Here is a 144,179-nt window from a genome sequence, read left to right on the forward strand (position 1 = left end):
CTAATAAATGACTATCCTACAAAACAGAATTACAGACAATAACCTAATTAATGAAGGTGGTAATAGAGACTCTTTGTTTACAATGCCCCCATTTCCCAAGTTTGGTCACTGGTTGGACTATCTGTGTCCCCAATGATTTACGAATCCGAAGGAAAGTGGAGAAAACATAAAATTTATTTTTCCACAATTTGAGGCATGAGCTTCTCTAGCATTTCAGAGCCCTACATTTCTGTGATGGGCTTTGATTCAATCCAGCCTGAATGAAAGACATTTCATCACCCCAGAATGCATTTCTTTATTTGCCTTGGATCTATGATTCTGTCAGTATTGAGAGAAAAGAAAAATCAATGCTGCACTATAAACCTCGGGCCGCCTCTGGCCAACGTGGTCAGCATGGTGTGAGCAAAGGAAATGGCAGGGGAAAAAATTGACCGCTCAGCAAGAGTGTGGCCAGTAACGGACACAGCTCAGGGCTAATAACAGCTTGCAATTACACATGGAAAGCCATAGCATGTAGGGCATTCAGTGCGAGGGGGATGTAATACAATTTATTGAACCACCGGTTAGAGTTCTGCAGCTTCTCAATAAAAAAAGAGCGTTAGGCCTGTACTCCTTAAAACACAGACTTATATGGTGCCAACAGGTGAAGGAGACTTGGAAAACTGGAAAGACTCGTCTTAGCTGGAGAGCAATCAGAAGATGACTATAGCCTATTTGCATTTAAAATTATGCATCTAAACTGGGTGCAGTGGCTCACGCCTATAATCCCAGCACTTTGGGAGGCAGAGGCAGGCAGATCACTTGAGGCCAGGAGTTCAAGACCAGCCTGGATAACATGGTGAAACAACGTCTCTACAAAAAACAAACAACAAAAAAACAAAAAACGAATATCCCAGCTACTCAGGAGGCTGAGGCACAAGAATTGCTTGAACCTGGGAAGCGGAGATTTCTGTGAGCTGAGATAGTGCCACTGCACTCCAGCCCGGGTGACAGAACAAGACTTTTTTTTTTTTTTTTTTTTTAAACTAGGCGTCTATCTATACATTAATCAATCAGATTTGGTGCACACATAGAGTTTTGGCATCTACTTATTCTCTCTCTCTCTCCATAAAATTCCAGTTCAAGGATCTGTGTCCGACCATACCTAAAACCAAGTTAATATAATAAACTGAGCAATTATACAGATGTTGAACATATACATTTTGTGGTAAAATATGCAGGAACTATCCATGCTTGGTACTGAACTAGCAGCTTTGCTGATGCATTCTGCCCTGGTCATTCATTTTCTTAGCTCCCCAGTGAAGAGTCTCTTTTCTTCTTATCTTTAACAAATAAGGATTCAGAGAAACAGAAATAAGAGTGATCAGCATGTTCTGACTAGCCTTTCAAGTCCTCTAAAGAAGCCAGAAGAACATGACTGTGAACACTGAACCTGCTAGTTCCTAACTTACCGGGCTTAGATGTGACTCATCTTCACTGGTTCTTGAATTATCTTGCTGGAGAAGTTCCTCTCTGGGTGTGAAAAGATTGCCAGGGTGACTGCTTCTCACTAGTTTTTCTATCTTTGCTGTTCTGCAGATAACCTTGTGTGTGTGTCCGGAAACCTCAAAATCATTTTTGGGGAATATGCAGCAGATTTGGTTTTTCTCAGAGCACCTCCGAAGCTGCTGAATGCTTGCAGGCACAGAGGTCTCCTGGTTCTCAGACTTTTCCACTACTCCCTTTTCTGTAAGTAGAAATTGTGGTGAACCAGGTGGGGCAAAGACATACTAGCAAATTGAAATTTTTATGTAAATGTTTTTTTGTGCACTGATACTGCCAGGGGAGATGTTAGGTAAAACACTGAGCAGACCTCAGACCTTTTGTTGCAAGGCGGTACAGATAGCATTGACTAAAGGAGGTCTTTGTAGCCATCGGAGAGCTGTTTGCTTCGTGATGAGGTAAGCACCCTTTAAACATTCTTGCTCTTGCGATCTAGAATTTAAATTGATGCCAAGTCCGGGAGGGGTAGAATAGTGCTCCAGTAATTACCCGGGGAGGGGTTGGGTCCTTTGAGCTTGGCAAATGTATTTATTATGTAGTTTGGCACATTTACCCAAGGCATAATATTGGCTTGGGCAAGCGGCAGGATTTCAGCACTGGGGTGGAGGGTGAGCACCAGTGAGTTGGCCGAGAGCCATCTTTGAACTCCACATTTGCTCTGGGTGATTAAAGGCCATATGAAATTAATGGAACCAAACTAGGTGACCTGTGAACTCTCTGTCCCCCTTACAGCAAAGTCAAATGTGGGTGGGAAAGAGGGCAGAGGGGAGGGAAGTGGAGCTCACATCCCCTGTCCCAGAAAGTAGCCGAGCTAGGTTCCTATTGTCCAGTGACACACACAGTCACTCCTCGTTCTCCCCTCCTCAAAAGGAACAAGACCCTTCCTTTCCTTGATTCTGTCCAGTACAATCAGTCTCACCTACCCACACACACCCTTCTCTTCGAATTTCTCTCTTCTCTAAGGCATAAGACTTGTGGGGGTGTGCACACACACATGCACACACACACCCCCTCACACACAGCCGCTGACCTGGAGGTGTTAGCCACTCTGCAGCTGCTGTTCTTCTCACATTAATCTATAGGAATCAATGGACATTTCATTAGAGTAATCAAGTGCGGATGCATCCTGCATTTATATTCTGTCCCCCCACCCCGCTGCTTTCACAGACTAATTGGTCCTACAGCCAAGAGTACATGGATATTTTTCCCTATAGATGAATGTCAAGAATGGTTTTTTACTGCTGGTTGAAATACCTATCAATACGGTGTCTGTATAAAAGCCTTCGCCCATCAAAGCCGCAGAGCTGTTGATAATACATTATGCACTCTTGGTTCTAATGCATCTCACTTCCTTTTTTACACCTTACTGCACATCCATGTGCCATTTATGTTTGTCTCATTCAAAGAATTAACCAGCTTTGGACTGCCTTTGTTTTAATGTTTAGCCCCAGAAACAATGTGTACCTCTTTGTGTGTGTTGTCGACCATTACAGGGCGGCCTGCAGTAAGAAGCCAGAAAGGGAAAGTGGCATGGCGTTCGTTTGGCGGCTGCCTCTTTCAGCTCTGTTTTTTCCTTTCTCACCATTAAATACACTTTTTCTTGCCAGCATTATGTGCCAGGTGAAGGGTACAGAGAACATCTTTGTTCGGAGTAGACTTTTTTGTGACTGTGGTTGATAAAGCAGACAGACAAAAGAGGTTCCTGTTTCCCTCCTCCGTAAACGTGTGGCCAGGCATGGTAATGGTCCGAGGCTGATGGGAACAGAAAGGTCAAATGGATGAAAGAGCCTCGGCTTTAAAATATGTGCACGACTAGAGGCGGTGACCGAGCTGAGTACTGTGGTCTGGGATAATGACCGGAGGCTCTGTTCATCCCTGACCCTTATCCCCAACCTTGTCTGCCTGTGGCACAGCCAGGAAAACACTGGGAAAATTAAAGATGGGAATAGGCTCTTGGAGAAATTTGCAGGCTTTGCTGACTTCTAGAAAGTGGGGAGAGGGTTGGATTAGCAGATGAACTATTTTCTGAAGCTTTTTTTTTTTTTTTTTCCCTAGCCTGGATATTGAAGGAAGAGGTGTGGGTGTTCAGATAACGAGCTGGGTTGTCTCTGGGAGTAAACGGAAGGCCAGTGAGGGGAGTGTCAGGGTCAGTCATCTTTACTGCTATGTAGGGATTGAGAGTAGAAGAAAAAGCCAGAGGGCTGAGTTCTAGCGAATGCCTTTGTTCCACTTCATCATTGTTCTCACTTAACTCTGCTTTCTCTGCAAGGCAAATTTGTGGCACTCGGGAAGGTGGTGACTGCCCATTGCATTCTTGCTTTGACAATGAGAGGTCACATGGTACTGTTTCCAGTCATTACAGTAGTAAGCCAAGGAATGTATGATTGATTCCCCTGCAGGGTAGACTCAGAAGTACCTGGGCTTTCTCCATGTGTGGCCTTGGGCAAGTCACGGTGCCTGCCACCTTGAGCTTCTGTTTCCTCATCTGTAAAATAGTAATCATGTTAATACCCACCCTGAAGACCGTTGCAAAGATTGGAGTTCAAATATTCAGAACTGTTTTAAGAAATGAGAAATGGTGCATGAATATAAAGCATTGTGATTATGATTATCATATAAAATTTTTCTTTGGCAATGCAAATATGCTCTTAATAAACATGTATTTGTTGTATACCAAGTGCCATATGCCATGCTAGACAACTTTCCATCCACTCTCTTGTTTAATCCTCACTGGAGCCCTGTACATCACCCACATATTGCAAATGAGAGGTGAAATCATCCACCTCCCACCATTTGCCTCCCAATTCTGTGACCCCTCAGGTGCCTCTTCACCACATGCTGGGGTGGTTGCTCCCCACCCTTCCCGCTCCCTGCTTTGCATGTGGAACCTGGCGGCTGCTGGGGAGGAGGTGCTGTTGATGGACCCACTGGTGAACCCTCCGTCTACAGTGGGAGCTCTGCTCTATGTGTGTCTGCTCTGGGGGTGTGGTCAGCAGAAGACATATTCTCATCATCCCAAATGGAAGCTCGAAATCTGCTGTTAAGGAAGTTGTGTGCCATAGATGATGGTTACGTTGGCTTTCATGGGCAGCCCTGATAATTTTTACTAGCAATGCTGTGTCCTTGGGAAATGCAAGTCCAAATCACCTTTTGAGGCCTATCCAGATTGTAATTTGAACTTTGCACATGCTTTAAATTAAAAGCAGAGAATGGTTCAGATGGCTAGGGCTGTGGGCTTTCAATTACCACCATGGTTGAGGTCGTGAGACTAGCAAGCATCCAGAAAGCTTTGTTTTTGAGTTTTGGACCCAACTTATTTTCCAAGATGTTCGCTATACTATTACAGCATTTGTGGGCTCTGTTGATTAGAGCTGGGGCTTTCTCAGGGTCAACACAAAACCGCCTTAGCCATCTGTCCCTCAGGTGAGAAATGTTTATGTCTCTCCTGAGCTACCTGTGCATCTTGGGCCTTCTCTTGTGCCTTCTTGCGCTGCTCTCATTTCACAGTCCCTGCAGACTTGGGCCCGGTATTAAGAGCTATGCACAAAGCTACTTCTGCGGATTCTGCAGATCTCATCCTGCCTCCAGCAGAAGACTGTGGTTTGCAGAAGTAGAGGAAAATACTTCTTCTCACTGACTTGACCTTCGTGGAATTGCGAAAGTGATAATGAAGACCAGAAGTGACTTTCTGGTGTGTAAAATCTCAAGCCTTGGATATTCATGGATGCCAGATCCATGGATTAATAAAGAAACAAGGTCAGCCGGGTGCGGTGGCTCAAGCCTGTAATCCCAGCACTTTGGGAGGCCGAGGCGGGCGGATCACGAGGTCAGGAGATCAAGACCATCCTGGCTAACACGGTGAAACCCCGTCTCCACTAAAAAATACAAAAAAACTAGCTGGGTGAGGTGGCAGGTGCCTGTAGTCCCAGCTACTCGGGAGGCTGAGGCAGGAGAATGGCAGGAACCCGGGAGGCGGAGCTTGCAGTGAGCTGAGATCCGGCCACTGCACTCCAGCCTGGGCGACAGAGCGAGACTCCGTCTCAAAAAAAAAAAAAAAAGAAACAAGGTCTTTGGTGGTCTATGTCCCAAACTTTCTGAAGTGGATTTCTCTGAAGGTAACCAAATTCTCCCTTACCTCATGACACTGGTGGCACCTGGTCATGAGGTAGAGAAGATTCCTGGGTGAAAGATCACGGGGCTGCCCACATGACAGTAGAGATACAGTAGAAACTGAATGGCTTACAGAGTCGGTCAATCATGTGGATCCCTGAACCAGTGGTTCCAAGTGAGATGTGTAATTTTGGGATGATTATAGACCGTAACAAATCCTCACTTTATGCATGAGTAAATGAAGAGAATAATTGTACCTATCTTACATGGTATTGTGAGAATTGAGTAAGATTGTATACTGAAGTAAGGTTAGCATTGTGTCCAGAATACTACCTCAATAAATATTGCCACTTATTATCTGTAAGTTTTTATTAAGATTAAATGAGTTAATATGTAAAGCACCTGGAATATCTCCTTACAGACAATAGGCCCTTTTTAACTATTGGGAGTCCCTTACCCCCACCGCAAAAGAAAAGAATGTAAAAAATTCTTACATCCATTTCTGCATGACCTTTCTCCTCCAAAATCCTTATGGTTTGCCCAAGAGGGAAACACAAGACAATTCCTCATTTTCACTGACATCCTGTGAAGCAGATTTCCCTCCCTGAACTTTATTTTAATGTCTGTGCACTTAGCAATCTTGCTGCACTGTGTACATTACTGAGACAGTTTTTTAGGGAAATTGAAGCCAGGGGAAGATTCTGGGAATTGCATAGTGCTTGGTCACAAGAATTCCAAGGGGCTTTCTACTTCATTTTACTAGCAAACATCATTGGAACTCAGCTGATTCCTGAAGGCTGTGGGGTTTGTCTAATTTTCTTCAGGAATTGGACTGAAAGTTGCTATGAAATTCTCAGTTCAGTGTCTGGGCTGTCCTCCTATGTGCACTGCTAGCATCTTGACTTAGTAATGTAGTGATTGGTTTATTCACTAACTCTCTTGAGAAACTATTGTCTGCTGCTATTCAGAGACAAATTCCAATTTGTTGCCGTGAATATGGGGAGGAGATGAAAATATAGGAAGACAATTTGGAGGATAAAATGTGAGGGAGAAACTTCAGTTCTGGGCACTCAGAGAGCAAGACAATAAGGTGGAGAGAGTGGTAGCTGGGAGGGGAGCAGGAAAGGGCTTTTGCAGGAAGAAGTTCTGCAAAGAAGCTATTACAGAGGAGGCAGCAGAGCAGAGAGGCAAAGAGGTGGGAGACAGGATCACACTGAATTGCTGGTTGCCAATGTAAAGGGGAAGAAATTGACAATGCTGAGAGCCAGGCCATGTGAGCAGCACCTTCTTCTGTACTTGACCCTGTACTGAGCACACACAGCTATTGCTGCCCATGTTACATGTCTTCTCTGAACCCTCCATCTTTGCTCCTTATAGTAATAAGCAAAGATAACTTCTAAATGTTAGATCTATTCTTAAACAAGATAACAAATCCTGATAGTAGAAGCTACTGGTGTCCTGCTCACACCCCCTCCACACTCATGTTCTAAAAAGGCTGATGGCTTCCTACTGAGGCTGTCGGTGGCTGCAGGAGTGTGCTTTGCTGCCGCATAAGAAGGCCAGGAGTGCTGGAGGTTAATACTTTGCATGTATAGCCCTTGGTCAATGATGAGTGGGAGTTGCTGAACATGTATCCCAGCATCCTCACCTTGTATGATGTTCTGGCCCTGAGGAATTTCTCACTGTCTCTCAGAAGTTCCAAGTGGGACTGAGCCCCAGTTGCCCTCAGCAGCAATCTGTGTTCACTGATGCCCTCTGTATGCCATTCATCTCCTTCCTCTTTCACTTTCCCTCTCCTCTACCACTGCTTCCTGACTTCTCCTGCCAAATAAACTACTTGTACTCCAATCTTTGTCTTGGGATGTTTCTGGTAACACCAAGCAGAAAATAACCCCTATCTTCAAACATTCATTCATTCATTCATTCATTCATTCATTCATTCATTCATTCTTTTGTTCTTGTTTATTGACATCTCACTATGCCAGGTTCTGTCTACCTGCTGAACTGGGAAAGTTTCGCTTTCTTCTTCTTGTATCCATCCCCCCACTACTCCCCACAGGTCCTGGAAGACAGTCCGGCTCACAGGAAGTGCTCAACAAACACCTGCTAAATGAAAAGAAATAAATGCCTCCGTGGAAGAGCACTGCAGACCTTCTGAATTCTGAATTCAGGATTAGAGGATTTTGGAATGAATCGTGTTGTTTCCCACTGTGTGACCTTGAACAAAGTGCTTTGCCTGTGTGGATGTCACTTTGCTCATTGAAAACAAAAAAAAGAGATGGGTTTGAATTACATGATTTCTAAAGTTTCATCCAGGTAGGAGTCATGTGTGCAGTCATGGAGTATACATGGCCTTTCTCAAATATGTGTGTCTTTGTCCTCTTGAATAGAAATTCTAGTATGTGCTTGTGGCTCTGGCTGAACTCAGATCCTTTATTCTGCAGCAAAATCTATTACAGCAAAGGAAGTAGAAAACATAATCCAATAACATTTGGTTTGCAAACTGAATATTCATATGGCTTTGCTGTGGTGTTACAATTTCAGTTTTTCTGATTAGGATCATGAGCTGGAAGTTCATATATGCTGAATGCATCACTGGAGCCTCTCTTGCCAGGAAGAATGAAAACAAATCCTGGCTAAAATCCCAGCCTTGTTTTTTTTTTTTTTATTCTTTGTCCCTAGCAAAGGTGATTGTGGAACAACGAGATGGATTGATGTCCTGGAAAGTGATGAGGGAGATCGGGGCCCAGCTTCACACATCGCAGCCAGTGTCCTCCACTCTGACCTGGAGGGCACCACCTTGCAGTGTGAGGGGGCTCAGGCGCCACATCCATTAACTCCTTGGCTTCTCGTTTGAAACTGACAATGAGGTGACATGGGCAACTGTCCACATGGAACAGGACAGAGACCATCAACTCATTCCACATGGGCCACCAGACAGCACCTAGAGGTAATAACATTCTGTCAATAGTGACCTAGGTTGGATTCAAATCAGTGATTTAGGGGTGAAAGGCGCTGGATTCTATTATGAAGTGCCCTTAGCTATCTAGGGGCTGAAAAACCATTCCTTTACCACAGTTAATGATAGAATCTAAAAAGTCAGCCTAGTTTTTTCACTTCTTTTCTCCTTTTAAAAATTGAATACAACTTTGGATGATCTAGGAGTGACTCCAACAGTAGAACATGGTGGAGAAGATTAGTTAATATGCTTCAATTCAACTAAGTATACTGTGTGGATGTCCATAACACACATCCACATTGCTTTTTTCCTTCCTTTTTCCCCTTCTTCCTTCTTTCCTGCTTTTCTTTTTTAGTATAGAGTTTTCTGAACTGAATATAAGTACAGATTGTTGTTTGAATCAACTTTTTTTAAAGTTAAGGCCAAATTAATGACTCTCCAACAAGACAAACCTCTATTTTCAGGGGCTTATGAAGGACTCACCAAGAGTAAGTTGACTATTCCATATAGTGAGGCTAACAGAAGAGACAGTACTTCCATGTCAGGGCCCCACAGATGTTTGACCCAACCCAGGGTGGGAGAGTCAGACAAACCCTAAACTTGTGGGGTGAAAGTGAAGAGACCATTCCCCACATCTGTGTGTTTACACCATCAGCTGGAATGAAAGGGAGCTTTTCAAACCAAATGCTTCCTAAAGGTCAGGGGGTCCATTTTTCTTCCACCAGTTTGTTTTTCTTTCTTCTCCTCTGCTTATTTGAATGTTAACCTTGTAACTAATGACATGATCTTGGAAATAAATTAACAATTCAGCTAGGACTGCTTGAAAATTAAGATAAAATAACTAGAAAAGCTGTGGTTCTCTCTTAAAGACCAGAAACTAGAATGGTGATAATATTTTATACTGTTCATTAGGGCTTTGTATCTCTTTGTTCTTAAACTGTACCATCCCTTTAATCTGAAGATTTGAAAGTCTTTCTGAGACAGGCTTCCACTGCCTTCTGCAAGGTGCTCTGCGGTCAATAGAGGGTAATAAACACCCTCACTTTTCTGATGAATTTGGTGGAATTGGGGTGAAAGCTTGCTCTCACTCTCAGCTCTTCGTCCTCCTTATTTCTCCAGTATCATGTTTCCATAGGGCTCCTGGATCAAATATTATGCTCAAGATAATTTCTAAATCAGCCCTCTTCATGGCTGTTCAAAAAAAGCGTCAGCCACGAGGGCACAATCCTGGGGGCACAGCACTGACAGAGAAATTGGCAGCCTCCAACAGGGTAGGATGTTTAGGGATGTCAGAAAGGCTCATATGACTCTACATTCATCCATGATCAAGGCCTGAAATTCTGTGTAGAACTTCATCTCTTTAATATTTATCTCTATTACAATATAACTGAACCCAAGAGGACTGTCATATATTTTAGTGTGAATGGTCTAACAGGACACAATTGGGGGAGTGGGAATGGGGGTGGGGAGGAGTAGACAAAGAATGAAGGAACTCATCTGGACACCAGCTGAAAGTGGGGCAGAGGATAGAGTCTCTGGAAACCTCTTTGGCCAAAGAGAAATGTTACCTACTTTGCAGTTTTGCCCAAATAGGCTTAAGGTCAATTGACCCTGCCATCATGGTCTGGCACACTAGTGTTTTATGGTTCTCAAGCTACTGCATAGGTACTTCTAGAACACTCCTCTGGGTTTCTCTGTCTACTGATTTAACCTAGTTAACAAAGTATTTTACATGTGAAATGCTTGGCTAAAACTCAGCTCTCTCTGCAAATGTGTAAAGATATTTCAAAGAGCCAAGAAAGACTGTAACAGCAGCACTCAGAGAAGCCCTTGAATAATAGAGCATGGCTGTTATTTTGGCAGAGACTAGAGAGAAGGCATTTGTGGTTGGAAGCTATTTGTAGATGGGAATTCAGGGAGGCCATTTGTGTAAGACAAACCTACAGTGGGGTGCATACCCTTTCCACCCTTTGCTCACTCTCCCTTTCCCTCATTTATATAGCGTGCATAATTCACAGAGCATATACATTCATTATTTTATTTGAGCTACACAGCTTCTGTATAGAAAAATCTGGAGAGATTTAAGAAACAAATAAACATTCCTCTCCTTCTTGCTTTGTTCGTCCCACAAAGAGACCTGATCTATCCGTTCAGAGCCAAATGGATGTAATTAGGTGAAGAATCGCTTTCTCTCTGTATCTGAGCAAATATGTTTTGCAGTGCACCAATTTCTCAAGGGCAGTGGGCTGGGACGGCCAGTGACTGCTGGGGGATGGCTGCTGACCTTCAGGCCAGGCCGACTTTAATTTGCAGAACACTGCAGGTCCCAGGAGGCTCTTCAGGCTAGGCCACACAATCAACCCGAACCAGCAGCCTGCTGCTGCCCAGCTGCACCTACCACCCTGCAGGACATGAAGACGTAGCTAACTAGACATAGCTGCTGCACGGACTTCGGAATTATGAATTGAGAAATTAAGCATCATCAGAATTCAGCCCTTTATACAGCAGCCAAGAAGCCTTGTTGTCTCAGTGGTGCCTCTTTCCAACTGCATTATTTAACAGGAGAGTCTCTGTAGATGTTGCATCTACATTCCAAGTTTTGATTTCATATCCTGTGTGCTTATTTCAAAAAGTGATGCTTAAAGGAAACATGACAATTAGATCTAAATTATGTGAATGGCCTGAAAAAGAAATACTGGCTTAAAGCAATGATGTTTATCTTGGGGTTGCAAAATTTTTGGATATGGGAGACTCCTGCCACCTCTAGATGAGAAAGGAACTGAAATGTCTCCCAGCTGATCTGATTATCACAGTCAACTTAATGACCTGGTCGGGCTGCCACATGATCAGTCCAGTTGATTGCTGCGTAATCGATTGAAATGATAAAAAAAAAAAATAGCAGATTGCCTGGGCAGGGACGAGTTCAGTTATGGCACCCAGACACTGCCTTTGTGTGTACGCTTCCGTGTGTGTGTGTGTGTGTGTGTGTGTTTGCTTACATGTAAAAAAGTGTGTATATTCTGGTGCTAAAATAGTCTCAACTCAGAAAAATGAAAGACAGACAGCAATTGAAGACAGTTAAAGCTTGTGTGCCAATTTAAGCCATATAATATTCAGACAACCTAAATGTCAGGGATAAAAAACTGTAATTGTTGCTATTACATAGGGGCAATGGGATTAAATGTCAATAAAATGGTAACCACCACATGTTGTTAGATGGGAATTTGAGGAAGAAAATTATCTTGAATGCACACTACATATAGAAAACAACAGGAATGTAAATAAAAGGGCAGTGTATTATTTTTGGATGGGCTGGGTCTCAAACACAGAAAAAATGATGATATCCTTTGTATCCTTGGTAGTTTATACTTGACTTCCTATAGTACTTATTTATGACACTAAAAAACCCCAAAAACCTAAAACCAAAAACTGTTTATATGTCTGGCTTCCTACTAGACATTGAGAGTATTGGGGCCAGCAGCAGTCTTCTTTTTATTCTTTATAATGATAATAATAGTTTACAGAGCACCTGCTACAGCTAGGCACTCTTCTACAGATAACCCATTTAACTTTCATAACCCTAAGAGATAGATACTATTATTAAGTCCATGACATAGATGAGGAAAATAAAGCACAGAGAGGCTGAACAACTTGCTCAAGATCACAGAGCTTGTTCATGGTAGATCCAGGATTCAGGTGCAGGCAGTCTGGCTCTAGAGTATTCTGAAACACTCTACTGTCTCATTCTTTGCAATACTTACACTGTAAATGGTATGTGCTCCATAATGTTACTGAATGAAGGTGTCAGCCAGGAAAGCTCAGCTTATGCCTTTACAACTATAAACATCAACATATAGGAAGAGTTAAGCAATCTAGTTTTTCAGTCTCAGAGTGTGCTCACCTCTAGGGTTATGTGGACAGTCTATGGAGGCCAGAATGACAATTCTGTGGGTATAAGCTCATAATACTTGCCTTAAAGGTGTTTAATAAGTAATGGTTATTTTTCTGCTTCTTCTAGTCTTTTTTAATTTGTACTCTGCTTTTCAGAGATTTGATGTAGTGTATAAAACACATACCGTACAATAAAATAAAATTAAAAATTAAAGTTATACCAAATATGAATACAATAGAATATAAAGGGGAAGGGAAAGGGCACAAACAGGCAGATCTTACAGTTCTACTAAAATATCATACTTGCCCACTGAAGTTGACACTGAGCTTTCTGGTAGCCAAGGCAAAGAGATATGAGTTACATGTTTACATTGCCTATGAGAGAAAGTACTGAGGGTGGGGAAGGAGGAATACACTTGTTCCTCAGGGAAAACAAAGATAGTCTCAAAGATAGTTCTCATCCTTATTAACATATGAAGACTATGGAGTGATTAAATAGACAATGTCCTCAATAACTTTATGAAAAAAATGTAATATACTTCAGAAACTTGTTTTCTATAAGTATGTCTTTATTTAAGGCAAGGGAAAGGCCATAGCACAACTCAGTGAAGGCAATTATGTGAGAGGCTAAGAAGGTAAGAAAGACAAATTTTAGATAGTGTGGTTTGATCCCAAGATGCAGTCCTCAATAGTTAGATTAATGGTTAAGTGCCCTGTTGATCCAGTAGAGGTGGTACAATACTAAAAGAGAAGTAAGCCTAATGTCTTATAATTTTGCTTGTCCTAAAAAATTTAGTGATTGGAAGTTCACAGTTACATGCTTTGGCGGGAGCCTAGTGTGCATGTACTGTGATTTGCTGATTAAGGAATAATTCAAATGCCTAAAGTTCAGCTGGGCAGATGGTAGATCTATCTCTTCTGTGAACATTAGCCTATTCAAATGCTCACATAACTGGGCAGTCTTCAAATTCGACATGGAGTGCTGTGATGATGATGATTTAGCCAAGATTCTAATTGGAAAGATAAATTACTTATGGCCTCTCATTTTGAGTTTACATTGACATATTCACTCTCCCTTTTCAAACAAACCTTTTTTGGCCCTTATCTTAAGTGACTATCTTTTCAGGAACAAACACAACTTAAAATTTTAAAAATTTATTTATTTTTCATTTTATTTACAATTGACACAAAATAATTGTACATGTTTTTAGGGTACAGTGTGACATTTCAATATATGTGGACATCGTATAATGATCAAATCAGGGCAGCTAGCAAGTTCATCACCTCAAACCTTTACCACCTTTTTGTGGCGATAACTTTTAAGACCTTCTTTTTATAAGCTATTTTGAAATATACGGTACGTTGTTGTTAGCTATAGTCACTCCATTATGTCATAAACACCAGATATTATCCCTTTGTTGGATGCATGTTTGCAAATATTTTCTCTTGTTCTGTAGGTTGTCTCTTAACTCTGTTGATTGTTTCCTTTGTTGTGCAGAAGCTTTTTCATTTGATGTAATCCCATTTGTCTGTTTTTTGATTTTGTTACCTGTGCTTTTGAGGTCCTATCCAAAAAACCCTTGCCCAGACCAATGTAATGAAGCATTTCCCCTGTGTTTTACTCCAGTTGTTTTATAGTTTTGGGTCTTATACTTAGGTCTTAAATCCAAATGTCTGAGTTGTTTTTGTGTAAGATGAGAGATTCTTCTGCATGTGGATATCCAGTTTTCCCAGCAGCATTTATTGAAAAGATTCTCTTTTCCCCAATATGTGTCATTGGCACTTTGTTGAAAAGAGGTTTGCTGTAAATACATGGATTTATTTTGGAGTTCTCTATCCTGTTCCATTGGTCTATGTGTCCATGTCTGTTTTAATGCCAGTATCATCCTGTTTTGGTTACTATAGATTTGTGTGTGTGTATGTATACATATGTATAGACATATGTATACATTTACATATACTTGTAAATGCACATACATATATAAATATATAACACATTTGTATATTATATAAACATATATTTATATATAAATATATTATATAATATATATTATATAATATTGTTATATATTATATAATAATGTTATATATTATATAAATATACATTATATAATATTATTCTATATTATATATAAATATATATAACATTATATAATAATATTATATTATATATTATATAAATATTGCATAATAAATATATAACATATATTTATATAAATATATAACATGTTTATATAATATATAACATATGTTTATATAATAAAGAACATGTTTATATACTATATAACATATGTTTATATAATATATAACCTATATTATATATGTTATAATAATATATATTATATTATATATAAATAATATTAAAATAATATATATTATATAAATCTATATTTTTATATAAATATATATATTTATATAAATATGTGCATATGTTTTTGAGACAGGGCCTTGCTCTGTTGTCTAGGCTGGAGAACAGTGGTGTGATCATGGCTCACTGCAGCCTCGACCTCCCAGGCTCAAGTGATCCTCCTGCCTCAGCCTCCTGAGTAGATGGGACTGCAGGTGTGTGACACCACATTCAACTAATATTTTTGTGTATCTTTTGTAGAGATAGGATTTTGCCATGTTTCCCAGGTGGGTTACAAACTCCTGGGCTCAAGCAATCTGCCCACCTCAACCTCCCAAAGTGCTGGGATTACAGGCCACTGTGAGCCACTGTGCCCAACCTGTAGTATATTTTGAAGTCAGGTAATGTGATGCCTCCAGCTTTGTTCTTTTTGCTCAAGATTTCTACGGCTATTTGGGATCTTTTGTAGTTCCACAAAAATTTTAGAATTGATTTTTCTATTTCTGTGAGGAATGTCATTAGTATTTTGACAGGGATTGTGTTGAATCTGTGGATTGCTCTGGGTTGTATGGACATTTTAATTATATTAACTCCTCTAATCCATGAACACAGGATATCTTTCCATTTTTTGGTGCCTTATTCAATTTCTTTTTTTTTAATTTCAAGAAGTTAGTATTTACTCTGATACCAAAGCCAGACAAAGAGAGCACACACAAAAAAGGAGAAAACTGCCAACCAATATTCACCATAAAGATGCAAAATCCTTAACAAAATATTAGCAGATAGAATTAGTCAGTATATAAGAATTACACAACATGGTGAAGTGGGGTTTATTTCAAGGATGCATAGCTGATTTTTTTCTTTTAGTTTTTATTTTAAATTCAGGGGTACTTGCAGTACAGGTTTGTTACATAGGTAATCTTGTGTCATGGGGATTTGTTGTATGGATTATTTTGTCACCTAGGTATTAAGTCGAGCACCCATTAGTTATTTTTCCTGATTTTTCTCCCTCCTCCCACCCTTCACCCTCTTCTAGGCCCCAGTGTGTGTTGTTTCCTTCTATGTGTTCATATATCCTCATCACTTAGCTCCCACTTATAAGTGAGAATATGCAGTATTTTGTTTTATGTTGCTGCATTAGTTTGCTAAGGATAATGGCCCCCAGCTGCATCCATGTCCCTCCAAAGGATATGATGTCATTCTTTTATATGGCTGCATAGTATTCCATGGTGTATATGTACCACATTTTCTTTATCCAGTCTACTATTGATAGGCATTATGTTCCATGCCTTTGCTGTTATGAATAGTGCCGCAATGAACATACATGTAGATGAGTCTTTATGATAGAACAATTTATATTCCTTTAGGTATGTACCCAGTGATATGGTTTGACTCTGTGTCTCCACCCAAATCTCATCTCAAATTGTAATCCCTACATGTTGAGGGAGGGACCTGGTGGGAGGTGATTGGATCATGGAGGCAGTTTCCCCCATGCTGTTCTTGTGCTAGTGATGGAGTTCTCATGAGATCTGATGGTTTTAAAAGTGGCAGTTTCCCATGTGTTCTCTCTCTCCTGCTGCCTTGTGAAGATGGTACTTGCTGCTTCTTTACCCTCTGCCATGATTGAAAATTTCCTGAGGCCTCCCCATCCATGGAAAACTGTGAGTTAATTAAACCTCTTTCATTTATACATTATTCAGTCTCAGGTATTTCTTTATAGCGTGTGAAAATGGACTAATGCACCCAGGAATGAGATTACTGGATTGTATGGTATTTCTGTTTTTAGGTCTTTGAGACCTCAATTGTCACACTGTCTTCCACAATGGCTGAACTAATTTACACTCCCACAAACAGTGTTTAAGCATTCCTTTTTCTCCACAACCTCTATAGCATCTGCTATTTTTTGACTCTTTAATAATAGTAATTCTGCCCTGTATGAGATGGCATCTCATTGTGGTTTTGATTTGCATTTCTCTAATGATCAGTAATGTTGAGTTTTGTTTCATATACTTGTTAGCTGTATGTATGTCTTCTTTTGAGAAGCATCTGTTCATGTCCTTTGCCAACTTTTTAATGGGGTTTTTTTTTCTTGTAAATTTGTTTAATTTACTTATAGATGTTGGATATTAGACCTTTGTTGGATGCATACTTTGTAAACATTTTCTTTCATTCTGTAGATTGTCTGTTTACTCTGTTGATAGTTTCTTTTGCTGTGCAGCAGCTCTTTAGTTTAATGAGATCCCTATTTGTCAATGTTTGTTTTTATTGCAATTGTTTTTGGTCTTTGTCATGAAATCTTTGCCCATGCCTGTTTCCTGAGTGGTATTGCTTAGATTCCCTTTCAGGGTTTTTACAGTTTAGGGTTTAACATTTAAGTTTTTAATCCATCTTGAGTTAATTTTTGTGTATGATGTAAGGAAGGGGTCTAGTTTCAATCTTCTGCATATTGTTAGCTAGTTATCCCAGCACCATTTATTGAATAGGGAATCCTTTCCTTATTGTTTGTTTTGTCAGGTTTGTTAAAGACCAAATAGTTGTAGGTGTGCAGTCTTATATCTGGGTTCTCTATGCTGTTCCATTGGTCTATGTGTCGGTTCTTATACCAGTACCATGCTGTTTTGGATACCATAACCCTGTAGATTAGTTTGAAGTAAGATAGCATGATGCCTTCACCTTTGTCCTTTTTGCTTAGAATTGCCTTGGCTATTCAGGCTCTTTTTTGGTTCCATATGAATTTTATAATAGTTTTTCTAGTTCTGTGAAGAATGTCAGTGGTAGTTTAATGGGAATAGCATTGAATCTATAAATTGTTTTGTGCAGCAGGGCCATTTCTATGATACTGATTCTTTCTATCCATGAGTATGGAATATTTTTCCATTTGTTTGTGTCATCTCTGATTTCCTGGAGCAGTGGTTTGTAGTTCCTGCAGAGATTTTTTACCTCCCTAGTTAGCTATATTCCTAGGTATTTTATTCTTTTAGTGACAATTGTAAATGGGAGTTTGTTCGTGATTTGGTTCTTGGCTTGACTGTTATTGGTGTATAGGAGTGCTAGTGATTTTTGCACATTGATTTTGCATCCTGAGAGTTTCCTGAAGTCGCTTATCAGCTTAAGAAGCTTTTGGCTGAGATGATGAGCTTTTCTAGATATAGGATTGTGCCATCATCAGAGTAGTTTGAGTTCCTCTTTTCCTATTTGAATGCCCTTTATTTCTTTCTCTTGCCTGATTGCCCTGGCCAGAACTTCCAACACTATGCTGAATAGGAGTGGTGAGATAGGGCATCCTTCTCTTGTGCTGGTTTTTAAGGGGAATGATTCTAGCTTTTGCCCTTTTAGTATGATGTAGGCTGTGGGTTTGTCATGGATGGGTCTTACTATTTTTAGGTATGTTTCTTCAGTACCTAGTTTATTGAGAGTTTTTATCATGAAAGGATGTTGAATTTTATTGAAAGCCTTTTCTGAATCTATTGAGACAATCATGTGGTTTTTGTCTTTAGTTCTGTTTATGTGAGGAATCACATTTGTAGATTGCATATGTTGAACCATCCTTGCATTCTGGGATGAAGCCTGCTTGATTGTGGTGGATAAGCTTTTTGATGTGCTGCTTGATTTGGTTTGCCAGTATTTGGTTGAGGATTTTTGCATCAATGTTCATCAAGAATACTGGCCTAAAGTTTTTTTTCTTTATTGTGTCTCTGCCAGGTTTTAGTATCAAGATGATGCTGACCTCATAGAATGAGTTAGGGAGGAGTCCTTTATTTTCATTTTTTTGGGAATAGTTTCAGTAGAAATGGCACCAGCACTTATTTGTATATCTGGTAGATTCATCTGTAAATCCATCTGGTCCTGGGTTTTTTTTGGTTGGTAGGCTATTTATTACTGCCTCAATTTCAGAAATAATTATTGGTCTGTTCAGGGAATCAATTTCTTCCTGGTTCAGTCTTGGGAAGGTGTATTTTTCCAGGAATTTATCCATTTTTTCTATTTATTTATTTATTTATTTTTAGTTTAGGTGTTCATAATATTCTCTGATGGTTGTTTTGTATTTCTTTGGGGTCAGTGGTAATATCTCCCTTATCATTTCTGATTGCATTTATTCGAATCTTGTATTTCTTCTTTATTAGTCAAGCTAGCAGTCTATTTTATTAAGTTTTTCAAAAAATAAGGTCCTGGATTTGTTAATCTTTAGAACGGCTTTTCACATCTCTATCTCCTTCAGTTAAGCTCTGATCTTGGTTATTTCTTGTCTTCTTTTGGCTTTGGGATTTGTTTGCTCTTGGTTTTCCAGTTCTTTTAATTGTGATGTTAGGTTGTTAAGCTGAATTTTTTCTAGTTTTTGATGTGGACATTTGTGCTATAAATTTCCCTCTTAACACTACCTTAGCTGTGTCCCAGAGATTCTGATATGTTGTATCTTTGATTTCATTAGTTTCAAAGAACTTCTTGATTTCTGCCTTAATTTTGTTATTTACCCCAAAGTCATTCAGGAGCAGGTTATTCAATTTCCATGTAATTGTATGGTTTTGAGTGACTTTCTTAATCTTGAGTTGTAATTTGATTGTGCTGTGGTCCAAGAGACTGTTATGATTTCAGTTCTTTTGTATTTGCTGAAGAATGTTTTACTTCTGATTATGTGATCAATCAGTGCCATATGGAAATAAAAAGAATGCATATTCTACTGTTTTTTGGTGGAAAGTTCTGTAGTATTTATCAGGTTTGTATGATCCAGTGCTAAGTTCAGGTCCTGAATATCTTTGTTAATTTTCTGTCTCAATGATCTAATATTGTCATTGGGCCGTTAAAGTCTCCCACTCTTATATGGAAGTCTAAGTCTCTTTGAAGGCCTCTAAGAACTTGCTTAATGAATCTGGGTGCTCCTGTGTTGGGTACATATATAGTTGGGATAGTTAGCTCTTCTTGTTGAATTGAACCCTTTAGCATTATGTAATGCCCTTCTTTGTCTTTTTTGATCTTTTTTGATTTAAATTCTGCTTTTTCAGAGACTGGGATTGCAACCCCTGCTCTTTTCTGTTTTCCATTTGCTTGGTAGATTTTCCTCCATCCCTTTATTTTGAGCCTGTGTGTGTCATTGCATGTGAGATGGGTCTCTTGAATATAGTATACCTAACCTGTTTCTTTATCCAGCTTGCCACTCTGTCTTTTAATTAGGGCACTTAACTCATTTACATTTAAGGTTAGTTATTGACATGTCTGGATTTGATCCTATCATCCTGATGTTAGCTGGTTAGTTTGAAGACTTGTTTATGTGGTTTCTTTATAGTGTCATGGGTCTGTATACTTCATTGTGTTTTTGTAGTTAGCTGATAACAATCTTTCCTTTTCACATTATTGGTATCTTCAGGAGTTCTTGTAAGGCAGGTCTAGTGGTAACAAATTCCCTCAGTATTTGTTTGTCTGATAAGAATCTTATTTCTCCTTCACTTATGAAGCTTAGTTTGGTTGTATATGAAATTATGTTAGAAACTATTTTCTTTAAGAATACTGAATATTTGCTCCCTATCTTTTCTGTATTGTAGGGTTTCGGCTGAGACATCTGATGTTAGTCTGATGGGCTTCCCTTTGTAGGTGACCTGGACTTTCTCTCTCTATCTGCTTTTAACACTTTTTCCTTCATTCCAACCTTAGAGAATCTGATGATCATGTGTCTTGGGGTTGATCTTCTCATGGAGTATATTACTGGGATTCTCTGCATTTCCTGAATTTGAATATTGGCCTGATTTGCTAGGTTGGGGAAATTCTCAAGGATGATATCCTGAAATATGTTTTCCAAATTCTCCATCTTTCTGAGGTACACAAATCAGTCATAGATTCAGATTATTTACATCATCCCAAATTTCTTGGAGCTTTTGTTCATTCTTTTTTCATTCTTATTTTCTCTATTCTTGTCTGCCTATCTTATTTCAGAAAACCAGTCTTCTAACTCTGAGATTCGTTCCTCTACTTAGTTCATTTTGCTATTAATACTTACAATTGCATTATGAAATTCTTGTAGTGTGTTTTTCGTCAGATCAGTTACATTTTTCTCTATACTGACTATTTTGTCTGGCAGCTCCTGCAATGTTTTGTCATGATTTTTAGCTTCCTTGCTTTGGGTTACAGTATACTCTTGTAGCTCAATGGACTTTGTACCTATTCATATTCTGAATTATACTTTTGTCATTTCAGCCATCTCAGCCTCAGCCTAGTTCCAAATTCTTGTTTTGATAATAGCCATTTTTTCCCACAATGAAATACCATCTTACTCCAGTTTAAATGGCTATTACAAAAAAGACAGAAGTAACACATTTTGTGTGTTTTCAGACTTTCTATTTCATCATTTTTGCTCTAATTTTTCTTTCCGCCTTTCTACTAATTTTGGGTTTAGTTTGTTCTTGCTTTTTTAGTTTCTTGAGATGTAACATTAGATTATTTGTTTGATATCTTTCTCCTTTTTGATGTAGGCATTTATTGTTGTAAACTACTCTCATAGAATGCTTTTGCTGTAGGTTTTGGTATGATGTGGGTTGCAAAGATTTAACTGAAGCCTTATGTTTTCCAGGGTCCTGGATTAAGCAACTATATCTAAATAAATAGTCTGTGGTGGGGTGAGAGTGGAATGAGGAGAGATGGTTATGGGCTTGGAGCTAGTTACTATTGAAATATGAACTATATTCAAACAGTCATTGATTCTCTCTATAAGGAACTGCTGGGGCATAATTGGGCCCAACTGTCAATCATTTTGCACATATCCAGTTGGTTAGTTCTAAGTTGAAACCAGTTAATATCTAGTTCCAAGGAAAAGTAAAAGGTTACATCAGTTTGGTTCTCTTTATAGGAATGATGCGGGGGCGGAGCAAGATGGCCGAATAGGAACAGCTCCAGTCTCCAACTCCCAGCGAGAGCGACACAGAAGACCGGTGATTTCTGCATTTTCAACTGAGGTACTGGGTTCATCTCACTGGGGAGTGCCGGACGATCGGTGCTGGTCAGCTTCTGCAGCCCAACCAGCGAGAGCTGAAGCAGGGCTAGGCATCGCCTCACCTGGGAAGCGCAAGGGGGAAGGGAATCCCTTTTCCTAGCCAGGGGAACTGAGACACACAACACCTGGAAAATCGGGTAACTCCCACCCCAATACTGCGCTTTAAGCAAACAGGCACACCAGGAGATCATATCCCACACCTGGCCGGGAGGGTCCCACACCCACGGAGCCTCCCTCATTGCTAGCACAGCAGTCTGTGATCTACCGGCAAGGCAGCAGCGAGGCTGGGGGAGGGGCGCCCGCCATTGCTGAGGCTTAAGTAGGTAAACAAAGCTGCTGGGAAGCTCGAACTGGGTGGAGCTCACAGCAGCTCAAGGAAACCTGCCTGTCTCTGTAGACTCCACCTCTGGGGACAGGGCAATAACAAACACAGCCGAAACCTCTGCAGACGCAAAGGACTCTGTCTGACAGCTTTGAAGAGAGCAGTGGATCTCCCAACACGGAGGTTGAGATCTGAGAAGGGACAGACTCCCTGCTCAAGTGGGTCCCTGACCCCTGAGTAGCCTAACTGGGAGACATCCCCCACTAGGGGCAGTCTGACACCCCACACCTCACAGGGTGGAGTACACCCCTGAGAGGAAGCTTCCAAAGCAAGAATCAGACAGGTACACTTGCTGTTCAGAAATATTCTATCTTCTGCAGCCTCTGCTGCTGATACCCAGGCAAACAGGGTCTGGAGTGGACCTCAAGCAATCTCCAACAGACCTACAGCTGAGGGTCCTGACTGTTAGAAGGAAAACTATCAAACAGGAAGGACACCTACACCAAAACCCCGTCAGTACATCACCATCATCAAAGACCAGAGGCAGATAAAACCACAAAGATGGGGAAAAAGCAGGGCAGAAAAGCTGGAAATTCAAAAAATAAGAGCGCATCTCCCCCGGCAAAGGAGCGCAGCTCATCGCCAGCAACGGATCAAAGCTGGACGGAGAATGACTTTGACGAGATGAGAGAAGAAGGCTTCAGTCCATCAAATTTCTCAGAGCTAAAGGAGGAATTACGTACCCAGCGCAAAGAAACTAAAAATCTTGAAAAAAAAGTGGAAGAATTGATGGCTAGAGTAATTAATGCAGAGAAGGTCCTAAACGAAATGAAAGAGATGAAAACCATGACACAAGAAATACGTGATAAATGCACAAGCTTCAGTAACCGACTCGATCAACTGGAAGAAAGAGTATCTGCGATTGAGGATCAAATGAATGAAATGAAGCGAGAAGAGAAACCAAAAGAAAAAAGAAGAAAAAGAAATGAACAAAGCCTGCAAGAAGTATGGGATTATGTAAAAAGACCAAATCTACATCTGATTGGGGTGCCTGAAAGTGAGGGGGAAAATGGAACCAAGTTGGAAAACACTCTTCAGGATATCATCCAGGAGAACTTCCCCAACCTAGTAGGGCAGGCCAACATTCAAATCCAGGAAATACAGAGAACGCCACAAAGATACTCCTCGAGAAGAGCAACTCCAAGACACATAATTGCCAGATTCACCAAAGTTGAAATGAAGGAAAAAATCTTAAGGGCAGCCAGAGAGAAAGGTCGGGTTACCCACAAAGGGAAGCCCATCAGACTAACAGCAGATCTCTCGGCAGAAACTCTCCAAGCCAGAAGAGAGTGGGGGCCAATATTCAACATTCTTAAAGAAAAGAATTTTCAACCCAGAATTTCATATCCAGCCAAACTAAGTTTCATAAGTGAAGGAGAAATAAAATCCTTTACAGATAAGCAAATGCTTAGAGATTTTGTCACCACTAGGCCTGCCTTACAAGAGACCCTGAAGGAAGCACTAAACATGGAAAGGAACAACCGGTACCAGCCATTGCAAAAACATGCCAAAATGTAAAGACCATCGAGGCTAGGAAGAAACTGCATCAACTAACGAGCAAAATAACCAGTTAATATCATAATAGCAGGATCAAGTTCACACATAACAATCTTAACCGTAAATGTAAATGGACTAAATGCTCCAATTAAAAGACACAGACTGGCAAACTGGATAAAGAGTCAAGACCCATCAGTCTGCTGTATTCAGGAGACCATCTCACACGCAGAGACATACATAGGCTCAAAATAAAGGGATGGAGGAAGATTTACCAAGCAAATGGAGAACAAAAAAAAAGCGGGGGTTGCAATACTAGTCTCTGATAAAACAGACTTTAAACCATCAAAGATCAAAAGAGACAAAGAAGGCCATTACATAATGGTAAAGGGATCAATTCAACAGGAAGAGCTAACTATCCTAAATATATATGCACCCAATACAGGAGCACCCAGATTCATAAAGCAAGTCCTTAGAGACTTACAAAGAGACTTAGACTCCCATACAATAATAATGGGAGACTTCAACACTCCACTGTCAACATTAGACAGATCAACGAGACAGAAAGTTAACAAGGATATCCAGGAATTGAACTCATCTCTGCAGCAAGCAGACCTAATAGACATCTATAGAACTCTCCAACCCAAATCAACAGAATATACATTCTTCTCAGCACCACATCGTACTTACTCCAAAATCGACCACGTAATTGGAAGTAAAGCACTCCTCAGCAAATGTACAAGAACAGAAATTATAACAAACTGTCTCTCAGACCACAGTGCAATCAAACTAGAACTCAGGACTAAGAAACTCAATAAAACCGCTCAACTACATGGAAACTGAATAACCTGCTCCTGAATGACTACTGGGTACATAATGAAATGAAGGCAGAAATAAAGATGTTCTTTGAAACCAATGAGAACAAAGATACAACATACCAGAATCTCTGGGACACATTTAAAGCAGTGTGTAGAGGGAAATTTATAGCACTAAATGCCTACAAGAGAAAGCAGGAAAGATCTAAAATTGACACTCTAACATCACAATTAAAAGAACTAGAGAAGCAAGAGCAAACACATTCAAAAGCTAGCAGAAGGCTAGAAATAACTAAGATCAGAGCAGAACTGAAGGAGATAGAGACACAAAAAACTCTCCAAAAAATCAATGAATCCAGGAGTTGGTTTTTTGAAAAGATCAACAAAATTGACAGACCACTAGCAAGACTAATAAAGAAGAAAAGAGAGAAGAATCAAATCGACACAATTAAAAATGATAAAGGGGATATCACCACCGACCCCACAGAAATACAAACTACCATCAGAGAATACTATAAACACCTCTACGCAAATAAACTGGAAAATCTAGAAGAAATGGATAATTTCCTGGACACTTACACTCTTCCAAGACTAAACCAGGAAGAAGTTGAATCCCTGAATAGACCAATAACAGGCTCTGAAATTGAGGCAATAATTAATAGCCTACCAACCAAAAAAAGTCCAGGACCAGATGGATTCACAGCTGAATTCTACCAGAGGTACAAGGAGGAGTTGGTACCATTCCTTCTGAAACTATTCCAATCAATAGAAAAAGAGGGAATCCTCCCTAACTCATTTTATGAGGCCAACATCATCCTGATACCAAAGCCTGGCAGAGACACAACAAAAAAAGAGAATTTTAGACCAATATCCCTGATGAACATCGATGCAAAAATCCTCAATAAAATACTGGCAAACCGGATTCAACAACACATCAAAAAGCTTATCCACCATGATCAAGTGGGCTTCATCCCTGGGATGCAAGGCTGGTTCAACATTCGCAAATCAATAAACATAATCCAGCATATAAACAGAACCAAAGACAAGAACTACATGATTATCTCAATAGATGCAGAAAAGGCTTTTGACAAAATTCAACAGCCCTTCATGCTAAAAACGCTCAATAAATTCGGTATTGATGGAACGTACCTCAAAATAATAACAGCTATTTATGACAAACCTACAGCCAATATCATACTGAATGGGCAAAAACTGGAAAAATTCCCTTTGAAAACTGGCACAAGACAGGGATGCCCTCTCTCACCACTCCTATTCAACATAGTGTTGGAAGTTCTGGCTAGGGCAATTAGGCAAGAGAAAGAAATCAAGGGTATTCAGTTAGGAAAAGAAGAAGTCAAACTGTCCCTGTTTGCAGATGACATGATTGTATATTTAGAAAACCCCATTGTCTCAGCCCAAAATCTCCTTAAGCTGATAAGCAACTTCAGCAAAGTCTCAGGATACAAAATTAATGTGCAAAAATCACAAGCATTCTTATACACCAGTAACAGACAAACAGAGAGCCAAATCAGGAGTGAACTTCCATTCACAATTGCTTCAAAGAGAATAAAATACCTAGGAATCCAACTTACAAGGGATGTAAAGGACCTCTTCAAGGAGAACTACAAACCACTGCTCAGTGAAATAAAAGAGGACACAAACAAATGGAAGAACATACCATGCTCATGGATAGGAAGAATCAATATCGTGAAAATGGCCATACTGCCCAAGGTAATTTATAGATTCAATGCCATCCCCATCAAGCTACCAATGAGTTTCTTCACAGAATTGGAAAAAACTGCTTTAAAGTTCATATGGAACCAAAAAAGAGCCCGCATCTCCAAGACAATCCTAAGTCAAAAGAACAAAGCTGGAGGCATCACGCTACCTGACTTCAAACTATACTACAAGGCTACAGTAACCAAAACAGCGTGGTACTGGTACCAAAACAGAGATACAGACCAATGGAACAGAACAGAGTCCTCAGAAATAATACCACACATCTACAGCCATCTGATCTTTGACAAACCTGAGAGAAACAAGAAATGGGGAAAGGATTCCCTATTTAATAAATGGTGCTGGGAAAATTGGCTAGCCATAAGTAGAAAGCTGAAACTGGATCCTTTCCTTACTACTTATACGAAAATTAATTCAAGATGGATTAGAGACTTAAATGTTAGACCTAATACCATAAAAATCCTAGAGGAAAACCTAGGTAGTACCATTCAGGACATAGGCATGGGCAAAGACTTCATGTCTAAAACACCAAAAGCAACGGCAGCAAAAGCCAAAATTGACAAATGGGATCTCATTAAATTAAAGAGCTTCTGCACAGCAAAAGAAACTACCATCAGAGTGAACAGGCAACCTACAGAATGGGAGAAAATTTTTGCAATCTACTCATCTGACAAAGGGCTAATATCCAGAACCTACAAAGAACTCAAACAAATTTACAAGAAAAAAACAAACAACCCCATCAAAAAGTGGGCAAAGGATATGAACAGACATTTCTCAAAAGAAGACATTCATACAGCCAACAGACACATGAAAAAATGCTCATCATCACTGGCCATCAGAGAAATGCAAATCAAAACCACAATGAGATACCATCTCACACCAGTTAGAATGGCGATCATTAAAAAGTCAGGAAACAACAGGTGCTGGAGAGGATGTGGAGAAATAGGAACACTTTTACACTGTTGGTGGGATTGTAAACTAGTTCAACCATTATGGAAAACAGTATGGGGATTCCTCAAGGATCTAGAACTAGATGTACCATATGACCCAGCCATCCCATTACTGGGTATATACCCAAAGGATTATAAATTATGCTTCTATAAAGACACATGCACACGTATGTTTATTGCAGCACTATTCACAATAGCAAAGACTTGGAATCAACCCAAATGTCCATCAGTGACAGATTGGATTAAGAAAAATGTGGCACATATACACCATGGAATACTATGCAGCCATCAAAAAGGATGAGTTTGCATCCTTTGTAGGGACATGGATGCAGCTGGAAACCATCATTCTTAGCAAACTATCACAAGAACAGAAAACCAAACACCGCATGTTCTCACTCATAGGTGGGAACTGAACAATAAGATCACTTGGACTCAGGAAGGGGAACATCACACACAGGGGCCTATCATGGGGAGGGGGGAGGGGGGAGGGATTGCATTGGGAGTTATATCTGATGTAAATGATGAGTTGATGGGTGCAGCACACCAACATGGCACAAGTATACATATGTAACAAACCTGCACGTTATGCACATGTACCCTACAACTTCAAGTATAATAATAATAAATAAATTTAAAAAAAAAAAAAGGAATGATGCTTGTATTCTCTATGATAAACCTTTTGCTTATGCATAATGATTTCAGAGCAGATCTGGCTATTCCTTGGGGGATCCATAGACATGAGTTCTATTTTATTTTATTTTATTTTATTTTGTATTTTATCCTAAATATTTGACTGTATTTAATTCCAGATCATGATATATTTTTCCCAGGCCTACGGGCATATCTATATTGCTTTCCTAGTACTTTGAAAGTCCCATACGAAATGGGATGAAACTTTAGGCTACTGATTCAGAGATTCCTGGAAGACATGCATGTTTCCTACACTCAGGAAGGCCAAATTAAAAGAGATCTCTGCAGAAAGTCACTTAGACTGTCACCAGATAAGACATTTTCTTCTATATCAATGCATTGTCATGTGCTAACATGTCTAATTAATGTAAGGAATGGTGAGATTGGCTAAATAAATAATTAACTTTGAGGGTAATTATTGAAACAAAAGCACAGTTAGTAAATGGATAATTATTATCTTTTGCTGTGGCCATTAGCTGGCCATAACCTAAGATCTAGATGCAAATGACCGTGGTCATTGTTATTATAGAAGACATGCATTTTTTCATGTCAAATTCAAAGGAAAGAAACTTGCAATACAGATAATTCAGCAAGGTAATATAGAGTAATACGTTTTACTAAGATTTTTGAAAGTGTAGGGCTTGAAGTCAACAAAGCTGAACTGGAATCCAAGTGCCACTATTTATTAGCTACATATCCTTGGATGTATTAATGTTTTTGACTCTGCACCATCATCTGTCAAGTTAGGATAATCATGTGTAAAATTTGTGAAGACTAAATGAGATAATGTACGTAATGTGTCCAATATAACAAGTGACATGTAGTAGGCACCACAAAACAGATGGCAAATGTTATTTCTCATGGCATATTTAAAAGGCACAATTATGTCTGCCACTTGATCTATACTGCATTAAAAGTGTTGGGCAGCTATATGAAAAGAATCACCCCTATCCAACACTAAATGATTTAGTTATTGCTCACTGAACCAGTTCATCTACCTAGATCATTGCCCTGGATGCCTTGCTTCTGTGACCTGTTGCAGTCTTCAATGTCCTCTGCTGCTAGTCTTACCATATTTCTTGCATCTGGCAAGTTGCATAAGTCTATCCTTTTTCACTGCTGGAAACATCTTACCTTTTGACTTCTTTTGCTTACTTTCAGCAATCTACCTGCATGGTTCCTCAGTTTCATTGCTGCCCCTACCCCTTCCACGCACCTGACATTCATCTCTCCTGTGTGAATAATTGAGTAAAGTGTGAAGGGGATACCTCCATGAGCTTTTGTACCTTGTTTCTGTACCACTAAATTAGAGAAGCTCAGTTTCACAAATGTGGGAGTGGGGAGACTGTATTACTTCTGCCTTATAGATGTTTGTAAAATTGGTTTAGATTCTGAAAATGATGTTCTCATGGGAAGGTGGATAACCAGAGAGGATCCTAAAACATTTGTGCTGGAATTTTTCATTTACCTCTCCACACACCCCTAGATCAACTCTTCACTTTTCTTCAACCTACATTTTATTCCAAAAGGCTGACCTCCATGGGCTGCATCCATCAAGGTCTCTTGCCTTGTGGCTTCTGGTTGAATTCGGCCACTGAAAGATACTAGCAGGAGATAAGAGGGTAGAAGAGAAGGAGCAAGGTTGGAGTATTATTACTCTGCTCCCTCTTTGTTTAGGCCATAGTTTGACAGTCCTTGCTTTTCTCTGTCTGAGGTCACAGCTCCTATGGAAGCATGGCGGCATTCCAAAGCCACAGCTATTGCTCCCATTCTGGAAATTGTACCTTCTTCTCGATGCTTCAGATCTTGGAGTATTAATAGTTTATCCCCTGGGTGCTTTACCCTGGGTGCTGGTGGTTTCCCTTAAGTTATCCTAACTCTTGAAAATAGTCCTATTACTAAACTCTTTCAGTTTCTGTGCTTTGACTGATAGAGAAAAAAGTAGTGATTCTCTAAGCAAGGTCAGAGCACCCAAGTGCTCCAGACACAGGGAATATGGGACTTCTGGATATTCCAGGGCAATCAAGAATGAGGAGTTGAGGGAGGGCTTGTAAACTGTCCATCAGCTGAACCTTGGCAGGTATAGTTTTGATGATCAAAGTGAATCAATTGAAGCCTAAATCTTTCCAGACAAACAGCTGCTTTGGTGGTGAGAACTTCTTGAAATAGATTTTGTGATATAGTGAAAAAACTGGCTTGATTGCCTAACTGTTCAGTCTTAAGTCTTGCCAGAGGGAACAAACCATAGTTACTGGTGTTAGTTTGTATTTGGAGGTGGTATAGTGAAGTTTCCTCAGTTTCCTCAGAATTTAGCAAATGACAGTTCATAGTCTTTGGGAGGAAGAGTGAATTCTTGCTCAATAACAGGTTTATGTTTTTTAAAAATGAATTATTAAATCAGATTCTTATTTTGCTTTTGTGGCATTAAAATATTTTTAAATTCATAAAGGAATTCTGAAGATCCTTCAAGGGGTAGCTAGTCAAAATTTCCTCAGCACTTTGTATGGCTCTGCCAAAGTCTATCCAAATAGACCAGTAAAAAAAAAATACTGATTTAAAGCAATGTTTTAGGATGTCATCGACACATTTAAAGTCTCTTGTAATGGAATGTGGATAACTGAAGCCATTATTTGGGTAATTAACAAATACGATTTTTAGGAATTATCCAGGAAATGAATTAAAATAATATTTTGGATTTGAATTAAAAGACTGTTCCATTTAACCACAAAACACTGTTCAAATAAATCAGAGATGACACAAACAAATGCAAAAACATTCCGTGCTCATGAGTAGGAAGAATCAATATCGTTAAAATGGCCATATTGCCCAAAGCAATTTATAGATTCAATGCTATTTATATTAAACTACCAAGGACATTCTGCACAGAAGTAGAAAAAGTTGTTTTAAAATTCACATGAAACCAACAATAAAAGCCTGAATATCCAAGACAGTCCTAAGCAAGAGGAACAAAGCTGGAGGCATCATGCTACTTGACTTCAAACTACACTACAGGGCTACAGTAACCAAAACAACATGGTTCTGGTACAAGAACTGATGCATAGACCAATGGAATAGAATAGAGAATCCACATACCTACAACTATCTGATCTTCAGCAAATCTGACAAAAACAAGCAATGGGGCAAAGACTATTCAACAAATGGTGCTGGGATAACTAGCTAGCTATACAAAAGATTAAAACTGGATCCCTTCCTTACGCTACATACAAAAATTAACTCAAGATGGACTAAAGACTTAAATATAAAAGTCCTGGAAGACAACATAGGCAATATCATTCAGGGCATAAAGTACAGGCAAAGATTTCATGACAAAGAAGCCAAAAGCAATTGCAACAAAGGCCAAAATTGACAAATGGGATCTAATTAAGCTAAAGAGCTTCTGTACAGCAAAGGAAACAATTAGCAGAGTAAACAAACAACTACAGAATGGGAGAAAATTTTTGTGAACTATACGTCTGACAAAGGTCTAATATCTAGCATCTATAAGGAACTTAAATTTACAAGAAAAAGACAAATAACCTCATTAAGAAGTGGGCAAAGAACATTAACAGGCACTTCACAAAAGAAGACATACATGGAATTAACACACATGAAAAAAAGCTCAACATCACTGATCATTAGACAAATCAAATCAAAACCACAATGAGATACCATCTCACACCATTCAGAATGGCTATTACTAAAATGTCAAAAAATAACAGATGTTGGTGAGGTTGTGAAGAAAAAGGAATGCTTATACACTGTTGGTGGGAATGTAAACTAGTTCAACCATTGTGAAAGATATTGTGGCGATTCCTAAAAGACCTAAAAACAGAAATACCATTTGACCCAGCGATCCATTACTGGGTATATACCCAAGGGAATATAAATTATTCTATCACAAAGACACATGTATGGATATGTTCATTGCATCACTATTCACAATAGCAAAGACATGGAACCAACCTAAATACCCATCAATGATAGACTGGATAAAGAAAATGTGGTACATATACACCACGGAATACTATACAGCCATACAAAACAATGACAACATGTCCTTTGTAGGAACATGAGTGGAGCTGGAGGCCATTATGCTTAGCAAACTAACACAGGAACAAAAAATCAAACACCACACCTTCTCACTTATAAGTGGGAGATAAATGATGAGAATACATGAACACATAGAAGGAAACAACAGACACTGGGGCCTAGAAAAGGGTGGAGGATGGGAGGAGGGAGAGGATCAGGAAAAATAACTAATGAGTACTAGGCTTAATACCTTGGTGATGAAATAACCTGTACAACAAACCCCCACGACATAAATTTACCTACGTAACAAACCTACACATGTATCCCTGAACTTAAAAGTTAAACTAAAAAATAAATGAAACGTTCCATTCAACTAGTAACAGAGTGTCATAAATAATTAGGCCCTTTGAAAGTGGTACGGTATTTATAACTTAACATTTCAACATTCTAGCCTAAAAGAACATGAAGATGGCTTCTTGTACTGAACTGAAGTATTTTATCTATCTATCTATCTATCTATCTATCTATCTATCTATCTATCTATCTATGAATAGTTGTTATAAATGTAAATATGGATATGAGTAGTACATCTCTCAGGCACAATGCTAAACTTTTTACGTGCAGTTATCTTAAGCCCAACAATTCTATAAAGTAGTTGTTATTTCCAGTTTACAGAAAAAGAAACTGAAGCTCCAGTAATTGCCCAAGGCCTTACAGCTGTAAATGACAGAGCCATGACTGAGCCCAAGTCAGCCAAGCTCAAAAGTGTTCATGCTTAACAATAGAGCAAGAATGTTTGTATGAAGAGGATTACAATTGACAGTCAAGTCCTTGGGAGAGAATAATTTTTCTAAAATCTATTTTATGTTTCTTATAAAGATATTTCTCATGAACTTTTCTCTAATTCATAAAGTATAATATTTCAATTAGGATGACTGGAAGGATAGTTCGGATAAGGATACTTGTCCTTAGGTTTAATGTATTTTTCATCATTACTCCATTCTAAAAATGAAAAAAAAAAAAAAGAACTTGGAGAGAAAGCAGGGAAAAAAGTCAAGGGAAATTTAACATTTCTGGTGTATTTTGCATCCAGGCACCTGGGCTCTCTGAAAAACGCATTCTGATGTGAGAAACAAATTCAGCTTACAGCTGAGTTTATAGAAGGTCTGCATTTTTTACATGTCCTTATTCTTTGGTCACAGTAGCAGGTCTATTTTAAGGGGTCAGCTACATCTTAAACTCTCAAGTGTAGGGTAAGTTGTGGTTTCTCTAGAATTTCCATTGCTGTGACCGATGCATAAAATAACCCATCACGTGTAGTCTTGTGTCACCAGTGTGCAGGGGGAAAGCCAGATGCCATAGATGTGGTTGTCATGGAAACCAGCAGTTGCTCTTGCAAAGGTTTTCAAGTCAATACAAAGTTTCTGTTAAAGTACATGCAATTCTGCAGGTGGAGATGTGATCATAAAACTTTGGCTTTTCTCTTTGTCCCTCAAAATAAGAGCATGAAGTTCTTTTCCTTGCTCACAACTTTCAATAGAAAGAAAGATGCCACGAGAAACCTATAATCCTGGGAAACACGTATATATTTAAAACAAATTTAGGAACATTGGTTTACATGTAAAGCCAGCATCATGGCTAGCAGATAAAAATATTTTTGAAGGAAGGATTCTGGAAGTGGTAGTGGAAAAGACCGACTTTATTCTTTTCCCATTTTATAGACCCATCTCATCTTTGCCTTCAAAAAGATATCAGTGGATGGAAAAGATGAACACATTTGTAACCTGGGATCCTCTAAGAGGCTCTTTAGGGGCCTGGTTAGGAGCAAATGGATCTGGTCCCTTTCATCTACTTTGACTTCTCTTGTTCTGTTGTGAGCATGAGGGGTTGTGAATGTACTAATAGCAAGAGGGCAAGGTTCTCAGAGACACAAGAAATAAGCTGTATCTTAATGCAAATACACTTAGTGCTGGAGTGACATCTAAAAAGCTACCTTGGATAATAAAAACCTTTCATAGAAGGTTTCTAGGGAAAATACACAATAGGGGAAGAAACATATTACTTGTTTTCTTTTAAAAATCCTCTTAAGAATTTGTGATCAGCATCCATTTTAGTTCTGAAGTGGTAAGAGCCTCATGAAAGCAGAGAGGAAAGAGCAGTTAGTCTCTTGACTCCTGGACTAAAGCTGACCACTATTTTCTCTTTGGATGGCCAGGTGGACAGAACCCTGGACTGGGAGGAGATGGAGGATTCAGTTTGCAGGCTTGTTTCTGATTCCTCATGGCTGTGCTGGGACTGGTCTCTTTCCTTTAAAAAAAAACCTAGAGTCTTCATTGGTTATTTCTCTTTTTCTTTTTCTTTCCTTCTTTCTTTTTCTTTCCTTCTTTCTTTTTTTTTTTTTGAGACGGAGTCTTGCTCTGTCGCCCAGGCTAGAGTGCAGTGGCGCAATCTCGGCTTACTGCAACCTCCACCTCCCAGGTTCAAGTGATTCTCCTGCCTCAGTCTCCCGAGTAGCTTGGACCACAGGCATGTGCCACCATGCCTGGCTAGTTTTTTTGTATTTTTAGTAGAGATGGGGTTTCACTGTGTTAGCCAGGATGGTCTGACCTCATGATCTGCCTGCCTCGGCCTCCCAAAGTGCTGGGATTACAGGCGTGAGCCACCACACCCAGGCTTCATTGGCTATTTCAATATGGATGTGGGGATACACCCGCTTAATGGTAGAAAGCCACTTTCTAAATGATATTGAAAATGTGATAGATGTGTCATGGCTGAGGGAAGGGCATCTTTTCTCCCCACTTTCACTTTCTCAGGATACGGGGTGGTGGGATCTAGGAGGTTGGAGGTGTGAGTTGGGCTGTTGCCTCAATAAAAGGAGGCAGCAATGTGACCCTGACAATTGAGTGTTTTGGAAGTTGTCCTCAAACCTGTCCTCTCTTCTCTATGCCCACTGTCACTATGTCACCCAGACCACCATCATCTCTTGCTTGCGTTGCAGCAATAACCTCCTAGGTCATCCCCCTGATCCCACCTTTCTCCTCCAAACAGTTTTTTTTATTGGACCCAAAGCAACCAAACTTAAAACTCATAAATGCCTTCTCACTGCATTTAGGAAAAAGCTCAGAACCTTCACTGGGCCCTCCAGGCTCTGCAATTACTCACCCCTCTGACCTGGCTTTCACGGCTTCCTCCCTGTTTTTGTACCATTCAGCCATCAAGGACTTCTCTGTTTCCCAAACAGAACCTTCCTCTTTCACTCCCAGAACCTCAGTGTGTGGCGCTCCCTCTGTCTAGAATGATCTTTCTGCCTTTTTAGTCCCCACTCTCCTTCTGATCCCACTTAATCTAGTCAACTTCTACTGATCTTCAGGTGTATAGTTTAAATGGTAAGCCCTTATTAAGGACTACTCTCCAGGCTAGGTTGGGTCTGGCTGAGTGTCTACAGCACTTTTAAATTCTTTTGGACTTCTCAGTCCACACAGTGTGAAGTCCATACTTCACAGCCAAAGTGGGACTAGGTTAAAGTCTATTTTTCCGAGTAGACAGAAAGTCTTTGAGTACAGGTACCATGTTTTGTTCTTGGAACCTGGTACATCATGAGGTGCTTAACAAATGTTTGCAGACTTTATGACTGGCTGACCATGGAGGCAACATCTGTGATGTTTTGTTACTGATCTGTGAATCAGCCACCAGGTTGGTCTTCCTCCTCTTTAATCCTTCTCTGGGTATAATGTGTACCCTGATTTTGGGACTTGGCTGGGGCGCAATTATATGTATGGCAAAGTCAACTTGATGAGGCATCAGAAGGTATACTGGCTTCCCTGTATATCATTTTGCATTGTAGATTTCTGTATCACCAGAAAAACTAGACAACAAGCAAAAGATGCAGTCAAACTTGCTATTTGGAATAGTGTAGGAAAAAAAATCCACTCCCTTTAATTTGCAGAATTTGTTCCTTTAAAAAAATCCATGAATTCAGGCAATCCAGTTTGTGTAGACCCAGTGAGATAGGGATCAATATCTGGTTTTTCAGAGATGAGACTGCATATACTACAGATTCAAAACTAAAAATCCATACAGTCTGCTACAATTCAAGGCAGCCACTGCAGGGGTGTGGGTCACAAAAAGACCGAGCATTCTCTCTGCACCAGTGGCTTGATTCTTCCTTGGAATGAAAAATGGAAGAGAAGGTGGCCTATTCCTGTTTTCTCTTGGGAAATTGAAGAAAAAGGAAGCTACCTGCAAAACAGGCTTTATTAATCTCAGCCTGAATATGTTCATTTTAGACAAACTGGGAAGGACAGAAATGTATAAAGGAACAGGAAAAAATTTGGTATTATGAAACTATTACTCAGAGGCCACTCCTGTTAAACTGTTGGCATACAGTCCAATATATATACAGCATACTGGACAGTGTTTTACATAGTTGAATTTATATTAGGTCATATTATGCTTTTCCTTAATTATATAAAATAAACATTTCTCTCTACACTTAGTCAATCTGAGTTTTAATAGCTGTAAACATTTTTATTGGTTAGGTGTGCCATAAATTTTCTCAATCATTCATATTTTATTGGAACTGTAGGATGTGTCCTGTTTTTTTTCACTATCATAAATAAAACTGAAATGAATATATAAAATGTGTAGACATTTTGGTCTATAGTTCTGATTACTTCAGTGGGATATATTCCTAGAAGTGTTATGACTGATTAAAAAATATATGAACAATTTTTGAAGGCTCTTGATACACATAAACAAAATAGACTCTAATTTACATTCCATCATTTTTGGGGACAATTTTTGATATTCAGTTTTCCTATCCAGAACACATGTCCATTTACATAAAAAATGTCAGTAAAGTTTTATAATATTCTTCTTATAGGTATATTTTCTTGTAAATTTTTTTCTATATATTCAACATTTTCCTTGATTTGTGAATAGAATTAAAATTTTTTTTCTTTTCTAACTGTGAACCATTGCACATTTATTTTGCTTTTCACTGTAGATTACTTATTGTAAAAGGTTGATAGAGAAGAAAAGGAGGCCTACGGAAATATGCATTGATAAATGGAGCCTCCTTGAAAATTAAGATGGATATTTCTCCCCCAACACCAAAACGGAAGAAGTCAGTGGATGTTTGACAGCAGAGGGTAGACAGCCAGTCGGGATGCTTGAAAAGGATAGGTGAATCCATGGCCAACATCTCTTAGGAACTGACGAAGTAAAAACCAGAACCTGAGTGGTGGGAAGGTTTACCTCTGGGGAAAAGGAAGGTTCATTTTATCTTGAGGCTGGAGGGAAAGATGGGTGCAAAGATAGATGGGGAAAGGTTGGTGAGGAAGTGTGCACTGGGTAACTCCAATCCCAGCAAACTAGATCAGCAGCTGAAAGGGTGGAGGAGGTTCTGGGACCAAGAGTGAGAGAAGAGTGCAGAATAAACACCATGGGCACCGTGAGGGGAATATCACCAAGATCCCCTCACTTCAGCTCCCTAAAGCTTGAATAAAGTTGGAGACTTCCCAGTGCCATCTACTGCTGTGGGTTGACCCCAAAGCCGGCTACAACACAATTGATTTTAATGAAAACAGAACATGGAAGCTGAACAGAAGCCCACCTTTAAATGCTACCCGGAATCTGGAGAGAAATAAAAAAAAATTAGTGCAACCGTATGAATGCTTTAAAGTAGCAGGGGTTAAGCAAGTTGAGCATAACCTGATTTTGTTATTTTTCTTTTCTTTTGGGGCTATTGGTGGGCAAAAGATGCTTTTAAAATTTCTCCCTGATCATGGGGTCTTTCTGAACCTCACAAATCTTTTAATAAAGTAATATCTGATTAGTGTAAGAGGCTCTCATTGTCTGTGGTGAGCGCCAGTATCCAGTACCTAAATGTTTCAACTGTATGGTTACTGGCAATGTTTTATTCATGCTCACCAGTGAGGTTATGAGGACACTGTTAATTGCATAATTTTCCCTTTGTTCAAATATGCACACTCCTGTTTGTTTCTGACTTAAAAAAGAACTTGTTCTTTTTTTTCTTTTCTTTCCCTTTCTTATCTTTTTCTTTTATTTTTCTCTAGCTTTTCCATTTAGGCTCATGTCTAAGAATTAAAATCTAGGGTCCATTAGGCGTCATTCATCTGTGAGATGAATTCTATATTCCATCTATTGATTCTATTGTGGGTGAACGTTTAGGGGTTTAGGCAAGCACTAGCTGGTTCCCTAAATAGGACTTACATTATTCCTTCAATACAGAATGAAAATGGAGGGAAATACCTTCATTTGAATAGCTTGGGAGAAAATGCTTTATATATTAAGAGCCGTTGTATGTAATACATGTAGTTTTCTGATAAGTGAAATGAAAATAAGTATTCTCCATGATATTGATCCAATGGAACACACTTAATAATTCCAAGCCCATTTGCCTTTAAATGATGCCTTCTGGGATGTAGATATTTTTCAAACCAGGGATATTGTGTGATTGCAAATAGCAAGTAGATATCTTTTTTTGTAGTGAATTTGCCAGAAACGATGAAAAAGGTGTTAAGGGAAGATTGTGGCTCCATTATAGCCCTGAAAAGAATCTTGACAGCCTCTGTCCCTGGTAATATCTGCACCTCAGGGTATCTTATTTGTATGGATACCTATTACTAGTAAGCTATCTACCAACCAGCCATTTAAAATTGCAAAACCCACTGTTCTTTGCTCAGTTCTTACTGTCAGTTGCTCTATGCATTTGACTTAAAGCATTTTTCCTGTGCTATCTTTGACGTTGAACTATCTAAATTTACTTCTCCTTTTCTAACCATTTCTTCTTTGTCTCCTTTGATGCTTTCTTCTGTTCTCTAAATGTGAGTGTTCCTCAAGAAATGGGGTGGTATTCTGTCTTTTCCCTTCTTAGTTCTCTGCCTTGGAGAGCTTCTTCATTCTCTTGGTTTCTATGAACATCTCCATTTAGATGCTGATTTCAGAGTTCTCATTTCATGACTCTTGGGAATTTCCATTTGGATTTTCAACCACAGCTCAAACTTCACTTATCTAAAAGCTGTTGTCGTCTATTCCAAAACGGTGTTCCTGCTTATGTTTCTCTTTTATATACCATCCTTTTGCTCACTTAAATGTCAATCTTGCAGCCACCTTTGGCTTCTCCTTTTCCATAGTCCTTCCATATCTGGCCAGTCACTATTTGTTTTCATTACGCCTCCAAAAATTCTCTATAATCTCTGCCAACTTTTTACTCTTCACTCCAACTACCTCTCAAAATAGGCTCTTATGACCTCATATTTGGATTGTTGCTGTAGTTATACTTAATTTATTGAGATAATTTTTTTCTTACTGCTACATGATTTTATCTTTCCCCCATAACAAGATGGCAACCTACTTTTTCTGTTGTATGCCTCTGGCATAGAACACTTCACACTTTTGTGAAGGGGAGTGAATATGACAAAAAATATTTCTCCAGACAGCCTCTACCCAAGATATTGTTTGCAAAAGTGTAAGCTCCTTAAGGAGAATTATTTTCGATCACTCTAGAGGGGAAGTAGGAGGTGAATGATGGAGTTTGGGAGGTAGAAGTGGGCCAAGCTAAAGAGGTGGGAGGTTCTTTAGAGAATTCTTTTTGAGACAAGGAAGGGTGTAAGATTTGGTAAGTTCTTTATAGTCAGGAACGTTACTGTTCTCCCTTTTGGTGGGGTTACTGGGACTACTGATGGGTGAGGCTGAGGGATCAATGGGTCAAACTTTAAGAGCTATTGCCTTAGGACCAGCAGTCTCTAAAAGGTCCTACTACCCTTGATTGCTTATCTTCTAGGAAGCATACAAGCATAGACAATGAGCTCATCAGTTGTAACAGTGCACTCTGAAGACGGGAGAATCCTTCTCTAAATGCTTTTTGTAGGGCATAGGGTGCCCTAGGATTCTGGCTTGACTTCAGGGAGGGAGGATTATCTCAGGTATAAGTTCAGCTGCTGTGATACAGACTCCCAATTACAGAGACTCAAACAAGTTAAAAGTTTTTTTTTCTCTCTCTGTAACAATCTGGAAGCAAGCTAGCTGCCCACCTCTGATGACCAGCCCTGCACCTAAGTCATTTAGGAATCCATGTTTCTTCCATATTCGTAGCTTGCCTTCTGCTAGAATAGGATTTTAAAATCTTCTGCCATGACCTTCCTGGATCTGGTAAAGCGTGTGGACTCTGTCCCAGAAAAATACTTTTAAATACATCAAAAAATACATTGGATGATAACAAGGGAAGTAAATAAGAATAAAATACAATTATCACAATATTTAAAAGACAAATTTGTGATATAATTATGCTTCTTTGTTAATTGTTAGCAAAATCCAGTGCTGTGTCTAATAAGTACCATAGTTTCAAAATAGTGATGAGGATAAATCATTATTTCATGTAATATGATATGAAAATAACTATAATTTCTGATGGTGACAAGGTCACAGATACTGTGATTACTGTTGTGGTTTGTTGCCTACATTTATAATTAAAGAAAATGCTGAATTTCAATGAGAGATTGCTAAAAGTAAAGATGGAATTTTTCCAACCGAAGTTTCTGAACTCTCTGGATTCTGTTCATGGATGTTCTGCAGATCTGTCAACCCCAGGCTAAGGACCCCGTACTGGAGTATTGAAGCTGGCACACCTCCATGTCCATGTTCTAGTTCTAAGATAGAAGTCCAGGGCAAGCAGTCTTATCTTTAGGGAGTTGAAATCATGCCCATAGTTTCTTTTTACATCCCATTGGCTTGAACCTAGTCCTATGGCCACATCTTGCTTTAAGAGAAACTAAGTGAGGGGATTTGTAATCAGGTGGCCAGGGGCCCAGCTAAAACTAGGGTTTAGGCTAGGAGCAGTGGCTCATGCCTGTAATCCCAGCACTTTGGGAGGCCGAGGTGGGCAGATAATCTGAGGTCAGGAGTTTGAGACCAGCCTGGCCAATATGGTGCAAGCCCATCTCTACCAAAAATACAAAAAAAAAAAAAAAAAAAAAAAAAAAAAAAAAAGGCTGGGCCTGGTGGTGGGCACCTGCAATCCCAGCTACTGGGGAGACTGAAGCAGGAGAATCACTTTAACTTGAGAGGAGGAGGCTGCAGTGAGCTGAGATCACGCCGTTGCACTCCAGCCTGGGCAGCAAGAGTGAAACTTCGTTAAAACAAAAACAAAAACAAAAACCCAAAAACTGAGGGGTTTAATTTCTGAACAGAACAGAATAAGAAAGTACTTAGCCCCCACTCCAGAAATATAGGACTCCCAAAAGTATGCCTGAAATTCCATTTCCTACCAGCCAGTCTCAGAAGAGATTGTGTGATTTAGAGAAGATTATTGTGAGGATTAACTAGTGTGTTCAAGTGGCTGGTAAGGAGTAAGTGTTCAATAAATATTCACTAAAGATGCCTTGCATGTGACCAGGGTCTATTAGAGGCATAGTAAACTATGGGAGATAATGTATTGAACTTCCTGTGATAAAAAGGGGTAAAAGATTTATATTTTAATTCATTCATTCATTTGTTTATTCAATAAATATTTATTGAGTTTGAATTATATGCCAGATACTGTTCTAGTTGCTGGAGAAATAACAGTAAACAATGTTAGGTCCATGCTTTCAGGAATATTTCATTCTATTCAGGAGAAACAGAACAATAAATAAGCAAACAAATAATATGTTAGGAGGCAAAGGATATAAAAAGAGATGCGGTAAAGGTTATGGTACAAATGATGTGGCAGGCAGAATTCTAAGATGAGCCCCTGTTGCTGGTCACACCCCTTGTGTAATCACTCCTCTCACTGCCCTCCACCTAGAGTGTGAAGGGGCCCTGTGAATATAATAGAAGGCCACTCTTATGATTAGCTTATATTATATGGCAAAGGTGAAGGGATTTTGAAGATATAATTAAGGCCTCAAATCAGTATATTTTGAGTTAATCAGAAGGGATATTAGCCTGACTTAATCAGGTCAAACCCCTTAAAAGAGGAACTAGGCCCTACTTGAAATTAAAGAGAAATTCCCCTGTTGGCCTTGAAGAAGCAAATAGCTATATTGTAAACTGCCTATGGAAGGAACCACATTGCAAGGACCAGAGGGTAGCCTCTAAGAGCCGACAGCAACTCTCAGCTTTCAGCTAGCAAAAAACCAGGGGTCTAAGTTATATGACCACAGGAAACAAATTTCTCCAGAACCATGAATGGGTTTGCCAGTGTATTCTTCCTCAGCTAAGTCTTCTGATGAAAATGCAGGCCAGCCACCACCTTGATTACATCCTTGAGAGACTTTGAGCAGAGAGCCCAGCTTAGCTGTGCTGGCCCACAGAAACTGGAAACACAAATGCATATTGTTTTAAGGCACTGAGTTGGTGGTAATTTTTTCTATGGCACAGAAAACTAATACAAACGCTATTTTAAATAGGATGGCCAGAAAAGGCCTCTCTGATAAGGAACTCAACTGGAGACTTGAAGAAAATGAGGAGAAAGCCATAAGGACATCTGGGGGAAAGAGCAGAAACATGGTCATTCTTGTTGGGTGTGATGAATGGTCCAGGGATGGGCAAGAGTGGAAAAGAAGGCACCGGTGTAACTGAGAGAAGACGGATGCTTAGACAAGGATGTGGAGGAAGAGGGCATCAGATTATGGACATATTTCAAAGGAAGAAGAAGATTCAATTGAAAGCTGTGGAATGCAGTTGTCACTTACTGTAATGGGAAGACTGGGGTAGGGGTGAGCTGGGGTGGGGAGAAGCAGGCCTCAGGGAGAAATAAAGAGTTTGGGTTTGGGGTATGTCAAGTTTGAGATGCCATCCAAGTGAATTTGTCAAAAGGGCAGTTGTAAAATAAGTCTGGAGGTCAGGAGAGAGGTTGGAGATGGAGATGAAAATAGGAAGTACCAGCATATCATTACTATTTAAGAGACTGGAAGAGATAACCCAAGGTAGAAAAATAATAGAATATTGGGCCTGAAAGTTACCTTAACAGATTGTCATTTTATATATGAAGAACTCTAATCCAAAGAGGTATATTAGTTCATTTTCGTGCTGCTGATAAAGACATACCAGAGACTGACAAGCAAAAGAGGTTTAATTGGACTTACACTTCCACTTGGCTGAGGAGGCCTCAGAATCATGGCAACAGGCAAAAGGCACTTCTTACTTGGTGTTGGCAAGAGAAAAGGGAGGAAGAAGCAAAAGCAGAAACCCCTGATGAACCCATCAGATCTCTGCAGACTTATTCACTATCACAAGAATAGCATGGGAAAGACCGGCCCCCATGATTCAATTACCTCTCCCTAGGTCCCTCCTGCAACACATGGGAATTCTGGGAGATACAATTTAAGTTGAGATTTGGGTGGGGACACAGACAAACCATATAATTCCACCCCTGGAATGTCCTCTCATTTCAAAGCCAGTCATGCCTTCCCAACAGTCCCCCAAAATCTTAAATCATTTCAGCATTAACTCAAAAGTCTACAGTCCAATATCTCCTCTGAGACAAGGCAAGTTCCTTCCACCTATGAGCCTGTAAAATCAAAAGCAAGTTAGTTGCTTCCTAGATACAATGGAGGTTCAGGCATTGGGTAAATACAGCCATTCTAAACAGGAGAAATTGGCCAAAACAAAGGGGCTATAGGCCCCATGAAAGTCCAAAATCCAGTGGGGCAGTCAAATTTTAAAGCTCCAAAATGATCTCCTTTGACTTCGGAAGGTCTTACATCCAAGTCATGCTGACACAAGAGGTGGATTCACATGCTCTTGGGCAGCTCCACATCTGTGGCTTTGCAGGGTACACCCTCCCTCCCAGCTGCATTCACAGGCTGGCATTGAGTGTCTGTGGCTTTTCCAGGCACACGGTGCAAGCTGTTGGTTGATCTAGCATTCTGGGGTCTGGAGGACGGTGGCCCTCTTCTCACAGCTCCACTAGGCAGCACTCCACTAGGGACTCTGTGTGGGGGATCCAACCCCACATTTCCCTTCTGCACTGCCCTAGCAGAGGTTCTCCATGAGGGCCCCATCCCTGCAGCAAACTTTTTTTCTGGGCATCCAGGCATTTCCATACATCTTCTGAAATATAGGCAGAGGTTCCCAAATCTCAATTCCTTACTTCTGTGCACCTGCAGGCTCAAAACCACATGGAAGCTGCAAAGTTTGGGGCTTCCATCCTCTAAAGCTACAGCCTGAGCTGTATGGTTGGCCCCTTTCTACCATGGCTGGAGTGGCTGGAACACAGGGCATGAAGTCCTTAGGCTGCACACAGCACGGGGAACCTGGGCCTGGCCCACTAAACCATTTCTCCCTCCTGGGTCTCCCTGCCTGTGATGTTGGTGGTGGTGGGGCTTCTGTGAAGGTCTCTGACATGGCCTGGAGACATTTTCCCCATTGTTTTGGGGATTGACATTAGGACCTTGGCTACTTATGCAAATTTCTGCAGCCGGCTTGAATTTCTCCCCAGAAAATGGTTTTTCTTTTCTATCACATAGTCAGACTGAAAACTTTCCAAACTTTCTTGCTCTGCTTCCCTTATAAAACTGAATGCCTTTGATAGTACCCAAGTCACCTCTTGAATGCTTTGCTGCTTTGAGATTTCTTCCACCAGATACCCTAAATCATCTTTCTCAGATTCAAAGTTCCACAAATCTCTAGGGCAGGGGCAAAACGCCACCAGTCTCTTTGCCAAAACATAACAAGAGTCACCTTCACTCCAGTTCACAACAAGTTCCTCATTTCCACCTGAGACCACCTCAGCCTGGATTTCATTGTTCATATAGCTATCAGGCTTTTGGTAAAAGCCATTCAACAAGCCTCTAGGAAGTTTCAAACTTTCCCACATTTTCCAAACTGTTCCAACCTCTGTCTGTTACCCAGTTCCAAAGTTGCTTCCACATGTTCGGGTATCTTTTCAGCAATGCCCCACTCTACTGGTACCAATTTACTGTATTAGTTCATTTGTACACTGCTGATCAGGTATGTACACTGTACATACCTGAGACTGGAAAGAAAAAGGGGTTTAATTGGACTTACACTTCCACATGGCTGGGGAGGCCTCAGAATCATGGTAAGAGGCAAAAGACACTTCTTACGAGGCAGCAGCAAGAGAAAAATGAAGAAGAAGCAAAAGCAAAAACCCCTGATAAACCCATCAGATCTCGTGAGTCTTATTCACTATCATGAGAATAGCAAGGGAAAGACCAGACCCCCATGATTCAATTACCTCTCCCTAGGTCCCTCCTGCAGCACGTGGGAATTCTGGGAGATACAATTCAAGCTGAGATTTGGGTGGGGACACAGACAAACCATATCAAGAGGTAACGTGACATCAGGCATGTACCTAAGGGCACAGGCATAGCTGTTAGCAGAGTTTAACTAAAACCAAGGCTTTATGATTCCCAGCTCAGAAATTATTCTTTCCAAGGATCACAGGTTTGTTTTTTTTTTTTGGTTTTGCTACCCTAGAGTATTTCCCACACTTAGGAAAGTGTCTGACAAAGTCAACAGCAGGGCAAGACTCTTTTCCTTTCATGGGGTTGCAAGTCTCAGGTACAGATTTCTGAGACATCTTCACTTCCTTAGGTGTCACCCCACCAGATGCTGATTAGATTTGATGGCTTTGTGAGGCCAGGGCTCATGGAACAAATGCAATGTATGCTGTGATGCCTATAAACCTCACCCCATCAAATTAATAATGAAAAGCCTCCCATCAAAGCCCTTCTTGTGCTCAATAGCCTGTGGCACATTTGGACTCATCAATAGATGTTCAACAATATTACAACTTGTTTAAATCTTGGTAAAGTAGTGTTATGTACTATTGTTATTGACTCCTCTTTTCTAATTACCACCCAAAGGTGACAGATGATATAGCTCTAATGACCACATTCTTGGAGTGAGTGGCTTTGAGTCTCAACTCGTTGTGTCTTAGCTGTTCTGAGGAAGGAGACTGCCCCCTCCACCAACTGGTGAAACTAGGCATCATATTGGAGCCCAGACAATGTTTGAGGCCCTTCACAGGGGTATCTCTGTGACTGGTTTGAAACCAGAAGTTTTAGAGTCTGTGTGAATGTGCAGCATGGTCATTGCAGGAATTCTAAGGCATGTGATGCTAGCTGCGGCCAGCTTCTGTAACCGTCCACAGCACAAGTTGGAAGAAAACATACTTTTCTCTATTTTTTTTCCATAACTCAATTTTTCTTTTGAGCCATCATTTTGCTGGGATAGCAGAAACATAGTCCTCCACCCCTTTCTTGTGATGGAGTCTATGTTTGTTGAGGGTGGGGGCATGGTTTTTTGGTAACTAGGCATAGCAGGGTTGCCTGTGGACTACAACATTGTTCAATAAGTTTATCTCCTGAGATACCCATTTTTTTTCATCTGGTCCCCACCTAGGCGCCTGTGAGATTTTCCTCTTTTTTAAATTATTTATTTATTTATTTACTTATTTTAGAGACAGACTTGCTCTTTTGGGTGGGGTGGAGTGCGGTGGCCTGATCATAACTCAGTGCAGCCTTGAACTCCTGGACTCAAGTAATTTTCCCACCTCAGCATCCTGAGTAGTTGGGACTACAGGTCCATGACACTGTGCCTGGCTAATTGAAAAATTTTTGGAGGGGAGGAGATGGTATCTTGCTTTGTCGACCAGACTTTAGATGAAGTCCTCATCTCAAGTGATCCTTCTGCCTCGGCCTACTAAAGTGTTGGGATTATAGGCATGAGCCACCGTGCCCAGCTGTCTTCCCTTTCTTGGCTTCTGCAAGCCTAGTGGCTCTCCTACCCACTAGGAGAGAAGAATTACCATGCTACTCCCATGCAAGTTAATTCCACTCTTTCTTGCCGTATAGGAGCATGGAGATCTCTTTGAAGTTTCCTTGGGTGCTGGCTGTCTGGACTCACTGTGCTTCCTGCCCTTTCTGCTACCTGAGCTCTACCCTGGTTTCTACTAAAAGACATTAAATTTCAACACTATGGAAGCCCCCACACTCCTTAAATCTCACTTCTCTCCAACATTTTAAAAATTCATGCCTAGAGTCCTCTTCAGCTCTCTAGAAGTTTAGGTTTTTGGAGTTCAGAGGTAGGTAGACTCCTTTTTACAAAATTTATTCAGACAATAAGCATAGGGCATTTTAGCTGCTGAATTTTGTGGAGGAAATGATGGGATGAAAAAATGGAAAAATACCAGGAGATGGAAAAGTGATTTGCTAATACAAAGCACTCACACCAAAACATGATAGTAAGAGATTAGACTTCCTTTCACCCTTCCAGGTCCCAGAACAGCATAATAATTGGGCACTAGTTCCTGTCCATGTTTGAAGGGACCATGGTCAGTCACTTAGAAGCAGATAAAAATATTTCAAGGGGACAGCGCCTCTTGAGAATCTTCTCTAATTTCTTCATTGTGTATTTATTATTTGGTAATGACCTAACAGATAAAGTAACAGCTCTCTCTCCCGAATTCCCATTGTGCTTTATTTTCTCTTAACTTCCCTTGCAAGACACTTGAGTTGTTGAAGGGTAAGATCTGTTTCTGACTTATGTTTCTGTATCCAGCATAATGTATGCTACGTAACAGGTACTCAGTATGTTTTTTGATGATGAATTACTAGGGTCCCAAGAAAAGAAAATTCAGAAACTAAGTTCATTTGTATAAAAGGCTATGACTTTAATTGTGTCATTCATTCAATTATTTAATTTATTTTTTCATCAAATATTTGTGGAACACCTATAATATTTCAGTACCTGTGCTCAATCCTTTAGATAAAAAGATCAGCAAGACACATGGAATCTTTGAAGGGTTCATGCTCATGGAATTGACCTGTATCTTAACTGACCTGATTAACTGTGTAGAATTCATGATGTATTTGTACCACGGTTTAACAAACATCTTAAGGACACTTAGGTTGTTTCTAATCTTGAGCTATTGCAAACAATGCTAAAATGAGTAACCACGTGTAAGTATCATTTAATTCAAGTGCATGTATATGTGCAGGATAACTTGCCAAATTGCCCTTCATAGGCTACTTTCATCAGTAATACATGAGAATTCACATCTGCTTTTAAATGTCTCAGACTTGGTTTCTGCTACTCATTATTCTAGGGTCTTCCTTATTTGTTTATCCTAAGATTCAGGGACATCTTCTCCTTTCATTTTCAGGACATAATTTGTAATAAAAGAAACCCTAAATTCTATGGATTGGGCACCATTTCCCAAAGTGTGTTCTGTGGAACACTAGTCCTGCAAGATATTATAGAGTCACGTGGTCATATAAACACCATATATTATGTCTGTTTCTTATAAAGTAACAATGCACTTTAGAACAATAAAGAAACCTGCTTAACTGCATTTAATCTTGGTGTTTCCAAAACTTATTTGGGCATCACTTAAAAAAACTTATTAATATCTCTTATAGCATGAACAGACATACATATGCAGATACACGTATGTGTATACACACATGAAAATCTTGAGAAATTTTAGAAGGAATATTTATGCCCTACTCAAAAACTTCAGATATTTTCAGAAAGGACCCTCATTCAAAAAGATATCCCCAAACCAGTACTATGAAAAAACATGCTAAACAGTTTAGGAAAAAGTTGGATTCAAACACCCAGACTATTTACTTCTGGTATTTACTTCTGAACAATTATTTTTGTAATCAGGGATGTAGCCCCATATGTGTCTTTTTATTTTATTTTTTTAAACTCTTATTTTAGATTCAGGGAGTACATGTGCATTTGTATGATGCTGAAGTTTGGAATATAAATGATTTCATCACTCAGGTACTGAGCATAGTATCCAACAGTTAGTTTTTCAAACTTGTTCTTTCCTGCCTTCTCACTCTACTAGTCCACAGTTTCTATTGTTGTCATCTTTATGCCCAGATGTGCCCAATGTTTAGATCTCACTTGTGGGTGAGGACATGCAGTATTTGGCTTTCTGTTTCTGCTTTAATTCGCTTAGTATAATGGCCTTCACCTGCCAACACGTTGCTGCAAAGAACATGATTTCATTCTTTCTTGTGGTGCATAGTATTCCATGGTGTAGATGTACAACATTTTCTTTATCCAATCCAATGTTGATGGACACCTGGGTTGATTGCATGTCTTTGTTATTGTGAATAATGCTGCAATGAATAGATGAATGCATATGTCTTTTTGGTAGAAGGATTTTTTCCTTTTGGACATATACCCAGTAATGGGAATGGTAAGTCTGATAGTAGTTTTGTTTCAAGCTCATTGAGAAATCTCCAAACTGCTTTCCACAGTGGCTGAACTAATTTACATTCCCACCATCAGCGCATGTATTCCTTTTTCTCCATAGCTTTACCAGCATCTGTTATTTTTTGATTTTTTTTTTTAATAGTAGCCATTCTTACTGGTGTGAGATTGTATCTCTTTGTGGTTTTGATTTGTATTTCTCTGGTGATTAGTGATGTGGAGCCTTTTTTCGTATGTTGGCTGCTTGTATGTCTTCTTTTGAGAAGTTCCTGCTTATGACTTTTGCCCATTTTAATGGGGTTCTTTGGTTTTTGCTTGTTGATTTCTTTAAATTCTTGTGGATTCTGGATATTAGACCTTTGTTGGTTGTGTAGTTTGCAAATATTTTTCCCATTCTGTAGGTTGTCTCTTTACTCTGTTGATAGTTTCTCTTGCTGTGCAGAAGACTTTTCATTTAACTAGGTCTCACGTGTCAATTTTTGTTTTTGTTGCAATTACTTTTGACAACTTAGCCATAAGATTTTTTCCAAGGCTAATGTACAGAATAGCGTTTCCCAGGTTTTCCTGCTAGGACTATTATAGTTTGAGGTCTTATATTTAAGCGTTTAGTCCATCCCAAGTTAATTTTTTGTATATGGCAAGAGATAGGTGTCGAGTTTCATTCTTCTGCATATGGCTAGCCAGCTATCCTGGCACCAGTTATTGAATGGGGAGACCTTTCCCGTTGCTTATTTTTGTCCACTTTGGTGAAAATTAGATGGCTGTAGGTGTGCAGCTTTCTTTCTGTGTTCTTTATTTGGTTCCATTGGTTTGTGTATCTATTTTTGTACCAGTACTATGCTGTTTTCTTTTCTGTAGCTTTACAGAATAGTTTGACGTTGGATAATGTAATGCCTCCAGCTTTGTTCCTCTGGCTTAGGATTGCTTTGGCTATTTGTGCTCTTTTTCTCGTTTCATATGAATTTCAGAATAGTTTTTTCTGGTTTTATGGAAAATAATATTCGTAGTTTGATAGGAATAGCATTGAATCTGTAGGTTGCTTTGGGCAGTATGGCTATTTTAATAATACTGATTTTTCCAATCCATAAGAATGGAATATTTTTCCATTTGTTCGTGTCCTCTTTGGTTTCTTTCAGCAGTATGTTGTAGGTCTCCTTGTAGAGACATTTCACCTCCTTGGTCGGATATTCCTAGGTATTTTATTTTTTGTGTTGTTATCGTAAATGGAATTGTGTTCTTGATTTGGCTCTCAGCTTGAATGTTATTGGTGTATAGAAATGCTACTGATGGGTGGGTGTGGCGGCTCACGCCTGTAACCCCAGCACTTTGGGAGGCCAAGGCAGGCAGATCACTTGAGATCTGGAGTTCAAGACCAGCCTGGCAAACATGGTGAAACCCCGTCTCTACTAAAATACAAAATTTAGCCGGGTGTGGTGGTGAGCACCTGTAATCCCACCTAGTTGGGAGGGTGAGGTAGGGAGAGCTTGAACCCGGGAGGCGGAGGTAGCAGAGAGCCCAGATCATGCCACTGCACTCCAGCCTGGGTGACAGAGTGAGACTCCATCTCAAAAAACATAACAAAACAAAACAAAACCCAAAAAACAAAATGGTACTGATTTTTTTACATGGGTTTTGTATCCTGAAACTTTTACTGAAGTTGTTTATCAGTTCTGCAAGCCTTTGGCAGAGTCTTCAGGGTTTTCTAGGTATGGAATTATATTGTCTACAAAGAGAGAGTTTGACTTTTGTTCTTATTTGGATGCTTTTCACTTCTTTATCTTGCCTGAATACTCTGGCTAACGCTTCTAGTACGATGATGCATTGGAGTGATGAGAGTGAACGTCTTTGTCTCATTCCAAAGGGAATGCTTCCAGTTTTTGTCCATTTGATATGACATTTTGTTGGATGAGGGTTTGTCATAGAAGACTCTTATTATTTTGAGGTGTGCTCCTTTGATGCCTAGTTTGTTGAGAGTTTTTATCATGAAGGGATGTTGGATTTTATTGAAAGCTTTTTCCACATCTATTGAGATGATCCTATGGTTTTTGTTTTTAATTCTGTTTATGTGGCAAATCACATTTATTGATTTGCATATTTTGAATTAATCTTTCATCCCAGGAACTCTGTTTGATCATGGTGAATTAACTTTTTGCTGTACTATTGGATTTGGTTCCCTAGTATTTTGTTGAGGATTTTGTGTCTATGTTCATCAGGCACATTGACGGTAGTTTCCTTTCATTGTATCTTTGCCAGGTTTTGGCATCAGGGTGATGCTGGCTTTGTAGAATGAGTTAGGGAGGAGTCCTTTCTCCTTGGTATTTTGGAATAGTTTCAGAAGAATTGGTACCAGCTCTTTGCACATTTGGTAGAATTTGACTGTTAATCCTTTTGGTCTGGGATTTTAATTTTTTGGTTGGTAGGTTTTTAATTACTGATTCAATTTTTGAACTTGATATTCAGCTGTTTAGGGTTTCAATTACCTCTTTATTCAATCATAGGAGGTTGCGTGTTTCCAGGAATTTATTCACTTATTCTAGATTTTCTAATTTGTGTGCACAGAGATGTTCATATTAGTTTTTCAGTGAGCCAACTTTTGGTTTTGTTGATCCTGTGTATGAATTTTTGGGTCTCAATTTTGTTCAGTGCTGCTCTGATTTTAGTTATTTATTTTCTTCTGCTAGCTTTGGGGTTAGTTTGTTTTTTATTTTTTAGTTCCTCTAGGTGTGATGTTAGACCATTAATTTGAAATTGTTCTAACTTTTTAAGGTGAGCATTTAGGGCTATAAACTTTCCTCTTAACACGTTTTGCTGTAGCCTGGAGATTTTGGTATATCTCTGTTATCATTTATTTCAAGATATTTTAAAATTTCTGCCTGTATTTTATTGTTTACTAAAAATTCATTTAGCAGAAAGTTGTTTAATTTTCATGTAATTGTGTGGTTTTGAGACATCTTGGTATTGAATTCTATTTTTTCTTCCATTGTGGTCCAAAAGCAAGGTTGGTATGATTTTATTTTAAAAAATATGTTGAGACTTGTTTTATGGATAAGCATGTGGTTGATCTTGGGTTATGTTTTGTGTGAAAATGAGAAGAATATATATTCTGTGATTGATGGGTGGAGTATTCTGTAGTTGTCTATTAGGTCTAGTTGGTCAAGTGTCTAATTCAAGTCCAGAATTTATTTGTTGGTTTTCTGCCTTGATGGTCTGTCTAACACTGTCAGTGGGATGTTGAAGTCTCCCACATTATTGTGTGGTTTTCCAAGTCTTTTAGTAGGTCTAGAATCTGGGTGCTCCAATGTTGGGTGTGTGTATATATTTAGGATAGTTGTCTCCCTCACTCGAGAGCAGGCATTCCAACCTCTGGTCTGAGATTAAAATGCCTGATGGTCATGCTGCCAGGTTGCCAAAGAATGGCTGACTTTGTATGTGCTTGGGTTAAAAAATGGTGTCCTGTTCTCAGTCCTGGGTCTGGGAAAATGTCTGCAACTTTTTCTTGTGTCTTTCCCTTACATTGTCTCCAAGCCTTTCCCCAAATCAGCTCCAACACTTAGGAGAAACAAAGTGCTCTCCCTCAGCCCAGGTTGCTCAGATCCCCAGTGGAAATGTGAGTCATAGAGGGAGGCTACTTGCCTCTCTGAGGTACTCAGACTTCACTCACTTTTATCAGCCAAATGTCATAGGAGCTGTTTGCTGGTATTCTGCTCCCCAGGATCTGTGGTGCCCATCATGATTCTGGTGGATTCCCATTTTCCTTCTTGAAGTAAAGCTCTAGAGTTGATCTTTATGCACTATCTTGCTGTTTCCAAGTGACTGAGGCATTCTAAAACGTTTTATCTGCATCTGGGAGGGAAAAATATCCTGTCAACATTTTAAATTTTCTTGAATCCAACTGCCTTTTCAACCAACACTTAGTTTTTAATGGTTTCACCTTATATGTTCTCCTTTATAGGGTTAAGTTCCATTATTTCAAATGATGACTGTCCTGTTATTTTCCCTTTTCATAGATACTGGTTTTCTATGTTATATGAAACTCGATTTAAGTTTATATGTATTCCATCTCCATTTTGAAAAAGATCTCAGTCCTTTGTAGGAGAAAATAAAGTTGCTCAATTTCTTCTGTTATCTGACTCTCTGTCCGGATATTCATCCTTTACTTTATCCATCAACAGACATTTATTGAACACAGGTGCTAGGAATTGAGCTAAATGTCACAGGAGACACAAGGTTGAATATACATGGTTTCTGACCTACTTCAACTGGCATTTTAGCTAAGGAAAATGAATCTGTCTGGCTGAGGCTTAGTGTGGGAAGAGGGCAGGGCTGTTGTGTATGGTCACACAGAGTGCCTGCATAACTCCAGGAGGCACCTTCGACATAGGTAGGATATATGGTGGCTGCCTATGGAGTAGTATCCTGTACTAAGGATCTGCACTAGTACACCATTTTAGCACTTTCCTGTTGGGGTTTTTGGTTTAGCTCCAGGAAATCATTTGTGAGTAGAGTTAGAGTGGGAGAAATAGTTTCTGGTCTGAACAACAGAATCGTACACATAAAGATGGTTGCCATTTATTAAAGTAACTCTGAACTAGTGAGATGTGCTGGCTATGTACCCAGCTTTGAAATGTGACTCAGGATGTTGAATCTCAGCTGTGACTTGGCTCCACCCATGAACCATTTGGATAGTGCACCTGAAAGTACAAAATCTTGTTCTGGACTGAAATCAGCTCACTCACTGAAATAAAAAGAAATCATAGCCAGAAATCAATAACAAAAAAGAAACTATAAAATTCACAAACCTTTGGAAAATGAAGACATACTTCTAAATAGTAACCCATGGATCAAAGAGGAAATCATGGTGGAAATTTTAAAACGTTTTTGAATTGAATGATTTTGAAAATGTTACATATCGAAACTTGTGAAATATAGTAAAAAGCTTTGCTTGTAGGGAAATTTATAGCTTTAAGTGCATAAGTTAGGAAAAATGGGAGGCTGAAATTAATGAGCTAGGCATCCATCTTAAGAAGTTGGGAAATAACAGCAAATCAAACCAAAGAAAGCAGAAGAAATGTCATAATGAAGGTTAGAGTAGAAAATAATGAAGTTGAAAACAAAAAATAAATGTACGATACATCAATATAGGCAAAAATTGGTTTTAGAAGATGCTATTAAAACTGGTAAGTTTCTAGTGAGGCCAAGAGAGTGAGACACACAAACTCACACACACATGCACACACACATGCACACACACACACACAGAGAAAGAGATAGAGAGACAGAGAGAGAAAGAGACAGAGAGAGAGAAAGAGACAGAGAGAGAGAGAGGAATCGATGTCAAGAATAAAAAAAAGATTATCTCAGGTCCTAGATATTAAAATGATAAGCTATTATGAATAACTTTATAGCAAAACATTAGAAAATTTAGGGGAAATGAACACATTCTTAAAGAAGTACAATTTTATTAAAAAGACATCTGAAGAAAGAGAAAATCTGAATTGTCTTTTAACTGTTAAGAAAATGGAATCTGAAATTAAAGCTTTTCCTACAAAGAAAACTCTAGATCAGACCAGATAAGAAATTCTATCAGACATTTAGGACCAAAATAACTACCATGTTACACAAAAGAAAGAATATTCCAGACACATTTTATATCAAGTATAAAGCCTATCTCACTTATAGGCATAGAGGTATAAAAAAGACCTAATCAAAATGTTACAAATCAAATCTGATTACTTTAGCCTTTGAAATCAGTGAAATTAACTTAGAATAAATGATAAAAAAAATCTGACCATTTCAATAAGTTCAGAAATTGTATCCAATAAAATTTAACATTGGCTTCTAATATGATTTTTTTTTAGTATATTGGGAATAGAGGGAGATTTTCCTAATGATAAAGGATATCTATAAAAAGTTTACTATAAATTTATACTTAATGGTTAAATGCTCTTCTTTTGAGATCAGAAATAACAGAAAGATCCTCAGTATCACCACTTCTCTTCAACATTATACTGGAAATGCTATCCAGTACAAAGAGGCAGAAAAACCAAAAGAGAAAAGGTATATAGATTGGAAGGGAGAAATCAAAGAATTACAAAAAATGATATGATTTTATGAAAAAATTCAAAAGAATGTACAGATAACATTAGTAATACATAACTTTAGTTAATACATGACTTATAGCATTACTGGTCAATTTTGAAATATAAATTGTTTATCTATATACCTGTAATAAACAGCTATGAAATGAATAAAAATATGATTTACAATAGCATAAAAATATAAATTATCTAGAAAAAAATCTAAAAAATGATGTTGATATGGTTTGGTTGTGTCCACCCCCAAACCTCAATTTGAATTTTATCACCCAGAATTCTTACATATTGTGGGAGGGACCCAGGAAGAGATAATTGAATCACGGGGACCAGTTTTTCCCATGCTATTCTCATGATAGTGAATAAGTCTCACGACTTGATGGGCTTATTAGGGGTTTCCACTTTTACTTATTCCTCATTTTCTCTTGCTGCTGCCATGTAAGAAGTGCCTTTCACCTCCTGCCATGATTCGGAGGCCTCCCCAGCCATGTGAACTGTAAGTCCAATTAAACCTCTTTTCCTTCCTAGTCTCGGATATGTCTTTATCAGCAGCATGAAAACGGGTTAATGCAGATGTGCAAGACATCTATGCAGAAAACCACAAAGCATAACATAAAAACTAAGAATAATATATAAATAACTGGAAGAAAAAATGTATATAGATTTGAAGATTCAATATAATAAAGATGTTAATGCTGCTCAATCTTACCTTTTCAATTCAATCCCAATAAAAATCCTCATCTCAATAAAAAGCTCATGTATTTTGGTGGAAACAACCTGATTCTAAAATTTAAATGAAAATTCAGAGGGTCAAGAATAATTAAGGCATTCTTGAAAAAGGGCAAGTCAGAAGATGATAAGATATAAGCAAATAAAAGTGTGGACTATAATAGAAAGTTCAGAAATTGAACACAGATATGTGAACGTTAAATTTATGACAAAGGTGGCACACCAAAATGGTTGGGAAAGCACAGGCTTATCAATAAATTATGTTAGGAAAAATGAATAAAATCATGGAAAACAAGAAACTTGACCCCTTCATCACTCCATAAACAAAAATCAATTCCAGCTAGATGCAAATGTGAGAGGCAAGACAATAACAGCCTAGAAGATAACTTAGGAGAATATCTTTGTGGTCCAATGTGGAAAAAATATTAACTATAAAAAAAGGACAAATATGACTACATTAACATTAAGAATTTCTTTTTATCAAAAGAAAGTGAAAAGGCTAAACAGAAAGAGGGAAAGTATTTACAACAAATATTACACATTTGAAATCTACTTACAAAGTCTTTGTATTCAAAATATGAAAAATAAAAAGGAAAAATTAAAAGAAATAACCTATAAACAAGAGATTTGAATAGGTACTCCCCAAAATATAAAATTCAATTGGCCTAAACATACATGAAAATTTGCCTAACTTCTTTAATAATGAAAATTTAAACCATAAGAAAATACTATTTGCCATCTTCCTGAATTGCTATGGTTAATGGGACTAACAAATGCCTAATGTTGAAGATGTAGAACTAGGTGGACTCACATTCAGTGATGTGTATACTGGTACAACTACTTTGGAAAACAGTAAGGTATTATCTACTAAGGACAGACAAAGACACATGTATTCTTTGACTTAGCAATTACAGTCTTAGATTTATACCCCACACAAATGGGAACTCATGTGTACCAGGAGACATGTACAAGAATGTTCATAAAAACATTATTTTAATGGTTGAAACAACTCAAAATGTCTTATCTAGAATGGATACATAAGTTATGGTATACTCATATAATGAAATACTATACAGCCATGAAAATGAATAAACTACATGTAAGTGCAACAATATGAATTTCTCTTACAAGTACAATGTTGAACAAATGAAAGATTTGAAAACATACCCACATTATGACTCTATTAATGAAGAGTACAAAGAGCAGGCAAGAGTAGGCTGTGGTGTTTGGTGAAGCATTTTTGGAAGTGAGAGTTGGTAAGGAGGTGTTGTTATGGAAGCCAGGACAGAGGTTGTCTTAGGGGGCTATAAAGATTGGTGATTAGGAGGAGGCTTTTGAGATTCTGGAAACATTCTGTTTCTTGGCCAGGGAAGTGAGATGTGTATTAGTCAGGTTCTCTAGAGAGACAGGGCTAATAGAACAGATGTATATATGGAAGGGAGTTTCTTAAGGAGTATTGACTCACATGATCACAAGGTGAAGTTCCACAATAGGTTATCTGCGAGCTGAGGAGCAAGGAAGCCAGTCTAAATCCCAAAACCTAAAAAGCAGGGAAGCCGACAGTGCAGTCTTCAGTCTGTGGCCAAAGGCCCTAGAGCCCTGGCAAACCACTGGTGCAAGTCCAAGAGTCCAAAAGTTGAAGAACTTGGAGTCTGATGTTTGAGGGCAGGAAACATCCAGCATGGGAGAAAGATGAAGGCTGGAAGATTCAGCCAGTCTAGTTTTTCCACGTTTCTCTGTCTACTTTTATCCTAGCTGTGCTGGCAGCTGATTAGATGGTGCCCACTCAGATTGAGGGTGGGTATGCCTCTTCCAGTCCACTGACTCAAATGTTAATCTCCTTTGGCAACACCTTCACAGACACACCCAGAAACAATACTTTGTATCCTTCAATCCAATCAAGTTGCACTCAATACTAACCATCACAGGATGTCACTGTGATAATTGAGATGGACGGTTTTATAATTTTTAATTTTTATGGATACATAGTAGGTATATATATTTATGGAGTACATGAGATATTTTGATACAGGCATGCAATGACTAATAATGACATCATGGAAAATGGGGTATCTATTCCCCATATCCTCTGTGTTTCAAATAATCCAACTATGCTCTTAGTTATTTTAGAATATATAATTAAATTATTATTGACTATAATCACACTGTTGTGCTATCAAACAATAGATCTTATCCATTCTTCCTATTTTTTTTTGTACCCAGTAATCCTCACCTCCCCCCACACTCCCCACTACCCTTCTTGGTCTCTGGTAACCATCCTTCTACTCTATTTCCATGAGTTCAGTTGTTTCGATTTTCAGATCACACAAATAAGTGAGAACATACAATGTTTGTCTTTCTGTGGTTGGTTTATTTCAAAAACATAATGATTTCCAGTTCCATCCATATTGTTGAAAATGACAGGATTTCATTCTTTCTTATAGATTAATAGAACTCCATTTTGTATATGTACCACATTTTCTTTATCCATTTATCTGTTGATGGACACTTAGGTTGCTTCAAAATCTTGGCTAATATGAGCAGTGCTGCAGCAAATACGGGAGTGCAGATATCTCTTTGATATACTGATTTCCTTTCTTTTGGGTATATAGCTAGCAGTGGGACTGCTGGATCATATGGTAACTCTATTTTAGTTTTTTTTTTTTTTTTTTTTTTTTTTTGAGATTGCTCCAAACTGTTCTCCATAGTGGTTGGAGTAATTTACATTCCCATCAACAGTGTATGAGGGTTCTCTTTTTTTCTGTATCCTCTCCAGCATTTGTTATTGCCTGTCTTTTAGTTATAAGCCATTTAGCTGGGGTGAGATGATATCTCATAGTAGTTTTGATTTGCATTTCTCTGATGGTAGATGATGTTCAGCATCTTTTCATGTGCCTGTCTGTCATTTGTATGTTTTATCATGAGAAATGTCTATTTAGATCTTTTGCCCATCTTTTGATTGGATTATTAGATTTTTTTTCTATAAGGTTGTTTAAGCTCCTTGTATATTCTGGTTGTTAATCCCTTGTCATATGGGGTGTTTGCAAATATTTTCTTGCATTTTATGGGTTGTCTCTTCACTTTGTTGCTTGTTTGCTGTGCAGAAGCTTTTTAATTTGATGTGATCCCATTTGTCCATTTTTGCTTTGGTTACCTGTATTTCTGGGGTATTACTCAAGAAATTTTTGCCCAGACCAATGTCCTTGACAGCTTCTCCAAAGTTTTCTTTTAGCAGTTTTATAGTTTGAGGTCATTGATTTAAAGATCTTTTAGATTGAAAGGCTCTTTTTTTTTTAATTTCCATTGGCATAGAATATCTTTTTCCATCCCTTTATTTTCAGTGCATGTGTTCTTTTTTAAAAAAAAAAAAATAGGTGAAGTATGTTTCTTGTAGGCAACATATCATTGGGTCTCTCTTTTTTTCATCAATTCAGCCATTCTATGTCTTTCGATTGGAGAGTTTTGTCCATTTACATTCAATGTTTTTGATAAGTAAGGACTTAATGGTATTTTGTTATTTATTTTCTGCTTGTTTTGTGGTCCTTTCTTCCTTTTTTTCTTTTTCCTGTATTCCTTTAAACGAAGGTGATTTTCTCTGGTGGTGTGACTTAATTTCTTGCTTTTTAATTTTTGTACTTTTTTGTGTTTTTTGATTTGAGGTTACTGTGAGGCTTGCAAATACTATCTTATGACCCATTATTTTAAACTTATGACAACTTAACACTGATAACATAAACAAACAAACATTCAAAAAGAAAAGTAATAAAACTCTATACTTTAACTTCATCCCCACTTTTTAAACTTTTGTTGCTTTTCTTTATGTCTTATTTCACTGTGTATGTCTTGAAAAGTTGTTGTTATTTTTAATTTGTTTCTTGTGATAGTGTTTTTCTGTGTGCAAATAGTTATTAAAATTTGCTGTTTCTGTGGGGAGGATGAACTGTGTGGGCTTCTGTTCTGTCATCTTGTCCCACCTCCTGAGCTGTGCATTTTTAAATTTTGTGCACTTTCCTTAAAATGATTTTAAAAGAAAAGAAAAATATACATATACATATCTTTGACCAACATTTCCACTTTTTTAATGTTATAATACAATTGTATATCAGTGAAGTGATATATTTACTGGGATACTCATTGCAACACTGAAATGTCAAAAGATCAGAAGCAACTGAAATGTTCTTTCACAGAGACCAGTTAAATAATTTATGAATAATCCATACAAGAAAATATGAAACAGCTGTTAAAAAAAGTGAATGACACAGTGCAGTATATACTTATCTGAAAGTCTTTCAATATTAAGTGAACAAAAAAAACCAGACTTCAGAATAGTATGGATATACAAAATTTATGTGTATGGAAAATGTGTGGCCTGTTTCTAAAGTGAATAATAGTAATTTCCTTTGGATAGAGAACTATGTGACTAGAAGAAAGGAAAAGAAGAATAATTTTTCAATGAACTTCAAGAGGTGTTTTTGAATTTTGTGCCATAGATACATATTACTTTATTTGAAACTCTTTCAAGTAGAAGAAAATACTAAAAAAAAAACAAACAAACAAGAATCACCCCACGAATCAGATATTTCTCTAAGCATTTAACGTATAAAATACAGGAATTGCTGTTATAGCCATTTTACAGATGTAGACAGTGAGGTTAGAAGGCCAAAAACTTGCCTGAGATCATTCAGCTAATAAGGAGTGAAGGTGAAATTCAAACCCAAGTCTATATGAAAGGAGATTCAATAGACTTGAAGAGACACAGTGAGAAAGAGAGAGAGAGAGAGAGAGAGCGAGAGAGAGCGAGAGAGAGCGCTTGCTGGCCTTGCTTAGCTCAGTGTGGAGCCATTTTGAAAATCTGCAGTAAGCCAATGATGCCAATGATGCCTCATGTCAAATTGCATTAAAAGTCATTATGTGTTTTTACAGTTCTTTTGATTCCATTAAAGTCACCCAGTGGTAACTGCCAAGTGAAACAAAATAAAAAGTATAGATAGAAGCTTAGGAATTAAGGTTTCCTGCAAATAATTCTAATGTATAATACTATTCACCTCTTTTAGTTAGCTGGCCACCTGCTAATTTAGGCCCATTTGTTGGGATGTGCTTTGATTATATTTTATTTTAAGGAGACATAATCTTCTTAATATCATAACAATTTCATCTCTTTGATGAAACTTACTATGATTTCTTCTATAACTTTATATCCTCATTTTAAATGTTTATCAGGGTCTATCTCCCATATCTTCCATGTCCAACTAGTATAAAACAAATCCTAGGCAGTCTGTTTCTAAATGTTACTTGGCTTTTCCCCACTTTCTGCATCCCCATTGCCACTCTTCTAATCCAAGCCTTTTGGACCTTTATCTTTAACTACTGCATTAACATCCTCAGTAGGCTTCTTTTTCACTCAATCATTTACCATTCATTCATTTCTTCACTCTCCGTCTTTTGGTCACTTACTATTAACAAGATCTTGGGTAAACAGTGAGAAATAAAACATAGTCCCCTTTCACAAGCACCTTATGGTTTACTGAAGAAAAACAACCATAAAACCAGAAAATTATACCACAATATGAAAAGTGCTTTATAGTAGAATGTACAAGATGTTATGGGAGCCCAAAGGGGGAAATGGAGGATATGGAGTGGAAAGTCATTGGAGGCTTCTCAGAGGAGGTGATGTCTGAGTGAAATCTGTGAAGAGTAAGAGTTTTTCACTGGATGGGCAAGAAGAAGAGCAATTGAGAGAGAAGAAATAACTTGAGTCAGCTCAGGGAGATATGAAATCACCTTCTCTCCCTTCCCTATCTATGAGTTACAGCACATAGTCACTTAAGTTATTTTTAATAAAGAGAAATTGGACATGCAATCTGCTGATAAAACCTTTAATGACTCTCCGATTTCTTCAGAACCAAGAAGAAATTACTTGGTCTCAAAGAACCCTTTCCAGTTTTCCTTCTTACAACTTCTTTGAGATTTGGCAATACCAATTTGGTTAAGTTGGGAATTCTATTTCTTAGAAACCCTTCTTTGTGTGGTTCCCTGTTAGAGCTGTCTGAAAGAAGAACTTGAATGAAATTTGGAAGGTGGGAGAGAAGCAGCAGTTGTTAATTTGGAAGTTTGTCCCGGTCAGATACAGAACCTGATGGGTTCTAGCTGATCATGGCTCTCCTCTTCTCTGTGTCTAACACATCTTCCCAAATGCTGCTCTGCTGACCAGTAGTGGTCTCAAGCCCACTACAAGACTCTTGACTATGAGTGTGCAGAAGTTGTGATCTTTAGAGACCATAGCTTCTTCTAGTCCTCTCCACAAGCTCTTCCTTTGTGGTTTCACTTCCGTGGCTAGATAAATTGGTTTCTTGGATTTCAGTGCAAGCTTCAACTTGTCTTCCCTTGCTAGTGCTCTAGGTAGACTGGTTAATGACTTCTCTGATATCCTGACCTTTACTTCCCCAGGTCCTCTCACACTTGTGTAAGGTATAATTCCTAAAATAAATTCCTCATTCCTGTAATACTTATGGTGGCTATAAACCCTGATTGAAAGAGGGAGGTTTCTTTAATAGGTCATGAACATTTATTAGTATGCTCCCTTCCCCTGCTCTCCATTTTTAGGATGGCAAACTCCTGTGTTCTTCAAGTTTCAGTTTAAATGTGTCTTCCATTGTGAAAACTTCTAGAACCTTCCTTTTTGCCAGTTTCACACAAAAAGTGGTCCTAAAATACTTTGGATACTTTTTCTTTACTTCCCACATCTACGATGGTTTGGCGTTTGTTAATCTATTCTCACTACATATTGTGAACTCTTTCAGGTGGAGGAACATGTTTTACTATCTTTCCTGTCTTTGTTCTTCCACCCCATGAGTTGTATAGCACAACACACAGTTCCAGTAATTGATTTGAGCTTACTGACTTGCATAGAATTTTTATATAACTCCTATGTACACATAGGAGTTACTTCCAAATCTGTAAGGATTTGCAAGACATCTAATAGGAGGATTCATAGTTGAGAATCAGATGATCTTATAGGTAAGACATTGGAAAAATGAGGAAGGAGATAGATTCACAAAAATCATTTAAACTACTTTATGACATGAAAATAAGATGGTAAAATTAATACATTAAATAAAGAGAATGCCAACGCCATATTACTCATTATTAGGTGGTTATAAAAGTTACATGACAAAAACCAAACACCACATGTTCTCACTCATAGGTGGGAATTGAACAATGAGATCACTTGGACACAGGAAGGGGAACATCACACACGGGGGCCTATTGTGGGGAGGAGGGGGGGAGGGATAGCATTAGGAGATATACCTAACGTAAATGACAAGTTAATGGGTACAGCACACCAACATGGCACATGTATACATATGTAACAAACCTGCACGTTGTGCACATGTACCCTAGAACTTAAAGTATAATAAAAAAAAATAAAAATAAAACAAACAAACAATACAAAAACAAAAACAAAAAAGTTACGTGACAGTTAATTTAGATTTGCCACTCTTTGGTACTGAAAACTATTTTCAGATTTCTTCTAACGTTGTTTTAGCACTTAAAAAAATGAATTCATTACTCCTCTTTCATTTCCAGGTAGCATGCATGCTGAAAGGGCTTTTCTTTGTGTCTTCTCCACTGTTATTTAGTGCCTTTTCTGATGGCTTAGAGTTGTTGCTTCCCATCTCTCAGGTTCTACTCCTGTTTAGAAATGCAGAGTAACTTGGATATTAACAACAGAGAAAAATGAGGGAAACAAAACCCAACAAACAGGTAAACCTCAAACCTTGAAGGAAATTTTATTTAACCTGTTCACTCTCACTGAGCAGGAATTTACACCTTCTATCCTGATACACAGAGATTTAGAAACTCTCTGCTCAGCTAGTTTCATGCCAGAGCACACTCAGCCACCATACTCACATCTCTGTTTCCTGCCTTGCAAAAGTCACAGGAGTGCAGTTCTGAGGCCAGGTTTTACCTTCTTTCCACATCCTAAGAGAGAAAGAAAACATTGCAGAAACTCCAGCTCGTGTTCTGCTGTCTGTTTTGCTTTTTTTTTCCTATTCCCTACACCACTTTCTCTTTTTCTAATTATCCCCAGTCAGAGGGATTCATAAATCTTGTACAGTGTAACTGAAAGTGAAATTCTTCCCATTGCTGAAAAGCTGCACAGAAACAAACCCACAGATACGGAATTCTGTATACAGGGAGGCTCACAGCGGGAGAAGTGTACTCTATATTCAATGTTAATATTCTAGTGTTCACAGGTTTGCCTCCATTTGGTATTTTTTTAAAAAAGGAAATAGTAGTTTCTCATAAAATCTTCTTGAAATCCTGTTAAAAATAAGGAGAATATTTATATTAATTGTTTTATTTTAGAAACTTTTTGGCAGTTCTTGCTAATTAACTTGATTGACTGAGGGAGAAAATTGCTAAGAGACCAATCACATTGCTTCATATTTGAAACCTTGGCTATTTAAAGATAGCTCCCTTGGATTTCATGATAACCAGATCCTGAAATGGTCGGGCATTAGATTTTGAGTGTTTCAACAACTGAATGTGATGGCCCATTGATTGCCCATTCATTTTGACAGCCCAGAGCCCCGTGATTGACCAGCGTCTGGTTAACTCAGTTGACCTGGATACTCCAGGCCCTGATGATTGCTCCCTGAACCCTAAGGGGAGCTTGGACTGTCAAGGACTAGTCACGTGCCTGTTTTGTTTGCAGAATTGTCATTGTCAGAGAAGAAAATTCACAGTCCACCTTTGTTCTTTCACAGTACGTGGCAGAAAACACAAACAAAACAAAAACCAAAACGTGACAACACTTTGGAAAATTGGTTCCATTAAAGATATGCTCTGTCATATCTACCCTGATGAGCACAATAAAATAAAAATGATTCTGGTGCTATTTACACAGCTGGGTTTATTTGATTTGTAGGTTATTTAAAGATGCTCTAAATCAGTAGTCTTCAAACTCTGGTCCCAGAGCGGAGGCAGCAGCTTTACACAGAAACTTGTTAGAAATGCAGTCTTGGGCCCCACTGCAGACCTACTGAATCAGAAACTCTAGGGATGAGGCCTAGCAACCTTTGTTTTAATGAGCCTTCCCAATGAGGCTGATGCCTGCTCAAGTTGAGAACCATTGCTCTTAACTACTAGTATGTGGGGTTTTGTTTACATGGTAACACCTGGGATCCTAATTCAGCTCGTTCTCTCATTCTTTCATCCTGAGTCTTCCAGTCAGAAGAGTCACTTCTCTCATTTCTTAGTCCCTCAAGGCCTTTTGTAACCTCCACTCTGGGGGCCTGGGTGGGCTGCCTAATGTTGGGATGCACTGGGAACATTCTAGCCTCATTAGAACTTAGCAATTAAACCAGAGCGTTCCACCTGGTTTTGTTAAGCAGCACTGCTGACCTTCTGGGCTGGTCCGGGTAGCTGACACTTGGTCCTTCCCTCCCTCATACACCCTACTGCATATAAAGCAAATTATTGCCATTGTGTATCCCAGCATTATACGACACAGGTAATGGTCAACCCTCTCAAAGTATTTAGAACAGGAGCCTGGCAATTTTAAGCCTTTCATTCTGGAAGAAAATTTTCATTTGTTTTCTGTATGTGTCTGGTGTGCTGGAAGTCCACACAAACCTAGAATTTTAAAATACCCATCGCATTGAAAGAAGCATGGCCATTTTCTTTTCTATATGTGAGACTTAAGGGCTCAGGAAAATGTCAGCTTGCAAAGCTGCCTAAACATTGCATCTCCTTCTTGTTCAAAGGCTGGGTTGGGTGAGGAAAGGTTGGAGATACAGACTTATTGGTCTTAACCAACAAAGTTTACTGAAATCAGATATATCTAAGAAAAACATATTGGTGTGGTGTTTTTTTTCTTCACTAGAACTGCCCTCGATAAAATGTGGGTGTCATTTGAAAAGGGCATCATTTCCAATGAATTCTGAAAGTGTCACACAGGGTATTGATTGATCAGTCTTGCCGTCAGCATGATTGGGGCCAGCGTGGAGCTGCTCCTGTGATCCAATTTTCAAAGCTCACAGACACCTTCACTCTCTGGCAAATAGCATCAGCAAGTGGTCAAACAGAGGGGGCTGGAGGGATGGGAGTAGGGTGCAAGAATAGACTGGCAGAAAGGTAGCAAGAATGAATGATTTTGTATCATGATCAGCTTGTCTAACCACTATGTGTTGAAAGCTGTAAGTACACCTCAGGCGCATTGAATGGTTAGGAGTCTAATTTATTTTCTCTAATAAGCAACATTAAGCTGTGAATAAGTCAAAGCAGCTTCTAATCAATGAGAAATACCAATGCCAACATTGGTGAAGTCATTTTAAGATAATATAAGTGTCTTAATTTGTGTTTGCTTTTGCCCTCAGTTCATATTCATAATATAGACATGGGACAGAAGTACTCAGCCCAATTGTATTTCCTTTATGGTATGAGCCAAAGTGACATCTAGCACAGGTGGTCCTTAAAATAACAAATATACAGTCTAGACACGTGGCTTCTAAGGGTGCCATTCCCTTGCTCTAGGATTGCATATGTGAATAAATGCACAAATGTATATGAGCAGATAGGTCTGCCTTGACCTGTGTCATGAAGAGTTTGGAGGTGGGTTGAGTGGCCTTAGGCAAGTGATGATCTCTTTATGGGCCCTCGTTTTCCTGTTTTTGAAATGAGGGACTGTACAACAGAAGTTTTAAGATTCATTCAAACTTGGATATTATGTGATGTTTTTCCATGGCTTTTACTCAGGGGGAGCAAGAGTGAGGCAGCAGGCAGGGAGTTGGTTTGAGTAGAATGAAGGTGGCTGAGTTCTTTCTACTTCCTGAGCAAAAGTCTCCTGGTGTGTGAACTCTGAACTTCTTGATGAGAAAAATAAGCTCCAGGTTTGCAGCTGGGTCAATTCCAGGGTCTTCCCTGGAGCTTCCTCTGATCAACTCTAGGTTCCCTGGAAACTCAGGGCCGGGATTGAAGCTAACTCGGGCAAGAAGTACTCCTAAGAAGTACAGGCATCTCCATTCTGACCTGAGGGTCCAAAGGCACTTTGCTTCTCCTTAGGTCCTCCCTGGGACTGTCAGGGCACATCATGGTGGGGAATGTGGAAATGTGTTTCCTCCTTCCTTTGTAGCAGAGAATAGCACACTATGATACAACCACTCTAATTCTTGTATACTCTTTTAACTTATGGGCCTGCCACAGTCTCTGCCTATTTAATACTCTCTCCTGGGATAATTGGCTATACCAAACATGGACAGAGGAGACTCCTTTGGATCGAATCACATCCTTTCTTCAGTCTTACAGTCTATGCCCAATCATGGGTGGCTATGTTTTTCCATAGCAAGACCTCACAGAGATACTGGGAGGTTAAATGCAGCACTGAGTTGAAAGCATCAGATCCTATGCAGGATGCTATGTGTATAACATTTGGTTATTATTTCCAGTGAGCTGAAAATCCCTCAGAGACCAGGACTGGGCCTATTCTTTCCATGCCCTTTGCTTAGCGCATCATAGAAGCTTGATTGATGTGGTTGAATAGAGGAATCAGTTGAAAACCTGCCTTGGTGGCTCTTGTAAGTGACTTGCAACTTACTCTTAGAGTAGCTCAGGGAGAAGCATTGGTATTTATTTTTGACAAGGTCACTTAGTATCCTGACCAGTTTTGCGGATAATGTATTCATGTGATGCATGGATCTGATGATTGTGACTCCCCATCATAAGTGATTTCCAGGTAGAAAATTCTATCATTTAGTGGCCTGGCCAGTTTTGTGGATAATGTATTCATGTGATGCTTGGATCTAATGATTGCGACTCCCTATCGTAAGTGATTTCTAGGTAGAAAATTCTGTCCAACTGTTGACTTAACCTTGTTTAAAGTATGCCTAGCTTCAACCTTTGTTCTCTTGCTGGGACATCTGGGCTTACAGTTCAGCCTTGTTTGTTCAACAGCCCTACTCTCAGATATTCGCAGGTCAATGGACTGGCTTAGCCTGGTGTGCTGCCACACCCCCCTGGCGGCCTGCGCCATTGGCCAGCACCTCCCTGAAAAGCAGGTGGCTGCACCATTATTCTGGACAATCATCCTGCCACAGGGGTGAGTGACGTTTACACTGACACCATTCTGGATGGCAAAACTGAGGGGCTACTTTAAAGAGTGGCCAGTCCAACCAGAAGAAGGGTAAAAAGAATCAAATAATTATTCTAGAGAGAGGACTGAGAACTGGAACTTAGTTATGTCAGGTATTTTGCCCATTTATCCAATGGTCCATTATACTTTGTATGTTATATAGGAATTAAAAATGATTTTATCTCATTGAATGGAAAAAATACTAAAGTATAAAGTATAAAAAAGTTTAATGATGTTTTTCCCCAATTAGTTAATGGCAGTATTGGGTCTAGAATCCAAAGTGTTTAAAGGCACCCCCCCCAACCCTTTTTCTTTTTCTTTTTTTTTTTTTTTGAGACGGAGTCTCACTCTGTTGCCAGGGCTGGAATCCAGTCAGGGCTGGAATGCAGTGGCGCAATCTCAGCTCACAGCAACCTCTGCCTCCCGGATTCAAGCAATTCTCCTGCCTCAGCCTCCCAAGTAGCTGGGATTACAGGCGCCTGCCACTACGCCCAGCTAATTTTTTGTATTTTTAGTGGAGACGGAGTTTCACCATGTTGGCCAGGATGGTCTCGAACTCTGGACCTCATGATTCGCCCCCCCCTTGGCTTCCCGAAGTGTTGGGATCACAGGCATGAGCCACCGCATCCAGCCCCCCTCCTTTTTTTTTTTTTTTTTTTTTTAAACCACACCACAGGATCTCAATATATCCAGTCATTGTTGTCCTATTGTTGGTTTGCCTGCTGTCCGGTGCTAAAAATCTTTCTACTACTTATGGGAAAAAATTCCAATGGCCTTCAAAACCATGTTGCCAAAGCAAACAGCTCAGAGCCTTACCTTTGCTCCGTAGGTGACTTTGCAGTAAGGAAAATAAAAATACTAAATGTTATTACATATTTGAGAGCCAGCCCAAATGATTTCAAAGACAACTTATTCTACTTTTTCCAAGTTTTAAAATTTTTATTAGAAATATGCATGCAGGTTGAAAGAAGAATATTTGGGTAAGAGAAGAAATGATGATAGTACAATCTCATAATTTCAACCTGACATTACTGGCATTTAGAGAACTTCTTATTACTATATATTCTCTGTGCCCATTTTCTTCCATCTAGTTATAATTATTTTGTTGATAATAGTTGGCCGTTCCCTCCACCTAATATTACAGTAGAGGAGCTTCTCTTTATTATGTTTTCTTTATAGTCTTCTGTGACTTATAGTAGCTCATTTTACTGAGTGAATATATCACAACTTGATTATTCCATATTTTTGAAATTTAGATTGTTTCCTCTTTATTGTGTCTATTTTTATATCCACTGTTGTAAATCTTTTAAAGAATAATTTAAAAATTATTTAAAATTATTCCTTTAGATTAGATCAAAAGGATATATGTAAATAGTCTACATTTTAAAAACTATTGGTATATCTTGTTTCATTATTTTTCAAAATGGTTTTACCAATTTATACTACCTATAGGATGTTTATGTCACCTTTTTAATTTATATTTTCATTTAATTTATATTTTCAAATTTTGTTTCTGTTTTTCCTTACTTTGATTGTTTACCATTGGAATCTTGAGACCAATTAAAATTTTAAAAAGGATTAAATACAGCTAATTAAAAAAAAACTGTCACATGCTTATATGATTAAATCAGCAGATGGAAACCTAGGCAACTAGCTTATACTGGTCACGTTAGGTCTGTTAGAAAACTAGTGGCTGCAAATAGAATGAGAAAGTATTTTTGAGGTCAGATTAAAATGGGGCTATGTAGCCTCAGAGGACTGAAAGAACACTGAGGCTGAAGAACTGGCATTTGAGGCAGCCTTGCCCCTCTGTCTTTGGGAAATTTTGCTCCTGGGAGAATGGTTTGTTTAATTCAAGCAAAACCAATTATTGTTTTTTGAGAAAATGTATTTGTGACTAACATGTGACCTGGGTATCCAGTGTCCCGATCAATGCAATATTTTACTCATAAGATCCCACAGTCATTGTTCTACCTAATTACTATAAGGAGATAAGTAGTTCCTTCCTCTAAAAACTCCAAAGGTAGTGAAGAACTGTGGAATCCAGAGATGTGATTTGTAGATCATCTGAGATGGTCTGAAAGTAATTACTACCAAGCATAGCCATGTGGTCTCCTTATAAGACACATTAACTGTTGTTCAATGATTTCTATTGTTGTTGCACCTTATACCTGGTAGATGTGTGGTTGTTTATAAGGATTTTGTGCTTTCTGTTTCTCCCTTGAAGGGGGGGATTTGCTTTATAGGCACTTTTCTTAAACTTGCTCTGCAGATTAAAAAGCTTAAGGACACACAGATTTCACGGCTTCTGAGTGCTCATTCATGAAATTCTAGTAAGGATGAATGTGCTGAAAAGGTTGTTTTCCTGAAGAGAAACCAGTGCAATTGCAATGACTTAGAATTGAATTATAAATGATTCAAAGCAATCAAATACTGCTTATTTATAAAAAGACGGCGAGGAGGAACTCTTGTTTTTGTAAATAAGGTGCTCTTCTCCTGCAATGGGATGTGACAGCAAAAATACATAGGGGAGAGAGTATGTTTGTTCTCCTAACTCCCTTCTCTCTGCTTGTTCCACGTCAGATTTAAGAAATGCCTTAAAGGCAAGGGAAAGCAGGGGCTCACTGGCAAACAAGTATGGGCAAGGAACAGGTATTCTGAGTTTGGGGCAAAAAAAAAAAAAAAAAAAAAAAGGGAAAAGAAAAGAAAAGACAAGCAGACCTGACTGACCAACGGGAGTTGGGCACATTCATGACAGTAAACTGGGCTCCTGCATGCTCTAATTCCTACTGCACCCCAGACTGCTAAGACGCCTTGGATAAAAAGGAGAAAAGAAAGGAGGGAAAAAAAATCCATGCGGGAGGCTGTGAGTGCAGAGTCTGTTCCGAGCTCCCTCCACAGGCAGACACCGATCAATAAATCAATAGGGAATGTTCACTGGCTGTAAAATGGGTAGAGAATCTAGTGTCAAGCTGCTTCGAGATGGATGGACAGAGAGCTTGCTGTCTGTTGAAAGGCCAGAGGTGACTATCACCTTGAGATGAGATCAGTGACCAGCAGCCTCACAGCCCTTTGAACTCAGAGTCTATGATTGAGGACATGGGCAGGGCTTAAAACAGTCCCAGTGCGACCCACAGTGACATTTTCCTCTGCTTTGTGCATCACCCCCAACACTCACACCTCTTGCCAGGGCGGACGGTTTGCCACACGGAGCCTGGCTGCCGTCTGGCCCTGGCCTGCTGTGCCCTGTCATTGAAGTAAAGGCTACAGGAGACTGAATCAGAAATTACTAGATGCCCTAGTGGTAGGAAGCATCGATCAGAAAGGGTAGGGATTTTCTGCACAACGGTCAGATCTTTCCTTTTATATAAAGGAGGTTTAACTTAGTACGGATGGTGCTCTCACTGCACAGCACTGTATGTTAACCCTTGCTTTCGTGGACTTAACCTAAGGTTGCCACAGGGGTGGCTATGATCGGTCTCTCTGAAACTCAGAAAAGTGCTTTCTGTTTGAAGGGCCTTTAGGTCAGGCCAGCCTGGCTGTGTGGGGCGGTCACTGCTGCCCTCGTGGCTGTGTGCTGGCTCCATTGGAGCGGTGGGTGGCTTCTCTTCAGCTGCTGCTCAGCCAGCATGCTGCAGCATCACTGAGTTTCAATACAGAGAGGGGAACAGCCTGGCTCCGGAGTCCCTGCTGTTGAGGTGGGCAGGGGATGGTGTATTCCTTGTCCTCTCTGTGACCCTCAACTTACTGTCACTTTCGAAAAGACGAGGCTCCTAACCTCCTATGACTGAGACCAAGTTTTCACTTTGGGTTCGAATGCTGAGCTATGAACCTCTTGTTTAGTTCTCAGAATGTGGCTCTGTCCAGAAGATGGAAATGGCTTATCCTAGAGAAAACATAAACAAAAAGTTCTGGGTGATATTTCATTTATCATTCAGATAATTTACCGTCATCTGGACACACGTATAGTCTGCATGTCTTACTCATTTCTTCAATTCTTTTATTTGATTTCACATTACTTGCCTTTCCTATTGTGTGCTAGGCAATAGGCAAAGAGATGAAGAAAGTACGGTCCTAGACTTTGAAAAATTAGGGGGCCTCAAAAGTGATTTATAAAACTTCTGTTTTTCATATGTCTAGAAGCTCTTATTTATTTCTCTAAAATGATTTTTTTTGGTCTTTAAAGTTTTTCATTCTTTTTTTTGGATGGACAGAAAAGACAATTTGGGGGATGGACAGAAAAGTAAAAAGATATACTAGATACATGAATAAATGAAGGTTGTGTGATGTATTGGGAAACGCATTGTAGAGGAATTCATTCATTCATTCATTCATTCATACCTGTATTTACTCATTTATTCTACAAGTGCTTATGGACTATCTGGTGCCTGGCAAGCTACTGATATTGTATACTTCTGGTGGAGGGCAGACATTCAACACATTGTGCTATAGTCAAATGTACAAAGGTATAGAGTACTATGAGGGTGAGTAGGAGGAGTATCTAATTTAGATGGGGATGGAAGGCTTTAACTTGAGAGCTGAAGGAACAGAAGTTAAAGAGGATAAAAGTGAGGACACAGGCTGGGCCTCTCATCCCAGTTTTGTTACCAACAAGGTATGTGATCACCAGGCGAGACCCCTGTCTTCCTGAACCTATGCTAACAGACCTGTCAATTAAAGGGGTTGGACTAGATAATTTATAACACAAAAACCCTCTGGCTCTGAAGTATTATAATTCCTTAAAAGAACCCATTTGCAAGAAATCTAAGTCCATCAGAACCACTCTTAAGAATGGTTCATATCATTTCCACAGGAACATAGAGATGTTGGCTGTTGCCATACAGTGTCAGAGGAACTAGTCATATCTCAAACATTTAGGTAGTGCTATTTACCATGGCTCTTTATCATGGCCCCCCCAAATGATGGTCTGGGTCTTGGTCTGAACAACTCATACGGCTGTGGAGTGAGACTATAGTAGATTGGATTGTGTGTGATTCAGACATGAGGTTTGATCACCACACTTTGATTTCTAGTTAAATAACTAGGGTGCAGTGGCTTGTGCCTGTAATCCCAGCTACTCAGGAGGCTGAGGTGGGAGGATCGCTTGAGCCCTGGAGCATAATTATGGCTCACTGCAGCCTCAACCTCCCAGGCTCAATCCTCTCACCTCAACCTCCCAAGTAGCTTAGACTCAGCAAGCACCACCATGCCTGGCTAAATTTTTTTTATTTTTTATTTTTTATAGAGTTAGGTCTTACTTTGTTGTCCAGCTGGTCTTGAACTCCTGGGTTCAAGTGATCCTCCTGCTTCTACCTCCCAAAATGCTGGGATTGTAGGCATTAGCCACTGCACCCAGCCTTTTATTCTTTTTAATGCTACTGTAAAAATGACTTTTCCTAATTTTTTTTCAGCTGGTTAGTAACTGAGTTTTGTGTGTTGATTTTGTATCCTGCCACTGTACTGAATTCATTTCTTAGTTCTAACAGTTTTTTTTTTTGTGTGTGGAATTTTTAAAGTTTTCTACATATAGGATTATGTGATCTACAATGATGTGTTAAACTTAAATTGTGATTGTTACTATTAATAACAAAAGTTAACATCTCTTGAGCACTTTCTATTTGCAAGTATCGGGAAAGGGATTATCTCATTACATTCTTACAACAATCCATTTTTTGGGTGAGGAAGTTGAAATTTAGAAAGATTAAAATTACCTTTCTCAAGATCACAGCACTACAAAGTGGGGAGTCAGGATTTGAGCCCCAGTATCTATAAAGCCAGACCCCTAATTCTGAAGCACTCAGCCTTTCTGGGGTGATTACAAGAAGGAAGTCTCACGATGCCAAGAGGTGAGGACCTTCCAGATAATTTTGTGATAATTTAGGAGCCTCCTTGCCAGGACATCTGCAACCTCAGATTACCCAGATATAGACCTACAAGCAGTTTCTAAATCAGCAACAACTAAAGAGAAATCGATCAAAAAGCCTGTGTTTGGGAGAATAACTCTAGCAACATATCCAGCATCAAAGACAGCTTAGATTAAAAGGAGGCAATGTTTAAAGGGCTTCCCAGACACACCGACAGCTCCCACAATGCCAGTTGGGACATGCTTCAAGGTGACTCCATTTATCACCCTTCTCAAGAGACCATAGTATAGACCTCCTAATATCATCATATCCTGGAGACTGTAGGTTTCTAGGTCACCACCTGCAATATCAGTTGTGACTGTGAGTTATTTGGAGTCCGTGGCACCTTGTATCAGCTGGGATTGGAGAAAAGCAGAAGGGACAGATAGGCAGTTCAAAATGGCATTTTTCCAGTAGCTTCTCACATACGTGTTCTCTCCACCTGTGAGCTCCCACCTTCTTGCTCCTCCTGACCAATGCAGAGTAACTGTCCCAATCTGTAAGACCTCTTTGTAGGAACAGGAGACTAGGATTTTAATTAAACATGCAAGCCGACATTTCATATCAAGTGAACAGACTAAGAATGTTACATGCTAAGGTCTGATCTTGAACAAGTGTGTCTCCATCTACAGAGGAAGTAAGTAGAGATGGGTAACCATAGTGAGGTGAAACAAGGCAACAAGACTTTAACACTTTTATGTAAACCTTTGTGTGGATCAGCTCTGTGTTTAGCATACATAGATCAAATATTTACAAGTACTTAAACTTTTAAATGTAATTTTTCTTCTAAATTCAGTTAAATAACTCCATTAAGACAGAATCCAAGTCTGATGTCTGATTCATTTTTCCCTCCCTCACCTACCAAGCACACTGCCTGATACAAAGTAGGTACTGACTACATTTTCGATAAATGAGAAACCTATTAGTACTTCCAAATGCAGCCTATTTCCTACTTTTTCCTCTTTTTTCTATGTTTTTTCTCTGCTTCTCATAGAAGCAGAGAATAGAATGATGGTTGACATGGGCAGAAAGGAGAGAGAAATGGGGAGCTGTTCAATAGACATAAAATTTCAGTTATGGTACATAAATATGTTCTAGAGATCTGCTGTACAACATAGCGCCTATAGTTAATATGATATGTGCACTTCAAAATTTGAGGAAGGTGAATATTATTTTAATGTTCTTACAACAGTCACACAGAAAAGGACACAAAGAAACTTTGGGAGGCGTTGGATGTGTCTATTATCTTATATACATTGATTGTGGTGATGGTATCATGGGTGTTTCCATGTATCCAAACTCATCAGATTTTACACATTAAAATGTGCAAGTCTGTATATATCAGTTATAACTCAAGAGAGCTAGGGAAAAGCAAAAGAAAGTTAATGGCTCTTATTTTCTCATAACCTAGAGGTAAACAATATGTACATTTTAGTCATTTTAGTGAATTTTTTCTGATAATTTTGTGCATATAACTTTTTTCATAATTTTAACAGAAATAGAATCATATTACCCCTGTAAATCACATTATTTCATGATCGATGTCATTAAACATTGTTTGAAAATTTCAGAAAGATAATGTTTAACAAAACATCTAGTCTAACGTTTAACAAAACAACTAGTGTAACTTTAGCTATGATTAGTTGTGAGATCTAATGAATCTTACACCTGAGAATCTCATTTGTCCTACCTGTCCCTCTCAGACCACTCATAGCCACTGGATGATGAAACTGAAGGTCTCATCCAGAGCCTCGGTCATCACACTCAGATCTCTGCCTTGACCCTTCCTCAGCTCTTTGCCCATGACTCACTCCAGTGACTTCTTTTACTTCATCATTTTTATATCCGCTTTTCTTAAACGCATTCCGGGTTGCCCTATCTTTTTTCATCCCTCTGGGGTTCCAGTGTCCTGTATGCTTACTGACTAGTTCCTCTTGATTTCCTGGGGAGTAGAGGAGAATAAATTCCAACAAGTGATTCTCCATTTCCCAGGAGACTACTGCCCTCCTCAGTATGCCCAGGCAACCCTCATAAGGGGCCTCCTTACCATTTTCTAGAGGACCCATTTCTCCCATGGTCCTGCTCAAGGGCTTGTGCATGAGACTCTGTCACCCTAAAACACCAAAGATTATGATGGGGATTTGGAAGCAGACCCAACTTCCTGTCAGACAGCCCTTCCCACCTCACTCAGGACTTGAGGTCCCTTCCATTTGTCTTTCTCAATCCTCTCCTGTGTCCTGAACCTAACACAACATTCTACTGGCTTGTCAAGTGTCTCCCAGTCCTGGTCTCTCCTGACTAAGGAGCATGGGCTCTATGGCATTAGAAGGACAGGTTGCTGAGTCCCGTGTGCCTGACCCACAGCCACATGTAGCTGTCTGACCCTTTATTCATCTTCTGTTTCTCTAAGACTCTTTTACATTGGTGTTTCAGATGTATTCTTTTCTGCTCAATCCTCACTCCTTGCAAAGCAGGCAATCTCCATAATGCCTACAGCAAAAACAGATGATCTCACCGTCCCCATTTCTCTCCATGTGAGAACATTGCCAGTGCTCATCTTTCTATCAGCCTTGGAGTTGAGGTATCTTTCCATTTCTCTGCCTTGGTCTGGGTTGTCTCCTATCCCACCTACTGGGAGATCCATCCCAGTCATCCCGCCTCTCCTTTATCCCCAGCCTTCCTCTTCCCACTGTCTCATTCTTGTCTACTTTCTGATCCTCACAGTACCATCCTGAAAACAAAAATCCCCAGAAAACCCAAAGTCCTTGGCTGATCTTTCTGCCTAAGTAGACTTCCTTGTGACATTGCCCCCTGTTTTCTGAGACAGGGTCTCACTGTTTCCCAGGCTGGAGTGTCGTGGCATAATCTTGGCTCACTGCATTTTTGACTTCCTGGGCTTAAGCAACTCTCTCACCTCAGGCTCCCAGGTAGCTGGGACTACAGGCACGAGCCTCTGTGCTTGGCTAATTTTTCTATTTTTTTAGAAAGTTGCTGGTGAGATGGGGTCTCACTATCATGCCCAGGCTTGTCTCAGACTCCTGGACTCAAGCGATCCTGCCTCCCTCAGCCTCCCTAGTGCTGAGACTATAGGCCTGAGCCACTGTGCCTACCCTGAAATAGCTTGTTCTATGAGAGATGTTCTTGATGTTTATCATAACTTAATTTTATCCAGTGGGGGAAAAAGTGAAGCTCCCCATTGCTTCATCTGGGCCTGCAACCTCCTGTGCTGACACTCAGTCTCTAAGCCCTGTTATTGTTTCTTCATAGACTCTGTCATCTGTCTTTGTCATCTATTTCTGCTTCTCTCCCCTCCCTCTTTGTCCAGGTCTCTATATTCTCAAACCTGGGATACTACCTGAGCTTTCTAACCAGTCTCTTCTCTTTGAGCCCATGTGAAAAGCAGCTGGCAGGTAAACGGCGCTTTGGCTGTGCCACACCTCTGCTAAAAAACAAGGATGACCCTCGATCCCACACAGGACAAAGTCAAAACTCCTAACTTTCCACAGGCAGAACCACCTACAATCAGCCCATATCCATTTCCAGTCACATTTCTTTTAAACCCAAGTCTACTCCAATTATTTGTCCCCGAAACCCACCTCATAATTCCTAGTGTTTATGCCATTATTAATCTCATCTCCCTTTAGAAGTGAATTTTCCTTCCAGTTCACTCATTGAAAGTGCACACATCCTGCTAGACCTGACTCCAGCAACATCTCTTCCTCAAGTTCCCTCCTGACCTTACCATCTGGACATAACCTCTCTCTCTTATTGTCACACTTGGTGTCTCTTGAACACTTCCTCCTCCCAAATAAAAAAATTTATTCACTTTATTAGGGAATTTTAGGTAAAATCTATTTGGGCTAAAAATTCATCATTTCACTGTATATATCTAGACACAGAGCATTTCCTCTCCATTCTTTACCTTTAAAAATTATTTTGAGAACAAATAATACTGTTCATTAGAAAAAATTTTAGAAATACAGATAAGTAAAGACAAAAAATCTTGAAACAGATGACTGTTGTTGATATTTTGGTGCATAACTTTTCAGTCTTTTGGATGGCACATATGCTTATTCATTGATCAACTATTAATATTTCTAACCAACTATGTACTGAACACTAGGAATAAAATGACAAATCAGATACATATGCATTTTGTCAAGTTGTGCTCATATTCTATTGTGTATAAATATAAAGGTAGTATAAACTATATAAATGTGATACACATGCGTAGATGTATACAAATACACATGCATATGCATGCATACATATATACATACACATGTATTTACAAAAGTGGGATTATGTTATACATCTTATTTATAACTTTCTTTTTGTAACTTTCTTCTTGATTTTTTTTAATCAGCATGTCTTAATATCAGTCAGTACATACACTTCATTGTTTTAACCACCTGAACCATTTTTAACTATACAGTACAGTAGTGTTAACTATGTGCACCTTCTTGTGCAATAGAACTCTAGAACTTTTTTATCTTGCAAAATGGAAACTCTACACTTACTGAACAACATCTCACCCTTTTCCTCTCCTCCACCAGCCCTGGCAACTGCCATTCTACCATTTCCAAGAACTTGACTAGTTTGGAAACTTTAAGCGAAATAGTGTAATATTTGTGATTTTGTGACTGGCTTATTTCACTTAGCATAATATTCTCTAGATTCATTAATGGAGCAACATATGACAAAATTTATTTTATTAGGGTGAATAATATTGCATTTTATGTATATACTACATTTTCTTTATCCATTCGTCTGTCTATGGATACTTGAATTGTTTGCATATCTTAGCTATTGCAAATAGTGCTGCAATGGACACTGTTGTGCAAATATCTCTTCAAAGTCCTATTTTCAATTCTTTTTGATTTAAAACCAGATCTAGGATTGTTGGATCATGCAGTAATTATGTTTTTAAATTTTTCAAGGAACCTCCATACAGTTTTCTATAGCTGCTGAACAATTTTACATTCCTACTAGCAGTGTACAATAGTTCTATTTTTCTCACATCCTCACCAATATTTTTATTTTCTGTTTTTTGATAGTGGTCATTCTAACGGGTTTCAGGTGACATCTCATTGTGGTTTTGATTTGCATTTCCCTGTGATTAGTGATGTTGGACATCTTTTCATATGCTTATTGGCCATTTGTTCGTGTTTTTGGAGAAATGTCTGTTCGAGTTTTGCCATTTTAAAATAAATTATTTCTGTTGATGTTGTTTGTTGATGTTGTTGATGTTGTTTGATGTTTAGGAGTTCTTTATATATTTTCAATGTTAATGCCTTTTCAGATATATGGTTTGCAAATATTTTCTCCCATTCCATAGATTGTCTTTACATTCTGTTCATTGTTTCCTTTCTGCACAGGAGTTTTTAAGCTTGATGTAGTTCCACTTGTTTATTCCTGTTTTTGTTGCCTGTACTTTTGATGTCATATCCAAGAAATCATTGCAAGGATTAATGTCATGAATCTTTCCCCCTATTTTCTTCTGGGAGCTTTATAGTTTCAGGTGTTTAGGTCTTTAATCTACTTTGAATTAACTTTGTATATTATGTAAAGTAAAGGTCCAACTTCTTTTTTTTTTTTTTTTGCCCATGGGTATCCAGGTTTCCCAACATTTGTTGAAGAGACTATTTTTTCCCATTGTGTAACTTTGGCACCTTATTGAAGATTATCTGACCATATATGTGAGGGTTTATTTCTGGGCTCTCTATTCTGTTACATTGGTTTATGTTTCTGTCTTTGTAAGCACCATACTGTTTTGATTACTATAGCTCTGTAATAATGTTTCAAAATCAGGAAGGCTGAGCTCTTCAGCTTTGTTTTTCTTTCTCAAGATTACTTTGGCTATTCATGGTCCTTTGAGATTTCATAGAATTTTAGGCCTTTTCTATTTCTTTAAAAAAATCATTGGAATTTTGATAGGGATTTCACAGACTATGTATGTGTCTTTCATTTATTTGTGTTTTATTTTATTTCTTTGAAGAAAGTTCTGTAGTTTTCAGTGTACAAGTTATTTGCCTCCTAGGTTAAGTTCTAATTATTTTATTCTTTTTTATCCTATTGTAAATAGGGTTGCTTTCTTCATTTCCTTTTCATATTGTTCATTGTTAGTGTACAGAAACACAACTGATTTTTTTGTATGTGTTGATTTTGTATCCCAGAGTTTCACTGAATTCATTTATTCTAACAGGTTTTTGGTGGAATTTTACATATAGCATTTTATACATATAGGGTTATGTCTTCTGTGAATAGAGATAGTTTTACTTTTTCTTTTCCCATTTGGATGCCTTTTATTTATTTTATTGCCTAATTAGTCTGGCTAAAACTTTCAGTACTATGTTGACTAGAAGTGGTGAGAGATGGTAGCCTTGTTTTGTTCTGATCTTAGAGGGAAAGCTTTCAGTTCTCCATGACTGAGTATATGTTAGCTGTGTGATTTTTTCATATATAACCTTCATTATGTTGAGATAATTTGCTTCTATTCCTAGTTTGGTGAGGGCTTTTTTTGGTCATGAAATTGTATTGAATTTTTTTCAAATACTTTTTCTGAATCAATTGGGATGATTATGTCATTTTTGTCCTCCATTCTGTAAATGTGGTATATTGCATTGATTGATTTTCATATGTTGAACCTTCCTTGCATTCCAGGAACAAATTCCACTTGGTCATAGTGTGTAATTCTTTTAACATGCTATTGAATTCAATGTGCTTGTATTTTGTCAAAGATTTTTGCATCAATATTCACCAAGGATATTGGTCTGTAGCTTTCATTACTCATAGTGTCTTTATCTCATTTTGGTATCAGGATAATATTGACTTCATAGAATAAGCTTAAAAGAATTCCTTCCTCTTTGATTTTATTGGAAGAGTTTGTGAAGTATTGGTATTAATTCTTTTAAAAACGTGTGGTAGAATTTTTCAGTGAAGTCAGCCGGTTCTGAGTTTTTCTTTGTTGGGAGCTTTTTAATTCAAGATTCTTACTAGTCATAGGTCTGTTCAGATTTTTTTTTAGTTCACAATTCAGTCTTGGTAGGTTGTGTGTTTTAGAAATTTATCCATTTCTTGTAAGTTATTCAGTATGTTGGCATATAATTGTTCATAGTAGTGTCTTATAGTCCTCTATATTTCTATAGTATCAGTTATGTAGTCTCCTCCTTCATTTCTGATTTTTGTTATTTGAGGCTTTTCTCATTTTTTTCTAGTTGGCTTAGCTAAAGATTTGTCAGTTTTGTGGTCTCTTCAAAAAATCAACTCTTCGTTTTATTGTTTTTTTCTATTCTCGTTTTCATTCATATCTGCTCTAATCTTTATTATTTCCTTCCTTCTGCTAACATTGGGTTTATTTGTTCTTCTTTTTCTAGTTTCTTGAGGTGTGAATACATCATTTTTTTTAATGACAGTCGAGTATTCTATGTGGGGATGTGCCAAAATTTATTTGCCATATTTTCTATTGATTTAGAGCATTTCTTTAAATGCTAAAAATATGGCCAGCCAAGGCTTCACAAAATACCTTTCTGAACAAATAAAACAAATTTTAGTTTACTGGCCAGACATGCTTGGCTCATCCATTCTTCCTGTGCAGGTTGCTATCAACTAATCCTGTACTGATTAGTTGGTGGTCTTCAAGTTGCCCTTTAGCTACCTGGGCTTCTGTGGTAGAATAAAATAGAATCCCAGTCACTCAAACTACTCCCATTATGCCTCATAAAAGGCAGCATTGAATAGCATGGCAGGAAGCACCTGCTTCTTTGAGTGAAAAAAGAAGTAATAGCTGAGATAAAATTTATAGGATTCTTTTTTTTTGAATGGTGAGGGAGAGTTGTTTCCCTGACTTCTATGCAGGCTTGGATCTGCCTCAAAGCAAGTGAGATATTATTATGGGTTCATGTCTATGAATGGTCACATTACCTACCATATACTGAGCACCCACTACAAACTACACAACAGGCATATTACTGGATACTGTAAAGGACACATAGGTGAATGGGACATAGGCCCTACTCTCCAAGAACTTGTAACCTAGTAATGGGATTGATTTGGATACATATAAACAAAATGCCAAATAGATCACCAGTGTTATAATGAAAGGTACAAAGAAGCATGAAGGTCAGTGTGGGGAGAGAGCACATCCTACCTAATGGACCAGGGAAACTGTACAGAGGTGGTGAGAATTGAGCTGGGCTTGAAAGATTCATACTGACAGATACAGGAAGGAACGGGCATTACACACTAACGAAGCAGTAAAATTACAGACAAGAGTGGGGAAATGGGTGGGGGGACGTGGTGTGTTTAAAGAATGTCAAGAAGAATCTAAAGTATTAAGTTAGCAGAGCATACTTTAGCGTGTGTGGCAGAGATGGTTAGCTATCTAGCAAAACTTCTTGCTCTTCTGCTCCCCTTTCATAATATAAAATTGTTCCTGGAAAGTGTCTGGGAAATCAAGGACTACATATTTCAGTCCTCCTCCCCTGTATCTGTGTGGGACCATATGACTGGTTCTTACCTATAGAATGTGAGTAGAAGTGAGGTATGTGTCCTTTTCAGATTGAGATGTTAATAATTGAGTGTGTACCTTCTCTGATTGTTTCTGAAAAGTGGCTGGGAAATTAAGGACTACATATTTCAGTTCCCCTCCTTTGCATCCAGGTAGGACCATATGACTAATTCTTACCTATGGAATATGAGTAGAAGTGATGTATGTATCCCTTCTAAGTTGAGATGTTTAAAAATTAAGTGTGTGCCTTCTCTAACCTCTATTTCCTACTGTCTTCCAATTAGATGTCAATGCCCAGAGTAAGCTTGGAAGCTACATGTTGAAGATGGCAGAGTCATTGGAATCCCAGGTCTCTGAATGACTGCATGGAGCACAGCACCCACCTGCTTCACCCTCTTCTAACTGGCACCTGCATTGGATGCTACATGAACAAGAAATGGGCTTCTGCAATGTTTAGCCACTGAAACTTTGAGGTTTGCATGTCCCAGCTGCTGGCCTACATTATATAATACAGGACATACAAAGATGTAATTGGAGTGGGAGTGTGGGAGGCATAGTTTGGAGCTGGTTTGCCCCAGGTATTTTAGATCAAGTTGCCTCCATTGCTGTAAGAATGACAGAGATGATGACAAGGGGCTCCTGTCTACTGCATGATATTGAGCCTGTACATTAATAAACAGAAAACTTGATGGCTCACTCTGAGCTGATTTTATAACCAGGGCTAGAAAATAAAACTGAAACTGTTTTTGGCTCTTTTCTCCCCTTCATGGAAAGAAAGTGTTAATGTTCGAATTTTTTAGTTTACATAGCATTTTCATACACATGATTTTCTTTCATCTTCTGCATAGCCCTTTGAGCTGATGTTATTTGCATCTCATTGATTTGGGGCTCAGAGAGACTTAGTGAGTTGCCCAAGGCCACATAGCTCCAGGATTCAAACTCAGGATTTCTGAGTCCTAGGCTTATGGCACCTTGTGTGTATCTATAAACTCTCACTTTCCATACAGAAAAAGTAAGCTGAAGAGCCCTATTTCAGCCATTTTGTCTCTTGCAAAGATGAAGGAAAGGTTGAACGCATTTTTGGCTCCAACTACACTGATCACTGAAGCCCTTTGCAGCACATAGGAATCTTAGTCCATACTTGGCACTAGTGACAGTTTGGCCCAGATGATTTTTTCTTGTGGGTACTGCTCTGTGAATTGTAGGATGTGTAGCAACATCCTGGGCCTCTAGTCACTAGATGCCAGTAGCACTATCCCTTTTTCCCCTAGTTATGACAACTAAAAATACCTTCAGACATTGCCAAATGTTTCCAGAGAGGTCAAATCATCTGGATTGAGAAGCACTGGTCTAGTGTCAAAGACAGTTTGATATTTGAAAATAAGTAATTTTAAAAGAGTATGAAAAGTAAAAACTGGATATGTTCAGGGTAGAGATGTTGCCCAGTGGAGGGAGTGATTACTTCTTTCTGGAGTGGAGATGATTCATAGAAGGCTTCACAGAAGCAATGACACTGGAGTAGGTTTTGAAGAATTAATAGGAGTTCCATAGAAAGATACATTAGAGAAGTGACGGGGAGGGGCCAAGGTGGCCGACTAGAAACAGCTGTGGTTGGAGGCTCCCACTAAGGGGAATGAAAAGCAGTGAGTAAATCCTGCACTGGCAACTGAGGTATCCAGGTTTTCTCACTGGGACTGATTAGGTGGTTGGCATGACCCAGGGAGAGTGAGAAAAACAGGGTGGAGCAACAGCCCACCCAGGAGATGCACAAAGCAAGGGGAGCTCCCACCTCCAGCCAAGGGAGGTGGTGAGTGATTGTGCTACCCCTCTGGTGAAACCACAATTTTTTCATGGATCTGTGTAACCTGCAGATCAGGAGATCCCCTTGTGAGCCCATACCACCAGGGCCTTGGGTTCCAAGCACAGAGTTGTGCAGATTCTTGGTGGCCACTCAGCTGGAGACTACCTAAGACTACTGAATCCATGGGGGAGGGGCAGCCATCATCACTGCAGCCATTTTCCCCTGCTGGTGCTGGTGAGACTGGGTGGTTTTGACCCAAGAAGAATTCCTCACAGTGCAGCACAGCGACTGTGGCAGACTATGACCAGACTGCCTCTTTGGGTTGGACCTGGACCCATCCCTCCTCACCAGGCAGGGTCTCTCTATGGGAATTTCAGCAACTCTAGTCAGGGGTTTATGGACAAAACTCTGATCTCCCTGGGACAAAGCCCGTCGGGGGAGGGATGGCCATAGTCTCCATGGATTATTATGACAATAATGAACTTTGCTGAGCTAAAGGAGCATGTTCTAGCTCAATGCGAGAAGTTAAGAGCCATGATAAAACATTACAGGAGCTGTTAACCAGAATAACTAGTTTATAGAGGAACATGCAAGACCTGATGGAGCTGAAAAACACAACACATGAATGTCATAATGCAACCATAAATATCGATAGCTGAACAGACCAAGCAGAGGAAAGAATCTCAGAACTTGAAGACTATCCTGCTGAAATAAGATAGGCAGACAAGATTAGAGAAAAAAAGAAGGAAAAGAAATGATCAAAACTTCTGAGAACCATAGCACTACGTAAAAAGATTGAACATATGACTGATTGGGGTACCTGAAAGATGGGGGAACTGAACTAATTTTGAAAATATACTTCAGGATATCATCCAGGAGAACTTCCCCAACCTAGCAAATCAGGCCAACATTCAAATTCAGGAAATATAGAGAATCCCAGTAATATACTTCATGAGATCAACCCCAAGACACATAATCATCAGATTCTCCATGGTTGAAATAAAGGAAAAAATGTTAAGAGCAGAGAGAGAAAGTCTAGGTCACCTACAAAGGGAAGCCCATCAGACTAACAGTGGACTTCTCAGCAGAAACCCTATAATCCAGAAGAGATTGGGAGCCAATATTCAACATTCTCAAAAAAAAGAATTTCCAATCCAGAATTTCATATCCGGCCAAACCAAGATTCATAAGTGAAGGAGAAATAAAATCCTTTTCAGACAAGGAAATGCTGAGGAAGTTTATCACCACCAGGCCTGTCTTGTAAGAGCTCCTGAAGGAAGCACTAAATATGGAAACAAAAACCCGTTACTAGCCACTACAAAAACACACTGAAGTACAAAGACCAGTGATACTGTGAAGCGAATACATCGAGTCTGCAAAATAACTAGCCAGCATCATAATGACAGGATCAAATCCACACATGACAATATTAACCTTAAATGTAAATGGGCTAACTGCTCCAATTAAAAGACACAGGAAGGCAAGCTGGGTAAAGAGTCAATACCTTCCATTTTCCTTAAACCTTCCAATGCCTCTCATAAGACTGGAATAAAATCTAGTCAATTTCTGGTAGAAAGAAATGTATATATAGAACACAAACATGTGACAGAGTTTGGTGAAAATACCAATGTTGCTAGAGAATAAGCTATGAGAGATGACTTGCAGGAGATAAGTTATGGAAGCAAACAGAGGACCCCACTCACAAGTGCATTCCACAAGAAGTGGATGCTTTAGACAAGTTTGAAAGATGAGTAGAAGTTATCAGGTGGAGAGGGGAAAAGCATTCCAGGCAGATGGGACATATGCAAAGGCACAGAGAAGGCGTGAAGCAGCTTCACCCAGGTCAGGGGAAAATCTATCCTAAGACCATATCCATATACCTGTGGTTTAAAAAGGCCTGGACCAAAAAATTCGGTAGTCAAATTTTTGAAGAATCAGCTTGCTATTGCATGAGGAATAAAACTGGTACTTCCCCAAAAGCAGTTTGGCTTAATAAAAAATCTGATTCAATCCAAGTTGTCCGTCATTGCCCTGGAGATTCATGTGTTCGACAAATATTGAACACCTCCCCCTTGTCAGGCTCCTCCCCTTCATCAGTCAGTGGAACCTGTAGTCTAGTAGGACAACTTCTGATAATGATAGGTGCTGCAGAGGATAGAAAACAAAATAATAAAGAATGAGTGGGGAGTGGTGGAGCAGAGGTGTCTCTGGAGGGATGATGCATGAGCTGAGACCTGAATGATGAATAAAATAGTTGCTGGCCACACAGAAGTCTGTGGGTTGTGTATTCCAGGTGGTGACCACACAGCTACCAAGGCTGGCAGGTCATGGAAAGAGATCTAGATTTTATTCCAGTCTTATGAGAAGCATTGGAAGGTTTAAGGAAAATGGACTGAAGGCTAGATTTGGAGCATGAACTTCCTGCAACAGTCTCTACCTCTCAAGAACTTAGGATTCAACTGGAGAGGCAAATCTAGATTTAGCTAGCTAAATCCATTTTTTGCTAAGAAAAGCTCAGTCCCTCAGCCCCTGTTAGAAACAGAATGTTTTGAACATTGTGATGGTCAGGGAATCACTGAGTCTACCATGTCTCTCCATTGTGAAAACATTCCGGGATTCACATATACACCCAGTTTTACTCACAAATAATGGAGTCAAATACTATGTAGCTGGAGTTACAGAGAGTCATTCTGGGTTTTCAAACAGTTGGTAACTTCCCAGCTGCAAATAATGGATTTTTTGTGACAGATCTTTTGGCAATGACTTGACATGTTTTCGTTAGCTAATTCAAGTAGTCATCACACTTCCCTGAGCATGTTGAAAGCTTTGAACATCATAATTACCTACTCATTTCAATTACAAGTGCTTCAACAATCAACTACCATGGTAAGGACTTCTAGGGAATGTTAAAAAGAGGGAGTGTATGTCCAAAGTCCTTTAGCAACTTGAAGAGAGATGTGAATAAATGGGCAACCTGAAGCATGACATTTTATTGGCAGCCATTTTGAGGAAATGTGTGAAATATGGCAATTCGATATTGAAAAATTATTTTGGAAAATTCTGAGGAAATGAGTCTTCATGGGTAACATATATAACACTTTTGGTTTTGGCCTTTCACCTGCTCATGAAGTACATACAGGATGTACTTACAATGCACTTAAAATGTGTTTATCATGCATTGATCTTTCACTAAGCAAGTGCAAGTATTTCTTAACAAGGGGGCCTACTAGGAATTTATTAATGAGCTGTATTCACATAAATATTCCAGAATTAAAGATGCTTAATAAATGTATCATAACTAATGACTTAACAAATTAAAAGTGACTTTCATGCTCATTTGAATATGGCATGATAGTTTGTGAACTAAGGAGTCGATTAAATGTGATTTTCTGGTCATTCCAACTACTTCAGGTGGTGAATCTTATCAGCTCTATTCCATCTAGGTGGTGGTACCATAAACCGAATGAAGTAGTGGTATAGACATCAGAATCAGAAAGAAATGGGATTAGACCCCTGTCTCTACCACTTTACTGTTGTGACCTTGGGCAGTTACTTTATCTCGCCAAGGCTTTTTTCTTCTGTAATTTGGAGCTGATACTACCTATGTTGTAGGTTAGTTCTGAGGTTAACTGAGATCAGATGCATAAGAATGCTAAGCATAGAGAGCTTGGCATATAGTAAATGCTCAGGAAAGAGAAGCAAGTGTTATATGATTTTTACTAACAGAGACAGTGAAGTACATTGTTCCTGTTAACAAAAATGTAAATAGGTCCAAGTATCCTGGAGAGTCTGTGAAGTGAGGGTACCAACAGTCTGTGAAGGTTTCTACACTTGGGTAAATAGAACACAAGTGTACAAAGCTGGTTCTTATGGAAGTCTCAGGGGACTAGACTATTCCATTTTTTTTTCACCCTACCAGAATGATCGCAATTAGAAAATCTGCTTTGATCTTAACAACGAAGCAACTTACTTACAGTATTAATAAAATGGCCAATCAAGTAGCCATTGAGTGGATGCTTTGACTGCCATATATATGATGTCAAACCATTGGTTTGGCAATCTCTTTTATGGAACTGATTGATTTTTGTGGGTAGAATTGGCTGCCATCACACAGATGTAACCATCAGCTTAGGTATGTATTTATGTAAGAAATATATATTTAAGCTTCTGCTAGAGGAAAAAATAAAGAGTTGTAGTAAAATGATAGTCATTAAATTCACTCCAAAGGCTTATCAAATAACAGATGAGGCATTGATATTAAGGGAGAAAAAAAGAGAAGGATATGTATTAATAAGTAAAATAGCTTGCTATGATGCCAACTCTCAGTCTATTGGATTTATATAGATTTTTGAATCCCATAAATCTGTTTACCAATTGTCGTTACTATAAAGAATTGAAAATATTAATCAATTGGTAAGACTATTCCCTATGTTCACAACTTTCTTCTACAAAAAAAAAAAAAAAAGCAAACAAATTGACAGGTAGTTTTTGTTAATTTCATTCAGGGTTGCATGTTTATCATTTTTATTTAATGTAGGAAAAAATGTGAAATAATTTTTGGAAATACAACAGGCTTGCACCTATGTACAAAAATAAATTACTGCTTAAAGGGCCAGAAGACATGGTGATATTATGTGTTTAATTTGCTCTGTTATGAAGGGAACTCGAGGGTATTGAGTTATGAAAAACAACGGTTATTTTGAGAAAAATGAAGTCAAATTGGGGATTTTAAACACTTTCTGATGTGTTCAGTATTGGATGTGACCTGCAGATTGGGGTGGGGGTGGGAGGCTCCGTTTTTCCATTGTTCACTCTATTCACTTTGGGGAAATGCTCTTTTCTCTGACTGTGTTCTGAACATGGACATTTCTCTAGATTGCTTTCTTGGAAATGGCAACAGAAAATGGTAGCAATAATAGGTTTTAAGGTGCTTGGCAGTGAATCATGCCATTTTATAAATTCATCTCCTTACACTTTATTTCCTTGCTGTGAGATAATTTAGACGAATGTCAGCGAGGAAAAAAGAAAGTGATTGGTGATTCCACCTCACCCAATAAAGCAAATTCCTAATTTTCTGTCTTTTATCTTTCGCCATTCTTTTGTGCTCCTCTTTGGCCTTGTCAAAACATATCGTTCAGTTAGAGACTAAAAATATTTTCCCATCGATTGGGGTTATTGATTTTTTTTAATCTGTACTTTGGCTTGAAGAGCGCGGGTGAAGGGTGAAAGTTCACCAGCTTAGTCTGCCGTTTTATCTGGACAGCAAAAGAATGTATTGGCAGCAGATTTGATTTACCTTGTTGGTCAGTTGTAGGCACTTCAGCCACTGAAGACAACCCTCCAGAACGTCCTGCTGCTGCTGTCTTTTTTTTTTTGGACTGAGGAACTCTTCAAAGATTCCACCTTCCTATTGATTTTATCTCTCTGTTTCCAAGCAATTTTTTTCCCCCAAAACAGGCTTCTAGGAGAAGTTGTGATGCTTCCTGGACTCATGGTAAATAAGACAAGATTGCATGCATCTGCTGGAGTTTGGCTCCTCTGTTTATTTAGCTGATGGTTTGGGAACATGTCTATACCCTCGGTCACAACAGAATCTGATCTGACTAGATCAAATTCGCTGAGATCTTTTTGTCTCCCTTATCATAGCTGGTCAGACATATGTACTCAGGGCAGTTTTTGAGTCCTAATTTGAGTCCCAAAATGGCACCACCTCTAGCTTCCTACCAAGTGTTAGGCTTGTGAAACGTGGCACCATAGCTACAGTCAGAGAGGAAGTACTGTGTCATGACTGAGTGTATGGCTCTGAAGACATACTTTCCAGATTGGGTGGGTGACATACTTGCCAGCTGGGTGACCCTGGGCAAGTTGTTTAATGTCTTTGTGCTTTAGTTTTCTTATCTGTAAAATGGGTATATAAATTGTACCTTTTTCCTCAAGTGGTTGTAGAATCACATAGATAAATACGTGTAGAAGTCCTACAATAGGGCCTTGCATACTAGAGGTTTTCAGTACATGTCAGCTATTGTTATGACTATAGACAAGGAAGCTGAAAATTGGAGGAGGAGATAGTTAAAAAACACAGAGAATTTTACACAGAGGAAGAGAGAACAAACTGACTTTCAATATTTGGCCTCCTGGTTGCTGCCACAGTTCTGACCACTTGGCCTTGGTCAGTTGGTTGATTCCTTCTCGTATTGTATGTGGAGGCTCTAGGGTGAAACTTGAGCCTGCTAATGGGTGAGGCTGCTGGACTCTCAACTCATTTCTACATTTTGGTCCCTTCAGTTCTGATGGCTGGACTTTGTCCTTATTTTCAAGATCTGACTCTGTGAATACACTGGGTGATTCCTGGGACTAGGGCCATTGTAGGAGGCAGGAGCCTCTCTACTTTTCCCAGAGGACAGGCCTGTCTCAGAGAGGAGGCCCTGTAGGGGGTACAGTACACAGAACCACCTAAGGAGAATCTGATTTAGAAGTACTGGGCGTGGGTTTTTAACAAGCACTTTGGGTGACTCGGATGCAGGTGGCCTCAGTTTTCACTTTGAGAAACATTGATGCAGTAGAAAGAGCAGAGGCTCTGAACGTGACAGACTTCGGCTTGAATTTGCTTATCAGCTGTGTTTATGTGGGCAAGCAATTTAAGCTCTCTGAGCCTCAACTATAAAATGGACCAATAAATTAACAATATAACTAATATTCCTAACGCGATCCTTGACATCTAGTCTGTGCTCCCGTCCTCTTCCCTGATTCTATTTGTCTTCTTGGAGTCCAGAGAATTTTACACTGTGTTGGAATTAATTTGTCTTGACTCCTCCTTCCTCAGCTGTGCATGTTGTTGATTTCCTGTCTGAACTGCGGCTGCTCTTCCCGTACTTTTGTGAGCACTTTCCTGTTTAGATAAAATTGACCTTATTCCCACAAGCCTTTGCTCTTTCTCTTTAGTTATCTTCCCTAAATGACATGTTGGTGGTATTCTCATATCTGGGTCAAATTTTTCGTGCAGTTTTGCAGAATAGAGTTCCTCGTCCCTTTCCTTGGACAGTAGAATTTTGGGTCTAGTAATGCTGAAAACCGTATCTCACTTCAGTCTCTAGGTGCAGCTAAGAGATCTCTTTTCTCAGCCCTTGTTTGTTTCCCAGTGTGGGCATTTTCTTGCCTGCTTTATCTGCCTTTCTGTTACATATCTAGATGCTCTTGTGATCTGACGGATTGAGGGCAAATCAGCTAACCACCCTAAGTTAGTGGGTGTATCAGCCTATAATACATAACAGGTTCTATTTTATTTTATTTTTTACCTTTACTATTTGGCTAGTTGGTAAGGCTCTTTTTTTGGTCAACTTTTATTTTAAGTTCTGGAGTACATGTGTGGGATATACAAGTTGGTGACATAGGTAAACATAAGGCTATGTTTTAAATGGAACTTAAGACATTGAGTTCAACTGGTATCGAAACAGTTGTTCAGCTTGGTCTCTTTACTCAAACATACAATTAGGTGCGAGGGTAGGGAAATGCCATATCAACTGTTTGGTCAATTCAGTCCAAATGGTAGTTTGCTATAAACACAGTCTTTAGCTTTAATAAACCTGAAGACCTATTGGCAAAAAAAGTAAGAAGAATGCTGGCCTTCTAAGCAGATACCCATGTGGCAATGCCACTAACACGTCAGCTAGGGAAGAAAATGAAAGACACAAAGTAAAGCCTTCTAGGGAGAAGGTCAATGTCACCAAAACAAACAAACTGTCAACTTCCAAAAACCTAATGGAAAACTACAAAAATGTACTGGGAATATGTTTACTATAAGGCTATGGATAAACAGACATGCTCTTAATTTATTATGAGATTTATTAATATTAATATATTGGCAAGGGGGATAGTATTCTCAATAGGTCATTTGATATAGGGATCACCCTAAATCTAAGATGATTTCATCTTGAGATCTTTAAATAATTACACCTGCAATGATCCTATTTCCAAATAAGATCACATTGTAAAGTTCTGGATGGATATGAATTTTGGGGGAATACTATTCAATTCATTATAGCACACATGGACAGTAGGCTTGATACAGCTCCAGAATGTGATGAGAATTCAGAATCTGGGCAATATGAGACTATATCTTCTTGATTCTGTCCATTCCGTTGTGAGAGTCTTAGGAGCTAGAACTTATGTAAAGTGCCTTTCATGGCAGGTACTCTGTAAATATTTTTGGAAAGAGTAAACCAGCAATGGCAGGTCAAGACCAATAGAAGGACCCTCAGGAGGAAGGCATTCACAGAAGTCTCCACTTCAGTATTGACATATTAAAGAGGATGAGCTGATGAGCTGTGTCATTCAGCAGGGAGAGAACTGGCGCAATTGGTCAAACTCATAATAAATTCTACTCACTGGCAGTAGGTAGGAAGGATGCTCAGAATGAATTAATTCAGTCACCGGATTTTAACCCTTTAAAAATAAGATAGATTCACCCACACTGCATGGTTGAAGGCTATAGTCACAAGGTGACAAACAGTCACATAAAGACAGAAGCATTCAGTCCATTTGGGCATGGACCCTCTTACCAGTCTCAGAAAACTGACCTATTTTATTGCATCCTTTTTACAACCAATTTCAGGTGGCTGAATTGAGTATAGTTTTCATTCTGACTTGACTTCTGGCCCATTAAGACAGCCAATCCAATTAGGCAGGGCTTTCTCCTGCTTTGCCTTCTGACAGAGCATCTGATTGGCTCACAGCTCTTGCTAAGTGACAGGCCTTTCACGACTGTGGATTATCTTTCTTAAAGAGATCTTATCTCCAGTTCTCTCTTTAAAGTGCCTACACTTTTTTTTTTTCTGGTTATGTTTTGGCTTGCGTTTGAGGGTGCTTCTCTTTCAAATCCTTGAGTTTGGATGCTTGAGTTTAGGACCTGGGCTGCTGGGTTGTTAGCGTGGATATTTCAACACAGTCTTCACGTTACTAACTGTGGTAGGCTGGATAATGGTCTCCCACAAGATATGCCCATCCTGATCCCTGGAGCCTGTGAATGTTAACTTATATGGTAGAAAATGACTTTGTATGTGTGATAACCTAAGGATCTTAAGATGGGGAGATTATCCAGGAGGGCTCTAGATGGAGTCACATGCATTCTCATAAGAGGGAGATTACACACACACACACACAGACACACACACACACACACACACACACCAAGAAAGCCACGTAAGGGAAGCAGAGGGAAGAAGAATCAGAGAAAGAAGATGCTAGGCCACTGGCTTTGAAGACAGAGGAAGGGGCTATGAGCCAAGGTGGTTAACTCTAGATGCTGGAAAAGGCAGGAAAACAGATTCTCCCCAAGAGCCTCTGGAGGAAGTGCAGGCCTGCTGACACCTTGGTTTCAGCCCGGTGCTTATGGTATCCAGAACTGTGAGAGAATAAATTCTAGTGCATTCAATTTATGGTGATTCATTACAGCAGACACAGGAAACAAAAAGACAACCAAGACCATTCCTACCAGGACTAAATCCCTGGTTCTGAGAAATGGACTGTGCAGTGGATTGGTCCCAGCCATGATATTCTCCAAGTATTTGCCTACACTTGTGTTTTCAAGGATAATTTTATGTGATTTGTTCTGCTTTCAACCTTCCCCTAAGATATTGTCTAAAAATATTTGATGACATTTGCAGTATTAAAGTGAGAGATTTTATAAAAGCACCTGTGGAGCAATCCAGTTTTCTTAATCTATTACAACTTTTTATATCAAGGTCACCCAAATTCTAAGTGTTTTTATTGACCCTCATTTTCATTTAGCTATATGGACACTTAGCCCATTGCTTACCTGCCCCTCCCTGAAATTCTCTCCACCCTTGGAACTTGGGTAGCTCTCTGGGGGACCAGCCCCCAATATTTCAATGTAGATTCTTTCTATTTACCCTAAGTGTCAGCCAGTCTGAGAAATAAAGAGAAAGAGTACAAAGAGAGGAATTTTACAGCTGGGCCACTGAGGGTGACATCACATATCGGCAGGTCCGTGGTGCCCCTGAGCTGCAAAACCAGCAAGTTTTTAGTAGGGATTTTAAAAGGGGAGGGGGTGTACAAACAGGGAGTAGGTCACAAAGATCACATGCTTCAAAGGGCAGCAAAGATCACAAGGCAAAGGCAAAATTAGAATTGCTGATGAGGGTCTATGTCCCACTGTGCATGTATTGTCTTGATAAACATCTTAACAGAAAACAGAGTTTGAGAGCAAAGAAGCGGTCTGACCAAAATTTACCAGGCTGGAATTTCCCAATCCTAGTAAGCCCGAGGGTACTGCCAGAGACCAGGGTGTATTTCAGTCCTTATCTCAACCACAAAAGGCAGACACTCACAGAACGGCCATTTATAGACCTCCCCCCAGGAGTGCATTCCTTCCCCAGGGTATTCCTTACTGGGAAAAGAATTCAGCGATATCTCTCCTACTTGCACATCCATTATTAGGCTCTCTGCAAGAAGAAAAATATGGCTCTATTCTACCTGACCCTGCAGGCAGTCAGAACTTATGTTTATCTTCTCTTGTTCCCCGAAAACCATGGTTATTCTGTTTTTTTCAAGGTGCACTGATTTCATATTGTTCAAACAGACATGTTTTACAATAAATTTGTACAATAGTGGTCCTGAGGTGACATACATTCTTAGCTTACGAAGATAACGGAATTAAGAGATTAAAGACAGACATAAGAAATTATAAGAGTATTATTAGGGAAGTGATAAATGTCCATGAAATCTTCACAATTTGTGTTCAGAGATTGCAGTAAAGACAGGCATAAGAAATTATAAAAGTATTAATTTTGGGAACTGATAAATGTCCATGAAATCTTCACAATTTATGTTCCTCAGGGCTCCAGCTGGTCCCTCCATTCGGGGTCCCTGACTTCCTGCAACAGGTAGCCAATGGGGTGGTTCCAGAGTGAAGGCTGGAAGGCTCAAGACTCTGAAAGGGCTAGTTTCAACTTGAGTCCCAAGGCAGGATATTTTGAGGTCCCAGCTTGAGGAAGTCAGGCAGGAGGAGTTTCATTCTACTTGTGGAAGGGTCACCCTTTTTGTTCTATTCAGGCATTCAACTGATTGGATGAGGCTCACCTACAATGGGGAGAGGAATCTGCTCTACTCAGCCCACCAATTCAAATGCTGATCACCTAAAACACACACACCTACCCCCACCCCACACACCCAGAATAATGTTTGACTAAATATCTGGACCATATTAAAATCAAATGTCTCAAAATTGTACGATACTTCCAACCCTTAAATGTGCATAATTCTAACAGTTGGTCTTGCCATTGTTCCACGTAAAACTGTGAAGGTATCATTGAATCTACCCCTATTTCTTTTCCTTTTCATAGATAAAAACCAACTTCTCTCAATTCTTTACAAGTCTCTCTCACAGCATGCCCGAACTCCTTGCCTTCCTTCTCATTTCTCCTGCCTACACAGTAATCCCAGCCCACAGCACTTAACTATTGTTGCTACCCATCAGATTTCATTTAATAAACACCTGCTCTGTCCTAGGTGCTGTACTAAGCACTTAATATATATTATCTCGTTTATTTGCTTCCAAAATCCCTTAAAGCAGGTATTAGTATGCCATATTTTGCAGATGAAAAGCAGGTTTGGGGTGGTTAAGTGATCTGTGCAAGGTTTCCTAGGTGGTAAGTAGCAGTGTGAGGATTAAAACCCAGGCCTATCTGAATCTCCAGCATGCAAAACCCTTTTATACTGCCCCCCTGAGCTTCATAAAGTTTCTACCTACTCATGTTTCACTTCGAGTCATTCCCAATTCCAATCATTTCTATAATCACTGACAGTAAAATCTGGACACATGGCATTTGTCAGTTTCTTTCTCTTCTTAAAAACTTTCACTAGTTCTCTATTGTACAGAGAAATTCATTCCACTCAAGGTTTCCTTAGAGACTTATGTCCTCACCCCTTTCTGCTTCACTACTTACCCCCACTGAACTTAATCAAATTTTTTGTACATGCGTTCCTTTGCTTACTCTTCCTTCCATCTGGTGCAGGTTTCCCTACTTACTCCAGTGGATACATTTTAATGCATCCTTCCACATCCAGTTCATATATCTTCAACATGGAAAAATACTCCAGGACCTCCACACTTTCTTTTCCCCACTCACAGAACTAAACCTTGGTCCCATAACTTTGGTGAGCACGTAACTTACTTTATTAAAGTTATTTAGTTACCAGCCTGTCTTCCCTGTTACAGTATATTTTTTATTCTGATTATTGACAAGTGGAATTTGACAAGGACAGCAATAGTATCCTGCTCATCCCCAAATTGCACCTCCAGATCTCCTCCTCACTCCTTGAGGACTAAATCAGTCATTTCTCCCATTGCTGGAGTGTTTGCCTCTAGCTGAAGACAGCAGCTCACATTTAGTGACTGGTTGGTGTGGGAATACAAAGGTCTGGCATCTCTCTTCAGCATGGGGAACTCTGAAGGACCATCCTAGCTCTGGAGCTCCCTGTGGGATTCATTGAGTCCTTTGTTGTCACCGCAGCACCTCCTCTTCTGCCCAGCCATGCTCCCTTCCCTCCCACACAGGTGTTGATCTAGACAGCACTTCCAACACACGTTCTGCACACAAATCTTCGCTTTACGCTTATCTCCCAGGGAACCTGACCTGCGACAGGGAACTCCATGCCTGGCTGCCAGCAGTATCTGAGCTGATTGGCAGAAGGCGGCTGGGGTTTGCTGTTCAGGGTGTAGACTTTTTCTTATTCTCCTCTGCTTTCACTACAGAACTCTTGCTCACTCCTGTGTTAAAAGTTTAGATTTTCTTTGGTCTATTTTTCCATAGAATAAACCTCTTTTTGGGGGAATAAAAGAGGACTGGTTGCTTGTCTGCTTGGGAGGGAGCCAGGGAATCTGAATACCTCTTATACTGACATTCATCCACTTGTCCTGTTTTCAGTTCTTACTCCACTTTCTTGCATGACACTGGGAGTTTCTAATTCCTGGGCCTTTCTGAGATGCTCTTGGTGGAACTGGCTTAGTTCTTATTCTTCTTTCCTGGTATTTAGCCATCACACTATCTCTGTTAATTTCTCCAAATTTCCAACTTCCAAAAATTTTTGCTGTCTCCCACTTGCCATTGTCTTCTTCCCATTTTCTTTACACTTGAAAGTTTGTAATTCTTTTACTCTCCTTTTGGTGGAGTTTCTGGAGAAACCAAAGTTGAGCACAGGTGTACACTATACCATACTCCTGTGACAGGAGTATGGGAGCTTCACATTTGTTGCTAGCTTTGGAGCATTTGGATTTTATTTTATAAGGAAGGCAACAGTTTCTTAAACAAACTAAAATACGGCATTTTAATTTGAAAGTAAATTCTTATTTATTAAGGGAGACATTTGGAGGCTACGTAGAGTGCTGGGTTAAAGTCAGCATAGTTTTTCACCAGAACAGTGGGAAGGCACCATGAGCCCCTGTCTTACCCAGGCACATGCAGAATCAGGGTTTTGAGCAGGGACTGAGGCTTCCTTTGAGTATTCCTAAGCATCTAGAGAAAAATGAAACCTTTTACCAGTCATCCAAGTGTTTTGTCTGCATGTCAAGAACCATTCAGAGGCTCCAAGTATCTGAATATTTGATGTCCTATAGACAACATATCTGTATGACTGTCTAAATTTCTCTCATTTAATTTTGATATTTGGTCTCACAAAGATGCAGCCAAAGCCTGACCAGCTGCATCACTGGTTATGTCAATTGCAATGGGATCTGAAGGTTGTAAGTTAAAGATCATGCGTTTCTTGTTTTTTTTTTTTTTCCAGCCTGTGTTTGATGACCGCAGTCACATTTTGGTGCATGTTAGTCCATGTTTTGAAAACATAAGAGTGTTTTTGAAAAGATAAGGGCTAATTTCTGAAGAGTGGACATGTGTCCTAGAGGTGGTCGGCAGTGCTGCAGCCTGCCAATCAAAATCTGCCAGCAATGTCATTCAAGGTCAGAGACCCAGTGAACCGCCAATCAAAGTCAGCAGGGCTGTTCATGTTCACTTGTCAGTGTTGGAAAGAGGTCACATGCTCAGTGGTGTGGCTAGTGTGTGAACAATGAGAGTATTTTAGTGGTCAGAAGCACATTCTGCTACCTACCCCCTGGCAATTTCAGGATGCTTGCCTGAGTTTTTCCTATCCTAGAGGGATAGAAGGCAGAGTAGTGGAAAAAGCCAACAGCGATTTTATAACTGAGTTATGAATTCCAAATTCTAAAAGCAAACATGGTAGCTAATTTAGCACATGGCTCTGTTTAATATCATTTGCTTAGTATCTCTGTTGGTAAGAAAGGATAACTTAAAGAAAAACTAGAAATATAATTTTAGATATCTAAAAGAGATATCACCTTTAAACATTTTGTACTTGTTATTCAGTTTGCTTTCCTGCCTTAGCTACCTATTATCTTGTTTTATTTTCACTAGCAAAAACAAGCTTTGCATTTATGGAAAAAATTGACAACTTTTAGGATGTGCTAACCTCACAGATTAAAGCTTGGAAAATTTTAGTTTCATGGCCTGGAAAACAAAGATGACAAAAACATTAAGCTCTGCATTTCGATAGAATCTTGATGGATTTTCAAAACTGAGCCCTCTCTGGAGGTAAAGGGATAATTCATCATCATCAAGAATATTTGCCATGCAAAGTTATTTAAGCAGCAAGAAATACTGGGGTGGGCAGATGTTCAAAGCTCAATCAGAATGTGTCTCCTTGATGGCAAAACCTTCAAAGGAGTCATGTTTGGAATGTTTTGCTTATTGATGGTAAAATATGCACATATTTCTGTAGATCAACATACTCCACATTATAAATACAGACTATTTGGCTAAAACATTCAGAATTCATCTGAATATCATATAGACGTAAATGCAAAAACCTGATTTAGCCATATTCTTATGACTTATATTATTTATTAAAATATATTAACTATAGAATTTTAGAAGTCCACACAAATAAAAGAACAAATAAGGCAAAAGGCATGTATGCTAGACGTGAGCACTATAGGTGGAGGTTTTAAAAATATGTAGAATACTGAAGGTGAAACTCATATTTAGAGTGGTGTTATGGGGCAGGGGGCTTCAGGGTTGGAAAGGCCTTTAAGCCTTTCTGTAATTTTGTGGGCGGCGGCATTAAGGTACTTGGGGAGGAGGCACACATAGTTAATGTCAGAGCCAAGTCCTGGCACTGCTTTTGAGTTCTGACCTCTTTCTCTACCAGGCTTGTGGGAACACAGCCTCTTTTCAGATTCACCTGAGAAGGCTTATGGCAGTAGTTTTCTGAGGCTGCTTACAAAGTGGGAAAAGGAGGGTTAAAACACTGCAGGAATAGTGGATGTAGTAAGGAAATGCTCAGCAGAGGGCTGGGCCATTCAGGTGAAGGAAGCACTGGGTGGTTTACATGGGAGAACCAGGGGCCTAGGGTTGCGGAAGGGGTAGTAAGAAAAAAGAGGATGCTCAGAATTATCCAGTGAAGCAAAGCAGATCCCTTTAAAATGAGCTGTCCTTGCTCTAAATTTTGGATTAGAAGTATTCTTAGCTTTCAGTAACAACACCTTTGTACAGGTGAACTGATGTTTTGAGGGTGATCGACTCCAGACATAGAAAGTACCTGATTCCAGCTGCAAGCTTTGGCTGCCTTGTTTGATAGTGGAATATGAGAGTGAGATGTGGAGATGTGGGCAAGAGGATACAGATCATGTTTTCCTTCCCTTTCTCTGACACCCTAATCAACACCTCTAGGCTTGCAGGAAAGATTAAAATCCAAGAAAACAAAAGAGGAGTGATTCAAGCATGACTGGTTTCTTTCACAGATGTGAGGGGGCTGGCCAAGAGGCACAAGTCAGCCAATTTTCAGCTCTGACAGCTGCCGAGGTCGTCAGCTTCCTAACGGCACCCCTTAAGTCCTCCGAGGCCAGGGTGTCCTTTGAACTCAGTGGTTGTTACACTTCCAAAGCTAAGCAGAAAGGGAGAGAAACCTGCAAATTTTGCTGGCCCCTGAGTATGCAATTACCCGGCTGTTAAGACCTTAGGCTAAGGATGTAGGATTCTCTTATCTTCTGTGACCTGCAAATCAGTAGTTGCTCCTAGCTGACTTATGCGTAGGTACATATACACTCATGCATATATACACTCAACGAGATAGAAAAAGGGAAAAATAGTCTCATGAAAAGGGTTTCTAGGATGGCAGAAGGACTTTTCTGAGAAAGATGCCCTAGTTCAAAGGGTGCTTACAACGGTTGATGAGGACTGTTGAACTGGGAAGTGTTGTCTGTGGGGGACTTTTGTTATGACTGGATCTAGATCTAAGGGCTGGGTGAGAGCAGGAGGCTAAGAAAAACAGGTAGCCTTGCAATATGCTTTGGAAGGGTGTGTCAGTTCCTGGGGACTCCTTGGTCCAGCATTTGTGGAGCTTCAGCTTCAGTGGATAGAGAGGAGAGGTGTTGTCTTTACTATTCTATAACCAAACCATGTGGCATGAGGTTTTGATTGGGGCAGGGGGTGGGGAAGACAGGCTTGGGAACTCTTTGTCACTGAGGATTCCCAGCAGAGGCAGCATGGTAAATAAGGAAAGTACTTGGAAAACTTCACCAGGATGGAGCATGGTGCTCTATTTGAAAATTATATATAGAAAGCTACATTACATCAGCAATAAACTATGGTTAGTAAGAAACATGTGAGTAGTGTTTAAGATGGTCCTTAAGACAAAGCCTGGAACATTTAAATTAATGTGAATTAAAATTTTCAAGACCCTTAATCTGCTGAAAGTGTTTTGGCTCAAGTGGTAGGCAGTTCAAATAAAAGAAATAAAATAGTTCTATAAAACTTCTAATTTTATCCACTTTTTTGATTTTAATTAATTTATATAGTGGTGACAGCAGATGCAATTTAAACCTTATCCTATCCTATCCTATATATCTATATCTAGGATATAGATATCCTATCTTTGACTCACACAGCTAATGTGAGGCAAGAAGTCCTATCTGGATGACAGCATCTGGATTCCTTTTACCTTTGCCCTCCTGGTCCAGGAGTGATGAGCTCCCTTCCATTATCTGCCCACTATGTTACTGTTGATGGTATGGAAAATAGCAGATGGCATATTACAGAAGCCACCTATGTCACATTCTGCCTTGGGCAGCATGAGACTTCCCTTTGCAAGGAGATTGCTGTTTCCAAGCTGCATGATAGTTCCTCCCTCCCAAGCTTTATCTTGTCCAGCCTGAGGCTGTGGCTCTCCTATTCAGCACAGGCAGTTCAGAGGCATGATTTGAAACTTGCTAGGGAACTGGCTTTTGGATTATGGAATAGCAAAGGATTCAGCAGGTGCTAGTGATCAGATCAGGGAAAGCCTGAGGCAGGGAGCCAGCCTAGAGCCGGTAAATGCAAGCAGTTGAGTCAGGGCAGTAACTGATCTGGAAAATGGCCAGTGGCAAGCAGGAATCAAGTGAGCATAGACAGCTAGTGCACCGGTGGGGATTACTTGACTGCCAGATTTCAAGGTTTGAGTCAGGCTGAGGTGGCAGACAAGACATGACCAGAGCAGAGAGCCTTTCTGGGTTAGGAATGGAAACAGCCTAGTTAGCTCAGTACCCTGGACAGCTCCTGGGTGCAGGTCTCCTGGCAGCTTCCTCTGCAGCTCCATCCACCTCTGATTGTTAAAGAGGCTTTATGCCAGACTTCTTGTTTATACATGATAAGGGCTTGTCTTCAGAGCATTAGTCTCGAGAGCTCCATCCTAGAAGAAAGAGGGCACATCTGGCCTGACAGGTAACTCTGTAATTTTTTTGCCCATTCATTCATTCATTCATTCATTCAATTATTCAGCAAAATCATTAAATCCAACTATGTGCCAGGCCCTCTCCTGGCTGTAAAAGACGTAACGATGAAAGAGATGCAGCTTTGTACAGGATCTAACTGTTATTGGGGAAGGCAGATACCTAAACAAATAAATAAAAATTCATATAGTGAGGAGAGTTATAGAGAGGCACATAATATATTGTGGGAGCATGCAGAAGTTTCACTTAACCCTGAGAGAGTCATAGATGGCTTCCTGGAGGGGTGATGCCTGAGTGGTGTGTCTTGAAGAATGAGAGGGCTTTAGCCAGAGAGAGGAAGAGAAAGTAGTAGGGAGGGAAGGCAAGGTCATTGCACACAGAGGAGCCAACACAAGCAGAGGCAGAAACAGTGTGGAGAGAATGTAAGGTATCTTTGGAGGAAAATGTGTAAGATACAGAGGGTTAAGTGATCTCATCTTGGCAGTAGGGAAAAACTGTTTTTATCACTGATATTGTGTTCACCCTCTCTCTTGGCTCATGCTCAGCCTGAGACCAAGACACCAACATTTCATTAGGGACACGTGAAAGCCTTTTAAATCCAGATGAGTTGGTGAGACAGACTGAGTCTGCCTGGGTAGCCCTCATTTACTGCAACATCAAAAATTAACAGAAACCACTCATGTGAATGTGAGAGAAATTCATGCCTGTCAACATCTCCATTGACTGCTCTAACCACTGGCAGGCCTCTTGGAAACCCCCCTGTCCTGTTCTTGGTGTGACAGAAAAGGAACAGGATTTCAGCCAGACTTTGGAGGGAGGCAGGGTTTTTGGCTGTGGGTGAAAAGAGGAAAGACAGGCTCTTTAGGGGAAATATATGAATAAAATAAAAATGCAAAGAATACAAAGGATAAGGATAGTGAGTTTACTGGACTGGAGTGAAAGAAAATACTATCCAGTGATTCAGAGATAGAGAAAACCAGAAAGGTGGGTTGGAACCAGCTGACTGTGAGCCACGAAGGCTAGCCAGTGTTGAAGTCATTAATAAGAACCAATTGTGCTGTCCAACCCAACCATTTAATTTTTGGTAATGTTATTGCTACTTGTGACATTTCTCTCCTTCTTCTCCATCACATCACCAGTTTCATTTGTTAATTCACTCATCTATTTACTTACTTAAGCTTATCTGCATCACTATTTTATTTACATCAGAGAAGACCCTTGCAAGTGCAGTAACTTGAATTTCTGTACTGTCTATTTTCTTTCTTTTAAAAAAGTAGCATTTATTTTCTTTTGATGATTTATTGCATGATTTATACAGAAGTCTGTAGGAGGTTCTAATTTTCATGTACTCCTTAGCATTAGGGCAGGTCAAATTTGAGACTGTAGGCTAGGGCAGAGCTGCAGGCCTTTTCTGTCTGTAGCTTCTCACTCTGCCTCAACTCAGCCCCTGTTATTTGGTCTGCTGTCTATGCAGGCAGTATTATGTACAAGGACTACAGTCCAAATTCTGATTTTGCCCCTTACTGACTTTGGGATCTTGGGCATCACTTTCTGAGCACTGGATTCCTAATCTGACCTTATGAGGTCATTATGAGACATAAATGAGATAATGTGTGTTAAGTGCTTGACTCATCTACTCAGCATATTGTAAGTGCTCAGTAAACAGTTGCTATTTATATTATTACCAGAAATTAGCCATTGAGCACAATCATAGACCAGAACTTAGAGAAACCTTTGAGATGGTTGAGGTAGAGGCAGAGCAAGGATTAGACACTGTTAACAAGATCTTCTGATCCTTGGCCCAGAGCTTTCTCTAATCGACACCATATCCACACAGCCTCATCTGTGGCAAGATTTCAACACAACTATTAGTGATGTGGGGAAACCTTCTCTGAAATATATAGACCTCTGTTCTAGAGTAAATGTGTATTTATAACATCAAGACAGATAATTAACCCAGTCCTCAAAATTATAGAGCAAGTACAAATCAAAATGAACCATTGTAAAAATCCATAAGTGATACAAATGCTTCAATAGGCTTTCATTGAAAAGCTCCCAAATTGTGCTAGTGATTTCATAATTGTCAGAATCAGAAATGAAAGAACACCTGAAAATGTGTTCTGCCTTATTTTATCAGTTAGAGAAGATAAGGAAGTATTTGCCAGTGTTTCCTTCCATGGCTCCTCTTTCTGTCACCACCCCGTCCCCGCATTTATCTATGTGTCTGTCAGTCTAGCTATCATCTATCTCCAATCCTTGGCTTAATTCTCCAGAGTATATCTATCACATACTTTTTTTTGTGAGGTTAACTGACTGGGGAAACAGTCATTTAGATTTTTAAAAACTATATTGCTGGTTGTTTTCTAGGTAGACTCAGTCCCTAGTCTTGAACGAAGGCTACAAATCTTAAAGCTGAGGCTGCCGCAGCTTTGAGAAATGGGGCTTATCCTCAATGGAAGTGAATACTCCTTTCCTTGACCTTGCAGCTTGAGTCTCCATCCCTCACTTATCATTAACTGCCTGGCCTCGTGGATTTTCCTAAAGACATTAATGTCTTCTCTTCACAACAAGATACCAAGCTCTTGAAGAGCATAGATCCCGCCTTCTTGATGTCATCAGCATTTCCTGGCCCAATGTCTTGTACATTCTGGGGCTCACTACCTGGAGATTTGACTTCCATCAGGACACTCAATCATTCTTGTCATAGAGACAGGAACAAGGGCATCCCAAGGCAAACCACAAAGGCATTGCATTGCATCTTCAGTCAACAGTCACCCTTGGAGAAGTTCTTCCTCCTTGGAACAGAAGTGTTTATCCCATTAGTATAGAGAGATCATATCTATCCAGTAGCCTCCTTTCTATGCATCTCTGTTTTTCCTAAGAAACAATTAGATACACATTTATAATGTATGTAATGATAGATCAAATTTATTATGTGCCCCTCCCTCCTTCAGGATGTTTACATTTTAACTGTTGAAACAGATCCCGTTAAGTTCAGGCAAAAGGAATGAAATGTCAATTATGGGAATTTCAGGCATCAGTAATGGTATGTGTGTGTGTGTGTGTGTGAGAGAGTGTGTGTGTGTGTGTGTGTGTGTGTATACATATTGTGGGAGAGGCAGCTCCACAGGGAAGACAGGAAATGGCACCTTTCTGTATCTTTTGAATTTATACCAGTAGGTCACCCCTTCCCCTCACAAGATATGCAGAAGATTATCCCTTTTGGGTTATGTTTTTGCTTTCCTTTGGCATTCTCCTCCTTTGCAATGAAAGCTTCTTGACATTTTGCTGGCTAAGAAAGGATTAAATGGGAAGCATTAAAAAGTGGAGATCTTCTTTACTATCTGTGATTATTTTTTCTTTCCTGGAACACTAAAGAAGGATTCTAGCCTTTGCTTCTGATTCAGTCCCCTTCCTTAGCCAGCCATTTGACTGTCAGCATTTGACTGTCTTGTTCTTTCTGGGATCATCATGTTTTCTGGGGCAGGTCGAGGAGCACTTGATTAGGTCTAAGATAGCAGCTGGCAAAGCTCCCTGAGCATAGTCAGTTTATTTTAGAGTTTGAGTTATTTTGTTACCTACTCTGGGCCCTGTCTTCTGGAGGGAGTTCACGATCTCTATTCGCAGACTTGACATTTCCTGCCCTTTCCTTCATTCCCAGCTCTTCTTTCTGTCATTCGTAACTGTGATTCCAGAGTGACCTACTGTGTTTAGGTTTTTATTCTTGTACACTTTACAGTGACATCTTTTATTTTGATATATAGAATCATCCATCTTTAAAGGATTTCTCTAGTGTGCCCTGCCTCTTCTGTGGAATAGAATTCTCCAGACCACCTCTTTCCCTCTCTCCATTTAGCCTTCTTACAAAGTCTCTTTCATGGCTCTGTCAGGAACCTTTTGCATTTACCTGACTGCTGACCACATTTTCACCTTATTACTGGATCCTTCTCATTCCTCCTCTCTCCATGGGAGCCATGCTCCTGTCATTCTGAATTATTTGAGGTTCTCTGGAAATACCATGCCCTTTCATGCCTCTGAACAGGTTGTCTGTCGGCCTGACATTCCTTCTAGCTCTCCCTTCTTCCTTTCTTCTGCAGACATAATGTCCCTCTTCATCTGATCCTGCTGGGGCACTGCCCATCACTCTGTGAATTCCTATGCAGCCTGCAAGCCTTAGACAATTGTCTCCTCTGGGCTTTTTTGACTCTCTTTAGGTCATAGTATTTCCTTCACCTATAGTCCCTGCTAGAATATATCTCTACTAGCACTCATCACAGGACATTTTAATTATTTATGTGCTTGTCTGTTTGTAGGGCAAAGACCTTGCCTTCTTCAACTCTGTACCTAGACATTGGACCCATTCAAGTCCCTGCATGAATGCATGCATGCAAGTATGAACTAAGATAACACACAGGCTAAACTTGACTATCTTGATGACTTCTTAGCGATGGAGTGAGAATTGTAAGGGAGAAGGAGGCCTTGATTCCTGGCTCAACTCTTCACGTGAGCTTTTCTCTAGGGCAGGAAGCAAAAGACTCCATGGCTCTCCCGAAGCAGACAATTTGGTGAAAAAAAGATTAGTTGAAAACATACTGAACAAAGAAACAAATTGGTTAAAATGGCTGTGTGAACAAAGTATTAAAATTTCTATTCTTTGGGGTTTTACATATTGATATGATTTTGTGCATCATGTGGGTAATATTACAATATTATACATAGACTTTAAAGCATTATTATCTATATTCAGGATTTATTCAGGTTTCGGGATCAGTTTTGTATACCTTGAAGAATTCTTATGACTTTGTGTTACAAGTTTAAAATCTTTCCTGGGCACAGCATCATTATGCAATCTAGTGGTTGGAAGCATTGGAACCATTCCTTTTGCTACATTTCTGCAGACAAATTAAATTTGAGCCATAAAGAAGAGTTAAATAGTTAAAACATTTCCAAAGCAGTGGAGATATTATGATATTTGATTAGAAAAATGAGTTGGACAATTTTAAATGCCCAAACTTGAAAAATGAACAAAATGTTAAAAATAGATGGGCAAGGCTGGGGCCCTGACTAGGCCTCCTTCCTCTTACCCCAAGTGGGACTCAACACACTTCCATGAAACTCAAGGGCTCTGGAAAATCCAGTTTGAAAACCAGTGGCCAAAACTTAACTGTCTAATTTTCCAGGTATGGAAACTAGGGACCAAATAAGACAATAGAGCCGTAACTCAAGTGGGTTTTCTTGCACCTAAGTCAGTGGTGGAAGGAGGAAGCCTGCCTTGACTCCAGACCCATTTTTCTGGAGCAGAAAAATGTGGTGTCTTTACTTCCCTGGCTATAAGTAGAGTAGAAGTGGGATTATGTCTGCCCAGGGATTGTTCCTCAGGCCAATTTATTAAAACTTGCTGGCTAAGTGGTCACTCTATGTTGGGTCACACCATCATGGAGGCAAGGGAATGCCCAGTCATTGGTAAAGTACATCCCTGGGAATCTACACACATGATCGTGTTCAAGCATCATAACACTGCAAAATCATGTGAGTCATGTTAACTCTCTGGGCCCTGGGCTCTTCATTTTAAAAATAAAGTATTGGAGGACACTATCTCTAGTGCCCCTTCGGGTTTGGCATTTGGTGATGTCAGAGGACATATGACACTTCCTGTAGCTCGGTATTCTTTTTATAAAGGGTCCTATTCTACTTCCCTAGCAAAAAGGAAATCATAACCAATCTTCTTAGTTCTGGACCGACTTACATGGAGAGGTGAGACTTCATATTGTTATAAGTAAAATTAAAAAAAAAGTTGATTAACGAAGGAAGCACGAGTTTTATCTTTTCATCTTAGGCTTGGTATGGAGTTCTCTGAAGTGTAAATGATGCCTTCATTCATCATGGTCCAGGGGTGAGGCATTGAAGAGGTAAATAAGACTTAGCCCCTGGTTTCAAGGAGTCCGCGTTCTTATGGGAAAGATATTCTTATAAACAAATATAATCTTTAGAACCAGGATAGAATATTCATAAAACAGTGATAAAATGACCAAGTACTTTACATGCAGTCTCTCTTCAAAAATTCTCAATGATTATATCCATTTCATAGATGAGATAGATGAGAAAAGTAAAGCTCAGTGATGTTAGAGACTTTCCCAAGGTCATTATCACTACTGAGAATGGGTTAAATAAGATAGGCTTTAGGCTTTGAGGTCCCAGTAAGGAAGTTGTCGTAAAGCTTTAAGTAGGTGATGATGTGGGTTTGAACTAAGCTGAGGCCACAGGCAAGATGGATAGGCCAAATCTCAATATGGTGCCTTGCCTATATTTTCCTTTTAAAGAATTCCTGCTACCCTTGAAACATAAGTTTTAAAGGTCCTTCTTCCACATAAATCATTATGTTGATATGGGCTGTTATTTATTGAATCAAGAATGAGTGCTTAATCTAAGAATAGCTCATCTATAGACTTGGTTAATGGACAATGGGATGGTTTGGCACAAAAGTAATGGCCAGTGGGGATGGTTGAACAATTGGATCTGGTGACTTGGTTTATTTGAACTTGAGAAATAGAGAAAGGGTTAAATAGTCAGAAGTTAGAATGAAAGCCAAGGATATAGAGCAAAGCAGACTCAGTCTATGGGAGAACGTAGGCTGTGATCAATAAACACCTGATTGCAAGATACCCTGGTCACTAGAATTGTATTGGATCCTGAATAAACTTCAACTTCCCCAAGCAAGTTCTGATCATTTTGAGCCTTGCTTTGTGGCCACATCTACATGGTCAAGATTCTCATCATCTTCATGTACCTACACGTCTCCTTATCCCCCAAATCCTCTTTGCCTGAAGCAAACCAAGTTAAATTTAATTCCTTGCAACCAAAACAGCTCATTTGAAGTTGGAGTTTAGGGTAGGGTCCAGCTTTGGGAACTTTTCCTGAGGAGAAAACACTAATAGGATTTGATGACCAATTTTATCATTATTGATTATTTTCAAAAGGTAGAGCTATGGGAAAAGTGAAGCCTACTACATTTTACAGCACATCACACAAAACCAAATTTGAGACATGTGGTATCAAACCATTCAGAGTCTGAATTTCCAGCAAAATTAAGGCTCTAATAGACTAAAGGAATGTTCAGAGGAATAACAACCAGAAACAACATAAAATGGAAAATACATTACAAGAAATTAAAAGAACTAGTACAGTTTGGGGCAACCACAATTGAACTCTGCAGGAGCTGCCTTTGTTTCTCTGCCTTAACATGTATTTGTGCCTGCACATTAATAGCCTCCATTCAGGGAAGAAATGGCCCTGGATCAGTGGTCCATCTTAGGAACCACAGGTGGTGTTGTACACATTCTGTTTACAAGCTTAGGGGTGAGTGAAAAACAAAACCTAACCAAGAAAACAGTGACCACAGACCAGAATGAGCTTTGCCAACATTTCCTTCCTAATCATTCCTAAACAACAAGACACATAATGGCATGATAACAAGCACAGTTCTAACATCTACGTGGAATGTCAATTTTAAATAAGAGTGAGGACATGGCTGTGTGTGTGCATGTGTATGTGGAAAACAATTTAAAAAATTAATGTGACTAATCTACTCATGTCTTGCATATTAAGTAACCTTCAGAATTCACCTCATTGAAGGGGCCACTAGTTTTGAAGAATGTAGATTAATAAGCCTCCTTGCTTAAAAAATGAGCTTCAATATTTGTGCAAATCATAGAGTCAAAAGAAAAAATCGATGGACTATCGACTACTGGGGATGATCACATTCATTTTGCCCTTTGTGGTTGGTGAAATCCATGCTGCAATTACAGAGACAGGCTGGCAGCAAAGAGCCTCAGTCGGGCTTTCAGCTCCACATTAATCCAAAACTCCCCATTTTAATGCAGATATAGATTGCCACAAGTCAATAGCTGACTACTTGAATTGTGAAGTAGCAGCTCTGCATGGCACTGGCAAGCCTAAGCTTACAGTATTTGGGAATTTCAAAGCTTTGCTGTGTGAACCAGTGTAGCTGAGGCTCAGCGGGAGGTGTGGTTATGCTGACGTTGTTGAAAAGATCTGTCTTTGGGATCTAAAACACAGCTTATAGCAAATTCAAGGTGGGTGGGTCATAGAATCATAGGAGTATAGAGCTGGAAAGGACCTAGAGGTCACCTGGTCCAGCTCCTTCCTTAAAGATGAGGAAATTGAGGTCCTTGGAGGTTAACTAACTTGCATGTGGTTACATAGGTAGTCAGCAGAAGACTCCGTACTAGAAAAAGAGAGATGTCCTCCTGGGTTTTCTACTACTCTGCATAGGTTATGAAAAATCAAAATTTGCTTTCTTTGCTAGATCACACACTTGTGCAGATGCAGTAGATACATCACTGAGTAGGTTTTATTTAATTCATTTTTAGTATTCAATGACCCATGAAATGGGGTGGTAAGGAGCTCATTCTCATTACTGGGAGTAAGTATGTAGTGATGCCAATGTAAAAACTAAATTGTAACATTTTGCAACTCAGGGGAAGGTGAGATCCTATGTTAGACGCATTAAATGGGACAAGATTTAAAAAAATTACTCTGTTGGCCGGGCGCGGTGGCTCAAGCCTGTAATCCCAGCACTTTGGGAGGCCGAGACGGGCAGATCACGAGGCCAGAAGATCGAGAGACGATCCCGGCTAACACGGTGAAACCCCGTCTCTACTGAAAAATACAAAAAAACTAGCCGGGCGAGGTGGCGGGCGCCTGTAGTCCCAGCTACTCGGGAGGCTGAGGCAGGAGAACGGCGTAAACCCGGGAGGCGGAGCTTGCAGTGAGCTGAGATCCGGCCACTGCACTCCAGCCTGGGTGACAGAGCAAGACCCCGTCTCAAAAAAAAAAAAAAAAAAAAAAAAAATTACTCTGCAAGTGATAAAGCACTATACTCATATTAGGGCTAAGGGTTATTTTAAAGTATGCCTTTTTTGGGGAAGACTTCTATTTCATGCAGCGCTTAGCTTGTTACTCGTATCAAACCAGACTGTGAACACATAGAGAATAAGAATCGGTGTCTCATGTTTTGGTCATCAGTGAATACCATAGTGTTTGGCACATAGCAGATGCTCAGTAAATATATTTGCTGTATGTTGAATGTTATGTATCTAAATCCATATAACAAGTTATTGTACTCAAAGTGCAGTCTGTGGTCCAGTAGCATCAATTTCACCTGGAAGTTTGTTAGAAATGCAGGATTTGGGGCCCTGCCCTAGACTTACTGAGGCAGAATCTGCATTTTAACAAGATCTCCAAGTGCTTGACAGTCTCATAAAAGTTTGAGAGGCCTTGCAATAAAAAACTGTGCTGAACCATCTCTAATCATCCAAACTGTATTGCATGAGTTTAGATGTGGTCTGCATATGGGGTAGCAATTGTGATTGATTGAAATTGTCACTGAATGACTCTGAAATCATCCACAGAAGTAGCAACATTGGACAGGCACGGTGGTTCAAGCCTGGAATCCCAGCACTTTGGGAGGCCGAGGTGGGTGGATCGTTTGAAGCCTGAAGTTCGAGACCGGCCTGGCCAACATGACAAAACCCCTCTCTACTGAAAATAATTTAAAAATTAGCCAGGTGTGGTGGTGTGTGCCTGCAATCCCAGCTTCTCGGGAGGCTGAGGCATGAGAATTGCTTGAACCTGGGAGACAGAGGTTGCAGTGAGCAGAGATCTTACCACGGCACTCCAGCCTGGGTGATAAAGCCAGACTCTGTCTCAAAAAAAAAAAAAAAAAAAAAAAAAAAAGGAGCAAGCTGCCGGGAGGGGATAACTGGGACTCACTAACTGAGGAAACACTGTGTTTTCATCTCCCATGTAATTCCCAAATAGGACATGTGTTTGAGCAGCATGGCACCATTTATATAATTGTTTCTCTCTCTAGCTCATGTAGAGTTAAATCCACTTATGATGAGACTCCACTGTTCACGGAAAATATTTTCTCTTGAGTGTCATGCTTCTGAATATTTGGATTTGAATACATTTTCTCAGTTTAACCAGGTTCTGTTCCAACAACTAGCCCCACTGAAATTCAGGGTTTTCACTCAGTTATGCTACACTGTACCAGAGTATTATGGCTCTAAATGTCTAAACATCTTCAATTGGAATTTTGAAACAGGGCAATGGGGCATGAATCATGAGCTTTGTGACTTATTTATGACTTGAGAAGCTCCCTGGATACCGTGTGTATCTCAAAGCAAGCAGAGAGTGGCCTTGACCTGTGGAGCTCTAACTCTCAATCCCATGCTCCTTTCTGTATGTATCTCTAGGACCTGATCGGGTGCTTGAACGACCATACGTGAGCTTTGGCAAAGTATTTTATTGTTGGGTTTTGCTACCTTGTTTTGTGATGTCACAAGAGAAAAGTCAATTTAGGCTGAGGCTGAGCCCAGATCAATATGGAACTACATGTGCCCCTGCCCTGTTCTTGCCCTGGGTCATCCTGCACTCAGTGTTGACTTTGTGTCCTCTACTGAAATACTTTCAGAAGGCAGATACATGGTTGATGGAGCTGGGGTCGCCTGTCTCACAGACAGAATGGTCAGAAATCAGTCACTTAGAAGCAGCAACTAGCCTACTTTTACTAGCTTTAAAAGGAACCAAGACTCATTGGGCTTCCATGGAAATAAATGAGTTTGCCCTGTAGAGGAAGCTCTGAAAAGATGTATCAGGAGTAAAAAGGGTTCTCCAAAGGCATGTCTGATCTCTGCAGCTGCTGCCTTCACATTTAACCCCCACCCTGGTCCTCTGTCTCTGCCCCCTCTCTGCCGGGCCTTTTTCTTTTTCAGGCTCACTTTGTAAAGTCTCCCTCTTCTCTTTCCTTCTCATGCCTACCTCTTTCATTCTCTGAAAAATGACAGAGGAGGTCTGGGCAGGGCATGCTCAGTAGTCTCAGGCAGGTTGTGTGTGTAAGGAGGTAGTCACAGCAGTATCTCTCTATGGTGTTTCTCTTGTTTATATGAGCGTAATTCACCAGATCAGTAAACATATCAGCTGGAAACCTCTTGCTTTATGACACAGCAGATCAGTTCAAACCAAACGTTTACTAGAACATATTGCCGGGCAGCCTAGTTTGGCTGTGAAGAAAGCCAATTCTGTTCCCACTGGTGCTGACTAGTTCATCTCAACGGCTTGCTTTTAGACGTCCACATACCTGCCCCAAAAAAAGGATAAAAATTGTAGTTAGCTTACCCTGTATTGGCTTTTAAACAACCGTGACTCTGTAAGTGGGTAACTTGTTTTAGGGAAACAACTTCCCCCAAGCATAATTTGAACATTATTATTATTATTATTATTTTTGATTGAAGCAAAGGCAATGCTACATAATGACATAGCCGCAATTAGCTTTTTGGGCTGAAGTTCCCATAAACAAGATCAATATCAATGTCATTATTTATCTCTTTTTCTTCCAGATACCACTCTTGTAAAATTATGACTAAAAAGCAAGCTGTTTAAGATGGAAATACGAGTCTCTTATTTAACTCTTCTCATCCCAAATTCCCATGGTCATGGCCTAAGAACTCTAAAAATGGTCAGGAGAGAGGGGGGCAGGGTGTTAATAGCAGAATTGAAAGGAAACGAAAGACCAGAAACTTGAAGGAGTTTCTTCATGTTGGCATTACTGGATTGTTGGGAGGATGATTAATCTGCAGTTGTCTGGGGAAACAATTGGAAGGGACCTTCTCTAGCTCAACACTGGAACATGCGTCTCAGGGTGGCAGAGGCTGCAAGGGAAGGTGGGCTTAGGCAGTGGTTTGGGGTCTTGATCTCAAGAACATCATGGGGGAAAGGCATGATGTCTCAGGTTCACACAGAGTGGAGATACTGTAGACTGTCATATGTACATCCAATTGTAGTTGGCCCTGCTGGGGTGGAGAACAAGCGGTGGTATTTCTTGAGCGCTCAGATGAGGGCAGACATTCCAGGGGAGGTAGGGACTCAATGACCTTCAAGCTGCCTCCACAAACAAAGAAGACTTTTCGACCTAGTGGTGAAGTATAGCTTTCTTTCTTTTGTCCACTGGAAATTAGCCTGCTGATCTTAACAAAGTAAAATTTTGGGATTTAAAAATTTTCCCTCGGCCGGGCGCGGTGGCTCAAGCCTGTAATCCCAGCACTTTGGGAGGCCGAGACAGGCGGATCACGAGGTCAGGAGATCGAGACCATCCTGGCTAACACGGTGAAACCCCGTCTCTACTAAAAAATACAAAAAACTAGCTGGGCGAGGTGGCGGCGCCTATAGTCCCAGCTACTCGGGAGGCTGAGGCAGGAGAATGGCGGGAACCCGGGAGGCGGAGCTTGCAGTGAGCTGAGATCCGGCCACTGCACTCCAGCCTGGGCGACAGAGCGAGACTCCGTCTCAAAAAAAAAAAAAAAAAAAAAAAAAAAAAAAAAAAAAAAAAAATTTCCCTCATCCCCTCATCTGGGCCTGAAACATGCAAATAGAATCCAGCAATGTCCCTGCCACACTCCTTTTTCAACTCATAAGTCTAGACAAGTATATATTCTTATGTCTTAAGAATGGACAAATTGACTAAATTATTATAAGCATGATCTAGTAGTATAATAGCCAGCTAGCACTTATTGAGCACAAACTGTGTGCCAAGCACTTGACATAAACTGCCTCTTTTCATTCTTATAACAACCCTAAAATCTGAGAATTATGCACACATCACATATAAGTAAACAGAAACCCTCTGAGATTAAAGAGCTTATTCAAGTAAGTAGCAGGATGGAAATCTGAGCCAATTTCTAACTCCAAAGTGCATGTTCTGAACCAAAAAATAAATGGGAGCAGAGTGCTTATGCCCTCAATAAACAGAGCAATAAGAAATAAAAAGAGAGAAACTTCAGAAAATCTCTATTTTGTATTATCAGTGAAATTTAACAATGGTATTTTCTTTTCTTTTGAAAAATAATGTAACTTTTATTTTAGATTAAGGGATACATGTGCAAGCTTGTTACATGGGTATATCACATGATGCTGAGGTGTGGGGTGTGAGTGATTCTGTCACCCAGGTGGTGAGCACAGTACCCAATAGGTAGTTTTTCAGTCCTTGTGCCCACTCTTTCCACCCGGTCCTAGTAACCCCCAGTATCTGTTGTTCCCATCCTTATGTTCATGTGTACCCAGTGTTTAGCTCTCACTTGTGAGAACATGAGGTATTTGGTTTTCTTTTCCTGCATGAATTTGCTTGGGATAATGGCCTCTGGCTGCATCCATGTTGCAGCACAGGTCATATATATAAAATTTGTTTTTGACAGAGTCTCACTCTGTTGCCCAGGCTGGAGTGCAATGGTGTAATCTTGACTCACTGCAACCTCCACCTCCCGGGTTCAAGCAATTCTCTTGCCTCAGCCTCTTGAGTAGCTGGGATTACAGGCATGAGCCACCACACCTGGCTAATGTTTGTATTTTTAGTAGAGATGGGGATTTGCCATGTTGGCCAGGCTGGTCTTGAACTCCTGGCCTCAAGAGATCAGCCCACCTCGACCTCCCAACGTGCTGGGATTACAGCCATGAGCCACTGCACCTGGCCTAAAGTAATAATTTTATTCTTTTATGGCTATATAGTATTCTGTGGTGTATATGTACCACATTTGCTTTATCCAATCCACCACTGATGGGCACCTAGGTTGATTCCATGTCTTTGCTATTGTGGATAGTGCTGCAATGAACATACGGATGCATGTGTCTTTCCAGTAAATAATTTATTTTCCTTCAGGTAAGTACCCACTAATGGGATTGCTGTGTCAAATGGTAGTTTTATTTTTATTTTTATTTTTTTTTGAGAAATCACCAAACTGCTTTCCACAGTGGCTGAACTAATTTACATTCCCACCAACAATGTATAAATGTTCCCTTTTCTCTACAGCCTTGCCAGCATCTTTTTTTTCCTTCACTTTGAAATAATAGCCATTCTCACTGGTGTGAGATAGTATCTCATTGTGGTTTTGATTTACATTTATCTGGTAATTACTAATGATGTGCACTTTTTCGTATGCTTGTTGGCTGCATGTGTGTCTTCTTTTGAGAAGTGTCTGTTCATGTCCTTTTCTCAATTTTTAATGGGTTTATTTGGTTTTTGCTTGTTAATTTGTTTGAGTTCCTTATAGAGTCTAGATATTAGACACTGTCAGATGCATCGCTTGGAAATATTTTCTCCCATTCTGTAGGTTGTCTGTTTACTCTGTTCATGGTTTCTTTCGCTGTGCGGAAGCTCTTTAGTTTAATTAGGCCTCACTTGTCAATTTTTGTTTTTATTGCAATTGCTTTTGAGGACTTAGCCATAAATCTTCGCTAAGGCTGACACTAAGAAGGGTATTTCCTGGGTTTTCTCCTAGGATTCTTATAGTTTGAGGTCTTACATTTAAGTTTTTAATTCATCTTGAGTTAATTTTTTTTTATATGGAGAAAGGTAGGGATCCAGTTTCATTCTTCTGCATATGGATAGCCAGTTATTCCAGCACCATTTATTGAGTCCTTTCCCCATTGCTTATTTTTGTTAATTTTGTTGAAGATCAGATGGCCGTAGGTGTGTAGCTTTCTTTCTGGCTTCTCTATTCTGTTCCATCAATCTATGTGTCTGTTTTGTACCAGTACCATGCTGTTTTGGTTACTGTAGCCTTATAGCATAATTTGAAGTCAGGTAATGTGATGCCTCCAGCTTTGTTATTTTGGCTTAGGATTGCTTTGGCTATTTGGGCTCATTTTGGTTTCATATGAATTTTAGAACAGTTTTTTTCTAGTTATGTAGAAAATAGTATTTGTAGTTTGATAGGAAGAGCATTGAATCTGTAGGTTGCTTTGGGAGTATGGCCATTTTAACAAGGTTGATTATTCCAATCCATGTGCATGAGATATTTTTCCATTTGCTTGTGTTCTCTATGGTTTCTTTCAGCAGTATTTGGTAGTTATCCTTGTAGAGATATTTTACCTACCTGGTTTGATATATTCCTAGGTATTTTATTTTGTGTGTGTGTGGCTATTGTAAATGGAATTGTGTTCTTGATTTGGCTCTCAGATTGAATGTTACTTGTGTATGGAAATACTACTGATTTTTGTACATTGGTTTTGTAGCCTGAAACTTTACTAAAGCCATTTATCAGCTCTGGGAGCCTTTTGGCAGAGTCTTTAGCATTTTTTAGGTATAGAATCTCATAATTGGTGAAGAGACACAATTTAACTTCTTTTCCTATTTGTATGCCTTTTATTTCCTTCTTCTGTCTGCTTGCTGTGGCCAGGACTTGCAACCCTTTGTTGAGTAGGAGCAGTGAGAGTGGGCATGCTTGTCTTGTTCCATTTCTCAGGGGAAGGATTCCTTCTTTTGTCCATTCAGTATGAGTTGGCTGTGGGTTTGTCACAGATGGCTCTTATTTTGAGGTACTTCTATCGATGCTTAGTTTGATGAGAGTTTTTATCATTAAAGGATGTAGAATTTTATTGAAAGCTTTTTCTGTGCCTATTGAGATGATCATATAGTTCTTGTTTTTAATTCTGTATTTGTGGTGAGTCACATTTATTAATTTGCAATTGTTGAGCCACAATTGCATCCCAGAAATAAAACCTGCTTGGTCGTGGTGAATTAGTTTTTGATGTGCTGCTGATTTACAAGTATTTTGTTGAAGTTTTTTTGTGTCTATGTTCATCAGGTATATTGGCCTGGTGTTTTCTTATTTTGTTGTGTCTTGGCCAAGGTTTGTTACCAAGGTGATGTTGGCTTTGCAGAATGAGTTAGGGAGGAGTCCTTCCTCCTCAATTTTTTGAAATAGTTTTAGTCGAATTGGTACCAGTTATTTGTATGCCTGGTAGAATTTGGCTGTGACTCCATCGGGTCTGAGGGTTTTTTTTGGTTGGTAGATTTATATTACTGATTTAATTTCAGAACGTGTTATTGGTCTGTTCAGGGTTTCAGATTCTTCCTGATTCCATCTTAGGAGGCTGTGTGTTTTCAGGAATGTGTTCATTTATTCTAGATTTTCTAGTTCGTGTGCAGAGAAACTTTCATAATTTTCTCTGAGGGTGTTTCGTATTTCTGTGGGATTGGTTGTGATGTCACCTTGGTCATGTCTGATTGTGCTTATTCAGGTATTTTTTCTTTGTTACACTAGCTAGTGGTCTATCAATCTTGTTTGTCCTGTCAGAGAACCAGCTTTTGGTTTTACTGATCCTTTACATATATTTTTTTGGGTCTCAATTTTGTTTCATCCTGCTCTCATTTTAGTTATTTCTTTTCTTCTGCTAGCTTTTGGGTAAGTTTGTTCTTGATTTTCTACTCTGTCTAGGTGTGATGTTAGATTGTTAATTTGAAATCTTTCTAACTTCTTAGCTCCTCCTCCTCCTCCTTCTTCTACTTCCTCCTCTTCTTCTTCTTCTTCTTCTTCTTCTTCTTCTTCTTCTTCTTCTTCTTCTTCTTCTTCTTCTTCTTCTTCTTCTTTTTCTAATGGAGTCTTGCTCTGTCACCTAGGCTGGAGTACAGTGGTGCAATCTTAGCTCACTGCAACCTCCACCTCCCGGGTTCAAGCAATCCTCTCATCTCAGCCTCCTGAGTAGCTAAAATTACAGGTGTGTGCCACCACGTCTGACTAACTTTTTTGTATTTGTAGTAGAGAGGGAGTTTCACCGTGTTGGCCAGGCTGTTCTTGAACTCCTGATCTCAAGTGATCTGCCTGCCTTGGCCTCCCACAGTGCTGGGATTACAAATGTGAGCCACCACGCCTGACCTCAACTTCTTAATGTAGACATTTAGAACTATAAGCGTTCCTTCTAACACTGCTTTTGCTGCATCCTAGAGATTTTGGTGAGTTATATCTCTATTATCATTTATTTCAAATAAATTTTTGATTTCTGTCTTAATTTTATTGTTTGCCAAGAAGTCATTCAGGAGCAAGTTGTTTAGTTTCCATATAATTGTGTGGTTTTGAGAGAATCTCTTGGTATTGATTTCTATTTTTATTCTCCTGTGATCCAAGAGTATACTTGATATTATTTTAATTTTTTTGAATTTGTTAAGCCTTTCCTTATTGCTGAGCATTTAGTCAATCTTGGAGTATGTTCTATGTACAGGTGAGAAGAAAGTATAATCTGTGATTGCTGGGTGGAGTAATCTATAGATGTCTATTAGGTCCAATTGATCAAGTGTCCAATTTATGTCCAGAATGTTCTTTGTTAGTTTTCTGCTCAATGATTTGTCTAACGCTGTCAGTGAGGTGTTGAAGTCACCCACTATTACTGTGTGACTGTTTCAGTCTTTCTGAAGGTCCAGAAGTACTTGCTTTCTGAATCTGGGTGCTCCGATGTTGAGTGCACATATAATTAGGGTAGTTAAGTTATCTTGTTGAATTGAACTCTTTATCATTATATATGCCTTTCTTTATTCTTTTTTACTGTAGTTGGTTTAAAGTCTATGGTATCTGATATAAGAATAGCAACCCCTGCTCTTTTTGGTTTTTCCATTTGTGGGACAGATAGATCTTTCACTATCTTTTTACTTTGAGTCTACAGCTGTCATTACATGTGAAATGGATCCCTTGAAGACAATAGACTGTTGGGTCTTTTTTTTTTTTTTTTATTGAACTTGCCACTCTGTGCCTTTTAAATGGGGTGTTTAGACTCTTTACACTCAAGTTTAATATTGATATATGAGGTTTTGATCCTATTGTGATGTGGTTAGCTGTTTGTTTTTTATTCCCAATTGTGTAGTTGCTTTATAGGGTCTGTGGACTCCGGCCTGGATGACAGAGCAAGACTCTATCTAAAAAAAAAAGTGTGTTTCTGTGGTAGCAGGAATCATTCTTTAGTTTCCAATTCCCTTGAAGATCTCTTGTAACACTGGTCTAGTGGTAACAAATTCCCTTAGCACTTACTTGTCTGGAAAAGATTTTATTTATCCTTTGCTTACGAAGCTTAGTTTTGCAGGATATGAAATTCTTGGTTAGAATTTGCATAGACCACATGCAACCTTTTTGATACAAGCCCTTGAACAAACACTTGAGCTAAATTTTAAAAAAGAAAAATATCAGTAACTGAGAAGATGTGATATACATGAGCATATTTTAGTCCATGAAACCTCTAAATTCTACTGCCATTCACATAGCTTTTATTTATGTTCATAAAAGTTAGTGAAAATATCAGAAATAATTCTGTAAACTAGCATCATCAAATAGAACTTTCCAAAATAAATAGCGTCTACACCATCTCACAGTGTGGCTGCCATCTATACGGAACTGTTGAGCACCTAAAACGTGGCTAGTGTGACTTATGATCTGACTTTTTAATTGTATTTAACTAGTTAATATGAATTCAAATACTCACTTGTGGCTAGTGGCTACCCTACCGGATAGTGCAGCTCTAAGAGTAGGTACAAAATATAAAAATTGAGGAGGGCAGGTACGAGGGAGTAGATACATCTACTCAAAAGGTAGCAACAATACCTTTTACTTACAGAGTCCTTACTCTGTGTTGATACTTGTGCTTCAACACATACACTTTGCACATATTCTACTGCAGTGGGTGCTGTATCAGTGATTTACATTTTTGTATATGTGAGAGTGTGCATGTTGATTTTTGGTTGAGAAACTTTTCCTGATCGTTGGATTAGGCAGGAGCAAAAATCATCTTAAACTTGAAGTTCCTTGTTTTAAGACTACTTTTTGGAGGTGGCGCCAAGATGGCTGAATAGGAACAGCTCCAGCCTCCAGCTCCCAGTGTGAGAGACATAGAAGAGGGGTGATTTCTGCATTTCCAACTGAGGTATTGAGTTCATCTCACTGGGGCATGTCAGAAAGTGGGTGCAGGACAGTGGGTGCAGCCCAACAAGCGAGAACTAAAGCAGGGTGAGGCATCACCTCACCCGTGAAGCACAAGGGAGAAGGGAATTCCCTTTCCTAGTCAAGGGAAAACGTGACACACAACACCTGGAAAACACACTCCCACCCTAATACTGCGTGTTTCCAATGGTCTTAGCAAACAGCACACCAGAAGATTATATCCTGCGCCTGGCTTGGAGGGTCCCATGCCCAAAGATCCTCCCTCATTGCTAGCACAGCAGTCTGAGATCTAAATGAAAGGCGGCAACAAGGCTAGGGAAGGGGCGCCCACCATTGCTGAGGCTTAAGTAGGTAAACAAAGCAGCCGGGAAGCTCGAACTGGGTGGAGCCCATCACAGCTCAAGGAGGCCTGCCTGCCTCTATAGACTCCACCTCTGGGGACAGGGCATAGCCAAACAAAAGGCAGCAGAAACCTCTGCAGATGTAAATATCCCTGTCTGACAGCTTTAAAGAGAATAGTGGTTCTCCCAGCATGGAGTTTGAGATCTGACAATGGACAGACTGTCTGCTCAAGTGGCTCCCTGACCCCGGAGTAGCCTAACTGGAAGACATCCCACACTATGGGCAGACTGACACCTCACACCTCACACGGCTGGGTACACCTCTGAGACGAAGCTTCCAGAGGAATGATCAGATAGCAACATTTGCTGTTCAGCAATATTCAGTCTTCTGCAGCCTCCACTGCTGATACCCAGGCAAACAGGGTCTGGAGTGGACCCTGAGCAAACTCCAACAGACCTAAACTGAGGGTCCTGACTGTTAGAAGGAAAACTAACAAACAGAAATGACATCCAACCCAAAACCCCATCTATACGTCACCATCTTCAAAGACCAAAGGTAGATAAAACCACAAAGATGGGGAAAAAGCAGTGCAGAAAAGCTGAAAATTCTAAAAATCAGAGCGCCTCTCCCCCTCCAAAGGAACACAGCTCATCATGAGCAATGCAACAAAGCTGGATGGAGAATGGCTTTGACGAGCTGAGAGAAGAAGGCTTCAGATGATCAAACTTCTCTGAGCTAAAGGAGGAAGTATGAACCCAGCACAAAGAAACTAAAAACCTTGAGAAAAGATTTGATGAATGGCTACCTAGAATAACCAATGTAGACAAATCCTTAAATGACCTGATAGAGATGAAAACCATGACATGAGAACTACGTGACAAATGCACAAGCTTCAGTAACTGACTCGATTGACTGGAAGAAAGGGTATGTGTGATTGAAGATCAAATGAATGAAATGAAGCGAGAAGAGAAGTTTAGAGAAAAAAGAGTAAAAAGAAATGAACAAAGCCTCCAAGAAATATGGGACTATGTGAAAAGACCAAATCTACGTCTGATTGGTGTGCCTGAAAGTGATGGGGAGAATGGAACCAAGTTGGAAAACATTCTGCAGGTTATTATCCAGGAGAACTTCCCCAACCTAGCAAGGCAGGCCAACATTCAAATTCAGGAAATACAGAGAATGCCACAAAGATACTCCTCGAGAAGAGCAACTCCAAGACACATAATTGTCAGATTCACCAAAGTTGAAATGAATGAAAAAATGTTAAGGGCAGCCAGAGAGAAAGGTCGGGTTACCTACAAAGGGAAGCCCATCACACTAACAGTGAATCTCTTGGCAGAAATTCTACAAGCCAGAAGAGAGTGGGGGACAATATTCAACATTCTTAAAGAAAAGAATTTTCAAGCCAGAATTTCATATCCAGCCAAACTAAGTTTCATAATTTAAGGAGAAATAAAATCTCTTACAGACAAGCAAATGCTGAGAGATTTTGTCACCACTAGGCCTGTCCTACAAGAGCTCTTGAAGGAAGCACTAAACATGGAAAGGAACAACCGGTACCAGCCACTGCAAAAACATGCCAAAATGTAAAGACCATCAATGTTAGGAAGAAACTGCATCAACTAATGAGCAAAATAACCAGCTAACATCATAACGACAGGATTAAGTTTACACATAACAATAGTAACCTTAAATGTAAATGGACTAAATGCTCCAATTAAAAGGCACAGACTGGCAAATTGGATAAAGAGTCAAGACCCATCAGTTTGCTGTATTCAGGAGATGCATTTCATGTACAGAGACACACATAGGCTCAAAATAAAGGGATGGAGGAAGATCTACCAAGCAAACGGGAAACAACAAAAGCATGGGTTGCAATCGTAGTCTCTGATAAAACAGACTTTAAACCAACAAAGATCAAAAGAGACAAAGAAGGCCATTACATAATGGAAAAAGGATCAATTCAACAAGAAGAGCTAACTATCCTAAATATATATGCACCCAATACAGGAGCACCTAGATTCATAAAGCAAGTCTTTAGAGATTTACAAAGAGACTTAGACTCCCATACAATAATAATAGGAGAGTTTAACACCCCACTGTCAACATTAGACAGATCAATGAGACAGAAAGTTAACAAGGATATCCAGGAATTGAACTCAACTCTACACCAAGTGGACCTAATAGACATCTACAGAACTCTGCACCCCAAATCAACAGAATATACACTCTTCTCAGCACCAAATAGCACTTATTCCAAAATTGACCACATAGTTGGAAGTAAAGCACTCCTCAGCAAATGTAAAAGAACAGAAATTATAACAAACTGTTGATCAGACCACAGTGCAATCAAACTAGAACTCAGGATTAAGAAACTCAATCAAAACTGCTCAACTACACGGAAACTGAACAACCTGCTCCTGAATGACTACCAGGTATATAACAAAATGAAGGTAGAAATAAAGATGTTCTTTGAAACCAGTGAGAACAAAGATACAACATACCAGAATCTCTGGGACACATTTAAAGCAGTGTGTAGAGGGAAATTTATAGCACTAAATGCCCACAAGAGAAAGCAGGAAAGATTTAAAACTGACATCCTAACATCACAATTAGAAGAACTAGAGAAGCAAGAGCAAACACATTCAAAAGCTAGCAGAAGGCAAGAAATAACTAAGATTAGAGCAGAATTGAAGGAGATAGAGACATTAAAAAACCCTTCAAAGAATAAATGAATCCAGGAGCTGGTTTTTTGGAAAGATCAACAAAATTGGTAGACCGCTGGCAAGACTAATAAAGAAGAAAATAGAGAAGAATCAAATAGACATAATAAAAAATGATAAAGGGGATATCACCACCGACCCCAGAGAAATACAAACTACTGTCAGAGAATACTATAAACACCTCTATGCAAATAAACTAGAAAACCTAGAAGAAATGGATAAATTCCTGGACACATACACTCTCCCAAGACTAAACCAGGAGGAAGTTGAATCCCTGAATAGACCAATAACAGGCTCTGAAATTGAGGCAATAATTAATAGCCTACCAACCAAAAAATGTCCAGGACCAGACGGAGTCACAGCTGAATTCTACCAGAGGTACAAGGAGGAGCTGGTACCATTCCTTCTGAAATTATTACAATCAATAGAAAAAGAGGGAATCCTCCCTAACTCCTTTTATGAGGCCAACATCATCCTGATACCAAAGCCTGGCAGAGACACAACAAAAAAAGAGAATTTTAGACCAATATCCCTGATGAACATCGATGCAAAAATCCTCAATAAAATACTGGCAAACCGAATCCAGCAGCACATCAAAAAGCTTATCCACCATGATCAAGTTGGCTTCATCCCTGGGATGCAAGGCTGGTTCAACATATGCAAATCAATAAACGTAATCCAGCATGTAAACAGAACCAAAGATAAAAACCACATGATTATCTCAATAAATGCAGAAAAGGCCTTTGACAAAATTCAACAGTCCTTCATGCTAAAAACTCTCAATAAATTCAGTATTGATGGAACATATCTCAAAATAATAAAAGCTATTTATGACAAGCTCACAGCCAATATCATACTGAATGGGCAAAAACTGGAAGCATTCCCCTTGAAAACTGGCACAAGACAGGGATGCCCTCTCTCACCACTCCTATTCAACATAGTGTTGGAAGTTCTGGCCAGGGCAGTCAGGCAGGAGAAAGCAATAAAGGGTATTCAATTAGAAAAAGAGGAAGTCAAATTGTCCCTGTTTACAGATGAGATGACTGTATATTTAGAAAACCCTGTCGTCTCAGCCCAAAATTTCCTTAAGTTGGTAAGCAACTTCAGCAAAGTCTCAGGATACAAAATCAATGTGCAAAAATCACAAGCATTCTTATACACCAGTAACAGACAAACAGAGAGCCAAATCATGAGTGAACTCCCATTCACAATTGCTTCAAAGAGAATAAAATGCCTAGGAATCCAACTTACAAGGGACGTGAAGGACCTCTTCAAGGAGAACTACAAACCACTGCTCCATGAAATAAAAGAGGACACAAACAAATGGAAGAACATTCCATGCTCATGGATAGGAAGAATCAATCTCGTGAAAATGGCCATACTGCCCAAGGTAATTTATAGATTCAATGCCATTCCCATTAAGCTACCAATGACTTTCTCCACAGAATTGGAAAAAACTACTTTAAAGTTCATATGGAGCCAAAAAAGGTGCCGCATTGCCAAGACAATCCTAAGCCAAAAGAACAAAGCTGGAGGCATCACGCTACCTGACTTCAAACTATACTATAAGGCTACAGTAACCAAAACAGCATAGTACTGGTATCAAAACAGAGATATAGACCAATGGAACAGAACAGAGCCCTCAGAAACAATACCACACATCTACAGCCATTTGATCTTTGACAAACCTGTCAAAAACAAGAAATGGGGAAAGGATTCCCTATTTGATAAATGGTGCCGGGAAAACTGGCTAGCCATAAGTAGAAAGCTGAAACTGGATCCCTTCCTTACATCTTATACAAAAATTAATTCAAGATGGATTACAGACTTAACTGTTAGACCTAAAATCATAAAAACCCTAGAAGAAAATCTAGACAACACCATTCAGGACATAGGCATGGGCAAGGACTTCATGATTAAAACACCAAAAGCAATGGCAACAAAAGCCAAAATTGACAAACGTGATCTAATTAAACTAAAGAGCTTCTGCACAGCAAAAGAAACTACCATCAGAGTAAACAGGCAACCTACAGAATGGGAGAAAATTTTTGCAATCTACTCATCTGACAAAGGGCTGATATCCAGAATCTACAAAAAACTCAAATTTACAAGAAAAAACAACCCCAATAAAAAGTGGGCAAAGGATATGAACAGGCACTTCTCAAAAGAAGACATTTATGCAATCAACAGACACATGAAAGAATGCTCATCATCAGTAGCCATCAGAGAAATGCAAATCAAAACCACAATGAGATACCATCTCACACCCGTTAGAATGGCGATCATTAAAAAGTCAGGAAACAACAGGTGCTGGAGAGGATTTGGAGAAATAGGAACACTTTTACACTGTTGGTGGGACTGTAAACTAGTTCAACCATTGTGGAAGACAGTGTGGCGATTCCTCAAGGATCTAGAACTAGAAATACCATTTGGCCCAGCCGTCCCATTACTGGGTATATACCCAAAGGATTATAAATCATGCTGTTATAAAGACACATGCACACATATGTTTATTGTGGCACTATTCACAATAGCGAAGACTTGGAACCAACCCAAATGTCCATCAATGACAGACTGGATAAAGAAAATGTGGCACATATACACCATGAAATATTGTGCAGCCATAAAAAAAGGATGAATTCATGTCGTTTATAGGGACATGGATGCAGCTGGAAACCATTATTCTCAGCAAACTGTCACAAGAATAGAAAACCAAACACTGCATGTTCTCACTCATAGGTGGGAACTGAACAATAAGAACACTTGGACACAGGAAGGGGAACATCACACACCAGGGCCTGTTGTGGCGTAGGAGGAGAGGGGAGGGATAGCATTAGGAGATATATCTAGTGTAAATGATGAGTTAATGGGTGCAGCACACCAACATGGCACATGTATACATATGTAACAAACCTGCACATTGTGCACATGTAAAGTATAATAAAAAACAAAAACAAAACAAATCAAAACAAAAAGAGTACTTTTTGTGTTCTTTTTTAGTGAAGTAACTATAGACCAGGTAAGGCCTTATTGTCATGGAAGAAGGGTATAACAAGACTTTTGGTGAGTTGAGTGCTTTAAAAGCAATGTTTTTTAACTCTGTGCCTATTGATGAGCAGATTCTAAGATTTACGTGGAAATGTAAACCACCTAGAATAGCTAAAACAAATGTGAAAAAAGGATAGCTTGTAGGATTTTCTCTTCCCAATTTCAAAACTCACCCTAATGCTGCAGTTATTAAGACAGTATTATACTGGATAAGGATAGATGTAGACCAGTGGAACATATTGTGAATCCAGAAATAAATCCTATATTTAGAATTTAGACTTTTTTGTTTGTTTGTTTTACAAAGGTGTCAAGGCAATTCACTGGGAAAAAGGTAGTCTCCTCAACAAATGGTGATGGGATGATGGGATATCCATATGTATGAAAGTGAACTTAAACGTTTACCTCATACACATTTTGTGCCACACACAAAAATGAACTCAAAATGTATCATAGACTTAAAGTAAGAGCTAAAACAGTAAAATCTTTGGAAGAAAACGTAGAAAAATGTCTTTGTGTCCTTCAGATAGACAAAGATTTCGTAGATATGACACCAAAAGCACTGTTCATAAAAAAATGGATAAACTGGACCTCATTAAATTAAAAATTTTCTTCTTCAAAAAATGTTATTAACAATATGAAAAGATGAGAAATCAGGAGAAAATATTTGCAAAACACATATCTGCAAAACACATAAAGGATTTGTATCCAGAATTTATAAAGAAATCATAGTGCTCAAAAACAAGACAAACAACCCAAACAAAAATGGGCAAAACATATGAACAAATATTTCATCAAAGAACATGTATGAATGTCTAGGAGGCACATGAAAAGATACTCAGCATTATTAATCATTAGGGAAATGATTCACACTCAATAGAATGGCTATAAAAATAAGAAGAAAATAACAAATGTTGGTGAGGATGAGAAACACGAACCCTCATACATTGTTGGTGGGAATGGAAAATTGTGCATCCATTGTGGTTACAGTTTCCATTTGTGGTAAGTTAGACATTTTCTTAAACAGTTAAATATAAAACTATCATATGACTTGGTACTGTTCCTAGGTGTATACCCAAGAGAAATGAAAACGTATGTCCACACAGAGGCTTGCACAAGAATGTTCATAGCAGCATTACTGATAAGAATTTCAAACTGGAAATAGCCTAAATGTCTAACAATCTTGTCAGGATTGTTCAGATATATATAACTCATATTTAGGGTTCACAGCTCATATTTAGAATATGCAAACAATATTTATTTTAGCTCTGCCAGTGTAGCTATGTGTCTTTGGGTGAATTACTTAATCTAAATCTCAGTTTCTCCATTTGTAAAATGGGAACAGTAACAGAACGTAACTCATTATTGTGAGTATTAAAAGAGTAAATCCTCGGACAGCCCTTGAAGTAGTTGTTGGCACATAGTATGTCTTCAATAACGGTTGGTAGCTGTTTTTCTTTGGGAAGGAGGACCTGGAGTATAGTATAAAGAGCATTAGCCTAGAAGACGGGTTCTAGGCCCAGTCTGCTCATCAACAGCTGGGAAACCTTGGGGATACTACTTCTCTTTTTTGAGTCATAGTTTCATCTTTGCAAAATGAAAAGAATGAAGTAGATGATCCCAAATGACCCTCCTGGCGAGGTCACTCTATGAATTTGTGATAAAAGAGTTAGTCCAGTTGGCTGAGTAAAAGAAATTCACGTTAAAAAATGATTGATTTGTGTAATCCCAGCACTTTGGGAGGCCAAGGGGGGTGGATCATTTGAGGTCAGGAGTTTGAGAGCAGCCTGGCCAACGTGGTGAAACCTCGTCTTTATTAAAAATACAAAAATTAAAGGCATACTGGTGCGCACCTGTAATTCCAGCTACTCAGGATGCTGAAGCATGAGAATCACTTGAAACTGAGAGGCAAAAAAGATTGATTTAAATGATCATGATTGTGGTCATCACCCACAATATTGGTACCCCAGAATTGTTCTCACCTATTTATTTTGACAGCACAAACTTGGCCTAAAACATGAATTTATCTTCATTTGTTTCTATTATTCTTCCTTAGCCAACATCAGGTTTTGCTGACCTGCTTGCTTCATGTTCTGATTTTCTGAATTTGGATGAAATTTTGTTACTCTAAGCCTGTTTTTCTCCGATATTGGTTACAATAGAATCCACCACTTTAAACAATCCCCAATTGGAATAAGAAAATCCTCATAAACCCTGCCTTCTTAGAGTGTGTACATGGGACCTCATTCTGTAGATTTTCATTACTTCTTGTTGTGATTTTTTTTTTATTATTAGTTTTTTTAAAAAACAGGAGGAGAAAGAGAAAATTGTTATCATCCCCTTGGGCATTTTGTAGTTACAGGAATGGAAGTTTAAATATTGGTGGAGACTCCATGGGAATTTGAAATAGTTTTACTACTTATCCAAACTACTTACTATCGGAAAAGATAACCTTTGCCACTGATTTAATAACAGTTGTTCAGCTCAATTATGTAAACACTTGGCACTTTTGATTCTTCTGGAATATTATTGAATTTAAAAAATGCCCTTTAGCATACTAAGGATAAAATTTATCCTGTCTGCAAATCTAGAAGCATAATATAATGAAGGTAAAAAATATTTTAAGAAGTTTTTTTTTGACATGTGTAAACAATCTAATTTTCACCTTCAGTTATTAATTGCACATAATTTTGAAATTTAGCCAAAGTCAAGTCTGCTAGGCTGTTGTATGCTTTGGCTACAGTACTTCATATTTGTAAAATTTGTTGTTTTCAAAGGTGGAATCTCACTCCATAGGTGTGAATTAAACATTCTGCTATGTTTACCTGCCACTAGGTGAACTGTAGCATCTGAATTCTTGAGCTAAAAGACACTAATGCCCTTAAGGTCCAGATGAGAAGAAGCAGGGCCAAAGTACATGATCCATTCATTTGCATCATTTTCTAAAAAATATTAATTTTAAGTTGAAAAGTAGACACAGAATCATTGCAAAAACAAGAGTTCTAAACATACAAACTCTTTTGTATAAATTCACCGCTAATCATTTTTTCACAGTAAAAACCAATATTGTTTTAGGTAGTTTTCCTCCATTTCTGAAGAAAGGCCATCCAGTTTGTTCCCAGTGGCCAGGAATGCCCTTTATTCCCTTCTCTTGATTTGCAGAACTCAAGTTGTCTTAATTCCTTTTTCACAAGCCTTGGCATTAGGGCAGACTTGAGGAAGAGAAAACATGAAAAGTTTGGGCTGTCTCTCTTTTTCAAGTAACTGTGAATTTCCCATCTCAAAACACACCTAACTTACTCTTGGTTGGCATCTCCCTTTGCTGTCTGGGTCTGTGTTTAGCCACTCTTCTCTCCTTGTGCCTTACTTCTTTGTTTTATAGTCTAGATTATTGTTTTTTTAAAATACTTTTTATATTTATTTGACAAGTAAAAATTGTACATATTTATGGTGTACAACATGTTGTTTTTATACAGTAGATAGTGTGGAATGGCCAAATCAGGCTATTTAACACATGCATTACTTCACGTACTTATTTATTGTGGTAAGAATACTTAAAATCTACTCTCTTGGCAATTTCAAATATACACTCTATTGTTATTAACTGTAGACATTATGATGTACGGTAGATCTCTTGAACTCATTCCTTCTGTCTAACTGAAATTTTTCTGTTTGTTTGACTGACCTCTTCTCAATCTCTCCACCCTCCAGTCTCTGGAAATCATCATTTTATTCTCTGTTTCTGTGAGTTCAACTTTTTTACACTCTACATATGAGTGAGATCTTGTGGTATTTGTCTTTCTGTGCTTGGCTTATTTTATGTAACATAATGTTCTCTAGGCTCATCCATATTGCCCCAAATGACAGGATTTTGTTCTTTTTTGAGGCTAAATAGTTTTCCACTGTGCACATATGCCACATTTTCTTTATCCATTCATGTGATAATGGATACTTAGATTGATTTCATATCTTGGCTATTGTGAATAGTGCTGCAATGAATATGGAAGTGCAGCTATCTCTTTGACATACAGATTTCAATTCCTTTGGCTATCTACCCAAATGTGGGATTGCTTGATCTTATGGTAGTTCTATTTTTAATTTTTTGTGGAAGTGCTACACTGTTTTCCATGATAGCTATACTAATTTATATTCCCACCAATAGTGTGCAAGGATTCCCTTTTCTCCACATTCTCACCAACATTTTATATTTTTGACTTAAAGTTGTTTTTTTATTTTAGACAGGGTGTCACTGTCACCTGGGCTGGAGTGCAGTGGCATGATGACAGCTCACTGCAGCTTTGAATGCCTGGGCTCAAGTGATCTTCCTGCCTCAGCATCTCAAGTAGCTGGGACTACAGGCACATGCCACCACACTTGGTTACTTATTTTAAGTTTTTTTTTAGAAATGAGGTCTCACTATGTTGCCCAGGCTGGTCTCAAATTCCTGGGCTCAAGCAATCATCCCACCTTGGCCTCCCAAAGTGCTAGGATTACAAGTGTGAGTCACTGTACCTGGCCTCTTGACTTTTTGATAATGGCCATCTGAACAAGTGTGAGGTTATATCTCATTGTAGTTTTGATTTACATTTCTCTAATGATTACATATGTTGAACATTTTTTTCATATAAAGTCATGCACCACGGCCGGGCACGGTGGCTCACATCTCAAGATGTGAGACCATCTTGGCTAACACGGTGAAACCCCGTCTCTACTAAAAATACAAAAAAAAAAAAAAAAAAAAAAATTAACCAGGCGTGGTGGCAGGTGCCTGTAGTCTCAGCTTCTCCGGAGGCTGAGGCAGGAGAATGGTGTGAACCCGGGAGGCGGAGCTTGCAGTGAGCCGAGATAGTGCCACTGCACTCCAGCCTGGGCGACAAGGCGAGACTCCGTCTCAAAAAAAAAAAAAAAAAAAAAAAAAGTCATGCACCACATAATGATATTTCTGTCAACAAAGGACTGTATATACAATAGTGGTTCCTTAAGATTATAACGGAACTAAAAAATTCCTAGTGACATAATAGTGCAACACATTACTCATGTGTTTGAGGTGATGCTGTTGTAAACAACCCACTGCACTGTCAGTCATATAAAAGTATAGCACCTATAGTTATAGATAGTACATACTATTTGATAATGATAATAAAAACTGTTATCTATTATTAAAACTATTGTTTGATAATTGTTGATCAATTAGGTGATACTGATTATTGATAATGATAAAAGCTATGTTCATGTATTTACTATACTTTTATTATTATTTTAGAGTGTATTTCTTCTACTTATAGAAAAAGGTTAGCTATTAAAACAGTCTCAGGCAGGTCCTTCAAGAGGTAGCCCATAAGAAGGCATTGTTATCATAGATTATAGCTCCATACATGTTATTGTCCCTGAAGACCTTCCAGTGGGACAAGATGTGGAGGTGGAAGATGGTGATATCGATGAACCTAACCCTATGTAGGTCTAGGCTAATGTGGATGTTTTTGTCTTAGTTTTTAGCAAAAAAGTTTAAAAAGTAAGAAAATTAAAAATGCTTATAGAAGGCCGGGCGTGGTGGCTCACGCCTGTAACCCCAGCACTTTGGGAGGCCGAGGCGGGCGGATCATGAGGTCAGGCGATTGAGACCACCCTGGCTAACATGGTGAAACTCCGTCTCTACTAAAAATACGAAAAATTAGCCAGGCGTGGTGGCGGACGCCTGTAGTTCCAGCTACTTGGGAGGCTGAGGCAGGAGAATGGCGTGAACCCGGGAGACGGAGCCTGCAGTGAGCTGAGATCGTGCCACTGCACTCCAGCCTGGGCAATGAGCAAGATTCCGTCTCAAAAAAAAAAAAAAAAAAAGAAAAGAAAAGAAAAGAAAAGAAAAAATGCTTATAGAATGAAGATATAAAGAAAGAAAATAGTTTTACTCCTGTACAATGTGTTCGTGTTTTAAACTGTTCTTACAAAAGAGCCAAAGTTAAAAAATTAAATTTTATGAAAAAGTTACAGTAAGCTAAAGTTAACTTATTTTTGAAGAAAGAAAATATGTTTAAAAAATAAATTTTTCTGGACGCAGTGGCTCATGCCTGTAATCCCAGCAGGCATTACTTTGGGACGCCGAGGTAGGCAAATCACTTGAGGCCAGGAGATCGAGACCAGCCTGGTCAACATAGCGAAACCGTATCTCTACTAAAAAAACACACACACAGAAAAAAAAAAAAAGAAAAAAGAAATGAAAAGAAAAAAAAGAAAAAATAGCTGAACCTGGTGACACACCTGTAAACCCAGCTACTTGGGAGCCTGAGGCACAAGAATCATTTGAACCCTGGAGGTGAAGGTTGCAATGAGCCAAAATTGTGCTACTGCATTTCAACCTGGGCGACAAAGTGAGACTCTGTCTCAAAAAAAAAAAAAAAAAAAAGATAAATAAATAAATAAATTTAGTGTAGCCTAAGTGTACAGTGTTTATAAAGTCTATAGTAGTATACGGTGATGTCCTAGACCTTCACATTCATTTACCACTTACTCACTGACCCACCCAGAGCAACTTATTCATGGTAAGTGTTATATACAGGCATATCATTAAAACATATTTTGTACTGTATTCTTACTGCACTTTTTCTATATTTAGATATGTTTAGATACACAAATACTTACCACTGTATTACATTCCCTAAAGCATTCAGTATAGTAACATGCTGTACAGGTTTATAAACTAGGAGCAATAGTCTATACCATATTGCCTAGATATGTGACAGGCTATATCATCTAGATTTGTGTAAACACACTATAAAAGTTACACAATGACTAAATCACCTAACAACACATTTCTTAGAATGTATCCCCATTATTAAACAATGCATGACTGGTCCCATTGGCCATTTGTATGTCTTCTTTTCAGAAATGTCTATTCGGGTCCTTTGCCCACTTTTAATTGGATGGTTTTCTTACTATTGATTTGTTTGAGTTCCTTATACATTTTGTATATTAGCCGCTTATTAGATGTATGGTTTTCAAAAGTACATTCTCCATTCTGTAGGTTGTCTGCTCGCTGTTGACTGTTTCTTTTGCAATGCAGAAGCTATTTAGTTTGATGTAATTCCATTAGTATATTTTTGCTTTTGTTGCCTGTGAGATTGGGTTCATATTCAAAAAATTATTTCCCAGATAAATGTCATGGAGCTTTTCCTCTATGTTTTCTTCTGGTCTCTGGTATTATGTTGTTTTTAATTCTTTTTCAGTTGATTTTTGTGTATGATGTGAGATGAGGGTCTAATTTTATTTTTTTGCATGTGGAAATCCAGTTTTTCTAACAGCATTTATTGAAGAGACTGTCCTTTCCCCACTGTGTGTTTTTGGTACCTTTGTTGGAAATCAATTGAACATAGATATGTAGATTTATTTCTGAGCTCTGTATTCTTTTCTGTTCATCTATGTGTCTGACTTCATGCCAGTACCATGCTGTTTTGATTGCTATAGCTTTGTAGCAGGTTTTTAAATCAGGTAGTGTGATGCCTCCAGCTTTGTTTTTTTTTTCTCAGGATTGCTTAGTGTATCTGGGTCTTTTGTGCTTCCATGTAAATTTTTGTTTTTTCTATTTCTGTATAGTATGTCATAGGAACTTTGGAACTTTGGTAGGGATTGCATTGCTAAAGATAGCTTTGGGCCATATGTACATTTTAACAATATTAATTCTTCCAATCCGTGAACATGGGATGTCTCTCCATTTGTTGTGTCTTCTTTAATTTCATTTATCAATGTTTTATAGTTTTCAGTATAGATATTTTTCACCTCCTTGGCTAAATTTATTTCTAAGTATTTTTTGGTGGCTATTGTAAATAAAACGGTTTTCTTGATTTCTTTTTTGAATAGTTCATTCTTAATGTAGTAAAATACAACAGATTTTTGTATGTTGATTTTGTATTCTATAACTTCACCCAACGTATTAGTTCTAACAGTTTTCTGGTGGAGTCTTTAGAGTTTTCTATATATAAAATCATGTCTTCTGCAAACAAAGACAATTTAACTTCTTCTTTTTCTATTTGGATGTCATTTTTTTTCTCTTGTCTAATTGCTCTGGCTTGAGCTTCCAGTACTATGTTGAATAAAAGTGGCAAGAGTGAGCATCCTTGTTTTGTTTTTGATCTTAGAGTAAAAGCTTATTTTTTCACTATAATCTGGATTCTTAAAGTGGCTTGGTCTTTATTACTATTATTTTTGTTGTTGTAATTTATAAAGCCACAATGTAGATATGCAACCTGGCCATGGAAGTTCATTTTTTAAATCAACTCTAACTTAGATCCATACAAGGAAGGATGTTTTGAGAAATGTAGCTCCTAACCATAACAAAGTTGACATCATGATTGTGGCAAAATGGTCAGACACCAAAATTGTGAGGGAGCAAGATCTACAAGTAAGGAAAGGAACCTGACCAACAAAGACAGGGGAATGCATCATATTTATGAAGAATCAGAGGATCATATTGCCAATGAAAAACGGCAAGAATTGTTGGTCTGCAGAGCCACCTCAGTTCTCAACAGCTTGTCAGTTTCAGACCCATATACATTTAATCTCCCTTTTCCTGAAGTATTTAAGTGCATTATCTTGCAAACAAAAGAATCCTACAATTTGTTCCTAAAATAAAATTGGATTAACAGTAAAGGGTATCCAATTAGCTACTCAAAGATTTGTCCTAATTGACTAGAAAATGTACAGTCAGGGTCTAGCACAACATGTGTTGGCACGTTGTCATTACTCAAAAAGTATTTGTATAGTGCCTGTAGTTCTAGCCACTTGGGAGACTGAGGCAGGAGGATTGCTTGAGCCCAGGAGTTTGAGGTTGCACCTGTGAATAGCCACTGTTTCCCCATAGATGGGGAAACATAGACTTCATCTCTTTAACAAAAAGTATTTGTAGAATGAGTAAATAAGTTAATTAATATAGGCCATGTGCTATTCTGTCAATTTTGGTACACAAATCAATAAAACTGCATATGAGATCCTAAAGTTTTAGATCTTCCACCAGGTTAGGTAGGTACTATGGGCTGATTTGTTAGGAATAGTAATTAACTTTGTTGAGTCCTCTTTGATATCTCTTGGTGTCCAGGGGCATGTTTTAGGTGAGATGCCTCATCAGAATTAGATGAGCTGTATGGCTCCCCTGAACATTTTGAAAGTTGTGGGCAGATATAGTGGTGAATCTAAGGCATTGGCTCATTATTATGTAATGAGTAAATTGGAATAGTTGAGCTAACCAATTCAGAGGCATTCTCTAGAATATAGTTAAATTTGAAATGCCATATCAAAGGCTTTTGTTGAGATGGCCTTTTAACTCTAGGTTGATCAGTTCTTTTTTAAATGTAAATCTTTACTGTTTAATTGAGGATATGGAATGTGAAACCATGTGCGTAACGCATCTACCTCTAGGTAAACATTTTACATATTCTTGCAATGACCTAAAAAGAGTAGACTTTGGCCTTTATATCTCACATCTTCCTCATTTTTAGTCTAGTTATAGGAGGGTGAGAGGAGTGAAGGATGTTCCTGTCTGTGATAGTGTAGAGAAAGATCTGCTAGCTTTCTTTCCTTCTTTTAAGCCTTGGTGAAGACTGGTTGGGCATCTAGAGAAATGTAATCCCAAATACAAGGCAGAAATAAGAACAATTTCAATTCAAATCCTCAATGTTACACCAAAACCAAAATTTGAGTCTATGAGGGTCCGAAGCAAGACCAGCTTAACTCTTCTCACTTAGCTCATGGCCTGGGAACACAATAGTGCATGGCTTGTAAGGACTAATATTAGACTGTATGTGTTAGGGCTGGTGAAGTAAATTTGTTAAGAAAATTTCAGATTCATCTCTGTATTGTGGATATTCTCTGCAAAGAAATTCTTAAAATGCCTTTTCTGATTTTTTGCTTGCATTTGGATGCCTCATCGTAGAATTAAATATGGCTTGATGTAGAAACCAGAGAGACTATTAGCAACATTGATGTATTTCCTACAATTCTAAATATGCATTAAGTGTTTTTGAAAATTTGCTATGTCAGAATGATGGCCCACATCGCACTTACAGTTACCTCAGCTCTCAGGAAGGGCATTTTTCAGGGAGGGGAAAACTGTGCAAGGGATAGTTGGTGAGAGTCCATGGCATAATCAGGGAACACTATGGTTATGGCACTGATAGAGTCAACAATCCCTTAAGTCTGTTTTAAAATTGCTTTCATAAGCATTAACTCGTTTAGCTCTTACAGAATTATAATATAGGGAACATTTAATTACAATTACTTTTTCCAAAGTCAAGTAAACAAAACTTTACATTCAATTAATTACATCTTTTTTGTGAGTATAGTAAATTCCTACAGTCATTGAATGTCCTTTCTATTTCTCCCTGCTCTTCCTTAGGATTTGTACCATATTTCTTAGTTGTGCATGCCAAGGATAATGGAAACAGGGCTGGTGAGGGGAGATGTGGGTAGGACTTAAAAATTCCAGAGGTCTGCAAAGGTTTCTTCTCAGGTCGAGCAAACTGGGTCTGGTGGAGCAAAACTTGGGCTCCATGGGGTGGGGCTGGGGTTGGAGGGACGGTCTTTTAATTTCTCCTTATTGAGGAAGTCTTTTTATTCTGGATGTTCTTTCTCCTCCAGATGCACCGTAACTTGCTAATGTTTCTTGTAGGGTGAGGTGTCCCAAATTGAACACAACACTCTAGATGTGGCTTGATGTAGAAACCAGAGAGACTGTTAGCAACTTTGATGTATTTCTTACAATTCTAAATATGCATTAGATATTTTTGAAAATTTGCCATGTCAGAGTGATGGCTCACATTGCACTTACAGTTACCTCAGCTCTCAGGAAGGGTCTTTGTCAGGGAGGGGGAAAATCTGTGCAAAAGATGGTAGGTAAGGAGGGTCCTTGGCGTGATCAGGGAACAGTATGGTTATGGCACTGATAGAATCGACAAGCCCTTAAAGTCTGTTAAAGATTTTTTGAGCATGTCTAATGTGAGTCTTTATCTAACTTACTATAAAAATATTGATTACAAGGGGGTAGGCCTAGGTCGCAGAGCATGTCATTAAAGATCTCTTTTCTGGCTGATTTTGATTCTGATTAATACTTTGAGAAAAGATATTTGTTCAGATATAATTTTTCCTGACTCTGCTGTCATAATCTCTAACTTCTTTTTCTTTATCACAAGGATAATGGAAAATCCATCATGTATCATGCTGAAATCAAGATAATAATACCCTTTACCTGCTTTAAAGTCCAGCAATTCCACTTCTATGTACTTATCCAAGAGAAATAAAAACATGTCTACTAAAAGACTCATACAACAATGTTTATGGAAACCATATTCACAATAACCCCAAGCTGGAAATGACCCATATGCCCATTAATAAGAGAAGAGGTCAACAAAATGTGGTATATGCATACAAGGGGATACTCCTCAGAAATAAAAAGGAACAAACTACTGGTATGTGCAACACAGATGAGCCTTGAAAACATATTGAGTAAAAGAAGCCTTATATAAAAGAGTATCTACTGTATGATTCCATTCATGTAGAGTTCTAGAACAGTTAAAACCAACTTATGGTGCAAAAAATTAGAACAGTGACCATCTCTGCAGGTGAGAAAAGGCAACTTTCTAGGATGATGATCATGTTTTCTATCTTGATAGCAGTTTGAGTTAGACAGATGCTATGGACCAAATTGTCTTCCCACGAAATTTGTATGTTGAAGCTCTAACTCTCAGTGTGACCATGTTTGGAGACAGGACTTTTAGGAGATTGTTAAATTTATATGAGATCATAAGAGTGCGGTCCTAATTCAGTAGGCCTGGTGGCCTTATAAGAGGAGAATCTCTCTGTCTGTCTTTCTCTCTTTCTCTCTCATGAAAACACAGAAGGCAGCCAACTGCAAGCTAGAAAGAGAGCTCTCACTAGAAGCTAACCATACTTACCCATGGATCTTGGAATCTGAAGCCTCTAGAACTGTGAGAAAATAAATATTGTTGTTTAAGCCACCCAGTCTATGATATTTTGTGATGGCAGCCTGAGCAGACTAATGCAACACATGTATCCATAAACACATCAACGTAGCCAGCACTCTGACCAGTGTACCCAAGCAGTCCCCTGTGCTAGCTTCCAGTTACCACCTTCTGAGGTAAACATGGTCCTGATTTTTAACACCATCAATAATGATACGAGTTGCCTGTTTTTGAATTTCACAGAAGTAGAAGCCTAAAGAAAAATACTAAGATAATAATACTATAACTCATTGTATTGTTTTCAGGAGTGAATGAGGTAACATAGTATACTTGGAAGAGTGCCTGGCAAGTATTGGATGTTGAAATATTGGTTCTCTTCTATGACCTCTTTCTTCTTCCTGGTCACAGCATGTAGCAGGTGGCTTAATAAAGCAAATTCTGTCTTATATGACCTCCATGAAAAGTGAACAGCCCTGCTCACTGACCAGCTGATCTTCCACACACCCGAGTCTTTGAGCTGGTGCTAAAACAACTGTATGTCTGGTTGAAATGTCTACTTCCCATTCAGATATTTAGACCTTGGTTAGACACCCACTAAATGAGGCATGTGTGTGCAAAAGCATTCCAAACTGAGCAGATACAAAGAAATATTATCCTTTAGAACCCATTTGATCCCTTTTTTAAACCCAAGAAAACATAAATGCAACAATAGATCAATTTGACTGTAAATATTATCTAAGTATGTCCTTTAAAAGCCAAAGGAATGTCAGATACAATTTATTTTCCACCAGTGCAAGCTGAGACATTAAGTGGCAATTCTACTTCCATTAGCTAAATCTGGCAAATATGCAACTGTTTAAAGGCATTGTCGATAGCCATTCACAATTAAGTATTTGTACTGATGCCTTATTAAATTACCCTTTTCAAGCAGGCATAATAAACTAGGAGTTCACTGTGCAGATTTTCATGGGGAAAGTCAGATCAGTATGGAATTTATTTAGAGAGAATTTAGTGCACTGAGTAATGAAGTAAATGTCAAATGTTTTGACCAAATAAATCTTATCTTCCTTAAAACTTTGTTTTTGGGGTCACAAGACACAGCAAAATAAAAATCCCTGTGATTATAATTGACGTAATTTATAACGTTATTGAAACAACTTTAAAATGTTGATTGTCTTTTAAATAATGAAATCTATTTTGTTTTTAACTGACAGCATTCCCCTACATAGGGGATTTCTATTCTTCCTGTACAAAACTGGTTTCTTCCAAACATTAAGATCCCTGACAGGGACTGAATGATAAATGGATGAATGAGGAGGAGGATGAAGGGGGAAGGTGATGGAAGAATTAGGACAAGGAGGCTATACAGGAGATTGATAAGCAATGAGCTAAAGAAGGCTTTGAGACCTATTGAGAGATTGTAATCTTCTGGATAGGCCCATCTGCATTTTGTCTGCAAAGGAATGTTAACTAGAAAATTGGGCCGAGCGTGGTGGCTCACACATGTAATCTCAGCACCTTGGGAGGCTGAGGCGGGTGGATCACCTGAGGTCAGGAATTTGAGACTAACCTGGCCAACATGGTGAAACCCCATCTGTACTAAAAATACAAAAATTAGCTGGGTGTGGTGGCGGGCCTCTGTAACCCCAGCTACTCAAGAGGCTGAGGCAGGAGAATTGCTTGAACCTGGGAGGCAAAAGTTGCAGTGAGCCGAGATCATGCCATTCCCTTCTGGCCTGGGTGACGAGAGCTAAACTCTGTCTCACAAAACAACAACAGCAACAACAACCTAGAAAATTCTTTATTTAGTAATGCATTGGTCTCTCCTTTTCTTCGGTCATTTGATATAGTGCTCATCATTGTAATTCTCAAGCATTAATTATGTCTTTCTAGTTCTGGTACCATTATAGTTTCCGGGTACAAATTTTTCTACTCCCATTTTCTTCCTTCCCCATCTATGCACCAAACCTAGAGATGTTTGGCACTTGGTTGGCCTTTAACTGCTGCATATGCCCAATACTAAATTTTCTAGCACTGTCCTTTGTTCATGATAAACATATTAGTTATTGCTGCTTCAATCTAAATGAAACAAATGAATTAGCAAATTCCTTTTAACTATTACATGTTAGTATAGTTTATACCAAATATTTGGATACACGGCTGAAGTTTTCTAGTTTTTATCCAACTATTTGATGTTACATAACGACAATCTCTGCGACTTTTTTTTTTTCTAAAATGGCCAAGAGGAATATATTTGCTTTCCAACTTTCCATAAGACACATCATATTTGACATACTTTAGGGGAGCTTCTTCAAGGAGTTGTGGTAAATACTTTTGTAATAAGAAAAAAGAATCACTTCAATTACCTTTCCTGAAAACTTTTGATTTTCATACATAATTATTTGTTGAGGTGAAAATATGTTTTATTTTGAGTTTTTTGAATGTTGATTATAATCTTTAGATTACAATGCCCCTGTGTATTGTATTGATGAAAGATAAACTGAGGCATATACAGATTTTGTTTTTTTTTAGTGACCTCCTACACAAGGTAAAAAATTAGCATTAGGAATCAGGATGGCTAATGTTAAGACACCAAATAGATAATTTTATTAACTCTCGATTATATTTCTTAAAAAAAAATCTGTGATTCTTTTGATCCTGTAAAAATTTGGCCAGCCTTTTATAGAATTATCTAACTTTTCAATAAATGTTACCTTTATATATGCAAAAATACATGTTTTATTATTCCTTATTCAGAATACCTTAGAGAAGGGAGGTAGGATGTGTTAGAGGAAAGAAGTAAAACATGAAAGATATGGTTTAAGATCTACCAGTAGCTAAGTTTGAAAGCATGAGAGAATCACTTGCCCTCTCTGGTTGAAGTAGATATAATGTGTTAAGAACAAGTAAGGGTTTCAAAATTTTGTTGTTGTTTTGTTTTATTTTGTGTGTGTGTATGTGTGCATGTGTGTGTATACATGCGTGTGTGTATTTTAGTCTGTTCTGAGCCCAGGGACACAGACTCATTAGTCAGAGGCAAGTGCTGAAATGGAAATCAGGATAAACCACAGAGCAGCTGTCCTGGAAGTAACATCAGTGGACTACCTTTTAACAATATGAATCCCTGGGCCTTATCAAGTCAGAATTTTCTAGGAGAGGATGGAGGTGAGGTGGGTCTGTGATTCTAATAAGTGCCTCAGGTGGTTCCAATGCTCATTGAAATTTAAGAACCAGTTCTATTAGATAAATGTATCTGTTTCTGTTTCCCTGAAGATAATCCTTTAGCAGCCACATTCATAAATTTCTTACAGAAAACATGGACATAATTCTTAGCTCCCTTCAGATTGCTAATGGCTAGAGGGTGCCCAGTATGGGACATGAGGCCAGGCTGGCCAGCGTGACCAGGGACACCATGGACACCTGAGATTTCTTCGTAGGATTTCTTGAGGATTATAAGATAACCAACAGGGTAGAGCTTGCCTAGAAGGTGGTGAGCCTGACGCTTGGGTCTGAGAGAGAATCTTTGAAGAGATATTGCAGTACCCCTAGGTATTGTTTCCAACCTGCTTAACAAATTCTTTTTGTGGTTCTTGCGATGTTCAGAGCAAGAGACATTCAGGTAATCAGTCATCTCTGAACTAGGTGATCGACAAAAGATTTTTAAAAAGTTACTACAGGAGGGTCCAAATCAGGGCAGCTTCCCAGTTGGTATCTAGAAACTAGCTACACATATCAACAAGGAGCCCCTTATGGTGTGACAGTCTGTGAGAGGCAGCTGTTGGGTAATGAGTAAGATTCTGGGCTTGAGAGCCAGATGCTCAGGGTTCACATTTCTGCCCCACATTTACAAGTTGTGGAACCCTAAGCAATCGCTTCTACTGTAAAATGTACACAAAGACAGGGCCTGTCTTGTAGAGTGATTATGAAGATTAGAAAACTAACATGTGTCAGGTGCTTAGAACAGCCCCTGGCACTGTTAGCTGTTACAGTTAACTCTCCTCTGCACATAGTAAAACAGGCAATGGTCTGTGATGTTGGAGTGGAAGGATGTCCAGTCTGCATTCCTGTTGACTAACAATGGGGCCTGAAATTCTTACTATTGATAGATACTTTGGATTAAGACAGCAGCAATTCTAGAATTTTGCATGATTCAGGAGGAGTACATGTTCAACCATTATGCTAGTGATACACCTTGACTTTGTCAGATGAGCTAGACAGGCCCAGAGAGAATTGCCCTTGGATTAGTCCAAGCGTGAGCAACGACGTTCAAGCAAGTTTCAGCAGAATGTAGTAGGGTGAGGACCTCTGTGGGCAGTCTAAGTCCAAGGCTACATAAAGCAAGAAGTAATCAGGGGACGATGCTTTTGTTTTGCCTATCCCAGCAGCCTTGCCTATGAGAGAAATTAAAAAACAATGCCATAGATAATTTCACACTTAATCAGCATCTAGTTGGGGTTGTGTGTCTGTTGAATACTCATGGTTTTTCTCCCTTAGTTATGGAAGCCTGCTGTCCCTCTGTCTTTATTAGCAGCTCTGCAAAGCGCTAGGCTGAAGTGCTCTATTGATCTCCAGATAGTACAGCCGGACTCCCAGCTGCCCTGACAGTTGCCTCTGCTCAGAGTCCCAGGAGCTGGGCGAACATTTCTGCCTTGATATTCACTGGGAAGGTCCCTTGTTCGCACAGACACTGTCCAATCCTGCGTAACATGGAGTGAAAAAAAACTGGCTTCTGAACAAGAGCTTGCAATTGTGGGAGAAGTGAGTGGAGGGAGGAACAGCGGCCATCTTATCCAAGGGTAAATGAATTTAGGATTTATTTGAACCACTTAGTCTACCTCTTGTTGACATGATCTTCTGTCATACTGAAAGAAACTGATGCTTATTAATTCCAACAATGAGAAGGAGCTTGAGTTTGAATTAGAGAATCCACAGAGCCTCTTTTCATTTATTTGGTAGCTTTATTCTATTATTTCAGGCAATGTATGTTGCATATTATATGATCCATATCTGTAATTTCTATATTTATGTATTTAAAATTATAACTTGGTATATTTAGTTGGTTTATGTTACATGCAGTGTTTAAGAGGAATTCTTTTCATTGACATGCTATAATGCCCCCCTAATATTCTTCTTATTGATTTTAGTATTTCAGAAGTATTATTCATGGTGACATCTACTGGAAAGCAAATTTCAGTTATATCAATAGATATTATTATAATATATAAAACATTAATATTTGATG

The 144,179-nt window shown here is 39.2% G+C and overlaps 1 long non-coding RNA gene across 1 annotated transcript; it reads left to right on the forward strand.

Annotated features, from left to right (window-relative positions):
- The first annotated feature begins 1,293 nt into the window (after window positions 1–1,293).
- On the forward strand, window positions 1,294–83,213 carry LOC144329645 (uncharacterized). Its single transcript, XR_013395254.1, has 4 exons — window positions 1,294–1,728; window positions 8,335–8,602; window positions 21,685–21,790; window positions 82,775–83,213. It is a non-coding gene; the product is annotated as an uncharacterized LOC144329645 (long non-coding RNA).
- Window positions 83,214–144,179: the final 60,966 nt, after the last annotated feature.

This window comes from Macaca mulatta, chromosome 7, assembly GCF_049350105.2.
Source record: "Macaca mulatta isolate MMU2019108-1 chromosome 7, T2T-MMU8v2.0, whole genome shotgun sequence".
Lineage (NCBI taxonomy): Eukaryota > Metazoa > Chordata > Mammalia > Primates > Cercopithecidae > Macaca > Macaca mulatta.